The 140,985-nt window shown below is 43.9% G+C and overlaps 5 protein-coding genes across 20 annotated transcripts; 3 read left to right on the forward strand and 2 right to left on the reverse strand.

Annotated features, from left to right (window-relative positions):
* Positions 1-591: 591 nt before the first annotated feature.
* LOC129827464 (hsc70-interacting protein-like) lies at positions 592-6,996 on the reverse strand. Its single transcript, XM_055888349.1, has 13 exons — positions 6,890-6,996; positions 6,426-6,560; positions 5,914-5,962; positions 5,738-5,822; positions 3,953-4,026; positions 3,655-3,721; positions 3,453-3,537; positions 3,243-3,353; positions 2,369-2,471; positions 2,146-2,262; positions 2,012-2,063; positions 1,586-1,788; positions 592-1,481 (listed from the first exon to the last, which is right to left on the reverse strand). Exons 2-13 carry the CDS (start codon positions 6,533-6,535, stop codon positions 1,350-1,352), a joined length of 1,188 nt encoding a protein of 395 aa, XP_055744324.1. The 5' UTR covers positions 6,536-6,560; positions 6,890-6,996; the 3' UTR covers positions 592-1,349.
* An 84-nt stretch (positions 6,997-7,080) lies between these two features.
* LOC129827425 (xaa-Pro aminopeptidase 3-like) lies at positions 7,081-14,904 on the forward strand. 4 transcript variants are annotated; one of them, XM_055888284.1, is made up of 10 exons: positions 7,081-7,488; positions 7,992-8,114; positions 8,323-8,730; positions 8,958-9,142; positions 9,218-9,280; positions 9,396-9,509; positions 9,690-9,775; positions 9,869-10,052; positions 12,476-12,596; positions 13,001-14,904. In XM_055888284.1, exons 1-10 carry the CDS (start codon positions 7,416-7,418, stop codon positions 13,165-13,167), a joined length of 1,524 nt encoding a protein of 507 aa, XP_055744259.1. In that variant the 5' UTR covers positions 7,081-7,415; the 3' UTR covers positions 13,168-14,904. The 4 variants fall into 4 exon arrangements, with proteins under 4 accessions (XP_055744259.1, XP_055744268.1, XP_055744244.1 ...); XM_055888293.1 differs by having other exon boundaries at positions 7,992-8,076; XM_055888269.1 differs by having other exon boundaries at positions 8,958-9,280.
* A 97-nt stretch (positions 14,905-15,001) lies between these two features.
* LOC129827393 (histone acetyltransferase p300-like) lies at positions 15,002-48,561 on the forward strand. Of its 9 annotated transcripts, none has more exons than XM_055888186.1 (30): positions 15,002-17,405; positions 20,904-21,481; positions 22,819-22,995; positions 23,544-23,841; positions 24,162-24,275; positions 24,442-24,666; positions 24,868-24,970; positions 25,975-26,109; positions 26,316-26,442; positions 26,596-26,779; positions 27,096-27,176; positions 31,038-31,115; positions 32,798-32,883; positions 33,047-33,199; positions 33,306-33,788; positions 34,056-34,286; positions 34,451-34,643; positions 34,938-35,089; positions 37,449-37,688; positions 37,866-37,954; positions 39,474-39,584; positions 40,113-40,169; positions 40,463-40,540; positions 40,831-40,907; positions 42,433-42,583; positions 42,820-43,080; positions 43,290-43,455; positions 43,593-43,766; positions 44,008-44,172; positions 44,264-48,561. In XM_055888186.1, exons 1-30 carry the CDS (start codon positions 17,312-17,314, stop codon positions 47,420-47,422), a joined length of 8,220 nt encoding a protein of 2,739 aa, XP_055744161.1. In that variant the 5' UTR covers positions 15,002-17,311; the 3' UTR covers positions 47,423-48,561. The 9 variants fall into 9 exon arrangements, with proteins under 9 accessions (XP_055744161.1, XP_055744167.1, XP_055744188.1 ...); XM_055888192.1 differs by having other exon boundaries at positions 43,593-43,760; XM_055888213.1 differs by having other exon boundaries at positions 39,504-39,584.
* A 306-nt stretch (positions 48,562-48,867) lies between these two features.
* On the reverse strand, positions 48,868-67,180 carry LOC129827446 (chromodomain Y-like protein). Of its 5 annotated transcripts, none has more exons than XM_055888336.1 (6): positions 66,811-67,180; positions 65,665-65,708; positions 62,576-62,641; positions 62,417-62,483; positions 50,791-51,121; positions 48,868-50,666 (listed from the first exon to the last, which is right to left on the reverse strand). In XM_055888336.1, the coding sequence occupies exons 1-6, from the start codon at positions 66,877-66,879 to the stop codon at positions 50,002-50,004; spliced, it is 1,242 nt and encodes a 413-aa protein (XP_055744311.1). In that variant the 5' UTR covers positions 66,880-67,180; the 3' UTR covers positions 48,868-50,001. The 5 variants fall into 5 exon arrangements, with proteins under 5 accessions (XP_055744311.1, XP_055744318.1, XP_055744282.1 ...); XM_055888343.1 differs by having other exon boundaries at positions 50,791-51,103; positions 66,811-67,179; XM_055888307.1 differs by lacking the exon at positions 66,811-67,180 and adding an exon at positions 66,307-66,557.
* A 10,144-nt stretch (positions 67,181-77,324) lies between these two features.
* Positions 77,325-80,597, forward strand: LOC129827470 (desumoylating isopeptidase 1-like). Its single transcript, XM_055888363.1, has 6 exons — positions 77,325-77,918; positions 78,359-78,380; positions 78,534-78,603; positions 78,805-78,914; positions 79,065-79,187; positions 79,291-80,597. The coding sequence occupies exons 1-6, from the start codon at positions 77,825-77,827 to the stop codon at positions 79,376-79,378; spliced, it is 507 nt and encodes a 168-aa protein (XP_055744338.1). The 5' UTR covers positions 77,325-77,824; the 3' UTR covers positions 79,379-80,597.
* The last annotated feature ends 60,388 nt before the right edge of the window (positions 80,598-140,985 follow it).

Below are 140,985 nucleotides of genomic sequence, written 5' to 3' on the forward strand. Positions count from 1 at the left end.
CATGTTTGTTAGGGCGGAGGCAAGCCATCTCATCATTATATACAGTATCCCTGCAAGTTTCTGCAGTTACTCTTCAACAACTTCATTATGCAGCCATCGCCTGCATTGTGGGAGGCTCTACTGTCAACCAATATGTTAGGGTGTTTGTTTCACCCACGTGAACATATGCATGACTGAAATAGGAACCAGCACGATTCATACAGTGGATATCAGTGGAGGCTGGTGAAGGGATGACAGTTCATAGTAATGGCTGGAATGGAATGAAACACTCCATCCACACATGCCATTTCATCAACTCCATTCCAGCTACTACTATGGCCATCCTCCACTCACCAGCCTCCACTGGTGGATATATACAAATAAATGTGATATGAGGCATTCTGATTGTAGCCAAAAATGTACACACACTCTTGACAAGTAGTTGAATGATAACTAGATGGGAATTAATTGACAAATGCACCAAGGGCATTCAGAACTGGTGAAATGAAGCAACGTTTTCCTAATGCCATGATCTGTGTTGACCATGGGGAATAATGGGAATTGACATTTTAATGACCAACTCATCTGATTAAAACCACCATGACAAAATAATTTGCAACAACCAAATATTTATTGATTCGAATTGATATTTCCATTACGGTTTCAAAATCAAACAAAAGAGTAATATTACTTGTTTTTTGCATTTGGAAGGAGTCAGATATTTAAAAAAAATGTACGTTAGTGAAAGTGAGTAAAACAGAAAACCTGAGGGAAATAGCTTTACCACATCCACTCCTGATAGAAAACAAATAGCCATAGTTTTAAATGGCTCAGTCGAGAACACAGAAGATGACAATTCCATATAATAATGTCCTCAGAGCTGGTGTCTAATGTGTGAGTCCTGTTTGACTATTCCAAATTCAGGTAAAAAACAACAACGGATGGGGTGGGTGGGAAGAGGAGTCAATGGGAATTCTAAATGAGAAGGCTCTGACAGGCTGTTTTGATTCCCCATCATTAATCAGTAGTGCTCCCATCAGTGTCCATGAGTTGGCTTGAGTAACCACTAAGAGCTAACAGCCCCAAATAGGTGGGCTCCATTTAAGAACATACAGTATAAGAGTTGCTGTTGACCCCCCCTCCACAAACCCTTGTCTAGGGTAAAAGTTGCTGCATGCCTCTAGTCTCCTCTTCACCCATCTGCCAATCAACATTACCCATTTGATCCATACACAGTGGAATAATCTCAAATAAGCTTTTTAGCTCTCCCAACACCTGACGACATCCATTTGCTACTCTCCCACCACTCGTTCTTCTTCCCGCTCCCCTCTTTTTAAAATCGCCCCTCTTTTTTCTTCACCTCCTCTCCTCTAGGGCGAAGGGCTCCCGAACTTGGCACTCAGCTTGGTGATGAGGGCCATGACCTTGGGGTTACCTTGGTACTTAGCGATGTTAGCTGGGTTCTGAGCCACATCCTGGAAAGCTGCCATCACCTCAGGGTCCTGGAGAAAAAACACAGGAGAGATGGGATTAGATATGGATACTGACATGGAAGCCAAGGGCTAACTTTAAGACTGCAAACACTTCAATTTAAGGAGCGTCGTACCTTCATGGCGTTGAGCACCTCCGGGTCATTAAAGAGCTCTCCCAGACCAGGCATGCCGAAAGGAGAGCCTCCAGCCCCCCCTTGGAAGCCTCCAGCCCCCCCTGGGAAACCGCCAGCCCCCCCTGGGAAACCGCCAGCCCCCCCTGGGAAACCGCCAGCCCCCCCTGGGAAACCGCCAGCACCCCCTGGGAAACCGCCAGCACCTACAGCATGAGACAAGGAACCCAGGATTAATGCGATTACAGGGCTCCAAATGGACCCTTGGGTGATGGTCAGATCATGTAGAGCAGTGGTCACCAGCCCAGGTACTGGAGAATTACAGGGCCATGGATTACAAGCCTTTGTTCAAGCCCTGCACAGACAAACCTGATTGAGCTAATCAACTTATCGTCAAGAAATTTCATGAACCCATATTCTCTCTCTTACCTGGGAAACCTGGAAAGCCACCTCCTCCTGCTGCTTGTCTAGCCTCCTCCTCCTGTGCAGAGTTTAAAAAAATGTTTTAACGTTGAGACACTATTTTGAAATTCTTATTCTCTGTTCTTGCACCAAACACTCACCCTCTGAGCTTTCTCATGCTCTTCCCTCGCTTTCTTTACCCTCTCCTTCCTGTCCTTGATCTCTCGCTCCTCCCTCTTGCGCTCGTACTTGCGCCGGTGCTCAATGATTTTATTCGCCTGAGGAGAAAAAGAGCATGAGTTGAAAGTCAGACCAGAAGACACTGATTGACCAGACAACCTTGAAACTGCTCTGGTTTCAAAAAGACAGTTAGTGGCTGGGTACCTTGGGCTGGACCTCTTTCAGCATAGCGCTGGCATCCTCGTCGTAATCCAGTTTGCAGGCAGTGGCCAGGTCCTTCGCTGCCTCCTCCCAGTGCCCCAGCAACCTGACACACAAAGAGGAAAGAGACTCAATCAAAGTATTGTATTAGGGGTGTGCCAAAATGGCCATACTCGTAATCGTATCTGTATATTGACAGTTGATAGATGTTAGCAAAATACCTCCCTGCACATTCACTGCAAAATAAAGCTACAGATTAGGAGCAGCGTGCGGAGGTGTGTGTCTGTGTCCTCAACTTGCAGTGGGCTGCCAAGTTTGCTAACACTCAGTCAGAATGCCCATCAGCGTTTCATATTTTCCCCCCTACCCATGCCTCGCATGTTAGATATTATGCACATATCTTGATAGCAAACGTCCTCACCATGTGATTTATCATAGTAGCAGGCAGCAGCAATCTAAATGATCAGATCGAAAAATATGCAAGGAAAACTGATCTTGTGAAATTATGACGTGAGTGGACAGAGAAATACAACTTCACTCTATCCAATCAGAGCAGCATGACCAACGTACAGCCAGGCTTTTTCTTTAGACAGCCAGCCAGTTGAGTTATTTAGACCATGTAGAACCTTGCACATGACTGACTAACTTGAGAAAGATGTGTGCTGACACTCAAATGTATTTTTTCCAATCACAGATAATAAAAATACCCTGATCATAATCGTATCCAGAAAATTGCCAATATCCCTTACGATACTCATTTTGTCCGACTACTTGGCACCCCCCTATATTGTCGGCACCCCCCTATATTGTATTACTTATAAATCACAACTGCATTGTGTCTGAAGAGATTGAATATGCAACCTATCTAGCAGCATACTTGTGAGCTTTCCCCCTCCACTTGTAGGGCTGTGCAGAATCTGGGTTGATGTCAATGGCTCTGTCGCAGTCCCGCTTAGCTGCATTGGGTTTCTGCATCCGGATGTAGACGCTGGCAAAGAACATATGACAGTCTGTATGAATACTACGTGATCATGTACTAGAGCACATCATGTGGTATGGCATTGTTAAGTCTAGCCGTGGGACTCACCTAGCCCTCTTGGCATACATGATAGCTACCCGTGGATTGAGTTTGATGGCTTCAGTGAAGAGGTCCAGGGCTTTCTGCAACTCACCTGTATTTGACAGCACCAAAAAGTGATGATTATAACCACTGGTCATTAAAATGTCTTCCTGATTTACTACAAGGTCAGGGCAATGTTAATGCAAGAACCTTAGAACAACCAACCCACCTTCTCCTAACGCTTCGATAGCTTCCATCTTCTTCTCGTTGGCCTGGTCCATCATTTCCTCTGTCACCTAAAGGAATAAGAACATACTATGTATCTGCAAGACATGAGATGCCATGTGGTCTTCTGCTTTGGCTGGGAAATTTCAAGCAGTCTTTTTCAGGGCTTGCATGCTCACTAGATGCATTTCTCATTAGTTCTCATCTGCAGAAACTCCCCAAATGAAAAGCACTTCATGCACTCTCCCATCCTTAAGTTATATTAATAACGGATTTGTCTTCAGTAGAGTAAATATTCTCACCTCCAGATTTTCAAAGTCTCCCATCTCCTGAGGTTCATCTGTGTCTGGCTCAATCACCCCATCTTGGTCGATCTCTGAAGAAGCAAGGGGATCCATGAAGCACTTCAGAATTTTAGCAGATATGAGAGACACTGAAAGCTTGCGCGTCTAATTCCACCTGCCCCACCTGTTTTGAGCCCCACATTTTTTTGTGGGCTTGCCTGTTTTAAAATGTTATTTTGGCATTAATACGAGTGACATATCAGTTTGCAAACAATGTAAAATAAATATATTTATATCATTGAGTTAATAAATCCACATACAAATATGGTCTTTCAGCCTTACTTTCAAAATCTTAGCTAGCAGTCATCAATTCAACAATCTACTGGCAAATAATTTTTAATCGTTGTAATATGAAAATAAATGGAGAAATTATAGTTAAATGTATTTTTTTATTTATTTAACCTTTAATAGATAAAACGTATCGGTGCTCATCAGCCATAAACATTACACAAGTTGGAAATCGCAAATTCAACAATGAGTGGTTTGGAAGGAATTTGTGACAGTGGCTAACTGCAAGCATTGCAACTGGGAAGTCGGGAATAAACGAGTTTTGAACGGTCATCCAAATCGGAATTGTAAATCCGGCCTCGGTCTTTCTTTGATGACAAAATTTGCCTGCGAAGGACCGCCACACCACCTTCCTTTTCAAGTGAGCAAATCACAACAAGGTGAGTCCAAAAATGTATTATATGCTGCTGCATAAATTATGTAATATGCTAGGGAGATTTGTATACTGTAGCTAAGAAAGTAATATTAAGTATATGTTGTGTAGTAAGCTGTTAGTAGCCCGTGTGCCTCACCCTAATAATTCGGTCTATTTTCACATCTTAATTTCACCTAAAGTTACTGTTCTGACTCGGTGGTGCACATGTAGCCTATAACCTGTTTTTGAGAAATGTCATCATCGAATATTGTAAGAGCTTTCATTGTGTGCTTATATGCCCCTTTTATTTATCCTACGGTTCTGATTTGGTGTACAGGGAAAACACTAAGAACGGCCCATGTTCTAAATTCTGTCGCTGTACATTTCAAAAGTGCAGAACAAATAGTTTTTTTGACTACATCCGTCCTGGTTCGCTCATTAATGTCTTAATCGAAATGACCAATTACCTCTTATCCGCTTGTCGTCCCCTTATGCTATAGTTTGTACATCTCAATTGTCAGTAGAAACCACATTTGCTTAAGCAAGTCAGTCATATCAGCTGTTTTTTTTAAAGGCAGTAAATGAGGCTGAATTAACTGTTTCGCTGCCAGATAAGGCTCCGCTGATAGCCAGGTGTAGCAGTGGTAAGGGGTTGGACCTGCTGTAGGGACAGCTTTATGTAGGCCCTAACAGTTTGTGGGCACCGCTTGTCACCATTAAGGTGCAATTAATGTATTGTTTAGTGGTGCAATTAATTTTTTTTGCCCCACCAAGATCTACATGCTATAATCATCCACTGGTTGTATAAGCACTGCTCAAGAGCTTGGCAATCAGTTTATAAGGCAGCGTTACTAACTGTGTGGTCATGCAACGCATTGTTTGTTGATCTGCGGTCTTCACTGTATCACTGAATGCATTAGATGAAATGGAACTGTAAATGTCTGGGTGATGATTTATTGGTATGTGTGCGAGTCTAAAAAATAATTTCCTTTTCAGAGGACAATGACCCTTTGGCCTGTGTACCCATTTTCTTTACGAACTCAATGGGTGACTGTGGGAAAATGTGTGGGCCAGGTGTGAGAAAACTGCCATGGACATACCTAGTTCACTCTCCTCACTCTCAGAGGGGGCATGGGGCTCAGGAGTAGAGGCAGGGGGAGGAGCGCCAGCACATGGACACCCACCCTGAAATGAATTTGTTTTATTGGCTAAACTGTACTGGTAGGCTGTCAAATATAGCAACTGGATGGATATATGAAACAAGTCATACTTATACCTTGCATGAAGAGTCATTTTGGGGGGCTTGTGGAATTGTAGCTCCCATTCTGAAAAACAGATTATCTTCTTTAAATGTTTCCAATATAAGCCTTTCAATTTTGCCAACTACTGCCAATACATGTTGGTGTATTACTTAGTACAGTAATTTATATATAAATATTGAATAAAACATATAAACAGAATTTATATGTTTTATTCAATTAATAAAGTAAGCTGTACTGACTTATCAGACAGAGAGAAATATGCCTGATACTTAGCAGCAGCGAGTGGGTGTAACTGCGGCATTCCCGTTCAGGGTAGTTGGAGAATTGGCAACAACAAAAATCACACGAAAATGCATTAACAATGACTTCATTCATTTAACTCTAATACTCTTGATATCCGGGGAATAAACCGGGTTTTGAACATGGGTTGATCCGAATCCTAACAGATAGTGGCCCGCTAATTTTGACGATAAAGAGCAAGTGCACGCTTGACGCTATGCGATAAACAGAAGGATTATCAACTGACCCTTGCAACCAGGCCCGGAGGAAGCCGAGATCGGGAAGGTGCAATATGGAGGGATTTTCGTCGCACAACTTCACGAAGGCCTTCAACTCATGCACTTTCCGCGGGTCCATTCTCACTTCACAGGTCCAGCACACGCTACACAACAAGAAAGTGCGAGGAAGTAAAAATGAAACTGCTAGCTAGGTAGCTAGTTAAATATGAACATTGATAGCATACACTTGTGCTGCACAGCCTCATTTACTATTATTAGTAAACTAGCTAACTCCTTTATCTCAGAAAACATAGTTTGTCCCAGGGCACGTGCAGAAATGTAGCATGGATTGTGAGGATAGAATATTCTGGAATTCTGTCGAGTTAGTCATGCCGTGGGGATTATTTGAATGCATGATAAAATAAAGAGAAAACAAACCAGAAAGGCTAATTATTTCCAATAAAACACAGTATATGAGGGTTATATTAGCTACCTGTATGACCAGACGGGTAGCTTCGAGTAGAGGGGTGCAACCAAGCCTCCACAACAATCGCTTTAAAATACTAGTCGATGGTGTATGTTGTTCCGTAGATTTTTATTTATTTAACGCAGGCATTAATTAGATAGAAACGTATGACTAACAAAACAAGCGATGAGGTCCTGCGTGAATGGATGAAGTCGCAAACAAAAGAGGTCATATAATTGCTATCCAATCAAAAAACCTAATATTGTATTTCCACCAATGGTAACGATTGTCTTACAGAGGATGCTGAAACTTGTCACCTCACAAGCACGGCAGACGTACAGACGCATTTATCGACATGATATAGTCACAAATTCCTACATGTTGGCTGTCGTATGAAGAGGTAGTCGTTTTATATAGTTTGTTTGATTTTTAGTCTGCTAAAGTATTTATATTAGATGTAATTGTGTATACCTCAATAGAATTTAGCGCCACCACTTGTGGCATCATGATGATGGGAGTTAACTGTCGCTGATAGTCTGACCGACTTGCAACAATGTTGCCCTCATCTAACATTTTGACCAGATCCGCTACCCAATTGGTGTCACACACAAAGTTTTGGAGTCAAGGTGAGTGGTGAAATATTTGGTTATTTGTATTTAATTTATTACAATGGTAGAAGGTCATTTTTATATCTTGCCACTGTCCAGACAAATTAGCTTATTTTACTACTGTAGTCGGGGTCAAGATCACAATTGTGTACTCCTGGCGTCCTTTTCTCAAATCCTATTGGAGGAGAAGGTCCGAGGGGAGGGACCTCTTGCTTTCTCATCCAATGGGGTTTAGAGGACGCGTGGAGTATGCAATTGAGATCTTCCCCATGATTTATGCAAGCTAATTTCACATTGTATAACACAAATGCTTGCCTCAGCAAGATGGAAGGCATAATGCATGTTATTCACCAATAATATGTCATACCTTTATTATAGGATCAACTTATAATGTCATGTATAAGTCTTAAATAATGTAGATTTGTATGGCCAGCTGATTGTGGAAGATTCTTTAAGACCTAGGTGAAAAAGAACTGTGAATTTATTAGCAAACTTTCCCCTCACTGGTAACCTCTCTGCAGGTCATCTGTGGTGCCCATGCCGGAATGTCTCCGTTAAACCAGGAGGGTGGAAACCGCAGAAGGTTCCACCAAGATACCTCGGCCAGCTAAGCCCCTTCACTCATCCACACTTCATAAAAAATGGTTTATGTACTCATGGGCATACAGCTATGTCCCATTTCTGCCAATCAGTTACTCTACAGCATTTACCTGAAATCAAAGCTCATTGTTATCTTATTCACAACCACAAACTATGGCTATGAATACTGTTGCACTGAGTACAGTGCAGTCGCTTCAGGGAGTTTTGAATGGTGGGTTTATAACTTCTTCCCCTTCCTGCTCTCTGTCACAGGTGAGGTGACCCCTGGCTTAACCCAAACAGAGTTTGATCTCCGTCGGCAAAGACTGGCCTCTCTAATCGAGGTTCAGGCAGATCGGCTGGGACCCACTGCTTCGTCCAACAAACACCTCGTCATTGTCCTCTCCCACCCAATCCGCTACATGACCAATGACATCCCCTACCCCTTCCACCAGAACCAGGACTTCCTCTACCTCACAGGCATCCTTGAGCCAGACAGCGCCCTGGTTCTGTGTGGTACCGGCCGCCCGGACCAAGCCATCCTCTTTGTACCCCGCAGGGACCCGGCCAGGGAGCTGTGGGATGGGCCCAGGTCAGGGAAGGATGGGGCGGCAGCGTTGACGGGGGTGGAGAGGGTCCACTGCACAGAAGAGTTGGGACTTGTACTCAAAAGCCTTAAAGGTAGGGGGTAACTAGGGGAAAGTCATTTGAACATACATATTTTAGAGTAAATGTTACTCTTGGGATGAAAGATTAGGGATTAAAAGCCTGAGGAACGTAGCTCCAAATTGTGGATCAAATTTTCATTCTGAACAAATGCAAATGTTTGAACCATTTCAAAGTGATGTAAAGAAATTAGACAAACTATATCACTAACAATTTTACTCTGATTGTTCCCTCTCTCTCAGGTAGCACTGTGTGGTATGATGGCTCCAAGCCCTGCCACCCTGGGCTCCACCAGACCCATGTTTGGCCCCTGTTGGAAGGGGGGCCCATGGTGCGCTCTCTCAGACCCCTTACACACTCCCTCAGGGCCCTCAAGAGCCCAGCCGAGGTGGCTCTTATGAAGGAGGCTGGTCGCATCACAGCACAGGTGAGTCACCTCACACACGCCATGAGTGAAGCACTCTCAACTGTTCATGTAAACCCTCTGCATCCCCTCTATCAGGCATTCAAGAAGACTATGGGTATGTCTCAAGGGGACATTGATGAAGCTCTACTGTATGCTAAAGTGAGTTTCAGGTCTTTAGACACTTTATAATTATGGTGTGTTGTCATATGGTTTAATACCTATGGTAGCAACAATAATGATGAAATGTTAATGTGAATCTCTTTCTCAATCCTAGTTTGATTTTGAGTGCCGTGCCCATGGAGCCAATTTCTTGGCCTATCCTCCTGTGGTTGCTGGTGGAAACCGAGCCAATACACTTCATTACATAAACAACAACCAGATTGTCAAGGTGAAGGGACATATGTAATGTTGCTGCTGAATGTGGGCCCACAATTCTGAGGTCAGAAGTTTTAGAATTATTAACACCCCAGGTTTGCCACGATGGTACATACTACATCTATACCAGTAACTCTGTCTGTGTCCAGACAAACAAGACTTTGCCCAATTCCTTGTATTTTCTTTCTCTCAGAATGGGGAGATGGTGCTACTTGATGGAGGGTGTGAATACTTTTGTTATGTGAGTGATATTACTCGCACCTGGCCGGTGAACGGAAAGTAAGTTGCATCAACATTTTGGATATTCGCTCCTTCTCGCCATCCTTTTAATGAAGTCTCCTTTTCTACCCCTCTCTTGCATGGTGAGCCCAGGTTCAGCCCTGCCCAGGCAGAGTTGTATGAGGGGGTGTTGGAGGTGCAGAAGGCCTGTCTGTCTCTGTGCTCCCCAGGAGTCAGTCTGGACCACATCTACAGCACCATGTTGGCTCTGCTGGGACGCCAACTCAAACAGCTGGGCATCGTGAAGGGCTCCACCAGTGATGCTGATGCACTTAAGGTACGCTCAGTGTCGCTGTGTCCTTCTGCTCAAAGTAGTTCCATGGTTGGAGAAAATAACTCCATGTCCAGTTTACCTGATAATGGTATCAAATGCATGCATAGATAACTGAAGTGTGTTTAGCATCAACGTAAATTATAATATATCACTTATTAACTCAAATGTTTTAATAGTAATATTTAATTGAAAGTAATAGGTTATATTTTGTGGCTTAAGGGGACTTAACCACGTAGACTCAATGGCTAGGAAAGGGTATTAGAGGTTAATGCTCTTTATCAAAAACCCTATTGGATAACAAACACTAATACTAATAACGTTCAGTAATAAACCATTTAGGTCCATTATAATCCTTAAATTTATGTGCTGAAACTTCAGACCATTGGCCTTTTTTAATTCATATGGGTAAGAAATGTCAGGATTGGCTCCCGAGTGGCGCAGCGGTCTAAGGCACTGCATCTCAGTGCAAGAGGTGTCACTACAGACACTGGTTTGATTTCTGGCTGTATCACAACTGGCCGTGATTGGGAGTCCCATAGGGTGGCGCACAATTTTCCCAGCGTCGTCTGGGTTAGGGTTTGGCCAGGGTAGGCCGTCATTTTAAATAAGAATTTGTTCTTACCTGACTTGCTTAGTTAAATAAAGGTTAAATAAACATTTTTAAAATCAGCAAAAATAATGGCAAGTCTAGATCGGATTTTACATTTTGATTCAGACAGTACTAGAATCAGTCTTTAACACCACTGATTTCAAAAGGTGCGTACATTCCAGAGACATGGTTAATTACCGACAGAACAATCTAGACATGTAACGCAAGCGTGCAGTTTTTCCGTGTCGAGTGTGAAAAACAAGTAGAGTTCTCTAGTGCAATACTTAGGAAAGCGTATCGTTTCTCCCAGGATGCAACATTGTAAAAACACTCAAATCTCTCCGCGTTTATGAGGCATCGGGCCCTAAATTCATCATCCTCAGTGTAAGAGTCTAGGGTAGACAATAGCAACATGTTCATTTGTAGCCTAACGATCAACGTGAGAAATAGCCATATGTTTTATAAGACTCCGTTTTAAAATATTAGGCCTATGAGGTTGCACAATAATCATACCTGGGTGGTAGTCGGGGGAGAAGACCGAAAGGTGGGGGACAAGGATTGCAGCACGCCACAGGAGTAGCCTAGGTATCACACCAGCTTGGGTGACGCTTGTGTTGGGAGGCTGGGTAGGAGAGAAGGCATTCAGCAAGACTGGTGTGTGGTGGAGGAGCTTTCAGCAATGGCACCGAAGTGATTGATATCTGTTTGCTTTCTCGATTTATAGTTCTTAATAAATGTTTAGTGACCAGTGTAATTTCTCACCAAAAGATGGACATGCCATTGCCATGCTAGGCATTCTAGCAGTACCAGATGGTCTCAAAATGGCTTAGAATAGGGGTTCTCAAAAAAAAATTGGCCTGCGACCCCATTTTGATAAAATAAAAATAGTAACCCCGCCTTGTAAAAAAAAAAAAAAATTATTATGTAATCAACGGCCAATGTAAACTTTTTTAAATTGGGCTATGACAGTATATTACAATCAGTCTGACAGTATTTTTGACAGTATTTCAATCGGTATGGTTTGAAATTACTGAAATATATCAATGGTATTGGGAAATTCAGAAGATTATCAGGCAATAATGTTGTATGATCTTCTGTGTAGAAAAGAACATCACCCCAAGTCTGATTTAGTGCCTAATCTTGTCCACTCGGTTGTAGGAAGAAAACAGAAACCGCTCTGTTCATTACAACTGCATTTAGCAGCTACCGGTGGTTACTGATGTAACCCCGGTTCTATTAACTAAATGCGAATTCTCTCACGATCCCACTACAAATCAGGTGACCACACATGGGGTCGTGATCTAGTTTGGGAAAACCTGGCCTAGAACATGTCAATGTTAAAAGAATAAGAACACAACACAGTATGTTTAAGGAAATATATTGAACATTTGATTCCAGAACAATCACACTGTTGTAGTAGTGTGATGTACTAATGTTGGAGTAATGATTAATAAATGTTGAGCAAACTGTTTGTAAATGGTTTATTACTGACCGTTATTATAAAGTGTTAGGCCTACCCATGATGGCAGTTAGGCTAGCTATCAGAGCGTTAGTCCAGTAACTGAAAGGTCGCTGGTTCAAATACCTGAGACGACAAGGTGAAAAATCTGACTGTGCCCTTGAGCAAGGCATTTAACCCTAATTTACTCCTGGGGTGCTGTACTACTATGGCTGACCCTGTAAAACAACACATTTCACTGCACCTATCCGTTGTATGTGACAAATATGTCAAAATAAAGAACTGAAAGAAGGGACCCTATCAAACAGTCACATTGAGTTCAGCGCTTGAGCATGCAGTGTACTTTGTTGCTTCAGTGACCTGTATTGCTGCTTCCAGGCGGCAAGGCGCTACTGCCCCCACCATGTTGGTCACTACCTGGGCATGGATGTGCACGATACCCCTGAGCTTTCCCGCTCTCAGCCCCTCCAGCCTGGAATGGCAATCACAATAGAGCCAGGTACTGTATCCATGAGCCAGGGTACAATCTCTTACTCACACAGTTCAGTTCTTCATATTAGTCATATTCAACTGATTGACAAACTTTGAAAAACTGTGCACTTTTTAGGCTGGATTAACACTCCACTAGGGGTATTCTGCCTTAGAGGGAACACTTTATTACTGCACCACTCACCGCACGCACGGTGGGCTCCACATAGTTTACATGGTAGAATTTGTAACTTTACACAAGCATCATTTATGTTTTGCTAAGGAGAATGTTTTGTGTAGTGTAAACCCAGCCTTCCCAGTGAAACAGCCAGAGATTCCTATACAAACACTGAAGCACTACTGTTCCAGTGTTTAATGCATGTGTGTGCATGAATGCATCAAGTGACTACACTCCAGTCCATCTCTCTCTTTCAGGGCTGTACATATGTGAGGACGATGACCAGGTTCCAGAGCGATTCCGTGGACTTGGGGTGAGAATAGAGGACGACGTTGTGATTCAAGACGAGATAAACCCCTTGATCCTGTCCTCTGACACACCCAAAACCATTGCTGATGTTGAAAGAGCATGTGCACAGAGTTAGGGCGGAGAGAGACTAGACATGGGGAAGGTATATACCTTGCTCCCAACTGGAGTGTGACCGTATATACACTCCTCAAATGCTAAGTGTGAGCAAGAGTGAGTGTTCATCCCTCTCAAGAGTGACGGGTCACATTTCAGTGGGTTCGTCTTCGGTATATTGGCGATTGCACAATTTAATGTGCATCCCGCCACCTACTGTGCGGGAAGAAAACAGGGTTTCCCCAAAAAATGGAACTATCAACAAAAACTAACAAACTACCAAAAATAAAATATATCAAACAACTTCATTGTTAAAAAAATAAACTAATCTGATCCCTACACAGGCTCAGGGGGAGCCTGGGAGGGCGGGCTGTCTTCCGGCGCCAATACCCCTTCCAAGTGCTTCAGATGTGTACTAAACAAAAATATAAACGCAACATGTAAAGTGTTGGTCCCATGTTTCATGAGCTGAAATAAAAGATTCCTGAGATGTTCCATAGACACAAAAAGCTTATTGCTCTCAAATTTTGTGCACAAATGTGTTTTACGTCTCTGTTAGTGAGCATTTCTCCTTTGCAAAGATAATCAATCCACCTGACAGGTGTGGCATATCAAGAAGCTGATTAAACAGCATGATCATTAAACTGGTGCACTTTGTGCTGGGAACAATAAAAGGCTACTCTAAAATGTGCAGTTTTGTCACACAACACAATGCCACAGATGTCTCAAGTTTTGAGGGAGCGTGCAATTGGCATGCTGACTGCAGGGATGTCCAAACAGAGCTGTTTCCAGAGAATTTACTGTTAATTTCTCTACCATAAGCCGCCTCCGACATCGTTTTAGAGAATTTAGCAGTACATCCGACCGGCCTCACAACCACAGACCACGTTTAACAATGCCAGACCAAGACCTCCACATCTGGCTTCTTCTCGCCGGGGGATTGTCTGAGAAGGGGGAGGTTGTATTTCTGTCTGTAATTAAAGCCCTTTTGTGGGGGAAAACTCATTCTGATTGGCTGGGCCTGGCTCTCCAGTGGGTGGGCCTGGCTCCCAATTGGCTGTGCCCCTGCCGGGTCATGTGAAATCCATAGATTAGGGCCTAATGAATTTATTTCAATTGACTGATTTCCTTCTATGAACTGTAACTCAGTGAAATCTTTGCAATTGTTGCATGTTGCGTTTATATTTTTTGTTCAGTATAAAATCCTTAAGTCCCAAAAACGTTTCTGCTGCAGCCACAATAATGTCCAGTTTCTTAGACTTTGAGAGTTGAGCCGCAGTTTATAACTGGCAATGAACAACACAATCCCCCTTTTTAACACGGTATCTTTTGACTGGCAGGAAACATTTACTACAGGCTGTGGTACATCCACTACCATGTATTCACTAGCATCACTTGTTTTCCCAATTAATTATATGGGTTTCTGGAGGACTGCGTGATTATTCCTCATGGATCTGAATGTGGTAATGTTTTCATTGTCATTTCTATTATAAAAAGAAAATGTCTGTTCTCACAAACTAATACATTTCACAGGTTCCTTGCAGGATAGGAGAGCATTAGATAATGGCTCTATTGTGCAAGAATTGTCTCATTTATTAGGAATAGTGGGATTTGAGATATGAGTTTATTGATGAAGACAAAATGTATATTTGTGTGTGTGTTAGTTTTTATACGTAGTCATGTCTAATTGAAAATGCTGTTATAACAGAATATTCAGTTATTATTTGTAACAGTTGGTCATAAATCTACCTAAATGAGACACCTGATATAAGCCTATATGAGCATCGTTTGCCGCAATGATAATCTTATTTGTATCGATAGAAGCGAAGCGCCCTCTTAAATACATTCTGATTTGTTGGTGGAAAACGACTGCCCCCTACAGATGATAACACTGGTATTGCCGCTCCGAAAAAATTCGAAAGGATTTTCCGGGCAAACCCGAGTACCAACCCCCTTCACGCCTAATGTTGCTGTACCTCAACCCTCCCCCGTATCAGAGGAGTAGAAACAACAAGCCGCCATTTTGTTTGTGCGGACAGATCGAGAGAGGCAGGAGATACCGAGAAAGAAAGCGACTTCAGCGTCGATAATAGCGACTCCAAGACCCGCCGGTGAAAGAGTGGCGATGTCGTGTCGGTGCGAAAAGAGGGAAGAAAGTAAAAATAAAAGATAAGGCAGGAGAAGAATGAGGGAGTGAAAAAAGGAAAATCTCTGAAAATCCAAGGAAGGGGTGTTTTTACGGAGTGGAGAGGAGAGGCGGAAGAAGGCAATATATTTAACGAAGAAAAAAACCTGCGAGCGAAAGAAAAAATACAACATGAAAAAAAAATCATAATTTACCCATCGCCACAGATGAAAAAATGCCCGCATAGACAAATATACCGATAATTGTATATTGGGTATTTGAGGCGGGAGTAAAAGGAAGGTTTAAAGGAAAATATAAATTAGGATAATCGTGAAGGGGGGCATTTACCACCACAAAGACTCAAAGGATTTTGTGGACCACATATGTTTGGGGGTGTTGCTATCATTATTTTATGGACGAAGCTTGACACTTTTCTAAAATAGACATAGTATTGTAGCGACCCCTCGCTTTATCAGATTTTCGCTCATCGCTGTATTCTCTTGTTCGGGATTTTTTTCTTCACTTGCATTGCAACCTAAATCAGCATACGCAGTGACCGATGATTTCTTGCAATATTTATCAACCAATTTCATCTTTCTAATCAATGGTGATCTTATTGCAGTAGGTTATATGATTACCTTTGAAGAGCTTTCTTGGGTAAGCTTTAAATCTCAACACTTGTGGAAGTAAACCAAACGTCCTCTGCAAAATAAAACTAGGACTAATTGAATCAATTTGATAGGACATTAATTGGCACATTCTGGGCTATAACTCAAACGATTCTTGCAACATCAAATCTCAGAATTTAGCCTAAATGATTTGTCATAACAAACTAATTGCTCAAAATTGTATTGTTTCAATTTAACCTCATTGCATGTAATTGGCATAATCGCGCAAAGGGTGCAACATCCAAATGTGCATTCAGTGTCCGTTATTTTTTCCAATTCAGTGCCTTGCATTGACAAACTAACAAACTAATGTCACGATGTAGACTACAAGTAGATGGTAAGGGAAATTTATTAAATGCATGGAATTAATTTATCGAATAGGAGCCCATAGGTGTAGTACAATCTATTGGAACTTGATCAGTCAGCGTCACTGTTATTTTTTTCAGATTTGAATTGCACCCCTATACAATGGTATTTATCTAAAAGACAATGCTAATTGTTTTCAATGTTGAATGAGGTTTTTAACCCATGCTTTAAATGCATCTTAAACCACTATCACTCATTGGGACTGGGTATCCCGGTTTCATAGCCCCAAATATAGATAAGCCTATCAAGTTCTTGTTTCTTGACGATCCCAATTTACGTATGGGGATGATTTTGATATTCTGTCACTGTCGGACACATTCATCCGTGTTTTTTGTATTAGACTAAGGACCTAACGCCATAATTGTATTATTTGACAACTCATTACTTTGTGGTAATGTTGGGATCAAATTGCATTGACTGTAATGGCAATTCAGACAAAGTGGAAGATTTATCCGTTTTCGGGTCCCTCATAACTGTTGCATGAGACGAGGCCCCCAAAGGTACCTACCACTGGGGTACGGTTTGCTTGCGTTCTTTATCGCGTTTCCCATTTTGCTTCCCTGGACACGACCCCTGAGTGGAGTGCTCTAGAATTAAACACTCGATTTCGCCGGTGACTATGGCGGAAAAGACTGATGCTGCCATGGAGGACAGGTCTTGGGACCATTTTTCCAATGCCAAAGAGGCTAAATGAGATTGTCGAAGGCCTACTTGCTTGTCTTTTTCATCGACCCCACCTTCCCTCCTTCTAAACTCGGAAAAATCTATAAAGGAACAACATCTCCGACAGGGGAGGGGGATTGATAGCGACGGCTAAGCATAGATCGAGAGGGAACCCTGAAAGGAAGAGTGTATCGCAATTGCCTCCTTTCCCCCTACCGTCCCTAAACGGTGGGGGAAGAATCACAAACATTTACAGAAGGGAAGTTTGAAAGAACTCAGACGCAAACAAGGGAATAAGCCAATCCTTTGTGGATATATAGCTATTTTTTAATTCGTGAAAAAATATGGCCGATAATGTTCTGGAGTCCGGCCCGCCTTCAGCCAAGAGGCCTAAACTATCATCCCCTGCTCTCTCAGTCTCCGCCAGTGATGGAAACGGTAAACATTTTAAATGCTATAACAGTCCTGCCTAGCTGTTCAGGGATGTTATATTACCTAGCAAGTTAACCAGCTTGTTTTACTAAGTTCACATGGATTTCACATGAATGAGCCACATCCATCATCAGCCAAGTTGTGATGCCAACGTTAGCTACCAATTAGGTGGTAGTAGTAAAGGTTTGCTTGTTACCCAACTGGTCAAAGTAAGGTAGACTGGCTAATTGCCCTCCCAGTGCTATCTATGGTCTGAAGTTATCTGCCCGCTTGAAACAATGGGATAGTCCACGTATAGCAACTTGTGAACTCACAGTATTGGAATGTTTTAGGTTGTTACAGTAGCTAGTTGGCCAATTTAGCTAGCCCACGTTACTTCTCCTATTTAACTAGCTGCAGCTTGCAACCATTTATGGATAGTTAGCTAACGTTAGATATTTAACTTGAGCGTTGCAAGCAATAAAGATGCATGCTTTTGATGTTTGTGTAGCTAACTAGCTGAACGTTAGCTCTTATCAATCTTGGGCAAGGTGGCATAGCTAGCTTATTAGAGAGGTGACACCATGTACATTTTCAGTATTGGATTGGTGTAGGGGCTCATTTATTTGAACCTGTTCAGACAACTTCGCTGTAACATGGTGTCTGAAGTGTTGTTATACTTACGGCAGTTAGTTAGCGTTGTGACCGAGCCATCACCACTTCTGTGTGTTGTGTACTGCTGCATTGTTGTCTAGTGGCTACACTTGCTAGCGAGAGTCAAGTTGCTCGTGAGCAGACGAAAGTTGTAGTGCCTTTTGTCGCTACATATGTAGCAGCGTAATGTTATCTTATGCGTTTGTATGCATGTGTCTAGCTTTTTCATACCCTTTGTTTTAAAGTCTGAATTGTTTGGACTGTAGTATAAGGTGGTGTTGGACGTTATTCCTACCATTGAGTCCTGTCGTTGTTTTTTGCCCCTAATTTTCAGGACTGCTATACAATGTTAACGCCTTTGAATACTTTGAAAACATGGTAAAAGTTAAATGTCAAGCTTAAATTATTATAGGCCAGATTGAAAAACACATCAGATTTTCTAATTATGCAGACCCCACTCCCTGACGCATCCAATTCATATTTATTCAATGGGTAGTATTCAAAGGAGTTAACATCTGCCTTGGCTGGTAGTTGGCACCCACGATTCCCCATTTTGTTTGTTTCTCCATGTGATGTCTGTCATCAGGATGCTTTTATCCACATATTAAACAATTCAGGATTGCCCAAATAGGTCCCTGCATAAGTTTTAGCTTTCGTTTCAATGCAATTTCTCACATGACACAAAGTCTAGATGTAACTTTTTTGGGACACTGTGGCCACAATTCGGCAAAAGATCAGAATCTGTACTGTACTAGCTCAACCAAGTCGCCATTACACATGAAGCATATGCCTTGTACAAGCATGTTCTCTCTTAATCTCTTAACATACAGCTCTGATTTTAAGTGTCATCCAAGTTATGTTGTACCAACTGAGTCATTACTGGAATTCTAGGAAAGGCTCTGCACAGGTCTAACAAACCACTCTGTGGTGAAAAGTTGAGTCTGTTTGGAAGGGAAGAGCAAATGCAACATGCAACCCCCCTCCTTTCCTAAAAAAATAAAATAATACTTTTGACCCTGTGATGGCACAATTGGTTGGGCTGTGAAAATGGTGATGTCAGTCCAGTAAACCTCTGCTGTCTGTTGCCTCCCATTGTGATGGGAGTCTGAGGCATTGGTGCTGGACTGAATCTTGTGGACCAGGTGTAGCTCACAGTAGCATTTGCACAACCAAGCATTTGCAAAATCACTGCTTTAGAGGTAGTTTCTGTCATCATCCCCCAGACACAAGTGTACACAACTAACCATGTGTTTCATTGGTCATGGTGGTGGGGGGGATTAGCCTAGATCTTCATTTTAGTAAGAGTCGGGGGATATAGGAGGTAAATTGAGAAGGCTCTCTTTCTTGTTTATGAGACTGACGGGGTTCAACGTCTGTATGTAGCTCCTCTGTCTTAAACTACAGGTACGGATTTTGTATCCATGCCGTGCAGAAGAACAATTTGAGTGTTGCCTGTGCTATAGTCACTGCAACTTGGAGGATAGTGTAGAAATATTAACACACCCACCTGTTTCTCTAAAAGAGACTCGAGCTTGACTGAGGATGCATGCTTGCATATTTGAGCGGATCAGCTCTTGTGTGTTTCATGTTAGATCTTTTCCCCCCTCTAAGATGGCTGCAGTCTGCTGCTGCTCTAAGCTAGAGATGGCAAGAGGTGAGACTGAGATGCTTCTGGTGCCGTAGGCATTTCAAGTCTCTGCCAAGTACATCCTCAACCTGGTGTCATAAATGGACCACTTGCCCCCCCGTTTCCGAAGTTCTATATCCAGAGGTGTTTGTTTGCCATATGATAGTCATAAAGGACACAAAGGTTTGACTTTGTTTGGTATCCACCCTGCACTGTAAGTGAAGGCACGTGTCTCAGACAGGGGAAATTCAAGTAGATCTTGCAACTTAGCAGGAATGTCTGTGCTCTTGCTATTTCCCTTTCTCTATGAAGAGGCAGAGAAATGTCCTCTATACACATGCATCCACCTGCTACTCCGTCAGTGTTTACTTCTGTGGCTTCACACTCTGACCCTACCCTGTCCACTCTGTTTGCCACCCCATCAAACCACAAACTGGCCCAGGAGAGGAAACCCTTTGGTGGGAGGCTGCAGCCAGCCGCTGCACTGACTTAGGGTCCAGAAAGGGGAGGGATTAATTTAGTTGGTTGCAGCCAGCCGTTGCACTGACTTAAGGCGTCCGCATGCTTCCCATCTGAAAAAGTTTGTGCATATATTATGATGACATTTTGACGTTTTTGTGTTCAACAAGGGTTTGTTCGGCTGTTTGTGCACACCACAGTTTTTCACGAGGCAAGCCGAAGTCCCGTAACCGAAGTCTACGCCCTTTTGTCAGTGATTGGTCAACCGTACGGATTCTTCAATAAAGTGTTTGTCATTAAACGAGAGACAACTTGTTTTCATGCACGTTTTTTCACTTGCGAAATACTGCAACAACCATCTTAGTTAGATGTAAAATTGCATGACTAAGACCACCTCAGCAAAAACATCAAAGTGAATTAAAGATTTCTTGAGTTATCTTAAATTAATTCAGGCCATTTTGAGGAAGTGTATACTGGCTAAGGTCTTTTAAGCAAAGGTCACCTCGCCTAGCCAAGTTTTGCTAGGAGTAAATGGAACATAGTATGCAGACGCCGTTAGGGTCCAGAAAGAGGAGGGATTCATTTAGTTGGTTCTTTTTAGATGGAGTTATTTCTCTTTCCAGAATGAGTTATTGCTGCACATACATTTGAAGGAGGTTAGAGCTTTATTAGTGAGCTTGCCATGTCAAGGGGCACAAGTGCATTTATTTGCTACTGCTCTCAATGTACACCTCAGGATATCCCACTTACACTGCCCTCTCTTTCCTCCTCTTACCCCCTTCCAGATTTCGGTTCACTCTTTGACCTGGAGCACGACCTACCCGATGAGCTCATCAATTCGTCGGAGCTGGGGCTGGTCAACGGCGGGGACCTCAGCCAGCTGCACACCAGCCTGGGAGGAGGCCAGGACGCTGCTGCCAAACACAAACAGCTCTCGGAGCTTCTCCGGGCTGGAGCGCTGCCACCCTCGGGTCAACAGGGAGCCACCAACAGCCCCGGTGGCTCCATGGGACTCCTGGGCAGCATGAATGCCTCCCCTGGGCCCCAGAATATGGGTCCCCAGGGGCAGCACCCCTCACCCCAGCAGGCTGGAATGATGCAGCAGGCGGGCATGGTGGGTGGACTGAACAGGGCCATGATGGGGGCCCAGAAGGGCAACGGACAGCATCAAGGGTCCACGCCTCAGGGCATGATGGGAGGCCAGGTGATGAATGGCTCGCCCCGAATGGGTTACCAGGTCAACCCGGGAATGGGAAGTAACAGTAACCTGCTGGCAGAAACCCTGCAGCAGCAGGGGGGGCAGCAAATGGGGGCAGGGGGTCAGGCTGGGATGAGGCCACAGCAACCTGGAGCACTGAACAAGGTAAGACCTTCAAATTGTTTTGTAGATCGACTTGTGTTCATAAATGTCTACCGGAGCAGGATCCTCTTTTACACATTGACGTTACTGCTCTTTTGCTCTGTGCTGGTCTTGGTGTTAAGCACATCTGGCTATGCTAGCTGTCTTGACAACAGTGAGATACTATGTTTAATATGTCATTAGATGGTTTCAAGATTGCTCTGAATGAACATTAATTGACCAGAATCGAGAAGAGTATTTAGTGTGTGAACTGTGAAGTGCCTCTTTCGGAACTGATCAAGTATGTCTGACGGCAGCAGAGCAGATTCATCAACCTTTACCCTGTTATTGTGTATCCCAGCTATCATGTTGCCATAGGCTAATTTTAAATACGCACTTCACATTGCTATATAAATAATTGGATCAGAATGTCGGTGCTTTTCAGTTTAAATGCTTGTTTGTTGGTGCTGTAAATATGACAATCCAATCAGTTGTCAGAGCTGTTTTCACGAGGGCTGGGTGCAGTGGATGCTGTCATGTTCAGGCTGATGTTGCCTTGCTTAACACCTCCAGAGCAGTAGACTGCCTGAGGCTAAAAGCCCAAACCATCAATGCATGTTCTCTTTTAGTTTTTGGGCAGCTGAGAGCATAGATGTTCATTGTCAGTTGGGCAGTGTCTACATGCGTTTCCATAAGGTGTCTAAAACAGTGGGGAGTAAGAAGGGTGCACACTTACAGCCGTCAAGTTCCATCCAAAACGATCCTGATGGGACCCAGCTGAGCAGTGACCAGCTTATTTATCTGTTGGCCGTATGTGTCTTTTGTTGGAAGTAGTTGATTACATTCCTTTAGGCTGATGATATTTTGTAAGGATAAGGGTTAACAGATGATGAAAGCTGCTGGAGTAAGATCTGATTTGGTCTTTCTCCCCCTTAGCAAGCAGCTGTTCTCTCATTGTCACCCCTAGATCACTATTGTCTTCAACAGAGCTTGGTGTTTGTGTGAAAATGCTAGGAAAATTCAAGCTATTTGTTGAATTATGTTTTTGTAAGTATGTCAGCGTTAATGCTTTCTTAACAACCTCCGTGAATAAGACCAGACTGATTACTGCTCAAAGCAGTGTAATGCCTAATGGTCCAGAGATTGAACTCTATTATCTGTCAACAACTTATCTCAGGTTGCTAGTGATTTTAAAGTTAATGAAGCTTAATTAGTGTCGTTTAATCTGCTCTAAAAAATCTGCCAATTATTTTCATTTTGTTCAATAAAGAAAACCAGGACCATGAGTGTAAACTACATCTCACTCACCTAACATTCCCTTAATTTCTCCCCATCTCTTCCTCTGCCCCCGTCTCTCTCAGATGAATATGATGGCTAATGTGGGCCCCTATGGTGGTCCGTACGGTCAGTTAGCAGGCCAGGTTCTGGGTGGTGCTGGGCTGGGCCCACAGCACCAGAACAAGGCTGGTCTGGCCAACAGCCTGGCCCAGTTCAACCTGGACAAGAAGACACCGCCTATACAGGGCATGGCTGGGATGGTGAGGGCATGCTCCTTCAGTCTTCTATCTTTTTCTGTTCCTCTTATTTTTGTGAAAAATATAGGGCTGGGACAATACCAGTATTGCGATACGTGTTGTGGCAAGGAAACAAAACGTGAAGTGGATTTAACTTCTTTAGGATAACAGCCCTAGTGTTGGAAACAAATGTCATTATGTTGTCATCCAGACTCACATTTATTTGTTTCCCGAGCTATAGCAGACTATTTTACATACAGCAGGTTTTTAAAGTACTAAAGAGTTTGGTCTGCTTCGTGTTTTTATTTTTACCATGGAAAAAACATTGCGATACTGGTATTGTCAGTCCTACTAAAATACTAGATTAAAGACCCTCTGGACTTAAGTGGTAATTCACTCACAATCCACTGCTCTTAGTTCGGCCCATCCCACCTTGTCAACTTTGATCTCCCTTTTTAAAGGCCCTCCCTTGTCTTTAATCCTCCATACAGCCCCTCTATTCCAGCCATCTTCCTTCTACATCCCCCTATCCCCTCTGGTTAACTCACTCTCTTTTCGCTCTGTGTCATCAGGCCTCACAGCAGGCCTCGGCAGTAGGGCCAGTGTCGGTGGGTGGAGCGGCGGTTGGAGCCGGGGCCCAGGCTGGCCTTGGTACTGTGGCAACAGGTCCGGGGGCAGCGCCTCCCACTGCCGACCCGGAGAAGCGCAAGCTGATTCAGCAGCAGCTGGTGCTCCTGCTCCACGCCCACAAGTGCCAGCGGCGGGAGCAGGCCAACGGGGAGGTGCGCCAGTGCAGCCTGCCCCACTGCCGCACCATGAAGAACGTCCTCAACCACATGACCCACTGCCAGGCTGGAAAGTCCTGCCAGGGTGAGTTGGTGGTCCTTTTCAATACTGTTATTCTTGGTTGGTTAATATTCTGAAGTGGCTTCCACTCTCTCCTAGAGGAAGTATAGGAAGCCACTTTAGACTATTGAGATGCATCCTTCCTCTTGGTTTGAGCTTCATTTCATTCATGTTTCTGTGTTGCTTTTCAACAATCAGGCCAATCATGCTCTGGGGTTTCCCTTGTTTTTACAGTTAGATTTCCCGCCTTACTGCTGACATTAGGTCTCTACTGGGACACTGTCATTGTGTTGCGCTGTCAGTTGTCTCACTTTCTCTCCTTCTTTCTCTCTCTTCCCCCTCAGTGGCACACTGTGCCTCGTCACGACAGATCATCTCTCACTGGAAGAACTGCACTCGGCACGACTGTCCTGTCTGCCTGCCGCTCAAGAACGCTGGAGACAAAAGGAACCAGCAGTGTGAGTGTGGTTTGTATTGAGCTATGTGTCCGTCCTCTGCATTGTGATGTACTACGTGTGTTTGAACCAAGATGGCTACCTGTTCAGCATCGGTTCCCGTCATCGTTCATGGCAAGTTGATTATCTCTCACTCTCACTTCTTTTCCCTCTCCCTTCATCTCCACAGCTCTACTAAGCAGTGCTGGGGTTGGCCTGGGCAACTCATTAGGGGCAGTGCCAGGGGGTCAGCCCAGTACCCCTAACCTCACCCCGCCCAACCAGATCGACCCCAGCTCCATTGAGAGGGCCTACGCCGCCCTGGGCCTCACCTACCAGGGCAACCAGATGCCCCAGCAACCATCTCAGGCCAACCTGCCCAACCAGCCTGGCATGCGGTCGTTAAATGCCATGGGTGAGTGGGCATTGGCTCGTCAACAACAGTGTTGGTGAAGAGGAGGAAGAATCTAGAAAAATGAACAACGACCAAGGGGCAGTGTAGCAGACTTCTTAGTTTAGTCATTGATTGAGCAGGAGAACATTTTTAAAGTGTATGGTTGTGATTCCGAGGAAAGGAACTGCTTTGAACCTGTCCTCTCTTTATCTGCCCCTGTAGGAGGGAACCCCATGGGGATGAATGGAGGGGTGGGGGTGCAGCCCCCCAATCAGTCCAACCTGCTACCAGACGTCATGCTTCACAACAATATGAATGTGCAAAGGTACAACAACACACTCATACCCTCCCCATGAAATCAAATTTTATTTGTCACATGCGCCGAATACAGCAGGTGTAGACCTTACCGTGAAATGCTTACTTACAAGCACTTAACCAATAATGCAGTTCAAGAAATAGAGTTAACCTTTCCAGCGCAGGCATTCCACTAGCGGAACCCCTCGACAACATTCCGCTGAAAAGGCAGCGCGGGAAATTCAAACATATTTTTTAGAAATATGTAACTTTCACACATTATTAACAAGTCCAATACAGCAAATGAAAGATAAACATCTTGTTAATCTACCCATTGTGTCTGATTTCAAAAAGGCTTTACAGCGAAAGCACAACATATGATTGTTAGTTCCGAGCCAAGTAAAAAAAACAGACATTTTTCCATAGGAGTCACAAAAAGCAGAAATATAGATAAAATTAATCACTAACCTTTGATCTTCATCAGATGACACTCATAGGACATCATGTTACACAATACATGTATGTTTTGTTCGATAATGTGCATATTTATATCCAAAAATCTCAGTTTGCATTGGCGCATTACGTGCAGTAATGTTTTGATTCCAAAACATCCGGTGTTTTTGCAGATAGCCACAGAAATCCTCATAATAAACATTGATAAAAGATACAAGTAATATTCACAGAATTAAAGATAGACTTCTCCTTAAGAAAATATTTACTAAATAAAATAAAGTAAAAATAAATAAATTTGAATCAATCAAAAAGTAACACAAGACCTATACATAACAATAATAAGGCTATATACAGGGGGTACCGGTACTGAGTCAATGTGCAGGGGTAGAGGTTCATCGAGGTAAGAACTCACTATCCTTGGAATTCAATACTGATTTTTATGGTCCTGCCAGCTCTAAAGACTTAAAACATTATTCTACAAGGCAACACACTCACAAGTTCACAAAGTTACTTCATTGACTACCATGAGTAAAATTATAGCTTCCAGCTTGTCGTTTCTGTCCCCCTCTCTTCGTCTCTCAGTTTGATGAACGATGGCAGCGGGGTGGGCAGCCTGGGCTCCATGCCCATGGCGACCCCTCCCTCAGCCGCGGGCATGAGGAAGAACTGGCACGAGGACATCACCCAGGACCTGCGCAACCACCTCGTCCACAAGCTGTGAGTCTGCCCTGACTGCACCAGAGTCACAGAGGGGGGACACGTAGGCCATTGCAGTTTTAATGAAAAAGTGTTTATCTGCTGTTGCTATTAGTCTAGTACTCTGTATGTGACTCTGGACTGCACCCACACCACACAATTATGATTCATTGCAGGCTGTCAGTGTCTTTTGGCTTATCTCTCTGTATCTCTTTATCCGTCTGCTGGGTGAGCAGTGTGCAGGCCATCTTCCCCACCCCGGACCCGGCTGCGCTGAAGGACCGGCGGATGGAGAACCTGGTGGCATACGCTCGTAAAGTAGAGGGGGACATGTATGAGTCGGCCAACAGCAGGGTGAGAACTAACTCCTCAATGTTGTGGGTGAAGACGGGTATTACAGTAGTATACCAGAAAGTTTAAATCACCGTATTCAATAACTGACCACAACAAGTAATGGCGGACTAGAGGGTGTATATACATTTATTGAATTTCCTAAATTGCTACCAGGCGGAGTACTACCACCTCCTGGCTGAGAAGATCTATAAAATCCAGAAGGAACTGGAGGAAAAGCGGCGGACGCGGTTACAGAAGCAGGGCATGATGCCCACGCAACCCGGCATGCCCCCCTCAGGCCTGCCTCAGGGACCCCTTGGCATGGGCCAGTCGCCTCTGGCCCCCGGACAGCCGTCCAGTGAGTAGACGCTTTTAACACACACACACATTTGACAACATACAGTTGAAGTCAGAAGTTTACATACCTTAGCCAAATACATTTAAACTCAGTTTTTCACAATTCCTGACATTTAATCCTCGTAAAAAGTCAGTGTCTTAGGTCAGTTAGGATCGCCACTTTATTTTAAGAATGTGAAATGTCAGAATAATAGTAGTCATTTATTTCAGCTTTTATTTCTTTCATCACATTCCCAGTGGGTCAGAAGTTTACATACACTGAATTAGTATTTGGTAGCATTGCCTTTAAATTGTTTAACTTGGGTCAAACATTTCAGGTAGCCTTCCACAAGCTTCCCACAATAAGTTGGGTGAATTTTGGCCCATTCCTCCTGACAGAGCTGGTGTAACTGAGTCAGGTTTGTAGGCCTCCTTGCACGCACATGCTTTTTCAGTTCTGCCCACAAATTTTCTATAGGAATGAGGTCAGGGCTTTGTGATGGCCACTCCAATACCTTGACTTTGTTGTTCTTAAGACATTTTGTCACAACTTTGGAAGTATGCTTGGGGTCATTGTCCATTTGGAAGACCCATTTGCGACCAAGCTTTAACTTCCTGACTGATGTCTTGAGATGTTGCTTCAATATATCCACATCATTTTCCGTCCTCATGAAGCCATCTATTTTGTGATGTGCACCAGTTCCTCCTGCAGCAAAGCAACACGATGCTGCCACCCCCGTCCTTCACGGTTGGCATGGTGTTCTTCGACTTGCAAGCCTCCCCCTTTTTCCTCCAAACATAACGATGGTCATTATGGCCAAACAGTTCTATTTTTGTTTCATCAGACCAGAGAACATTTCTCCAAAAAGTACGATCTTTGTCCCCATGTGCAGTTGCAAACCGTAGTCTGGCTTTTTTTTATGGTGGTTTTAGAGCTGTGGCTTCTTCCTTGCTAGGTGGCCTTTCAGGTTATGTCAATATAGGACTCTTTGCTGTGGATATACAGTGGGGAGAACAAGTATTTGATACACTGCTGATTTTGCAGGTTTTCCTACTTACAAAGCATGTAGAGGTCTGTAATTTTTATCATAGGTACACTTCAACTGTGAGAGACTGAATCTAAAACAAAAATCCAGAAAATCACATTGTATGATTTTTAAGTAATTAATTTGCATTTTATTGCATGACATAAGTATTTGATCACCTACCAACCAGTAAGAATTCCGGCTTTCACAGACCTGTTAGTTTTTCTTTAAGAAGCCCTCCTGTTCTCCACTCATTACCTGTATTAACTGCACCTGTTTGAACTCGTTACCTGTATAAAAGACACCTGTCCACACACTCAATCGAACAGACTCCAACCTCTGCACAATGGCCAAGACTAGAGAGCTGTGTAAGGACATCAGGGATTAAATTGTAGACCTGCACAAGGCTGGGATGGGCTACAGGACAATAGGCAAGAAGCTTGGTGAGAAGGCAACAACTGTTGGCGCAATTATTAGAAAATGGAAGAAGTTGAAGATGACGGTCAATCACCCTCGGTCTGGGGTTCCATGCAAGATCTCATCTCGTGGGGCATCAATGATCATGAGGAAGGTGAGGGATCAGCCCAGAACTACACGGCAGGACCCGGTCAATGACCTGAAGAGAGCTGGGACCACAGTCTCAAAGAAAACCATTAGTAACACACTACGCCATCATGGATTAAAATCCTGCAGCGCACGCAAGGTCCCCCTGCTCAAGCCAGCGCATGTCCAGGCCCGTCTGAAGCTTGCCAATGACCATCTGGATGATCCAGAGGAGGAATGGGAGAAGGTCATGTGGTCTGATGAGACAAAAATTTAGCTTTTTGGTCTAAACTCCACTCGCTGTGTTTGGAGGAAGAAGAAGGATGAGTACAACCCCAAGAACACCATCCCAACCGTGAAGCATGGAGGTGGAAACATCATTCTTTCGGGATGCTTTTCTGAAAAGGGGACAGGACGACTGCACCGTATTGAGGGGAGGATGGATGGGGCCATGTATCGCGAGATCTTGGCCAACAACCTCCTTCCCTCAGTAAGAGCATTGAAGATGGGTCGTGGCTGGGTCTTCCAGCATGACAACAACCCGAAACACACAGCCAGGGCAACTAAGGAGTGGCTACGTAAGAAGCATCTCAAGGTCCTGGAGTGGCCTAGCCAGTCTGCAGACCTGAACCCAATAGAAAATCTTTGGAGGGAGCTGAAAGTCCGTATTGCCCAGTGACAGCCCCGAAACCTGAAGGATCTGGAGAAGGTCTGTATGGAGGAGTGGGCCAAAATCCCTGCTGCAATGTGTGCAAACCTGGTCAAGAACTACAGGAAACGTATGATCTCTGTAATTGCAAACAAAGGTTTCTGTACCAAATATTAAATTATGCTTTTCTGATGTATCAAATACTTGTCATGCAATAAAATGCAAATTAATTACTTACAAATCATACAATGTGATTTTCTGGATTTTTGTTTTAGATTCCGTCTCTCACAGTTGAAGTGTACCTATGTTAAAAATGACAGACCTCTACATGCTTTGTAAGTAGGGAAACCTGCAAAATCGGCAGTGTATCAAATACTTGTTCTCCCCACTGTAGATACTTTTGTACCTGTTTCCGCCAGCATCTTCACAAGGTCCTTTGCTGTTGTTCTGGGATTGATTTGCACTTTTCGCACCAAAGTACGTTCATCTCTAGGAGACAGAACGCGTCTCCTTCCTGAGCGGTATGACGGCTGCATGGTCCCATTGTGTTTATACTTGCGTACTATTGTTTGTACAGATGAGCGTGGTACCTTCAGGCATTTGGAAATTGCTCCCAAGGATAAACCAGACTTGTGGAGGTGTACAATTAGTTTTTTTTTTTATGAGGTCTTGGCCGATTTCTTTTGATTTTCCCATGATGTCAAGCAAAGAGGCACTGAGTTTGAAGGTAGGCCTTGAAATACATCCACAGGCACACCTCCAATTGACTCAAATGATGTCAATTAGCCTATCAGAAGCTTCTAAAGCCCTGACATAATTTTCTAGAATTTCCCAAGCTGTTTCAAGGCACAGTCAACTTAGTGTATGTGAACTTCTGACCCACTGGAATTGTGATTCAATGAATTATAAGTGAAATAATCTGTCTGTAAACAATTGGTTGAAAAATTGCTTGTGTCATGCACAAAGTAGATGTCCTAACCAACTTGCCAAAACTATAGTTTGTTAACTAGGAATTTGTGGAGTGGTTGAAAAACGAGTTTTATTGACTCCATCCTAAGTGTATGTAAACTTCTGACTTCAACTGTAGCTACTCTCTTTCAACATAGGTGTGATTAGCACTGCTTGATCCCAATTGCGTGGCTCTATTTACTTCAATAGCTAGATTTCCATCCAATGGGTAACATTTTCAAGACTTTTCAAAAATCAGCATAAAAACTAAATTAGTATTCTCCCAGCAGAGGTGTGTGTCCAAACTTATTTTATTCCTCTTGTGTTTATTTTTTTAGGTGTATTCTCTTTAAAAAAAAAAAAATCTGCATCATTGGGAAGGGCTTGAAGGCAATCATTTCACTGTAAAGTCTACACTCGTTGTATTCGGTGCATGAGACAAATAGAATTTCATGTGGCTTAAAAGCTATGTGTAATGAGAGTGCATACACAAATTACTTTTGCGGTTAATTCTCAGGTATGGTAACTAATAACAGAAGTTCAATGTGTTTCAATCACATTTTCAACTCTACTGATGGGTTTGTCACAGAAACGGTTAATTACACAAGTGTGCTGGTAAAGTGGACAGGGTGGGTTATATGATATGAATAAGAACAAGATTATTTTATTTGATCATTGGCAGCCAAGCACCAATCATCATGTCACCAACATTCAAATAATGGCCTACCATCAATTTTTTGGGGAAGTTTGCAAGATCACCGTGCACTTAACCACCATGTGAAGTTGATCATAGCTTGGTTAATCTGCATATAAACTATTCATGCTTTTCCACCTCGTGTTGTGGTGGTAAGCCTACAATGTAACATATCATTGCGTGACTTCAAGTTTACTTCGATATGATGGTTATTATATCAATATTTCTACCGGAATTGTCGCTTAATCAGATCCACCCTTGTCTAGCGTATTTTGTTTTTGGAAATGAGGACATTTTACCGACACATTTCCTGTTTCCATCAGGCCGTCAGTTAATTAATCCGCATGCAATGGTTGGATGGAAACCTGGTTACTGTAGCCATAGATGCAAAGTTAATGAATGTGTTTCTCTTCACTCTCAGATGGTTCTCATGCTGACCCCTCCATGATTCGACCCACCGGACCCAATCAGATGGTGAACAGGATGCAGAACCCTGCAGGTAAGTTGTTCCTACAGTTGAAGTCGGAAGTTTACATACACCTTAGCCAAGTACATTTAAACTCAGTTTTTCACAATTCCTGGCATTTTAATCCTAGTAAAAATTCCCTGTCTTAGGTCAGTAAGGATCACCACTTTATTTTAAGAATGTGAAATGTCAGAATAATAGTAGAGAGAATGATTTATTTCAGCTTTTATTTCTTTCTTCACATTCACAGTGGGTCAGAAGTTTACATACACTGAATTAGTATTTGGTAGCATTGCCTTTAAATAGTTTAACTTTGGTCAAACGTTTCGGGTGGCCTTCCACAAGTTTCCCGCAATAAGTTGGGTGAATTTTGGCCCATTCCGCCTGACAGAGCTGGTGTAACTGAGTCAGGTTTGTAGGCATCCTTGCTCGCACAGGCTTTTTCAGTTCTGCCCACAATTGTTCTATAGGATTGATGTCAGGGATTTGTGATGGCCACTCCAATACCTTGTCTTTGTTGTCCTTAAGCCATTTTGCCACAACTTTGGAAGTATGCTTGGGGTCATTGTCCATTTGGAAGACCCATTTGCGACCAAGCTTTAACTTCCTGACTAATGTCTTGAGATGTTGCTTAAATTATGTGGATATATTGTCCTCCCTCATGATGCCATCTATTTTGTGAAGTTGCACTAGTCCCTCCTGCAGCAAAGCACCCCCACAACATGTTGCCACCCCCGTCCTTCACGGTTGGCATGGTGTTCTTCGGCTTGCAAGCCTCCCCCTTTTTCCTCCAAACATAACAATGGTCATTATGGCCAAACAGTTCTATTTTTGTTTCATCAGACCAGAGGACATTTCTCCGAAAAGTACGATCTTTGTCCCCATGTGCAGTTGCAAATCGTAGTCTGGCTTTTTTATGGTGGTTTTGGAGCAGTGGCTTCTTCCTTGCTGAGTGGCCTTTCAGGTTTTGTACCTGTTCCCTCCAGCATCTTCACAAGGTCCTTTGCTGTTGTTCTGGGATTGATTTGCACTTTTCGCACCAAAGTACGTTCATTTCTAGGAGACAGAACGCGTCTCCTTCCTGAGCGGTATGACGACTGCGTGGTCCCATAGTGTTTATACTTGTGTACCATTGTTTGTACAGATGAACGTGGTACCTTCAGGCATTTGGAAATTGCTCCCAAGGATGAACCAGACTTGTGGAGGTCTACACATTTTTTTTCTGAGGTCTTGGCTGACTTCTTTTGATTTTCCCATGATGTCAAGCAAAAAGGCACTGAGTTTTAATGTAGGCCTTGAAATACATCCACAGGTACACCTCCAATTGACTCAAATTATGTCAATTAGCCTATCAGAAGCTTCTAAAGCCCTGACCTAATTTTCTGGAATTTTCCAAGCTGTTTCAAGGCACAAACTTATGACCCACTGGAATTATGGTACAGTGAAATAATCTGTTAACAATTGTTGGAAAAATTACTTGTCATGCACAAAGTAGATGTCCTAACCGACTTGCCAAAACTAGTTTGTTAAAAATACATTTATGGAGTGGTTGAAAAACTAGTTTTAATGACTCCAACCAAAGTGTATGTAAACTTCCGACTTCAACTGTATATGCTCAGCTTAGTGTGCTGCTTGGCACAAACCGAACCAGTCTGAAGGGTGGACATATAATGGTGGCTGTGTGTTACTGGTTTGCTCTTTCTCGTCTATCTCAGGCATGAATCAGTTTGGACAAATGGGTATGCAGTCATTAGGTCAGAGGTCAACGCCTCCCCTCCCACTTGGTGGACCTCTAAATCAGGTTAGTCGCCCTCTCTCATTCCAAATGTCCAAATTAAGGTAACTGCATTCAATATTGATAGAAATTGATTATATTTCAACATTCCAATTACAGCGACTCTAGAAAATAACCATGGTCTAATTCGAACAAAATTGAGTAATTTATCTTGTTCGGTCTCACTCAGATGGGTATGGGGCCAACGCGGATGGGGCAGCCCAATGTGGCCCAGCTCCAGAACCAGTACCTCCCTTCTGGTCAGTTCCCTGGGTCCAGTCCTGGCCTCGGGGCTGGCCCAGTCGGCATGAACCATCCAGGGCCACAAGGAGGCGTGGCACAGGTAAATAGATACTGGAACCAATGCTATAAGTAAATGGTGACAGTAAAGTAGTTGTTATAGTTGATGTTGGCTAAAGACTAACCGTCTCCTCCATGGTGTTTTCCAGCAGGCCCAGATGCCCACGCCACCCTCGCTCCCGGTCAGCAGCCCTGCAGCCCAGCCAGGCTCAGTGGCAGGATCAGGGCCCTCCCAGGGCTCTATGGGGCCAGGCAGTGTAGGTGGAGGCCCTCCTTCCAACCTGCAACTGCCCAACTCTTCTCAGCCCAACTCACACCCGCACTGCCCCCCCATCCGACAGAACTCCCCCTCCCCGGCACGCAGCCTCACGCCAACCCCTCATCAGACGCCGCCTGGTCTGCCAGGCTCGCAAACCCCCCAGCCTCACACGCCCAACCCGCCCCAGGTTGCCACTCCGCTCCCGCAGCTAGCGTCGTCACAGCCAATGGGGCAAGGAATAAACTCGGAGAAGCCCAGTCAGCTCCAGCAGCAGACAACCGGTGGTGGAGCTTCTGAAGTCCTCCAGACAGGGCAGGCTCAGTCTGTGCCTACCCAGAATGCCCATGTGCCAACCCAGCTTCCGCAAACTCCAGTGAGTAGTTTTCCCCATAGTCTCACTAACTCAACTCCTTGTGGTTGTCAGAAGTGCTGTTCTTTGGATTTCTAAGCTGATCCCTGATCTCTGGCTATACCTCCATATGTAATTTCCCTCGTTGCCTGGACAGACACCTTAGTCATTCTCTTGCCCTCCGTTCCTTGTTGGTCTACGTCTTTGGCTGTTCACTCTTTTCACTATCTTTTTTGGCTGGTTCTGTTATTCATTTCCTTTCCATTAACTTTTCTCTCTCTGTCCTCCCAGCTGTCTCAGAAGTCTTCACTGACGGCAGACGGCCAGGCTTCCACTCCGGCCTCGGTGAGCAGCGTGGACCCTAGCTCCCAGCTGACCTCGTCTGACGCCCCTGCCCCAGCTGAGCCCAAGATGGATGTGAAACAGCAGGACGATGAGGATGCCGAGGACCAGGGAGAGGGAAAGGCCTCTGGGAAGATGGGCAAGGGACAGGCAGACATCAAGTCAGAGGAGAAACCTGAGGTGAGGCTTCCAGTTTTTTTCTAAGGCAGGGGTCCAAAAGCAAAAGACAGTGCTAGCTAGCCAGCGTGGTGAAGATTATTTTACACACACCTAACATATTTTATTACATTCAGGATGATGTCTGGAAATGTGTATAGGATATTGAACATGATGTCCCCTCTCAGATTAAGAAGGAGAAGCCTTCAGGCGACGGCTGCAAGGGCGAGCCTATGGACACATCGTCATCGGTAGCAACGCCGAAGATAGAGGACAGAGACAGGAAGCCAGAGGTGAAGACTGAGCCCAAAGACGAAGAGGAGAGGTCGGGGGCATCGGGCACGCACAGCTCCCCCGCCAGCGCTCAAAACAAGAGGAAAAGTAAGATCCCCACCCCTAACTCTTTCCTCTCTTCTTCATAGGAGTAATGTACCTGTCCTTATCTTCATATGCAAGCATTCCTCAACATTTGTTTCGGACCTAAGTTCAGACATGGTGTATAGATCTAGGCTATGAATCTTTGAAGCGACGTGTATATTCACCGGTAAACAGCCTAATCAACAAACAAAAAAAATCGCATCTTTCTTGCTCCTTCTTTTCCACTACTTGCACTGCCTCTATCCCCACTTCCTCTCCTCTGTCGCTCCCTCTCTCCTCCTCTTTCCACTACCCCAGTCTTTAAGCCTGAGGAGCTGCGTCAGGCTCTGATGCCCACCCTGGAGGCCTTGTACCGCCAAGACCCTGAGTCTCTGCCCTTCCGCCAACCGGTGGACCCCCAGTTACTGGGAATACCCGTACGTATTCGAACTAGTAACAAAACTAACCTGGTAAGGGACTGCGCTGGCTTCCATTTTGCTTCCCTCTAAAGACGTTCTTACCGTTCTTTTTAGTTCATTTTTCTCTCATTCCTTTTTCATTTTCCTTTTTCTTTCATCCCTCTCTTCATCCTTACCACTGCCACATGTGTGCAAGAGTGTTGGCTCTGGGAGTTGTAGCGATTGTGTGTGTGTGTGTTAGTGAGAGAAAGCTGTCTCAATCCTGAATTTGAGTGATATGTCTCTGCTCAGGTAGAGTATACTATACATCAAACGTAGGTCAGTTGGTTTTTACTGTAGGTTCTTGGGTAGGTGCGTGTGTGTGCGCGTGTCAGCTCATGCTTGCTTCTCTCTAATTCTCTTACACCACAAAAAAACACATCAATGCTATGTACATTTTTTAAAACCTGTTTTGCTTGTAAACCAAGTCAACAGAAATCAATAAGTCTCTCTGTAACATTTAAGAGATGCAAATTTAAACCTTTCTGTCTGTTAGAATTTAACAAAAATATTTTTGGATTGGTTTCTACCGGTCAGTTTTGATTAAGATCAACACTTGAGAGGTGGTTTGGCCTTGGCCATGAATGTTAGACCCCTGGGCCTTGTTAATGGCGGCTTGTGTTTCTGCCTTTCATCAGACTTCAAAAGGCCTAAAATAAGCAGCCATTTTATCAGTGGCACATCACCGTTCTGCATTTAAAGTAACATGCCCTAAAAGGGACCTTTACTAGCCAAAAACGTTCATAGCCCATTCCTTTTTTTATTCTTTAAACTGCTTTCTTTTAATTGCTTTTTTTTTTTTACAATTCCAATTTGGATATGATTTAGCAATTCATTTTTCTTCCTCCCACATATGCCTATTCATAGTAGAAGCTTTCTAGACAGTTCCTCGCCAGTTATAAGTATTGTTGAAGTTGATTGTGAGTTATGTGAAGAGTTGTGCCAATGCCTGTATGCAGCAGTAGTGTGTCTCAGATAATGCTAATGGCTAGCAAATCAAATATCTCAGACCTCTTATTGAACACCCGTGAAGAGATACCCAGGCAATGATGTCTGGCACTAATTACAATAATTGTTTGTACGCCATTGAGGCTGCATGTACACAGGCAGCCCAATTATTGGCAGAGGAGCTGATCTGTTTGGTCAAAAGACCAATTAGTAGAAAAAGATCAGAACTATATGCTGACTGTAAATGCAGCTTGAGAGGAACTTAATATCGTATGGTCCTCACCATAGTTTTAACTCTCCTCAAGCAGTGCTAGGGCACACTTACTCCATTCTCAGAAGTCATTGGCACACTTCTCTTCAGTAACCCTCAATAGCCCCAGTGATGCACCTGACCCTAGAACACCACCTGGGTATTCAACATGGACACACAACCAGGCTCAGATACTGCTCAAATACTTTTAACGTGCTCAAATAACCAGCAAAACCACACTTTTATGAGTGCAAGGATTTATACATCCACAATGGGATTATCACACCTCAATTTCCAATACACTTGTAGAAACAACACTCATAGTTGTTGTAATTGAGCTCAGATGAATGGAATGTAGCATACTATGTGCCATGTGTTCATGCATCACAGGCTGTTGTGTCCTCTGTCAAAGTGAAGGGTCTCATTTCCTGTTTGTGTTTCCCTGGAGACGGAGAGAGATCCTTGGCTTTGCCCCTTTGTCTCAGTGCTCTTGGCTTGGACTGTGCTGTGTTGCCAACCTCCATGCTGCCAGTTTACCAGCGTGTGTTGTTACTGCATGACTGTTGTTACTGCTCTGTTCACCTCAGCTTTGCACCCTGACTCATGCCCTGAAAATGCTCCTTCAGGAGAGTCTGTAGAGGAGAACGCGGTTGCACTGGAACTGTCTCACTGCTTGAAAAACAAACACAAATTTACAGTGCACAACAGGTGCTTTTCCTCTAATTTCTGATAACTGATGTAAAAGTTGGTCTGCCTTTAGAGTACTAATCTTGCCTTGATTTGAGGAGAAGTTTGAATTTGGGCAGAATGGGTGGGGACAAGCATGGCCACCCCAGTGTCCTTCCTTGGCCTGTTCCCCATTTAATGTAGAAATGGTGCAAAGTTTGAGTGGTGAAGGGGAGAAGCTGTCATGTCTCTCTGTCTGCACGTGAATCTCTCTGCAGCCATCAACATTGTCCCCTGCACCCTCTTCTCTCCCCTGCACTGGTTTCACCTGGATGTCCACTACAACTTCTGCTACTTCAACAACTACGATGATGATGATGATGACGACCATGGTTTTCTCTACCTTCCCCCCTCCTGCATCGATGAACACACCAATCCCTTTTCTCCCCACCTTCCTTTCCGGGCTGAACCGTACCCTCGCTGACACCTGGACTTGGTTCCCTCCAGGACTACTTTGACATTGTAAAGAACCCCATAGACCTGTCGACGATAAAGCGTAAGCTGGACACGGGACAGTACCAGGAGCCCTGGCAATATGTGGATGACATCTGGCTCATGTTTAACAACGCCTGGCTGTACAACCGCAAGACATCCCGCGTCTACAAGTACTGCTCCAAGCTGGCCGAGGTGTTCGAAGCTGAAATCGACCCGGTCATGCAGGGCCTGGGCTACTGCTGCGGGAGGAAGGTAAGTGGAAGTGTGTGTACATGGATGTGTGTAACATCAGTCATTGAAGTCAGCACAGCTTTCACCTCTCCTTACCACTGCGTGTTAGACATACTATCGTACAAAATAATTGGCTTCCTGGATAAGTATTTTCAGTACATAGACTATCTCTTACTATGTCCTCTCTTATGTTTGCAGCTTGAGTTTTCCCCCCAAACTCTATGCTGCTATGGGAAACAGTTATGCACCATCCCGCGTGACGCTGCTTATTTTAGTTACCAGAACAGGTAAGGGGTGTACAGAAGCACAAACAGACTCACATACTCAGACACTGAAAGGAGCAGGGTCATTCATATCCTCAAGGGTTCTCGCTCACACACACACCCACGTACACAAGTCATGTTTTCTGCATATTTTATATAAATCCACATTTCACAAATCTACTTGAGTGATTGTCTTATTGTGATGTTATTGTGCATGCTGATATTCTCTGCAATATAGCATAGTTCAATCACAGATTAGTTAAGTTTTAATATGGCTTTAAATGGTTACACCCTGCCACCATTTTCATCTTCACAAATTTAATTTTCACTTTTGACATTTACAAAGTGGGTTCCCTGTCTTGAGATTATTTTGAAATCTACACATTTTCACTAGTCTACTTAGAATGCATAGAGAAATGTATTGATCAATTACAGGTAAGTAATTGAATCAAACTGATAATTGGCAAATGGATAGATAATTGCTTTTGGCCACAATACTTAAAATAAGACTCAGGGCGATATTGCTGCACAGCTGCAGTGAACACTTTGATTTGCAGAACATTTCATTGAACAAAGCTGTGGAGCTGATTGGCTTGATTCATTTCACCGTGAAGACAGAATCACCTAGTGTAGTTACGTTAGGGCAACATAGTATTAACAACCTCACTACATGTATTATAATTCCTCTCCAACACAAGAAAGGGACCCTCTTTTATAAATGGAGCAAAAGGATGATGGGTCGCTGTTGCACTACCACTTGCTTTTCCTCATCCACACTGTTTTTCGAGCCCCCCCCCCTTTTGTTACTGTGTTAACTTAAAGGGATACTTTGGGATTTTGGCAGATTAACTTGCGGATACCATTTTATGTCTGTCGCGTATGAAAGAAGATAGAGGTAGTTTCATGAGGCAATGCTAAATAGCATTAGCACAATTACCCATAGTCTTCCAGTCATTGTGCTAACGCTAGTTAGCAATTGCGCCAATTAACTTCCTTAAAACCACACTGAGGCATAAAAATGTTATCGACGAGTTCATCAGATTCTGGGGAAGTAGATAAAGGGCCTCGCTCCCAAAATCTCGGAGTATCCCTTTAATTATGTTTTTGTCCACTCACTGACTGTGACACTAATCTGTGCTTTGCATTGGATCTCTGTCCTCGTTGATGTTATGTTCTCCACGTCCCTCACTCTTCCCATCCTATTCATCCCTCCATCGTCCTCGTCTGACCTGTAACGATTTATTTCACGCTTTTTTAATATTCATTTTGCCCTCCCTTCCCCCATCTCTTCCCTTCTCTCCCTCCTTTTTTAACGCTTGTGATGTCTGCATTGGCCTGCTTTGGTGTGACCAATCATCCACTCCAAAATTTAACTGCAAAATCAAAACGCCTGCCCACACACAAACCCTGCATCATGATTGGCTGCTACCTGGCGACGACCTTGCCCTCTGCTCTTCTCCTGGCCTGTCCTGCCCTGCCCTGATTGGTGACTGCTTCCTCGTGCCTTCTCTGTGATTGGCTGTGCGGTTGGCGAACGGTCTAGTTCACCACAATTTGGGCTTCTTGCTGACAGGTACCACTTCTGTGAGAAGTGTTTCAACGAAATCCAGGGCGAGTGCGTGTCCCTGGGGGATGATCCTTCTCAGCCTCAGACGTGAGTACCAGCCTCCCCACCCCTCCTAACCCCCCCCACCATGTTAATACTGACATGGTTCTTCTATTGCTCATTTTGATGACATGTAAATATTGTTTGGTTCCTTTGATTTATAAATGCTTTCTATCAATGCGATTGAGAAATGTTTTTCTTTCTCCCCATCACTGAATACCTTCTCAGTCTCTCCCTTAGTGAAATGGTCAACTTTAAAAATAAAATGTATTTCTCTCTCCTCTACCTCTTAAGGCAGCAGTTCACCTCAACTGCCATCTCTATCCTTTTACTTGATTTCTGCCTCTTCTCTCTTCAGCTAAAACCCCAACATACTGAGGGCTCCTAATGTTCTGGAAGTGTTAGATGATGTTTTCAAAATTGCTGAATCCTAGCCTGTATAAAGCCAGAGCCTGCTCTTATTGCTTGTGACTTCTTTATGGCTGTAATATAGTATATTGCATTTCTGGCCCAGTGATTGGATTGAGTCTGTTCTTACCTCCTACACTCCTGGGCCTCTCTGCCTCCTCTTCACAGGTCCATCAGCAAAGATCAGTTTCAGAGGAAGAAGAATGACACGCTCGACCCTGAATGGTATCTACTCTTTTTTTCCCCCTTTACATTTGATCTGTACTTGGTGTCAAACCATATGTTTTCCATGTGGTACATTTGCATAAACTTTAGAGACTGTGAAATATTTGTTAACTGTAATATTTAATCTTTACTGTGTTTTAGTCAATTTAGCCTGTTTAGGTTATCGTCATGGCTTTTGCGTTTGAAATGTTCTGCTAGTTGAAACTCCTGTTGAGAAAATAATGACTATATCCGTGTGTGACACATGGTATCAATAACCCGTGACTCTCTCTGTCCACATCTCTTTTCTGTAGGCTTGTGGAATGTACTGACTGCGGGCGTAAAATGCACCAAATCTGTGTCCTGCATAATGACACCATATGGCCGGCAGGGTGAGCCAACTTGCATACACATTCTGTACATCTTACATTAATGCGACTGTTAGAACTGTGAAACTGCCCACTTTATTCCAAGGTGCAGTTCCAGGTTCAATCTTACCGTGGTTGTTGCCCGTTTGCCATCATGACCCTCAGCAATACCTTACATCATTCATTGCTGTCAACTTATTCAGTAGGGCAAAGAAGTGAAGCTGAAGGCCACTGAGAAATGGTAAATAACAAATGCAAGTATGATGTATTTGAAGTAATGAAATAAAGCGTGTTCCTTTTCCTCATCTCCACAGCTTTGTATGTGACAGCTGCCTTAAGAAGGCCAATAAGACGCGGAAAGAGAACAAATACGCGGCCAGAAGTAAGTGGAGTAAGTGACAAACGGGGGGCGCTCATCTACCGTCATCTTCATCGGGGTGTCAGTCTGTGTCTCCCCTCCCCTCTCCAGTCACTCAGCCGTTTCTTTTCGGTGTTCTCTTTATCCCTCTTCTCCTTTGGTGCTGTTACTGACACATGCTAATTTCCTAAACGCACATCCCACAAGTATAACACCATACATTCATGTGAAAAGCAAACGCATAATTTACTTTTTCCACCCTTCAAATCTTTGTTTAAATGTATGATTTGGTGCACTGTGTTTTCAAAATAATTTTCTTCTTTCCTCTGAGGCAGTCTGGTTTAATTTCCTACGCCCTGATGAACACTCGTCCTCTCGAGTAGTGTCAGTTAACACACATTCTACCTTTTTCCAGTCTACTTTTTCCCATGACCCAACCCTTTTGTATCTCCCCCTCCCTCCCCAATGAAAATGTTATATGTAACCTACCCTATTTCTTTATTTCAGAAGCCAGTCCTCAGACAATAGTTGCCGCTGCCAGTCCGCTGCAGCTTTTTCCGGTTCGATTTCACTCTTGTCCCAGGCCTGTACACACTGAAGGCCATGGCAAAACATTGTCATTAAGTGTTTCTCGGTTTACAGTTTGCTGTTTTTAAGGTTTGTGTGTCACCAAGGCAGTCATGGACTTCTTTTTTTATATATTTGGAGCCTTATTTATGTCATCCTCATCTTTTTTTCCTCAGTGGGTGTCCACTGCCCAGAAATCTACTTGAAATCATCATATTTTGGGTGATTTTTGTTTTGTTTTTAATGGCATCGATACTCACGCTTTTCCCCCCAACTTTGACAGTTGTCCTGTTTTTGCGTGCCTACAATCCTTCCACGTGTGGAAATTCTTACCTCCCCCATCCCATTCTCCACACCCTCAATGAAGGCAGAGTTTTTAGGGAGCCACAGGTAGGCGAGCGGGCGTGCAAAATAAAAGGACCAACTGGCCTAGACTCATTCATGGATCTCAATGAAATATGTCTTGAATGGAAGAGGGGGAAATGTCCTTATATGGTGTCAGATCCAGTTTACACCTTGTCATCTCTTCTGATTTATTGAGTGTTCAGAGCAAAGGATTAGTCCAAGTCTCAGATATGTTGTTAGTTGCCAAATTGACGACCGCTATCAGAGCATTTTAGACATTAATTGACCAAGTGCCGTAGACTGACTCCAGAGTACTCTGAAACACTCTAGAAGCAAGTCAGTGGTTGAGTTTGTATGCTTCTGACTTGCCCTTTTATAAAAACATATTTTTTAACTGTCAGATTAGAGCCCAGTGGTTATTCCATCTTTAATGTCACTAGTGAAGTTCTCTGCTCTGAGCTACTTAACAGACATAACCCCCATACACCCACCTACCACCCCAGACTGGGTTGGCTTTTACCGAAACCATGTGACCTTTCCTCTAATCGCTGTCACCCATTTCCTCTCTTCCTTCCGTCCTCCATCATTCCTCCTCTATTTCTCCCTCCCTCTCCCATTCTATTCTTTCCATACTTAATTTTCACAGGGCTCCCCCAAACTAAGTTGGGCAGCTTCCTAGAGGGGCGAGTGAATGACTACCTCAGGCGGCAGAACCATCCAGAGTCTGGTGACGTCACTATCCGTGTGGTCCATGTCTCCGACAAGGTGGTGGAGGTCAAGCCAGGCATGAAGTCCAGGTGAGAGTCTTGAGGTGTAGTGATTCTTTAATATGGAGGCAAATATAGACTACCAAGGAAGATGTCAAATTGATCCTAGTGTAAATGGACTCAAGGTTCATGTGGGCTTTCAATTATTCCCATTGTAGACGGGAGAGTTGAGACTTATCCTAACAACGTTATCTGTTCTCGTGGGACAGCGCCTATACAGTGTTTATGTGGGTGTGTCTACTTATGCTCTCCTTTAACTGATACAGGTTTGTGGACACCGGGGAGATGTCCGAGTCCTTTCCCTACAGAACGAAGGCGCTGTTTGCGTTCGAGGACATAGACGGGGCTGACGTCTGCTTCTTCGGCATGCATGTGCAGGAGTACGGCTCAGACAGCCCTCCGCCCAACCAGAGACGCGTGTATATCTCTTACCTGGACAGCGTGCACTTCTTCCAACCTCGACACCTCCGCACAGGCGTCTACCATGAGATACTCATAGGGTACCTGGAGTACGTCAAGAAGTTGGGGTAAGAGACGAGGCCCTTTTTTTTTTTACTAAGCTCAACCTATTAGTGGGCATAGATTCCTGAGAACATGACTTGACCTCATCACTCTAAACATATGTACTAAATGTCTAAAGGGTCGGTTGCAGATTTCATTCTACTTTACTGTTCTAATAAGATTCACTCTTTCCAGTTGCTGGTCTGATTCTTCAACCCTTCTTCTCCCATGGCAGGTTTACAACAGGGCACATCTGGGCTTGTCCCCCAAGTGAAGGGGACGACTACATCTTCCACTGTCATCCTGTGGACCAGAAGATCCCCAAGCCCAAGCGTCTACAGGAGTGGTACAAGAAGATGCTGGACAAGGCCGTAGCTGAGCGCATTGTGCATGACTACAAGGTGACTACAATCAGTTTTGTTTTGTCAGACATAGCACAGCCTGTGCCAGGCAGAAATCCAACTGCTTTCTTCTATGAGGTAATTGTATGCATGGAGCCCCCCCACCCCCTTGACATCTTATTCATGCTCTGTTTCAGGATGTCTTCAAGCAGGCCACAGAGGACCGTCTCACCAGTGCCAACGAACTACCATACTTTGAGGGGGACTTCTGGCCCAACGTGCTGGAGGAGAGCATCAAGGAGCTGGAGCAGGAGGAGGAGGAGAGGAAGAGGGAGGAGAACAGCACCTCCAGCGAGAGCGTAGATGTGAGTGTAAGGACTTCAATACAACAGGAGAGAGGAGTGTTTTTGTGAATATGTTACAGGATCTGGGGTGTGGGATATTGGTTGTCCTCAATAATAACATTATAGGAGTAGCTGTTGTTAAAAAGTATTGCTTAGAGGATAGATATTGAACCATTGCTAATTGGGTCAATTTCGAGGCTGCTTCAGATTCAGTGCTTTAATGGAATGTATTGGAGTCGATTTTTAATCTGGTGTTCTCCACACACAGGCCCCGAAAAGTGACAGCAAGAATGCCAAAAAGAAGAACAGCAAGAAGACGAGCAAGAACAAGAACAGCAGCCTGATCCGAGCCAATAAGAAGAAACCAGGGATGCCCAATGTGTCCAATGACCTCTCCCAGAAGCTCTACGCTTGTATGGAGAAACACAAGGAGGTATTTGATGCTGTCACCATCTTCTAAATAAAGCCACAAACACACATACTCTCAGTCCCAGTGCTCATCCTTTCTTCTCTGCCCCTTACAGGTGTTCTTTGTAATCCGTCTCATTGCCGGCCCCACTGCCAACTCCCTGCCCCCCATCACGGACCCGGACCCCCTAATGGCCTGCGACCTGATGGATGGGCGTGACGCCTTCCTGACGCTGGCCCGGGACAAGCACCTGGAGTTCTCCTCCCTGAGGAGAGCCAAGTGGAGCTCCATGTGCATGCTGGTGGAGCTACACAATCAGAGCCAGGACCGCTTCGTCTACACCTGCAATGAGTGCAAGGCAAGCGTGGAGACACGCTTCCACTGCACCGTCTGCGAGGACTACGACCTGTGTATCACCTGCTATAACACTAAGGGCCATGAACACAAGATGGAGAAGCTGGGCCTGGGCCTGGACGACGAGAGCAGCAACGCAGCGGCCGCTGCCACTCAGAGCCCCGGGGACTCCCGCCGCCTCAGCATTCAGCGCTGCATCCAGTCCCTGGTCCACGCCTGCCAATGCCGCAATGCCAACTGCTCCCTGCCGTCCTGCCAGAAGATGAAGCGTGTGGTGCAGCACACCAAGGGATGCAAGCGCAAGACCAACGGTGGCTGCCCCATCTGCAAGCAACTCATTGCCCTGTGCTGCTACCACGCCAAGCACTGCCAGGAGAACAAGTGCCCCGTACCCTTCTGCCTCAACATCAAGCACAAGCTCCGCCAGCAGCAACTCCAGCACCGCCTCCAGCAGGCTCAGATGCTTCGGAGACGGATGGCCAGCATGCAGCGGGTGGGCCAGCCTGCCTGCGGAGGAGGACCTCCTGGGGGGCTGCCATCACCAGGTAACAATGGTACCACAGCCCCCAGTACACCCACATCAGGAGGCACCCAGCCCCCAACACCACAGACACCCACCCAGCCCAACATGCCTCCTGGGCCCCAGCCAGGGATGGGTGGTGCAGGAACTTTGCAGCAGCAGCAAGGTGGGATGCCTCAGCAGCACCACCAGCTTCACCACCAGTTTCAGCAGATGCCTGGAGGAGGGGGGATGATGAACTCCCCCCAGCAACAGCAGATGGTTCCTCAGGTCCAGCAGCAGTCCCAAGCCTCAAACCCTCAACAGCTCCAGCAACACCCCAACAGCCTGTCCCCTTACACCAACAGGCCTCCAGGCTCCTCACCGCACCCTCAGTCCCAAGGCAAACCGGGCCTGGGACCAGCCACACCACCTCAGCAGCAACCACCACAACAGCAGCCCAACCCTGGCCAGCCTTCTATGCCCCAGCAGCAGCAGCAACCTCCTTCAGGGCCTCCTCCAGCGGCTGTGGAGATTGCCATGAAGATTCAACAAGTGGCAGACGCCCAAAGGAAGATGTCCCTGCAGAGGCAGGCGGCGCAGGCAGCTGGCATGATGACTCCGCACCCTCACCACCAACAGCCCCAGGGCCAGATGGGCATGGCCCACCCTGGGGTGGGCATGGTGGGGGCCCAGGGGCTGCCTCCTCAGGCTGCTGCTAGGGCTCACATGGAGCAGCAACAACAACAGCAGGGTCCTCCAGGTATGATGGTGGGCCCTGGACCCATGCAGCAGCAGCCCCAGCAGCCTAACCCCCAGGGCCAGCTGCCTCCACAGGTGCAGCAGCAGAGGGTTGGTCCCCCGCTTCAGAACCCCCAGCAACAGTGGGCCGGCCAGGGACTGCCACCCCAGCAGAGGCAAGCCATGATGGGACATCCAGGCATGGTGGCGCCTCAGCAGCAACAACCGCAGCAAATGCAACAGCGGCAGCAGGCTCAGGGACCTGGTGGATTGATTGGTATGGTGCAGCAAGGTGGTGCAGCTGGGGGTGGGAACCTCCCGCAGGCTGCCCTTCAGGAACTGCTGCGTACCCTTCGCTCCCCCAGCTCACCCGAGCAGCAACAGCAGGTGCTCAACATCCTCCGCTCAAACCCTCAGCTAATGGCTGCCTTTATCAAGCAGAGAGCCTCCAAGTATAAGGGGGGCCCAGGACCCCCGGGAGCCCCTGGCGGGCCAGGTCCAGGCAGAGTTCCAGGAGGTATGGGTGGCCAACAGGTCAATGTGAATGCTGTGGCTGGTCAGCCAGGTATGCACATGGGTCAGGGAGTCAACATGCCCACTATGACCCAGCTACAGCAAGTACAGCAGCTACAACAGCAGCAACAACAACAACCGCAGCAGCAGCGTCCTATGCTTAGTAGTTTGCAGCAGCAACAGGTGGCAGCACTTCAGCAGCATCAACAGCATCAGCAAGGAGGGATGCCAGGCCAGCAGGCACCTAACATGGCCAACATAAACCCCCAGTTCAGAGAGCTCCTTATGAGGAGGCATCTCCAATTACAACAGCAGCAACAGCAGCAGCAGCAGCAGCAGCAACAGATTGGGAACCATGCCCAGTTCCAGCAGCAGGGCTACATTGGCCAGCCGGGCATGGCCCCCCAGCAGCCTGGTCAGGGCCAGTCTGGACTGCAGCAGCAGCCTGGAGCCCAGCCAGGGCAGCAGCACCAGGGTTACCCCAGCACGGTGGCCCAGCAGCAGGCTGCTGCAGTGCTCCAGCAGAGGCTCCAGCATCAGCACCAACTCCAGATGCAGCAACAACACCAGAATGCCATGTCGGGCCACCAGGGGGCTGAGGGGGGTCCGGGTGTAGGCGGCCCCCCTCAGCAGCCCCAGCCCCCGCAGGGCGCCCCCCAGCCGCAGTCCTCCCAGGCTCTGCTCCAGCAGGCACTGCACCAGAGGCTGCTTCAACAGCAGCAGCACCTGGGTGGGGGCTCTCCGGCCCAGCACAGCAGCCCCATGAGCCCCCAGCAGCAGATGGCCCAGTCCCCTCACCTTCAGGGCCAGACGCTGTCTACGTCCCTCAGCAACCAAGTGCGCTCGCCCCAACCCTCCCCGCGACCCCAGTCCCAGCCACCACACTCTAGCCCCTCCCCGCGCATGCAGCCCCAGCCTTCCCCTCACCATATCTCCCCACAGACCCAGACGGGCTCCCCGCACCCGGGCCAGCTACCCCAGCACCACCCTGGTATGGCGGTCCCCTCGCAACAGAACTCAATGGACCACTTTGGGTCAGACCAGAATGCCATGTTGTCTCAACTCAGTGGGATGGGTGGTCTCCATGGGCCTGGAGGACCTGACATGCTGTCTGGGAACAGCCAAGACCTTGGGCAGAACATTAATCATAACACTTTAGACATGTAGCCTCGCCGTGCTTTCGGGACTGCACCTGGGACAGTGTTAGCCTTTTCTTTTTTACTATTAATATTATTTAATGTTTTCAATAAAAAATACATTGAAGTGAACTTCCTATGGGAGATGCAACTATAAATCAACACGTCGATTAATAAATGAATGGTAAGTTATTGCTGTTAATATATTTTTTGCCAATTGTGTACAAATAGGGGGATGGTATCTCCCTTAGAGAATATGACGCAGGTAATATTTTTGGGGTTTGGGACTATTGCCTTTTTAAGAAATGTTTAAGATAAAAATAAAAAAAAATGAAAGAGCAAATGATTTAATGCAATGGACTTATTGTAATTTCTCCATTAATCAGTCTTATCAGTTTAGCAATGATTTGGATTAATATTGTTATAAATCCAAACATCATGCATATCTTTCATTTAAGTTTGGGTTTACTTTATTTATTTTTGTTTGATGGTTTGTTGGCATATACCCGAAGACTGCTACAATTCACATAGAATATATTTTTGTTATTGAAATGGGGGTGGGGTTATTTCATTTCACTAATGTCTGGGTTGGGCTTTCAATCTGGAATAAAATGAGTGTTTGTGGCTGAGGGTCTGCTGCAAGTTTCAGTGGCCAATGGAGACTACATTTGAAATGCCTAACCATTGGACATCAATACTGGAAGGGCCAGCCCTCTCACTGAACACACTGCCCTCCCTCACCCTCTGTGTGAGCACTCCTGTAAGACACTTAGTATTGGAAGTGGGGGGCACATACCTATATGCCTGTAACGTTTAGAGTACATGAGGTATGGGGGGGGGAGGGTCCGCCAGTGCATAGGACATTATGGTTCTTGTAAAACAGAGGGAATGGATCCAAATGAACTGTGCTGCATAGAACTGAGGAAGGGGAGAGATGTGACCAGACACGCTCTGCCTCACCCTTCCTTTTCCCTCTGGACTTAACCCCAGCAGCGCAAGAGCCCAATGCACTGGTCCCCTTCTCCTGCTCCAGAATAATTGCTGTCCCTCCTCCCAACCCCAATTTATCTTTCTGCTCAGAACTTTGAGAGTTTAATTTAATATTTTTTACTGTACAAAGAACTGTGGACTCGAATACTGTTTTTTATAATAAAATGAAAATTAAAGATGTGCTGAATATTTTGTTCTTGTAGCTGGGGGGGGGGGTGATCGACCGAAATACATGGTTCTCTGAGGAGACTGTCCCCTAGTGGTGATAAAAGGAGGCACAAGTTGCTGCAAATGCATTTCCAAAACGGCTACTAAAATGGACCAGTGAGGACACTTCTGTTACTGCTAACATGTTTTATTCCATGCTAAAATGTTGAGGTAATATCCATCCTGTTATATGAATCTCAAACACAAGTAGATTTTACACTATGTATTTCTAGGCATATGGTATAGAGAAGATATTTGACATGTCATTGTGACCAAAGATACATTTTTCAACACGTGACATTTAATTTAGCTTTTACATGTGACATGCGATAAATACAACTGAGAACAATTTGCACATTTCTTACTGCAACAATGGTGTAAACTGATATCTCCTCTTTAGAAATGCACAAAGGCTTAGTGAGAGGGGTGGCCTATCAATTGGTAATACAAGAATATGCCTTTTTTTTTTACCTGGAATTAAAAACAATACTTCAATGTAGCCAGCCTTCATCTTGAAATGCTGAACCTCTATCCTTTTAGGAATTCCTTCTTTCTATTTTTGTCATAGAAATAAACATATCAAATGAAATGAAGGACAAGGCTGTGCGTGATTGACAGGACATGCAGAACTTACTGTAAATACTGAGGAAGACAGTCGACTTTATACAAAAGCGTTAGAAAAAGGAGTAAATGAAATGAGACCTAAAACACATTTGGGAATGAGTGGTGTAAACTGATATCCCCTCTTTAGAAATGCACAAAGGCTTAGCAAGAGGGGTTGACTATCAAATGGTAATACAAAAATAGAATCAGGTAGGCTCTTTTAATTTGAAGTAAAATAAAGAAAAACAATACAACGCAGCCAGCCTTCATCTTGAAATGCTAAACTTCTATCCCTCTAGGCATTCCTTCTCTCCTTTCTATTTCTTTGTTATAGAAATCAAACTAACAAATCGAATGGAGGACAAGGGTGTGCATGACATACAGAACATGCAGAACTTACTGTTAATAGTGAGGAAGACAGACGACTTAATACAAAAGCGTTAGAAAAAAGAGCAACCGAAATGAGCCTCCTGAAATAAGAGACGTTGGAGAAGTAGTAATGTTATAAATATGACATTCAGGAGTCAACTGCTCTCTCCCTCATCCATCTTTCCTCATCCTCTTACTAATCTTCTTTCCAGAACCAAACACAATGTGAAAATTACCACCCAATTCTCTAAGGTACAATACCTCACCAAAACCCTAGTAATTGGTATCAATTTATTCTCATAGGCTTTGTAAACATCTTTAATGACAGATTATATTGTGGTTGTTTATCTAAACATGTTCCTAAGTGGTAAATTCAACATATGGGTTGCATTTCATGTATAACCTCACATGTTCTCTAATCCTCTCTCAGAACTCTGTCCTTCAGCCCTTAAAAAACCCTTCAGCTGCCAAGGCCTCTTTGAAAGTTACGGTCAAAGAGTTGATAGTCACATCGGTCACAATCACTTTGCCAGGATTCACTTCTGCGCCACTACTGTCTGGACACTGTGTCACAACCTCTTCACCTTGCTGTTTTGTGTCATTCTCCACCACTTCCTCTGCAACCTCAACATCGGTACAGACCACAGAACCATCAGACATGGTTTTATCTCCAACATCCACCACTGAAGTGCTATCCCTGTCAATCAGAATATGTGTCCCCATCTCCTCTACCCTGTCAATAAAATAATATGTCCCCAACCCCTCAATAACATTAGCTGTGCCTAACCTTTCTACCTTGTCAATCAAGGTATCTGTCCCCAATTCCACTTCTGTGGCACTGTCCACTAACCTATTGCTAATGTTGTCTTTTGGTCCCTCTGCAGAAACACAGCTCTCTGATTGGTCAGTCCTATCTATTTGTTCCTGTCCAGTTTCAGAGGTCCTACCCTCTGACCTGTACCCTGCCCCTGTCACCCTCAACAAGACCCCACCCCCCAATGTCTCATCTCCAGAGCCCAGTGCGGAACCACAACTCTCCACTCTGTCAGTCGACGACTCCACTTCCTGCTCCATCATGGGAGAGCTGCACTCTGACTGGCTATGCCCTTAAGAGAGAAAGAGACAGGAAATGAGATCAATATACCACAAATAGGACCAATCCTGACCTTCAAACCGAGATACAAAAATAGATGATCAAATATTTCATTAAATGTTTGATAGAAAACAAACTGAATAGACTGTTTTCACGTGTGTCTGTTGTTAACTCTGATTCCGGTCTCTCCTCTGCGCCTTGCCATTCATGCTCCATGGGGTCCTGTATGCGGGTCAGTGGTTGGAGGGAATTGTTGTCAGACACAGGTTTAGGCACCCTCTGCTTGTTCTTGCGTCTTGCCAGGCGGCGGTAGACGCTCCCTCCCTCCCCCGCCCTGAATGGCAGACTGCCCTGGTCCAGCTCGGAGCCCATGGAGCGGGTAAGGGAGAGGCGCATACGAGGGGTATCTGGGACTTTGTGTGCACTACGGAGGTCCATGGCATAGATATTCTGTAGGAGAAGAGAAGACTAAAGCCGATGTCACACGTTGCAATCTGGACGCAATTTCTGTTGATTGCAACAAAGTGGCATCTATGATGCTCAGTGTCACCCCAAAAATTGCCAGCAACTTGGTTGCAACGCAAGAGATAGGGTTAATTTCTATGTCACGCAACTGACTGTATGCAATGTCCAATCAGGGTGCAGAAAAAAGTTTACATGGGTGGTCATATCGTTCCGTTCGGAACACTGACCCAGTACGCTAATGGCCAATCTTCAAAAAGGGATTTAGTCTTTGAGATACCGCTACCCGAGATATAACGAAGCACAACCATGTTTTTCCATATCTCTAAGGTCTCCCATACAGTGCCTTCGATAAGTATTCAGACCCCTTGACTTCTTCCACATTTTGTTACAGCCTTATTCTAAAATGGATTAAATAAAAAAATCCTCAGCAATCTACACACAATACCCAATAATGACAAAGCGAAAACAGGTGTTAGCAAATTTTTGCAAATACCATATTTACATAAGTATTCAGACCCTTTGCTATCAGACTCGATATTGAGCTCAGGTGCATTCTGTTTCCATTGATCATCCATGAAATGTTTCTATAACGTCATTGGAGTCCACCTGTGGTAAATTCAATTGATTGGACATGATTTGGAAAGGCACACACCTGTCTATAAAGGTCCCACAGTTGACAGTGCATGTCAGAGCAAAAACCAAGCCATGAGGTCGAAGGAATTGTCCGTAGAGCTCCGAGACAGGGTTGTGTCGAGGAACAGATCTGGGGAAGGGTACCAAAATTGAAGGTCCCCAAGAACACAGTGACCTCCATCATTCTTAAATGGAAGAAGTTTAGAACCATCAAGACTCTTTCTAGAGCTGGCCGCCCAGCCAAACTGAGCAATCGGGGGAGAAGGTCCTTGGTCAGAGAGGTGACCAAGAACCAGATGGTTACTCTGACAGAGCTCTAGAGTTCCTCTGTGGAGATGGGAGAACCTTTCCGAAGGACAACCATCCTCAGTAAAAGGCACATGACAGCTCACTTGAAGTTTGCCAAAAGGCACCTAAAGACTCTCAGACCATGGGAAACAAGATTCTCTGTTCTGATGAAGCCAAGATTGAACTCTTTGGCCTGAATGCCAAGCTTCACGACTGGAGGAAACCTGGCACCATCCCTACGGTGAAGCATGGTGGCAGCATCATGCTGTGGCAACGTTTTTCAGCGGCAGGGACTGGGAGACTAGTCAGGATCAAGGGAAAGATGAATGGAGCATAGAGATATCCTTGATGAAAACAGAGCGCTCAGGACCTCAGTCTTGGGCGAAGGTTCATCTTCCAGAACAACGACCTTAAGCACACAGCCAAGACAACCCAGGATTGGCTTCGGGACAAGTCTCAATGTCTCAGCCAGAGCCCGGACTTGAACCCGATCGAACATCTCTGGAGAGACCTGAAAATAGCTGTGTAGCAACGCTCCCCATCCAACCTGACAGAGCTTGAGAGAATCTGCAGAGAAGAATGGGAGAAACTCCCCCCCAAAAAATTGATTTCACCTTTATTTAACTAGGTAGGCCAGTTGAGAACAAGTTCTCATTTACAACTGCGACCTGGCTAAGATAAAGCAAAGCAGTGCGACACAAACAACACAGAGTTATACATGGAATTAACAAATGTACAGTCAATAACACAATAGAAGTCTATATACAATAAATAGGCCATAATGGCGAAATACTTACAATTTAGGAATTAAACACTGGAGTGATAGATGTGCAGAAGGTGAATGTGCAAGTAGAGATACTGGAGTGCAAAGGAGCAGAAAATAAATAACAATATGGGGATGAGGTAGTTGGGTGCGCTATTTACAGATGGGCTATGTACAGGTGCAATGATCTGTAAGCTGCTCTGACAGCTGATGCTTAAAGTTAGTGAGGAGGATATGAGTCTCCAGCTTCAGTGATTTTTGCAATTCGTTCCAGTCGTTGGCAGCAGAGAACTGGAAGGAAAGGCAGCAAAAGGAGGAGTTGGCTTTGGGGCTGACCAGTGAAATATACCTGTTGGAGCGCGTGCTACCGGTGTGTGCTGCTATGGTGACCAGTGAGCTGAGATAAAGCGTGGCTTTACCTAGCAAAGACTTATAGATGACCTGGAGCCAATGGGTTTGGCGACGAATATGGGCCAGCCAACGAGAGCATACAGGTCGCAGTGGTGGGTAGTACATAGGGCTTTGGTGACAAAATGGATGGCACTGTGATAGACTGCATCCAATTTGCTGAGTAGAGTGTTGGAGGCTATTTTGCAAATGACATAGCCGAAGTCAAGGATTGGTAGGATAGTCAGTTTTACGAGGGTATGGTTGGCAGCATGAGTGAAGGATGATTTGTTGCGAAATAGGAAGCCGATTCTAGATTTAATTTTGGATTGGAGATGCTTGATGTGAGTCTGGAAGAAGAGTTTATAGTCTAACCAGACACCTAGGTATTTGTAATTGTTCACATATTCTAAGTCAGAACCGTCCAGAGTAGTGATGCTAGACGGGCAGGCATGTGCAGGCAGCGATCGGTTGAAGAGCATGCATTTAGTTTTACTAGCATTTAAGAGCAGTTGGAGGCCACAGGAGAGTTGTATGGCATTGAAGCTTGTCTGGATGTTTGTTAATACAGTGCCCAAAGAAGGGCCAGAAGTATACAGAATGGTGTTGTCTGTGTAGAGGTGGATCAGAGAATCACCAGCAGCAAGAGCGACATCATTGATGTATACAGAGAAAATAGTCGGCCCGAGAATTGAACCCTGTGGCACCCCCATAGAGACTGCCAGAGGTCCGGACAACAGGCCCTCCGATTTGACACACTGAACTCTGTCTGAGAAGTAGTTGGTGACTTAGAAATACAGGTGTGCCAAGCTTGTAGCGTCATACCCAAGAAGACTTGAGGCTGTAATCTCTGCCAAAGGTGCTTCAACAAAGTACTGAGTAAAGGGTCTGAATACTATTTTTTTTATTAGCAAAAATATCTAAAAATCAATTTTTGCTTTGTCATTATGGGGTAATGTGTGTAGATTGATGAAGGGAAAAAAACGATTTAATCAATTTTAGAATAAGGCTGTAACCTAACAAAATGTGCAAAAAGTCAAGGGGTCTGAATACATTTTGAAGACACTGTATATGAAATGGATGGTTGTGTAAAAATATTTTACTGCAAAAGTTGTTACATTTATAGATATTGGGACACAGGGGGTGGTGGGCCACATAAACTAATTTAATCCAATATTGCAAGCTCTGATATTGCTAACATTTGGAATATGAGCAGTCAATTGTCTGCCCTACACCCCCCCCCCCCCCAAATAATTAGGACATCTTAAAGCATTTAGGAAATATCACAGATACAATAGGTGGAAATATCAACTATGAATGAGGAATGAAACCTCACAACTTTCCAAGTCAAATTTGCTCTCATTCAGTGCTGTATGGTTATGCCTGACAAAAAGGCATACAGTTACACTTTAATTGATGTTGTGGCTATTGTAAATCGTCTCTAAGGCAAGTGGGCTCAGACACAGAAAACTGTCATGTGCAGACCCTACTCTTGCAATTACGTTAGGGGGGCCCCCTAGATTTGACTCCAAATCCAATTTCAAACAACGATTCAACCACAAAGACCATTGAGGTTTTCCAATGCCTCACAAAGAAGGGCACCTATTGGTAGATGGGTAAAAATTGTGGATGGTGTATCAACACACCCAGTCACTACAAAGATAGAGTAGTCCTTCCTAACTCTGTTGCCGGAGAGGAAGGAAAACGCTCAGGGATTTCACTACGAGGCCAATGGTGAATGTAAAACAGTTTGAGTTTTACTTCATCTTGAAATCGATTTCTTACTATGCTATAAGTAGTAAGACAGCACCACTGAATCATGTTCAACTATGAAACCACCGAAGTCCTGTCTTTGCCACGGCAGGCAGTGATTGGCCCCTCCCACAAGGGTATAATATGCACTGCCCTGCCGGAGAGTGTCACTCTTGCTTTATTCAGCCACTGCTGTTTATCAAAGCCACCATTCTATTCATCTGCAAATTCATCTATACTTATTTTCCGTCTAAACTGCGCAATTTCAGACGGCCTACAACTTCGACCAAACGGCGAAGAACATACAGTACCAGTCAAAAGTTTGGACACACCTTCTCATTCAAGGATTTTTCTTTATTTTTACTATTTTCTACATTGTAGAATAATAGTGAAGACATCAAAACTATGAAATAACACATATGGAATTGTATAGTACACAAAAATGTGTTAAACAAATTAAAATATATTTTATATTTGAGATTCTTCAAAGTATCCACCCTTTGCCTTGATAACAGTTTTGCACACTCTTGGCATTCTCTCAACCAGCTTCATGGGGTAGTCACCTGGAATGCATTTCAATTAACTTCAAGGTGTGCTTTGTTAAAAGTAAATTTATGGAATTTCTTTCCAATCAGTTGTGTTGTGACAAGGTAGGGGTGGTATATATATGATAGCCCTATTTGCTAAAAGACCAAGTCCATTTTATGTAAAGAACAGCTAAAATAAGCAAGCAGAAATGACAGTCCATCATTTCTTTAAGACATGAAGGTCAGTCACTGCAGAAAATTTCAAGAACTTCGAAAGTTTCTTCAAGTGCAATTGCAAAAACCATCAAGCGCTATGATGAAACTGGCTCTCATGAGGACCACCACAGGAATGGAAGACTGAGAGTTACCCCTGCTGTAGAGGATAAGTTCATTAGAGTTAACTGCACCTCAGATTGCAGCCCAAATAAATGTTTTAAGTAACCGACACATCTCAACATCAACTGTTCAGAAGAGACTGCGTGAATCAGGCCTTCATCTGTGAATTGCTGCAAAGAAACCACTACTAAAGGACACCAATAATAAGAAGAGACTTGCTTTGGTCAAGAAACACGAGCAATGGACATTAGACCAGTGGAAATCTATCCTTTGGCCTGATGGGTACAAATTTGAGATTTTTTGTTCCAACCGCCGTGAGACGCAGAGTAGGTGAACGGATGATCTCCACATGTGTGGTGCCCACCGTGAAGCATGGAGGAGGTGGTGTGATGGTGCTTTGCTAGTGACACTGTCTGTGATTTATTTAGAATTCAAGGCACACTTAACTAGCATGGCTACAACAGCATTCTGCAGCGATACACCATCCCTTCTGGTTTGCACTTAGTGGAACTATGATTTGTTTTTCAACAGGACAATGATCCAACACACCTCCAGGCTGTGTACGGGCTATTTGACCAAGGAGAGTGATGGAGGGCTGCATCAGATGACCTGGCCTCCACAATCAACCGACCTCAACCCAATTGAGATGGTTTGGGATGAGTTGGACTGCAGAGTGACGGAAAAGCAGCCAACAAGTGCTCAGCATATGTGGGAAATCCTTCAAGAGTGTTGGAAAAGCATTCCAGGTGAAGCTGGTGGAGAGAATGCCAAGAGTGTGCAAAGCTGTCATCAAGGCAAAGGATGGCTACTTTGAAGAATCAAAAATATATTTTGATTTGTTTAACACTTTTTTGGTTGCTACATGATTCCTTATGTGTTATGTCATAGTTTTGATGTCTTCACTATTATTCTACCATGTAGAAAATAGTCAAAATAAAGAAAAACCCTTGAATGAGTAGGTATGTGAATGAGTAGGTATGTTTTGACTGGTACTGTATATACATTTTTTTCTTTAGATTCATTCAACATCGGTCCGTTTAGTAGCCTGAGTCAGCTAGCTTGCTAGCCACTCTTTGCTAGTGGTTCTTCTAGCTAGCTAGCTAATGCGTCGCACTTGCAGGAGACCAAAGATTCTGAGGTCATTATTAAATAATCGCCTTCCCAATCACACTCAAAGAGTGTTCGTAAGCTTTGAGTGAAGGTACCAGACGGATTCCATCAGGTTTTTCCGTTTTTTAATGATTTCTCTCCTCAGGCCAAGATGTCGTTCCCTGCCGGAATAAAATAGTGCTTCAAGTGCAAGGCACACATGTCGGGGAGGGACGTCACAGAGACTGCGCCCGATGGCTTGGACCAGAGCACGGAGGTGGCTCTTACGGACCCCTTCTTCTGTATCCACTGCTCCGGGGTTCCTCTGCCTTCCCTCCATCGAGTGCAGCTGGTCTCTATCTCTCCACCACCCAGGAGCCTACAGACGAGGGGGTGAGGTGCAGCTCTCCAATACTCGACAGACCTCTGCCCTTCCCCAACCTGCTGCTTATTTCGAGGATGCAGCACACCGGGAGCTGAGAGCATGCCAGCCAGTGGGACACCTATGGAGATCCTGGCTCAGATGAAAGGGCTCAGAGTGAGGGTGACATAGAGGAAGAGGACAATGAGGAGACGCCGGCTGCCCCTTCGATCTCTGACAAGGACCCTTACAACAAGGAGTTCATGCCTGGGCACGGCTGTGACTAAGCTAGGCCTGTCTTGGCCACATTCACAACCAGCCCCTGAAACCCACAGTCAGTCACCCAGTCTCTGTCCAGATAGCCAGCCCCGCCATAGACCCCTCCCATGTTCTCAGATGTCAGGAATGAGGTGAGGCGATCCTGGGAGAAGCCACAACAGACACGCTCTCACATCCAGAGCTTCAATTTATGGTCCAGGATCGACACAGAACCCAAGCTGGGGTATCTGTCCATGCCCCTGCTCAAAGAAACCATAGCCTCACACCTCTCAGTAGCCTCTGCGGCAGTGAAGCCGCAGCTATCATCCAGAGTATGACGTATTACCGCTTCCCTGGCGGAGAAGTCTTACAAGGCAGCCGGCCAAGTCAGCAGCCATGTTGAACACCACGGCCATCCTCCAGGCCCAGCTCCTCCGGGACAGCGAACGACAGGCTACTCCAGAGATGTACGTTGAGCTCAGGAAGGCGACAGACTTCACTCTACACATGACGAGGTGTGCTGCCCAGGACACGGGCAGAATCATGGGATTCTCGGTCGTGATACACCGTCAGTTGTGGCTCAACCTCACCCAAATGTCAGAAAGGGAGAAGAACGTGCTGCAGAATTCTCCTGTCACAGTATCTGGGCTCTTCAGGCCTATCGTGGAGACCATCACACACAAGTTTAAGCAGCAACAGAAGGGCTCTGCAGCCTTCAAGGCTATCATGCCCCTCAGGCCCCGGGCTCCTTTCCCTGCCCCATCCCAACCAGCCTTGACCAAGACAGGGGAGGCTCGCCATTGCTCTGCGAGTGCTTCCCAGGCCCAGGACAGACCCACTCAGACGCCTGAGGTGTCCCACATTGGTGCGAGAGGCTGGAACCGCAATCCTTTCCGCCCTCAGCAACAGCACGCTGCCCAGGCGTACAGAGTGAAGAAACCGCTAAGGGCCTGAGAGCCTTCCTGTGAGGGACTTTGTGTTGTATCCTACAGTCAGAGAATCCTACTCCACGCCTGGTAGCAACACGAAAGAGAAGACTAGCTACACATTGCCCACTGCCAGCAAAAGCCGCCCGGTATATGTGCACACAAGACACACACTTCCACACATCCCTCCAGCGCACACTAAGTGTACACACTCCTGTGTCTCCCACCCATTCTCCTGTCCACTTGTTCTTATGAGCGTCATGGCCTTAGACAAAGATTCCATGAGCACAAGGCAAAACATAGGGCTGGGACAGTTAGGTTTCACCGAGACACACAGTTTAATTCCAGTCATGCAGCAGCCTCTGCCTGTGACTTGGCTAAACAGTCAAAAATATAAATCGTCAAACTGCACAGCAGCCTCTGCCTGTAGCCCAGTTAGCTATTCCAAATCAAATGACAGCCCTGCCCTCTCTAATAGAAAGAGCAGACCTGTCCAGCAGACTGAGTGTATGGAAACACACATGCGCAGCTCCCCCTTGGGTACTGAATACAATTTGGAAGGTTTACGCGTTGCAGTTCGCTGGTGTCACGCCCACGACAGTTTCAGCACAAGCGGTCCCTATTCTAGAACAGAAAATAACCTTCCTTGTAGGAAAAGGAGCTATTCGCCCAGTGATGGAAGCAGACAAAAATACGGATCATTGTCAGAGATATTTTCAAGTGCCAAGAAAGACAGTGGCATGAGACTGATCTTAGATTTGAGTGTGTTGAACAAATCATTACAAAAACTACCTTTTCGCATGTTAACACACCACCCTCTATTCAAAGTAGTCAGACAGACAGGATACGGAGATTGTGCTATCTAGACGACTGTCTTATAATAGCGAAGTCGAGAGAATTGGTGGTGACACACACCAGGAAAGTGATAAATCATATCCACAATCTGGTTTTCCTGATAAACTGTGAAAAGAGTTGTCTCACTCTTCACCAACAGACAAGCTTCTTAGGCTTGGAACTGAACTCTATGCACTCAACTCTATGCTAGTACAATACGTCTGCCTGAATCGAACATGACCTTCCTCTGGCTCACTGCATTTGTGATGCACATTGGGATGTTCCAGTGCACTCTTATACTGTCCAGGTTGAGCTGGCACATTGCTTCTTCCAGACAATCATGTCCACCATCCTGGCTGTCTGCCCTGGAGTTGCCGTATATGTTGACTTTTTGACATTATGGTGTATGGGGAGGATGCAACCGGGCAGGTAGGTGTTCACTACAACGAACCAACACGACCTGACACTCATTGACAAGAAATGCAATCAACTTAGTGGGCAAGTCATAGGAATTGCACTGATAGGCCCACTCTACCATCAGTCCTCTCCTCAGGCAGTTACTAGAGACAAAGACACCATGAAACTGGACTGCCACATGTCAGGAGGCCATTCAACAGCCAACACGCTGTCTGGAAATTGATGGCGTGCAATGCCCTCATACCTATTTAGCTACCAACCATGGCTGGCCAGCCCATGTGACACCTGAAATGGGCTGCATTGTAAAGAATGAGCTCTCATGCTGGGGTGAATATGCATATGCATTGGTCTGGAAAACTGTGCAGTAATTCCAACATACCTATAAAGAAAATATGCCATTTATGGCAAACAAGAGGCACCTCAGGATGGTAAAGACTTGCTGTATGTGATTGTTTATGGTGGCTGGGGATTGACTGAGATAATGGTCTTTGTGCACCATGCTTGATCAGCTCCACTTCCTCTGCAACCCACCAACTGTCCATCAATGACCATGGATCAAATGTATATGTGTCTGGAGCTGTGCTATGTCCAGTTAGCCAATGAGTCTCATTGGCATGCAAGCTGCATTTGCTGACTGCCTATACTGAACTGTAGAAATGGAAACTGATCCCCCCCACAGCCCAAATACCCCGCCAGTCATACAGGAAGGATATTGTGCAAGCTGGTCAGGTCCCAGAACTACAACCACCACTGGCTACTTTGTCTCCTCACCCTGTTAGGACACACTCATTTCCTGGTCACCTCAGAGACCTTGAATCAACATTGCACATTTAGTTTTATTGGGGAAAAGAGGGCTGTAAATATACAGTGCATTCAGAAAGTATTCAGACCTCTTGACTTTTTCCACATTTTGTTACGTTACAGCGTTATTCTAAAATGTATTAAATAGTTTCCCCCCCCTCATCAATCTACACACAATATGCCATAATGACAAAGCAAAAACAGGTTTTTGGAAATATCACATTTGCATAAGTATTCAGACCCTTTACTCAGTACTTTGTTGAAGCAGCGTTGGCAGCGATTACAGCCTCGAGTCTTCTTGGGTATGACACTACAAGCTTGGCACACCTGTATTTGGGGAGTTTCTCCCATTCTTCTCTGCAGATCCTCTCAAGCTCTATCAGGTTGGATGGGGAGAGTCGCTACACAGCTATTTTCAGGTCTCTCCAGAGATGTTAGATCGGGTTCAAGTCTGGACTCTGGCTGGGCCACTCAAGGACATTCAGAGACTTGTCCCAAAGCCACTCCTGCATTGTCTTGGAGGTGTGCTTAGGGTCGTTGTCCTGTTGGAAGGTGAACCTTCTCCCCCGTCTGAGGTCCTGAGCGCTCTGGAGCAGGTTTTCATCAAGGATCTCTCTGTACTTTGCTCCGTTCATCTTTCCCTCAATCCTGACTAGTCTCCCAGTCCCTGCCACTGAAAAACATCCCCACAGCATGATGCTGCCACATCCATGCTTCACCGTACGGATGGTGCCAGGTTTCCTCCAGACGTGACGCTTGGCATTCAGGCCAAAGAGTTACATTTTGGTTTCATCAGACCAGAGAATCTTGTTTCTCATGGTCTGAAAGTCCTTTAGGTGCCTTTTGGTAAACTCCAAGTGGGCTGTCGTGCCTTTTACTGAGGAGTGGCTTCCATCTGGCCAGTCTACCATAAAGGCCTGATTGATGGAGTGCTGCAGAGATGGTTGTCCTTCTGGAAGGTTCTCCCATCTCCATAGAGGAACTCTGTCAGAGTGACCATCGGCTTCTTGGACACCTCCCTGACCAAGGCCCTTCTCTGCTCAGTTTGGCCGGGCAGCCAGCTCTAGGAAGAGTCTTGGTGGTTCCAAACTTCTTCCATTTAAGAATAATGGAAGCCACTGTGTTCTTGGGGACTTTCAATGCTGCATACATTTTTTTGTGTACCCTTCCCCAGAACTGTGCCTCGACACAATCCTGTCTCAAGAGCTCTACGGACAATTCCTTCGACCTCATGGCTTGGTTTTTGCTCTGACATGCACTGTCAACTGTGGGACATTATATAGACAGGTGTGTGCATTTCCAAATCATATCCAATCAATTGAATTTACCACAAGTGGACTCCAATCAAGTTGTAGAAACCTCTCACGGATGATCAATGGAAACAGGATGCACCTGAGCAAAATGTCTAGTCTCATAGCAAAGGGTCTGAATACTTACGTAAATAAGGTATCTGTTTTTTATTTTTAAAACATTTGCAAACATTTCTAAAAACCTGTTTTCGCTTTGTCATTATGGGGTATGTGTGTAGATTGATTAGGAAAAGTTTTTATTTAATCCATTTTAGAATAAGGCTGTAACGTAACAAAATGTTGAAAAAGTCAAGGGATCTGAATACTTTCCGAATGCACTGTATATCGATGTTGTTACAATTAGCAAACATTTGGATTATCAAATAATTTATGCAACCATGATGTGATGTATGACAAGATTGGACGTTGCATGCAATTTCAATTGCGTTTGAATTGCTTCATGTATCAGCAAAGTTGCTTGAGATGACACATACATTGCTTGGTGTGAAGCAGGCTTAAGATAATAGTATATTCAGTTAAGTTTTGTAATTTGTGTAATTGCTATGTTAATGTAAGGGACATAAAAATGGATTAAGAAAGTGGATGTTCTGGACAAGGAGAAAGGTAAGCGCTGTACCCGCAAGATGAGTCTCCGTGGTCTGAGTCCTTTCCTGCGGTATGCCAGGGCTCGGTCCTTCTCCTCCCTGATAAGACACAGAGAATATGAAATTGCAATGGCTAAAGCAGAAGTAGTATGCGGTATTCATACTAACAGCACTCTCTCAGTAGTACTCACTTCTCTTCATAAGCCAGCACCAGGCGTGGGTCCAGTATGTGGTCCTCTGGTTCCCAGGTGCTGTACCTGTAAAACAATCACGCTCTATAAGCACTGTTTATGCATGATCATCATGGCATGATACCCTTGAATAAGGCAAGGAGGTACAATGACAGGAGTTGTTATAGAATCATATGTGAACTTTCAATGAATTTATGTATAGAGACTGCAAGCGGTTATACCTTACCTTTTAAAACCCTGGCAGATTGTAAATTGTCAATAGATATCATTACAAATACCCCAAATCAATCACCAGACACATTTAAATGTCAACCTCTATTGCGCAAGTGAGTCGTTCTGGAATTTGTTATGTTTTCCCCACTTGTCTTGACTCCTGAGGGGTATACTGCGAAGCGGGATAGAGGAGTTAGCGAGCTAACTTTGGTCAATTCTGAGTTCAACTCGGGATAACTGTTGACACGAAGGTGGCTCACCTTTTAGCCAGGTAAATTTATATGGCAACGAATACTTTAGCTCTAACCTGCTCTGGGGCAGGCTAACTTCACTTTATCCTAAATGAAGTGCTTGAGCTGAGAGTTGAGGACCAATCAAATCAGATTCCCTGCCTGTCGCAAAGAGCGAGTCATCATCCCCTTCATTATCCGAAACCATTTAAGACGACTGATTAAATATTTTATTGTGTTAATATTATTCAAATACCCTACAGTATCTCACTACACATTTGTGTGTAGTGAGAATTTGAAACGTCACACACAGTACAATTTTCGTATGACTTAATACAATCATTTTATCGATAGGTGTGTGGGGGGGGGGGGGGGGGGGGGTGCTTGCGCACACAAAGACAGCATAAACAATTGTGTAATAAAAGACACCACTTCTAATAACCTATTTCATACCATAGCCTGCTGAATTTGCAGGATAAGTTTTTGTGTGTAGTGTATACATTTGTGTGTAGTGAGAATTTGAAACGTAAACAAAACACAAAAACTTATCCTGCAAATTCAGCAGGCTATGGTATGAAATAGGTTATTAGAAGTGGTGTCTTTTATTACACAATTGTTTATGCTGTATTACACAATTGTTTATGCTGTTTATGCATTTCAGCAAAAACCTAAAATGTGGCACAGACTTGCTGATGGATTCCTGTTTCAGCATTTTATCAATTAAGATTTTGGCGTTCCACTAGCCACGTGCAAGCGCAGTTACAAACCTGGCTGGAGTTAGCGGCAGCTGAAGATACTAAACGCATGATTGTAACATGGAGGAAGCCTGAGCTGGAATGTGAAGCTTAGTGAAGCTAGCTAGCTTTGGAAAATCCTGAGTAGATCTAGCTAGCGTCATAGTATACCCCTCTATTTCTATTGAAAGTTTTGGTAAACAAGGGTACCCTTCAGTTTTAGATGCGTGCGGAATCGGATTAACGCTGGATCTGGACGGACTCTTCACATTACGAAAATGCACCAAATGGCGTACGGTGGTTGCCAGTTCTCCTGTCAGTGTACTTCCTTGATTAAGGAAATCGGAATTAGGGGTGTTAAATATAAGATGCACTTTAACCAATGATATAAGGTTTTTACTAAGACATCAGAAGCAGAGGGAACATTACAGTGCCTTCAGAAAGTATTCACACCCCTTGACTTATTCCACATTTTGTTGTGCTACAGACATTTTTGCCAATTTATTGAAAATTAAAAACAGAAATATCTAATTTACATAAGTATTCAACAGCCTGAATCAATACATGTTAGAATTACCTTTGGCAGCGATTTCAGCTGTGATACTTTCTGGGTAAGTCTCTAAGAGCTTTCCACACCTGGATTGTGCAAAATTTGCCCATTATTGTTTTCAAAATTCTTCAAGTTCTGTTAAATTGGTTGTTGATCATTGCTAGACTACCATTTTCAGATCTTGCTATAGATTTAAGTCAAAACTGTAACTCGACCACTCACCGTCTTCTTGGTAAGCAACTCCAGTGTAGATTTGGCCTTGTGTTTTAGGTTATTGTCTTGCTGAAAGGTGAATTCATCTCCCAGTGTCTGGTGAAAAGCAGACTGAACCAGGTTTTCCTCTAGGACTTTGCATGTGCTTAGCTCCATTCCGTTTTTTAAAAATCCTAAAAAACTCCCCAGTCCTTAACGATTACAAGCATACACATAACATGATGCGGCCACCACTATGCTTGAAAATATGGAGAGTTGTACTCATTAATGTGTTGTATTGGATTTTCCTCAAACATAACACTTTGTATTCCGGATAAAAAGTTAATTGCTTTGCCACATTTTTTGCAGTATTACTTTAGCGCCTTGTTGTAAACAGGATGCATGTTTTGGAATATTTTTATTCTGTACAGGCTTCCTTCTTTTCACTCTGTCAATTAGGTTAGTATTGTGGAGTAACTACAATGTTGTGGATCCATCCTTAGTTTTCTCCAATCATAGCCATTATAATGTTTTAAAGTCACCATTGGCATTATAGTGAAATCCCTTTGCAGTTTCCTTCCTCTCCAACAACTGAGTTAGGAAGGACACCTACATTTTTTTACCCATCTACCAATAAGTGCCCTTCTTGGCGAGGCATTGGAAAACTTCCCTGGTCTTTGTGGTTTCATCTGTGTTTGACATTCACTGCTCAACTGAGGGACCTTATAGATAACTGTATGTGTACAGTACAAAGATGAGGTAGTAATAAAAAAAAATATGTTCAACACTATTATTGCACACAGAGTCCAAGCAACTCATTATGTGACTTGTTAAACAAATGTTTACTTATTTAGGCTTGCCATAACAAAAGGGTTGAATACTTATTGGCACAAGACATTTCTGCTTTTCATTTTTAATTAATTTGTAAACTTTTCTAAAAAATATAATTTTACTTTGACATTATGGGGTATTGTGACCAAAAAAATCTACATTTAATCTATTTTAAATTCAGGCTGTAACACAACAAAATATGGAAAACGTCAATGGGTGTAAATCATTTCTGAAGACACTATATGTACCCAGGTCAGTGGGAGAATAAAACATCAGTCATACATACATGACTCATACACATTTGTAATGCATTCACAAATTAATAAGAAGAGTACTTACTTTGGTGGCCATCCCTGCCACTTCAGTAAGTATTCAACATTACCCTAAGAAGCAAAAGAGAAAGGTACATTTAGCAAGAGAGCAAATAACACAATTAGTACTCTTTGTACGGTAGTTTATGGAGCATAAAAAGATGACTGTCGCTTTAAAGGGTCGGTGTCGAGATCATTGGGGTAATTTTTAATTTTGAAAAGGAGATTGTACGAGATGACGTTAATGTAAAGGCATCGAACTCTACTATTGTGATGACGTGATCACACATGGATGGGTTTTATGTAAAATTGTTTTTTTTGAACGTCAAAAAGCGATGGAAATAGGTAGGACTTTACATGTAAACAACTCGTATTGCGCAACGTGCTGCACAGCGAAGGTCTCCGCTTTGGACCACCCACTGCGAAAATATAATTGTACGGAGTGCGTGTATAGAATACTCAATACATAGAATGAAACATTACTGTATTATAATCTTCAATTTTCAAACCAACTTTACCAAATTAAAGCATAAGTAAATGCATAGTAAGATTCATACCATACAAAACAAAAACATAGGCTCATTGTGACTATCATACTACAACAACATAATAGGACTATATTGAATGGATCATGCGAGGTGTAACATTACGCAGCAGTTTTTTCTCTCACGCAGATACCCCAATCCATCATCCCGTCCTCTGTTCTCCTCCTGTTGGCGTAATGTACAAATAAACTGCGTAGCTCACACACATTGGCCGCGCGGACAATCCCACCAGTGATACCCCACGATGGAGACCCGATTTTGGTAAACACACCCCTTCTACATTTTACTACTTGAGGTAGTAGTCTATATTCAGAACATACAACATACACAAACCAAGGAAAACGAAAAGATTCCACAATTTCTTTATTCAAAATAATGAAGCCTATAGGCAACATTCTGTGCAGAAAAAAATCTATTTTCAACTTTTTGCGTGTTAGAATTAGCAGCTTTCACGCAGAATGACAATATTAATATCTTGCGTAAACTACGGAAAGTGCGTAGCAATACTTTTGTGTAATGGCTGATATAGACTCTGTAAGAGTATAGGTAGAACATTGGCTGTTAAAACCATAAGACACCAATGATAGGTAGACTACATTTCTATTCGGAAGCACGGCTACATTACTTACCTTTCTGACTCTCTTCTTGGTTATTGATTCAACTGCAAACACTTGTTCGCCTATAGATGACAGTTCCATCGCTCCTAGGCTGCTGGTCGCACGCTCAAAACAGTGAACGCGAAATGTTTCTCGTTCTTTCCAAGACAAATCCCCCCTAAATCCCCAAAACTCACTGCAGCGGCTAAAACAAGATTTTTGCCTACTCTACAACCATTTTCTATTCTCGGAGTTTTTATCACTTACTCACATGCAAGTATTAGATAGTTGAACGGTATTTTAGGTTCTCTTTCTGAGTTTTAAAAATCTGCGACACATCACTGCCTGGCGCGTGCTTCAGTCAAGCGCGCTCCCTCTGACTCTAGTACGATGCGCCGAGCCCCCAATAATGGACAGAGAAGAGGCTAAGCGAGAGGGTTTACTTCACTCAAAATTTGTCCCGCGAAAACCAGACCACGAAGTATTTTTTGCTAATTTGCTACGTGAGGATTATTTGATTGAATATAACTTTTGTAATTGTTAGGTTGTTGCGAATGCACTGACATAAGTGGACACACTTGGTATTTCGTCAGTTAAAAAAAAAACGACTTTATATTGGAGTTGTGTCTCTTGTTCACACGCGTATCTGCCCTCTCATTGGCTAGAATGGTCCCACCTGATCGCGCCTCCTCCCGCTGCCTTCCATCTTTGAGGACATGTATTTCCATTGTTAGAGTGGTCACTCGACTATCTTGTCAATATAGTAGATCATCTTTGGCACGCCCGGATCTTTCACTATTGCAAAACACAGTATTTCAAGAATATGAGTATTATTCTATAAACTCTTAAATGCGTTTAATGGGTTGTTTTCTATAAATACTATTGAGGAACATCTGTCCTATTTTTGGCACATGATTGTTTTCCATATTGATAAAATATCCAGGAGAATTATCTAATGTCAAAATAATTCCAGGTCCCATGTGATGCAAGGCTATCTGTTATCAAGCTACATGCCTCTATCCCGAATTAATAGGAAAGATAGGCACCATCTCATTTCATAATTTTAGTACCTATTTTATCTCCCTATTCATATGGAATTGAAGAATAAACTGTAACTTGATCTACACAACAGATGGCATGAAACATAGGCTCATCTCAACATTGAACCAACAGAGAACGTGCTTTAAATCTCTTTAAATAATTGGGGATCTGATATCCAGAAGGTGTCTGTGCACCTATTTGTGTGATGGTTAGGGAATTATATAGTATATTGCAAGAGTCTGGGACTGGGACAGTGTAGTTTTATGTAACAGTTGAAAGGACAGGAAAGATCAGAATCTGAATTGGAAATGAAAGCCTTCTGCAGTTTGGTTGGGGAATATCTACACCTCCAGCTGTATGCAAAAATGGTTCCAAATATGTCACTCCGGCCATTAATTACACAGCAAGGGGCGTCTAAAATGGCTAAAAGAAGACATATTTATTCTACAGTACATGTAACCAAAAAACCAAACAAGATAAGTACAAGATTGAAAAAACGACAATGGTTTCTAAAGGAAATAGGATGATGTTTTTCAACCAAAATATGTAGAGCCTCATTAAATAATAATTTAATTGATAACACCAATAATTTGCATACCCAGACTTGCCCCAACCACACTCTTATCATAGGGTAATTTGATAGAATGTTTATTTCATTTCTCCATGTACAACACACAGTGGTGACCAGCCATTCCGGGCAGGCCCACCAGTTTTGTTTGTGTGCCTGTTTTGCAAAAGCTACGGGGAGAGCTCAAAAATTCAAGCCCCTTGGGTGCTGCCATAGAGTTACATTAGAAGTGCTCTTCCAAGAAGTCTCAAGGTCATTGGCCACAGATAAAATTACGTCAAATCACCTTATATCTACAGTAGCTTTGATTGGACTGATAATGTCTACATCATATTTAAAAATCTTAGCTAGCAAGCTAGCAGTCATCATCATGAATCAAGTCGACAATCTACTGACAAATCCTTTTCAATCCTTGTCATACAAAGAGAAATTATGAAGAGAAATGATAGATAAAACGTATTGGTGCTCATCGGCCATAGGACATAAACAATACACAACAAGTTGGAAATCGCAAATTCATCAATGAGTGGTTTGGAAGGAATCGGTGGCTAACTGCAAGCATTGCAAAGCAATCACTAGCATGCTATTCAATGGAGTGGATGTGTGATCCAAATCTGGGTTTAAGGGTCTCTTTTTCAAGCTTAAAAGGATAAACATTCAACATTGGCCATGCTGTCAATCCAGCATGACTTCTGCCGCTTTCAAAACAACTCGAAACTCAGAACTGAAAAATCTCAGACTTCAGTGAGTTTAAGACAACTGGGAACTCGTAAAAAAACGAGCGCCGACTAGGAAAATACGTTTTGAACGGTCATCCAACTCGGAATTCCAAGTCGGGAAATCAGGCCTCTTTCTAGAGCTCTGCCCTGAAGATCACTAACATCATGATTAGACCTTGCTTTTTTCTGAGTTCCCAGTTGTCTTGAAAGCACCATAAATCCAGAGATTGCCAGACTTCGATGATAAAATTTGCCCATGAAGGACTGCCGCGCCACCTTCCTGTTCAAGTGAGCACAGCACAACAAGGTGAGACATTTTTTTATTGTGCTGCATAAATTGTGTAATATGCCAGGGATATATGTATACTGTAGCTAAGAAAATAATACTAAGCGTATGTTGTGTAGTAAGCTGTTAGTAGACTATGTGCCTCACCCTAATAATTTGGTCACTTTTCCTCTCATAATTTAGCCTACTGTTCTGATCTGTTGGTGCACATGTAGCCTATAGCCTGTTTTAGAGAAAGGTCATCATCAAATATTGTAAGACCTTTCATTGTCTGCTTATATGCCCCCTTTATATGCTTATATGCCCCCTGACTTGGAATACTGTAAGAATGTCCCATGTTCTGAATTCTGTCACTGTACATTTCAAAAGTGCTGAATAAATAATAAATAAATAAATAAATAGTACCCGCAAAACACCAGTCTCAACATCAACAGTGAAGAGGCGACTCCGGGATGCTGGACTTCTAGGCAGAGTTGCAAAGAAAAAGCCATATCCCAGACTGGCCAATAAAAATAAAAGATTAAGATGGGCAAAAGAATACAGACACTGGACAGAGGAACTCTGCCTAAAAAGCCAGCATCCCGGAGTTGCCTCTTCAATGTTGACGTTGAGACTGGTGTTTTGCGGGTACTATTTAATGAAGCTGCCAGTTGAGGACTTGTGAAGCATCTGTTTCTCAAACTAGACACTGTAATGTACTTGTCCTCTTGCTCAGATGTGCACCGGGGCCTCCCACTCCTCTTTCTATTTTGGTTAGAGCCAGTTTGACCTGTTCTGTGAAGGGAGTAGTAAACAGCGTTCTACGAGATCTTCAGTTTCTTGGCAATTTCTCGCATGGAATAGCCAACATTTCTCAGAACAAGAATAGACTGACAAGTTTCAGAAGAAAGTTCTTTGTTTCTGGACATTTTGAGCCTGTAATCGAACCCACAAATGCTGATGCTCCAGATACTCAACTAGTCTAAAGCCCAGATTTATTGCTTCTTTAATCAGGACAACAATTTTGAGCTGTGCTAATATAATTGCAAAAGGGTTTTCTAATGATCAATTAGCCTTTTAAAATTATAAACTTGGATTAACTAACACAACGTGCCATTGGAACACAGGAGTGATGGCCTACGCCTATGTAGATATTCCATAAAAAAATCTGCCGTTTCCAGCTACAATGGTCATTTACAATATTAACAATGTCTACACTGTTTTCCGATCAATTTGATGTTATTTTAATGGACAAAAAAGGTGCTTTTCTTTCAAAAACAAGGACATTGCTAAGTGTCCCCAAACTTTTGAACGGTAGCATATGTTTTCTTTAAAGGCAGTAAATGAGGCTGAATGACCTGTTTTGCTGCCAGACAAGGATCATCTGATAGCCAGGTGTAGCAGTGGTAAGGTGTTGGGACTGCTGTTGGTACAGCTTTATGTAGGCGCTAACAGTTTGTGGGCACCGTTTGTCACCGTTATGGTCCAATTAATGTATTGTTTAGTGTTGTGTAGTGGCTTTGCTGGCATGCATCTAAAACATTTTTTTTTTTGTTTATCCCACCAAGATGTATATGCTAAAATCGCCACTGATAACACAGATAACATACACAGTAGCACTATTGGGTATAGAAGCCAATATCCACAAGCTGCCAATCCACAAGGCCCCAGTTCAGCTAAAATAGACCTATGCAAATGCAATGAACAGTAAACAAATGCATACACACACCCACACACCAGCACACATGCACGGATGCAGTGTTTACCTTCGGTTGACATGGCTTAAATCCCAGAGTTATGATGATTGGCTGATTGAAATTCTTCACTGTAATTTGTATGTGGGCCTCTGGGAGACTTCACTCACCTCTAGTAGATGTCCTCACAGCTCCCTCCCTGCCCTGAAAGTGTTATAGATCTGTAAGCATAGGCCCCATTGATACAAGTACAATATATGACAAGGAGTAGTGACGCTGCCCAGTGACCCAAGACTACCAGACAAGCTCACTTTGAGGCAAGCAACACTGAACCATGTGTTCCGGACGACTGTGTAATCTCACTCTCCGTAGCCGATGTGAGTAAGAATAGATGAACAGATTAACATTCGAAAGGCTGCAGGGCCAGACGAAATACCAGGACTCGCACTCAGAGCATGCGCTGACCAGCTGGCAAGTGTCTTCACTGACATTTTCAACCTATCCCTGACCCGGTCTCTAATACCAACTTGTTTCAAGCAGACCACCATATTCATGTGCCTAAGAATGTTAATGTAACCGGCCTAAGTGACTATCGCCTTGTAGCAATCACATCTATAGCCATGAAATGCTTTAACAGGCTGGTCATGGCTCACATCAACACCATCATCCCAGACACCCTGGACCAACTCCAATTCGCATTCTGCCCCAACAGATCCACAGATGACGCAATCTCTATTGCACTCCACACTGCCCTCACCCACCTACAGCTCAGCATTCAACACCATAGTCCCCTCCAAGCTCATCACTAAGCTCAGGACCCTGGGACTGAACACCTTCCTCTGCAACTGGATCCTGGACTTCCTGACGGGCCGGCCCCAGGCGGTGATGGTAGGCAACAACACATCCGCCACGCTGACCATCAAATCAAATGTGCACCGAATACAACTGTTATAGACTTTACAGTGAAATGCTTGCGTACAAACATTTCCCAATGATGCAGAGTAAACTAAATAAATAATATTAACCAACACAAGACGAATAAAATAAAATACACAAGAATGGAGCTATATACAGGGAGTACCAGTACCAGATCATTGTGCAGAGATACGAGGTACTTACGGTAGATATGTACATGAAGGCAGGGTAAAGTGACTAGGCAACCGAATAGATAATAATACGAGAACAGAGTAGCAAATAAAGAACAGAGTAGCAGGAGCAAATGATGAGTGTAAAAGTGTGTGTGAACGTATGTATGTTTGTTTGTGTTGTGTTGTGTCGTCATGTGCGTGTGTGTCATTTCTGTTTGAGTGCGTGCGTATGTAGTGTTTGAATGTGTGAGCATAGCCACGGGAAGTAGGGGTGCTGAGGGTGTTGCAGCACCCGGGTCCCCCTGCACCCTTTTTTGTTGTTGTACAAAAGTAGGGCACTGGGCCTTTACTAGTCCTGTATTAGCCGGACCAATATAACCATCTGTAGCGCAGGCAATTCACAGCACCATCCACCACCAAACATCTTCCTGCGGCTATGCATATGGGAGATTTGTGTGGGAGTGACAGTGTAGTGTGTGTAAGTGAGTGTGTATATGACGTGTATATAAAGTCCAGTGAATGTGCGTAGGGTCAGTGCAAGATAGTCAGCCAACAACATGGGGGCCCCTCAGGGGTGCGTACCTAGTCCCCTCCTGTACTCCCTGTTCACCCACGACTGTGAGGCCCCACAGAACTCCAACACCCTCATCAAGTTTGCTGACAACAGGACGGTGGTAGGACTGATAGAAGATAACGATGAGGCAGCCTATAGGGAGGAGGTCAGAGACCTGGCAGTGTGGCGCCAGGACAACAACCTCTACCTCATTATCAGCAAGACAAATGAGCTGATCGTAGACTACAGGAAACGGAAGGGCGAGCACGTCCCCATCCACATTGATGGGTCTGAAGTGGAGCGGGTCCAGAGCTTCAAGTTCCTCTGTGTCCACATCACTAAGGAATTAACATGGTTCATACACACCCACACAGTTGAGAAGTGGTCACGACATCGCCTCTTCCCCTTCAGGAGGCTGAAAAGATTTGGTATGGGCCCTGAAATCCTCAAAAAGCTCAACAGCTGCACCTTTGAAAGCATCTTGACTGGCTGCATCACCGCTTGTTACGGCAACTGCAAGGCAGCCGACTGCAAGGCGCTACAGAAGGTGGTAAGTATGGCCCAGTACATCACTGGGGCCAAGCTCCCTGCAATCTAGGACCTCTATACCAGGCGGTGTCAGAGGAAGGCCCAAAAAATTGTAAATAACTCCCAAGCAATAGACTGTTGTCTCTGCTACCGCATGGCAAGCGGTACCAGTGCACCAAGTCTGGAACCAGCAGGATCCTAAACAGCTTCTACCCCAAGCCATCAGAATGCTAAACAAGACTGATAAATAGCTAATCAAATGGATAACCAGAGTACTGCATTGACCATTTTCTACACTGACTCTCTTGTACTGACTATGCACACACACTGGACTCTACCCACACATTCACATATACTTACACTGACACCCCAACATACACACACTACATATGCCCACACATGCTTCCACATGCATACTGACTCCACACACACACACACACACACACACACACACACACACACACACACACACACACACACACACACACACACACACACACACACACACACACACACACACACACACACACACACACACACACACACACACACACACACACACTACTGTCTTATCTATCCTGTTGCCTAGTCACTTTACCATTACCTATATTTACAGTACATAGCTACCTCAATTACCTTGTTCCCCTGAACATCAACTCGGTAGCGGTACTTATTTTTTTAAACTCTGCATTGTTGGAAAAGGACCAGTATATAGTCTAAACCTGTTGTTTATGAAGCATGTGACAAATACAATTAGATGTTAGGTTTGATTTTATTCTCTATTGGGGAAGCCCCAAGCTGTATTCCACTTTTGTCCCGGGCTTTGCCCCATTGTTGAAACGCCTACATACCCCTTCCACAGCCTCCTCTCTGCACCTGGGTCTCTTGCATAATCGACCATCTCCAGATGTCATGGTAACTGTTTCCAAGGTGACCAATAAAAAGCAAAAGGATGTGTTGGTAAATCAACCTCTCTACTTTAACCTTTGAACTTTGCTAGAGCATAACAAAATTACTGTTTTTATCGTTCCAAAATTGATAATACATGATACCCTGATTGTTGCGTTGATTGTTCTACTGGACTGAACATGTAAATGAAAACAGGCAGGACACACATACGCATGACTCATGCAAGTACAAGCGAATGTATGCACACACACAAACACAGTGCTGTATTGGCACTCCTATTAAAATCTATAAGTATCTTGTAAATCAAAATATTAATTTTGTGATGTAGTATAACACTGATATACAGCATTGTTCAATCACAGGTTCCAATTTGACTTATGGGCTGGCTGTGAGCAGTCTCTTTTCAAGAGTGAGTAAATTTACATCGCAAATCTTTAAGTGGTCTAAACAGTCGACGCGAACAGAGCCGACGGAGTCCTTTTGTGTCACTCTCTACGTAGTCTATGTACATTTATGTGTCTGCATTTTTGGAACGCGATACAAACGGACCTTGGTCGGATCCGTTTGCGTAGACTGTGTAGAGCCCTTTACAGTGGGTATCATAAGTATTCACTTAAGAGACTGTCCCTAATCTACCTGGTCGTGCTGCCGCTCCAGTTTGAACTGTTCTGCCTGCGGCTATGGAACCCTGACCTGTTCACCGGACGTGCTACCTTGTCCCGGACCTGCTGTTTTTGACTCTCTCTCTCTAACGCACCTGCTGTCTCTAACTCTGAATGATCGGCTATGAAAAGCCAACTGACATTTACTCCTGAGGTGCTGACCTGTTGCACCCTCTACAACCACTGTGATTATTATTATTTGACCCTGCTGGTCATCTATGAACGTTTGAACATCTTGGCCATGTACTGTTATAATCTCCACCTGGCACAGCCAGAAGAGGACTGGCCACCCCTCAGAGCCTGGTTCCTCTCTAGGTTTCTTCCTAGTTTCCTCCCTTTCTAGGGAGTTTTTCCTAGCCACCGTGCTTCTACGTCTGCATTGCTTGCTGTTTGGGGTTTTAGGCTGGGTTTCTGTATAGCACTTTGTGACATCGGCTGATGTAAAAAAAACTTTATAAATAAATTTGATTGATTTATTGATTCACCCTCCTTGTTTTTTTCAGTTTGTTGCGTTACAAATTTTGATTGAAATATATTTCATTGTGTGATGTTATTTTTGTCATTGATCTATACAAAATACTTGATCATTTCAAAGTGAAAAGAAAATTTAAATGTAAAACAATTAAATAACTAAAATATAGTCGTTGCATAAGTATTCCGCACCTTTGTTTAGGCAAGCCTAAATTAGTTCAGGAGTAAAATGTACATGGACTCATGAAATAATAGGGGTTGACGTGATTTTTTAATGACTAACCCTTTCTCTGTCCCCCATACAACATCTGTAAGGTTAAGTATTGAATTTCAAGCACAGATTCAACTACAAAGACCAGGGAGCTTTTCAAAAGCCTCATAACGAAGGGCAGTGATTGGTAGATGGGTAACAACAACAAATCAGACATTGAATATCTCTTTAAGCATGCTGTGGATTATATATTAAACCACCCAGATACATTCGTCCTTCTGAACTGAGCTGCAGGACAGTAAGGATACTGATCAGGGACATCACCATTAGGCCATTGGTAATTTTAAGACAGCTACAGAGTTCAACGGCTGTGATGGGAGAAAACTGAAAATGGATAAACAACTTTGTAGTGTCTCCACAAAAATGACCTAAATGACAGAGTGAAAAGAAGAATACAAATTTACAGAATACAAATGTTCCAAAACATCCATCCTGTAAGCATTGCTAAAGTACGACAAAGGAATACAATTTTGGCCTAAATGCAAAGTCTTATGTTTGTGGCAAATCCAACACATCACTGAGTAACTGCCTCCTTATTTCCAAGCATGATGGTGGCTGCATCATGGTATGGGTATGCTTGACATAGGCAAAGACTGGGGAGTAGCTCCAGTCTGCTTTACACTAGACACTGGGAGAGTAATGTACCTTTCACAGGACAATAACCTAAAACACAAGGCCAAATCTACACTAGAGTTGTTTACCAAGAAGACAGTGGCCAAGTTACAGTTTTGACTTAAATCTGTTTGAAAATCTATGGCAACACTTGAAAATCTATGGCACAGCTTGAACAATTTAGAAAATAATGGGCACATGTTGCACAATTCAGGTGTGCAAAGCTCTTAGAGACTTACCTAATAAGCCTCACAGCTGTGATCACTGCCAGAAGTTTTTCTATCATGTATGGACTCAGGGGGTGAATACTTAATTGAGATACAGTAAATTAGTGTTTTATTTGTCATTAATAAAACATTTAAAAATTGATTTTTCTTCCACTTTGACATTACAGAGTACTTTGTGTAGATCGTTGACAAACAAATTACAATTAAATCCATTTTTATTCCAATTTGTAACACAATAAAATCTGAAGAAATCCAAGGGGGTGAATACTTATGATATGTGACAATAACCTTCAGACACTTAGTTAGTGAGTAAACCTGTGGGTGAACAATGTGGGAGTGAACTACAAGCTCCTGATGGATCCATACCGAATATGTAGAGGGTTTTGTTATGCCAACCAAAAGTATACAAATGTAAAAATAGTTTTATGAGACACTTGTTAGAACCCTTATCTCACCTGTCAAACCTTGTGAAGTCTTGAAATGCAATCAATGTTGGTTTTGCTGTCCAATTCCATGATTGATGGCCACAAGACTGCAATCACTATGCCCTTGGATCTGAAGCTTGAAGACTCAAGTGCAACAATAATACACACAGAAATATGGGTGTATTGTATTTACTTGCTTTAGACTTGGTGGAGGACAATCACACCATCCCCAACTAACCTTTGCACTATGCAGACGAATGAAGATGCTGATACACTTTCACCTCATAATAGCTAGCCCATTACTAAAGGCTGCCTTGATTTTGGTTGGGGTAAGTCTTACATGTTGATGGTGTTTGAAGATAGGGCTAAGACTTCGTGAACTTTGTCATGAGTGTAGAAAGGTACGATGTTGTTCAAGTAAACAAACAGGTTAAAAGCAGCAAAATGAGATTCAGCACCATGGACAGCGGCGGGAATAGGAAATCCGAAATTCAGCACCTTGACAGTGGAGAGCGACTGTCTCGCGCAATGGTCACTCCCCAGTCCACACTGGGTGATTCCCATTTAATAGGCTAAAAAGACTATTGATGTTCAGATGCGAGGAGCTGTAGTTGGGGATTTGATAGAGAATATCATGCAAATGCTTTTCTTTTAATAACAGAGACATTCTACCACAGAACCTCTACAGTGCTATGTGGACGCATGGAGGCGCTGATGCACTACCATGCCCATGAGATGCCAATCTGCAATTTTATGGGGGACAACTGTCTCTGGCAGCCAGGGTACTTGTAGATTGTAATCAGACATCTAAATATCTAACGCCATAGGTACAACGTTCAGGTAATTTAGCTGATAATATAATATCGTGACATTTTTCAGTAGACGGCAACCTTGCAAAACCAGCGAATCAGCAGTCAGTAGAAAGGCAAGTTAACCGCAAGATAGCTAACGTTACTGTTAGCTTAGCTTAGCTAGCTAACATAAACACAAACACATATTTGGGGGTTTAACGTAATGGATAAAAATGACACAACAACATACAGTGTACAACTGTATATATACGACCTGTCAAGAGGAATGGCTCGCAATCTCAGCCCAATCATGTTAGGTAAGTGAAGCTCAGTCTCGACAATTTCCCCAGATAGTGAAGCTGTGTAGCTATAGTAGCTAGCTGCCGGTTGAGATTGATTGAGCACGTCGGCAAGCCTTTGATCCAGTTGATGGCTAGCTAACTAGCTGGGTAGGCCAACATTACTCTTGCAATGCATCATTTTTTGTTTGTTATTAACTTGCTAGCTAGTTCGCTACAACCTGCCAATTGAACTAAGTTTGAGCTTTGTTTATACAGTATAGCCTAGCTAATTAAAGGCTTATTCTTCAGAATTTCAGCTCAACAATATTGCAACGTTTACGTTAGCTAAAACCCTAGCTACACACAAGACAAGAGTGAAACCGGTTTGTGCGAGCGTGATTGACATGCATGCTCATCAGCAGCGTCAAGCCTCGGTCACATACATATATATATATTTTTTTTTTAATGTGTTACAGGAAAACAACTTGATGGCATCTGGTAAGAATTCTCCCACCTATAATTTTGTGACAATACAATTTATCCACACAACTTTGTCTTTAGTGTCACTGCAATTCTTCGAAGGATTATTTTCATGTCCATATTGTAACTATCCATTACTGTACACTCAGTCTTGTGTTTCAATTCTCACAGGCACTCAGCCATTGTGGTTTATGGAGACGAGTTCTACTTTGGAGGAGTGGGTATTTCCAGCTGCTCACCGGTAAGCCTAAAATTATGTATTGGCTAATATCCTTGTAATATTTGCTAAGACCTATTTCAGTGTGCCCTCTACTCTTTATCATAGGTTTGCACTAGCTGACAGTATGACCTTCAAAGAGGAGGGAAGTTTAACGCATCAGATATACAGAGAAGTTTTGGGGGTTGGTGTTTTGTAGGATAATATGGACTTGATGTGTTTTAGGGGGGAACAATGCTTGGTTCCCCAGACACTGTGGTGGAATTGGGAAGCACAGAGGTGACAGAGGAGATCTTCATGGACTACCTGTCCTCGCTAGGAGAGAACACCTACAGGTGTGTGTGTATGTGTCACAAAAAAAGTGTTGTTTTTGGGTAACTCACCTCATACACCACCACCTTGGTGGACACATCAGCCATGAACACAACATAGCAGTGATAGCTGATTTAGATCTGAGATTGCTTTCTGTTCTTATTCTTCCATAGAGGCGACAAGTATAGGTTGTTTGAGCACAACTGTAACACCTTCACTAATGAGGTGGCCCAGTTCTTAACAGGCCGGAAGATCCCTTCTTACATCACAGACCTGCCCTCCGAAGTGCTCTCCACGTGAGTCTACATACTTAGTAGCTGAGCGACAGATACTAGTAATGCATTACGGACTTGTGTACCTCTCTGACCCTCTGCCCTGTTCCTCTGTCTAACCATTTAGACCCTTTGGTCAGATACTCCGGCCTATACTGGACTCCATCCACATCGCTCCTCCTGGGGGGAACATCATCAACGGTCGCCACAGCTAAACTGCCTGAACTGCACACAGTAGTATTTAGATATGTTCTAATTTACATTTTCAAAATGGAGGTGGGTTATTGACGAAACCGTGGAGGGTGAATCTCAGTGAGTCTAGTCAGTCACACTGCTTGTGTACTGTGTATGCTTGGTTTTAGTATGATTGTTTTGTAACGCCCCACCAGCAATGCTCTCGCCTTTTGTATGTTTAAAAAAATGTCGATCCAGTTTTTGTTTACGGACCTTCCTTATTGCCTCTAATGGTATGATCCTGATCTGAGGGAAAGTTGCACAACATTAACTTTCTCACAAATCTTCCAATAGCATCAATATGATTTATAAGAAGGTTGGCGTGTATCTCAAGTCAGGGTTTCAGCATGACTTCCAATGATCTACTCCACCTTCCACCAGATGGTGTGTGCTATATACACCTCTATGCCTTCACCTCTCTCACCTTAGTGTTAATGATGCTGATAGTGTGATATGAAGGATGAATGCTGAAGTGCACAAAATCTGCATTAGTTCTCTGGATGAAGAAACAGACCATGCGTATCTTGTATGTGTTTGAAGTAATCTCAGAAATGTAATTTATTATGAAAAGGTTTGTACAATTTTGGGGTCAAGTGTGGGATCAAATCATACATATTCTTGTATAATTTTCATTGGGCCAGTGGGAGCAATAACTCTTCACATATCTATACTTATTAGACTAGGCATGAAACGTAAAGTCCTCTTATTAAATGCACGTATTCACTGCAATTCCTAGTACTGGTTAACTATTGCATCATTCAGTAGAACAGTACAGTAAACTATATCTTCTGTAAAAGACAGCATGTCTGGTATCGCATCAGACAGGTAATTACAGCATAGCATGTCTCAAATGCCATGGTGACACTATCTCTTCATAAAAAGAATGACTCCACCAATAGGTACTTATATGTTTTAGTGAAAGAGACAAGGCCCTTCACCTTGGTATGTTGCTCACGTAACCACCTTTAACAATAAACCTGACCAATGAAATGTATTGTACACCTCATCCTTATTTGTAGTTTTATTTATTTCAGGATCAGTTGCTGGCTGCTAAATGTAATGATATATTTCAGTAGATATTTATGAATACTATATTAGTTATGTATGGTTATATATGTATGGATGATATTGTTTTTGCACATTGTTTGCTTGTTGCTTTGAAATTGTATCTATAAATAAAGCCATTCACTACAAATGTTACTATGTGCGCAGTTCTGCGAAAGTGTCTGTGTTGCTCTTCCAGTGTTAGGCATGCAAAGTATTGGTCCCTCAAGCTGGATTTGAAACATGTTTTTGATTCATTAAAGGAACTACAGTTCATTAGATAAAGGGTCTCCATATTCTATCTAAAGCACAATTTTAGACTGACCTCTTCCTGTTATGATGCTGATTAGATGTTGCCGTTCACACGGCTGTTGTCAGCAGGACCAACCCCATCACTAGTAATCATGTGAAGGATAAATTGTCCAAACAAACTTCAGCGTACTTGCAGTGACATTGACTGAAGCATCATTTGCCCAGTCTACTGTCACAGTGTGTTAGAGGACAAAGTCTTCAGTCATACTTTTTGCATTCTTGTTATGTTTGTGTCATAACATAATAGTTGTTCTGTTGTCATGTTCCTGTCTCTAAGTGTTAGTAAAACTTTATATGAAAGTACAGCTGTCAACAAGATTGCGTTTAAATCTGCTTCTTATCTGAACCTAGAAATCCACAGTTCAGTGGAATGACAAAGCATTAATGGTTTATTATTATTTTCATGCAGAATATGGGTGATATTATGTAGAAAATGTTGTTGGGGAAACTACAAGTCATGATCTAATAGTCCGTGTTTTATTACCTCATTGCTCCATCCTTGTAAGAGCTGAAGACACACAACGCGCCCATGGATAATTCAAGCGCATGTGAAGAGAGAGCACTTAGGCTGTGCTTTGGTGACAGACCTGACAAGACAAACATCACCATGTTTGCATTTTGGGAACACAAAAGTAGGTATGAGGCTTGGTGCTGTTCTGGGGAAGGCTACCTTGAGGTGCTATGGCTATTTATCTTCACCTCAATACCCCCATCTCTGCTCTCTACACCAACTTCTTAGACTGGTGTCGGAAATGGTGGGGGGGGGGGGGGGTTGTTAACATGGCACTACCTCCGTGAGAGAGACTCTGAGTCACACTCACCCTCCCGAGTGACAAACCGTTATATGACAGACCTTTTTTATTTATTTCCTTTAATGTGACTCAAAGGGGTCTTGGACGAGTATCTAAAGGGATGGAAGGTGGTGACGAAGAGGCAACTCTAGGTAAACACCACCTACAGTGGTTGGAGTTGGAGTTCTGGTCATGAATCTATTCTAGGAGGAGCCACCGTAATAGGAACCTGACTTGGACTGCCACATTTGCATAAGTACATATAGGTGTTGCTAGTTAATATTCTGTGTGTGAGGACAGACGCTGGGAGACGAGAAGCAAGTACAGGGAGTGAATATTTAATAAATGACAGACATGAAACAAAACACAGACAGCGTCTGGACAAGGGAAACATAACGACATTAATGCTGACACGGGGTTCAAACTGAGGAATAGACAGATATAGAGGAGGCAATCAATAAGTGTTAGAGTACAGGTGAGTTCAATGAAGCGCTGATGTGCGTAACGATGGTGACAGGTGTGCGTAATGATGGGCAGCCTGGCCCCCTCGAGCACCAGAGAGGGGGAGCGGGAGCGGGTGTGACACTGTGGTAATAGTTAATACAAAATAAGGATTCATAATTAAAACCTCAGGTCAAGTAATTTGAGTTTGCAGATTGCCCTAATACATTTAGGATTAATTAACTCAAACCCAAGGTTAGGATTTTAATTAAAAGTAACACACACACACACACACACACACACACACACACACACACACACACACACACACACACACACACACACACACACACACACACACACACACACACACACACTACTCCTAAAATACTGCTTGTTCCTGCAGCTATGCATTTCACATTGAAGGATTAAAAAACGGATAAAATTACACTGTTGCACAATACTACAGTATAGTACATGGCACTCTCTCCTGTAATACTTTGAATTTATAAACATTTTAATTGACCAAATCCAAGCACCCCATCACGCACGTGCTCCACCATGTAGCAATCACATTTAGTTTGATGTAATGTTTATACTGTCCAATCAAGCTTGTTTAAACATCTCTTCATCTATCTTAGGTGTCAGTTTGCATGACTGACAATTTTGTCACTCCGTCCTATATCCAACATCCAGGGATTTCCGTTTGGTTACCCTTCTCTCTTATCCCCACTTCACCAGTCCCCCTCCCCCCTCAGCAACACTGAGATACCTTATGTAATGAAACGCACTATATAAAATACAAATACAGTATTATTATTATTATTACCCATTTGTGTCCTCTCAAATCCAACATTCAATTTACGCTTTCTCTCACTGTGTGAGAGTTAAATTTAGTCTCAAAGAAATGTTGATTTTATCATGACAAAACAAACACTAATTGTTTAAATAGGAAGAACCTTGACTCTCCACTTCCTCTCTCTAACTTTCCACCTCAGGAAGCGCCCAGCTGTCAGGGTCACCATATGGGAGATCCCATGAGAAACAGACCTGCCTGACCTCAGAGTCTGAGTCATGACAGATACTCTAAAGTCCCATGCACCTGCATACATACATAAATATAGGCATCTTTGTCCTCTCCTCCTTCTGGTGGGTCCATCACTGAGCCATTTCCTGAAATGCCCTTGGGTTGTCCCATCCGGAGAATGTGTGTGTGTGTGTGTGTGTGTGTGTATGAGAGTGAATGAATGCTCTGTAATGGGAGCTCTGTGCAACCTCGCTGATGCCTTTAATAGTTGTGTTCATCAGATCATAAACGTTCTACCCTCTTGCAGCTACCTGCCTGTATAAATACTGTACAATGACTGTAATGGCTTGCTGCACAGTGCGCACATATACCCATGCACGAATGTATGCACACAGGCGATAAAGCACACACACTACAAATGTACTAGCACTTTGAGATTTGTGCTGTTACTCTTTTTTTCTTGGACAACATCCTGCTCTGATTACACGATTGGAAAGCATTGTATAAAAATGAGCTGGATTCAGGAAATGTCATCTTAAATCAGCCATAAATCCTCTTGTGACAGGGGGAATGGAAGCTTGTTGTGTGTAACATGGAGGGGCAATTGACAAAAATAATAATTGTGAAAACATTGTGAAAACAGAACAACAGGTTTGTCGTGTTATGCTCATTTTCCACCACAAAACACACAAAAAATCCCCCAAAAAGTAGAACCAGCTCACCTGCTTTTACAGTATTACTTGACTATTAGATGTTCAATGTTTCTTTAGAAACAATGATTTAAAAAGCAATAGTTTCACCATATTAAAACAAGAGGGTTGACCTTGAATAGTTTCACCATATTAAAACAAGAGGGTTGACCTTGAATAGTTTCACCATATTAAAACAAGAGGGTTGACTTTGAATAGTTTCACAATATTAAAACAAGAGGGTTGACCTTGAATAGTTTCACCATATTTAAACAAGAGGGTTGACCTTGAATAGTTTCACCATATTAAAACAAGAGGGTTGACCTTGAATAGTTTCACCATATTAAAACAAGAGGGTTGACTTTGAATAGTTTCACCATATTAAAACAAGAGGGTTGACCTTGAATAGTTTCACCATATTAAAACAAGAGGGTTGACCTTGAATAGTTTCACCATATTAAAACAAGAGGGTTGACCTTGAATAGTTTCACCATATTAAAACAAGAGGGTTGACCTTGAATAGTTTCACCATATTAAAACAAGAGGGTTGACCTTGAATAGTTTCACCATATTTAAAACAAGAGGGTTGACCTTGAATAGTTTCACCATATTAAAACAAGAGGGTTGACCTTGAAATGAGGGAAATTATTAAAAAAAATATATATAATAAATAATAATCTTCAGAAATGACTTTGTCAAAGCAACAAAATTACTCCGACTTTACAATGATGGTGAAAGCTTTGAGAAATCTTGGGGTTATGTGGGTTAAAATCTTACGAAAAGTCAGAGGATACACAGAGGGACATGTTCAAATACTCACTTTTGGAACTTTAGCAAGTCTTAATTCAAATAAAAATAATCTATCAGATTTATTGAAGTTTCCATGTGGTCTATATTAACAGACTTTTAAAATGCAATATTTGAGCACAATTTCTACTTAAAATATAAAAGGTACGCAAAGGGTACTCATTTCGTGGAACGACCCAACAGCAGTGGGCAAATCGATCTACAGCTATCTGCTTTGGCCGCTATCGCAATAACACAGAGCTTTACTCTGTACGACATGCTGAGTCCAGAGAGGTTATATACCATATCGCCAAAATGGAAGGCTCATGGCTCATACTTCACATGGAAAGATCTGTCGATGCCTCTGCTCATGTCAAAGAGCTGAAAGGCAATAGGTTCTGTAAGGCAGTGGTTCCATAATTTTTTTTTTGAAGGAACTCAGTCCGGCTTTCAACTTACTCTTGAAAGTAGAATAGTAGAATGCACAAGGTGCAATTCTCGAAATTGGGTAGTGCATCATTAGTTTTCCTCTTGTCAGTCACTGCACCTTAGAGAGCTACAGTGCATTCGAGAAAGTATTCAGACCCCTTGACTTTTTCCACATTTTGTTACGTTACAGCCATATTCTAAAATTGATTATATAATTTTTCCCCCTCATCAGATTTCCTTCAGACGTGACGCTTGGCATTCAGGCCAAAGAATTCCATCTTGGTTTCATCAGACCAGAGAATCTTGTTTCTCATGGTCTGAGAGTCCTTTAGGTGCCTTTTGGCAATCTCCAAGCGGGCTGTCATGTGCCTTTTACTGAGGAGGGTTTCCATCTGGCCACTTTACTATAAAGACCTGATTGGTTGAGTGCTGCAGAGATGGTTGTCCTTCTGGAAGATTTTCCCATCTCTACAGAGGAACTCTAGAGCTCTGTTAGAGTGACCTTCGGCTTCTTGGTCACCTCCCTGACCAAGGCCCTTCTCCCCCCGATTGCTCAGTTTGGCCGGGGTTGGCCAGCTCTAGGAAGAGTCTTAGTGGTTCCAAATGTCTTCCATTTAAGAATGAGGGATGCCACTGTGTTCTTGGGGATCTTCAAAGCTGCAGAAATGTTTTGGTACCCTTCCCCAGATCTGTGCCTCGACACAATCCTGTCTCGGAGCTCTATGGAGAATTCCTTCGACCTCTTGGCTTGGTTTTTGCTCTGACATGCACTGTCAACTGTGGGACCTTATATAGACAGGTGTGTGCCTTTCCAAATCATGTCCAATCAATTTAATATACCACAGGTGCACTCCAATCAAGTTGTAGAAACATCTCAAGGATGATGAATGGAAACAGGATGTACCTAAGCTTAATTTCAGGTCTCATAGCAAAGGGTCTGAATACTTAAATAAATATGGTATTTGCAAAAATTTGCTAAAACCTGTTTACACTTTGTCATTATGGGGTATTGTGTGTAGATTGCTGAGGGGAAAAATGTATGTAATCGATTTTAGAATAAGACTGTAACGTAACAAAATGTGGAAAAAGTCAAGGGGTCTGAATACATTCCGAAGGCACTGTATTTATAACTTGTCAGAAATGTCCAGATCAACTAGCCAATGTCAGCTAACGTTTTTTAGCTAGGTTTTTTAGCCCATCGATTTTGTAGTAACGTTCCCCAACACCAGAGGGGGCCTGGGTGAAAAAGTTGGGGAACCCCTGCACAAGACACATTACAAAACTAACACAGACCCTCTCTCTCGCTCTCTCTATCTGGCAGAACTAACATTCAGAAGGTATTCATATGCTTAATGGTGATGGGATTGACACACCAGCCTGTGTTTGTTTGTGAACAAATTAGTGTGTGGAATTTCCCCCTTGTTGACATGGCTAAAACCCTAGTCTTGAAAACCCGACCCTAGGCAACACAGTGACTTGGGTCTGGTTTCAATGGACTCTTTCCCGTCAATAAAATAAAAAATAGTAGCTAGCAAGATGGAGATCATGGAGGTTATTTTTAATGAGTGCATTCATTTCGCATCTACTTTCTTAATTAACTAAAACCACTGCAAAGGTTTTTTTGCTTAGAAACTTTGGTTTTGAATCGTGACATTCTGCCTCTTGATTTGTTGGGAGAGTCCCCGGGACATTTCTGCCCCTTATCGACTTAGGCAGTGACATAGTTCCTATCCAAAAAGAGTCCATCATTGAAACCAGACCCTAGTCACTGTGTTGCATAGTCACGGTGTTGCATAGTCACGGTGTTGCATAGTCACCCCTAGGTTCACTTGAAGTGGTGAGGGGAGGGGGACTTTAAGAATGGAGGGGTTTTATCCCGAACCTAGGCAACACGGTGACTATGCAACACAGTGACTATGCAACACGGTGACTATCCAACACGGTGACTATGCAACACAGTGACTAGGGTCTGGTTTCAATGATGGACTCTTTTTGGATAGAGGAACTATGTCACTGCCTAAGTCGATAAGGGAGAGAACCAGCTAGTTGAAATATGTCTGTTTAAAATTCCACTATGACACGCCATTTAGATAATACGATGAGTATGCTTGGCTGCCACTGGGTGGCGCTAGCTGAGAGCAGTTGTAATGGAGTGATCTCAAGACTATTGTATCTGAGCTTGATACAAGTAGTCCAGAATCACATAACACTCTTTATGGTTGCTATAGTGTTACTAAAGTTCATGCTTTCCATTACATCTCTCTTACTTTAATTTGAATGGAGGGAGAAGTGACATACTTTATGAAGTGATTATATTCACCCTTGTTTAATGGGTTGTGAGAGACACACAGGTTACAGAATATATTGATGCACACAGTACATCGTGGATCCGACATCAATTCATGTTCTCAACTTAGCGAATGGGAGCATCTGTAATAATCTTCCCTTTGTTCTGTTTTTGGGCAGATTGATGATGAGAGTTCCCTCAATGTCGCTCAAACGTTTCCCCCTGCATTGAATGTGAAGAGTATCAACACTGTGTTGCAGAACTGGTTCCTGACATGTCTTTCTCTCCCTGCATGACGGCGACACGGGAACCCAAGGGCAGCTGCTGACCTCTGTATCAACAACATTGTGCTTTCAGACACAAGAAACACCACAGCTGAAAATGATTAAACAAATTCAACAACCTCTCTCTCAACTTTAAAAAACATATGCATCCGACACAGTCACTCCATAGTGGTACCAATACCATTCCTGCTTTCTCTGTGGAGAGCTACAGGGTTTAACCACGCCTACAATCTGTGAGAATTCTTAATGAACTCGTTGACTGCAGTTCTGTATGACCTGAAGGACTTACGTGCAGAGGAGTTCTTTCTGATGAAGAAGGCAACTTCTGGCGGATCCAGCTGTGGCCAGGTCAGAGTGTGTCCTCAGCAGGGTTGTCGGGTCAGCATTTGTATGGGCTGATGGGTAGCGGAGCAGCGCGGTGCGTCTCAGTTTGAGAGAGGGGCATAACCCATAAAGGGAAGCTGACAGATGCCCGCTGTAAATAGGACATTAACTGGGTGACCTGAGAGAATGGGGAGTAAGGAAGAAGAACTAGACGAGAAGAACACAGAGTGAGTGGGAGAGAAAGAAATGCTTAGTGGGCATTTTCATGGAGCTTAAAACTGAGGGGAAGCAATCCCATAGTCTCTGTGCAAAAAGTAAACCAAAACATTTATTAACTATCTGTGTGTCAATGGACACCTGCAGGCTGTCCATAGTCAAACACTGTTAAAAGTTTTCCTGAGGTACTGGAGATGCTTTACTGGTGTTGAGTTTCTCTATACTCGATGAAAGGCTTTTGGCAGAGGACATAGATCTGAATGAATCCAGGATTTTAAATACACTGAATCAAAAAAAGATATTAGCAAGATATTTAATCTCCACCATTATTTAGCTCATAACCATAGCTTGTATGTGCTGAAACAAAACAGAGAAATGAGAAGGCCGGGGGAGAGAATGACATATCGGTTCAGTCAATAACTGAACTAGAAAAGCAAGGCAGGGGTATTGTCATGATACAACATGTTTAACTATTTTGATTACTCCAAATGAGTAGCCTTGAGTCAAAACGTGACAACAGAGAGCAAAAGAGAGTGAGAGAGAGAGAGAGAGAGAGTGATAGATATAGAGGAGATGAGGAATAAGTAGTGGGCCTATGGCTCAGACTTCAGGACGTCACTACCACTGAAGATACTACTGTTGTCAAATGTTGTTGTTTAAGTGGATCCAACCATTAAAAGAAAACCTGACCCCAAAACACTAACATGCTGGCAGGGAGGCAGGGAGGCAGTGAGATAATAAATGAGAACTCAAAACCAGGAGCGAGAGAGAGGGTGAGAGGAAGAAAAGAGACAGTCAGTCAGAGTTAGTTGTTCCACTTTTCATAGGAGCCTGAGCCGCTGTGTGTGGCCCTCGTTAGCTCTCCAGGGCCCTGGCAGCAGTGCTGGAATGGATGGATATATGGAGGGATGGATGGCGATGGGCTTGTTTTGTTGCTCTGTGCCCAGAGCTCTGTGGGCGCTCTGAGTGAACGGGAGGGCCCCCGAGCGAAGAGTGTACCAGAGACAGATCGGAATGCACGGCCTCGCACTCATCAGCCTCACCACAACATCAACACTTCATTCTCCACTCCCAATCTCCAAACATCTTAGCTCATCTCTACTAAAATACCATTTCACATCTCAGCCCTGACATACATTCACATTATACTGGATCTTATTCACTAATTAGACTATTAGTCTTATCTACACTGAAGCCACTTATAGTACTGTAGCCTTTTCCAACAGTTAATGACCAAAAGCGCCCTCTTTGACCTCATGGGTGGAATGGTATTAATATTTTTCAAAATTTCATCATTCATTAAGATAAAAATGTTTATGACAAAAATCCAGTGTTTCTATGTCAAAAGGTTTTGTTATAAACTCAGCAACAAAAAAAAAATGTCCTCTCACTGTCAACTGTGTTTATTTTCAGCAAACTTAACATGTGTAAATATTTGTATGAACATAACAAGACTCAACAACTGAGACATAAACTGAACAAGTTCCACAGACATACAGAAATGGAATAATGTGTCCCTGGACAAAGGGGGGGGGGGGGGGACTCATGGACTGTACCAGATTTGCCAGTTCTTGCTGTGAGATGTGACCCCACTCTTCCACCAAGGCACCTGCAAGTTCCCAGACATTTCTGGGGGGAGTGGCCCTAGCCCTCACCCTCCGATCCAACAGGTCCCAGACATGCTCAATGGGATTGAGATCAGGGCTCTTCGCTGGCCATGGCAGAACACTGACATTCCTGTCTTGCAGGAAATCACACACAGAACAAGCAGTATGGCTGGTGGCATTGTCATGCTGGAGGGTCATGTCAGGATGAGCCTGCAGGAAGGCTACCACATGAGAGAGGAGGATGTCTTACCTGTAACGCACAGCGTTGAAATTTCCTGCAATGACAACAAGCTCAGTCCGATGATGCTGTGACACACCTCCCCAGACCATGACAGACCCTCCACCTCCAAATCGATCACGCTCCAGAGTACAGGCCTCGGTGTAACGCTCATTCCTTTGACGATAAACGCGAATCCGACCATCACCCCTGGTGAGATAAAACCGCGACTCGTCAGTGAAGAGCACTTCATGCCAGTCCTGTCTGGTCCAGCGACGGTGGGTTTGTGCCCATAGGTGACGTTGTTGCCGGTGATGTCTGGTGAGGACGTGCCTTACAACAGGCCTACAAGCCCTCAGTCCAGCCTCTCTCAGCCTATTGCGGACAGTCTGGGCACTGATGGAGGGATTGTGCCTTCCCTGTGTAACTCGGGCAGTTGTTGTTGCCATCCTGTACCTGTCCCGCAGGTGTGATGTTCAGATGTACCGATCCTGTGCAGGTGTTGTTACACGTGGTCTGCCACTGCAAGGAAGATCAGCTGTTCGTCCTGTCTCCCTGTAGCGCTGTCTTAGGCGTCTCACAGTACGGACATTGCAATTTATTGCCCTGGCCAGATCTGCAGTATTCATGCCTCCTTGCAGCATGCCTAGGGCACGTTCACGCAGAACAGCAGGGAACCTGGTCATCTTTCTTTTGGTGTTTTTCAGGTCATAACTTAATTGCCTACCGTCTGTAAGCTGTTACTGTGTTAACGACCGTTCCACAGGTGTTCATGTTCATGAATTGTTTATGGTTCATCGAACAAGCATGGGTAACAGTGTTTAAACCCTTTACAATGAAGATCTGTGAAGTTATTTGGATTTTTACGAATAATCTTTGAAAGACAGGGTTCTGAAAAAGGGAAGTTTCTTTTTTGCTGAGTTTATTTCAGTTTTCTGTGATGTATGTAAAGTAATAGATTGGGATGCAAACTCAAAATTTAATACATTTAAACTCTACAGTTGAAGTCGGAAGAATACATGCATCTTAACCAAATATATTTAAACTCCTGACATTTAATCCTAGTAAAAATTCCCTTTCATAGATCAGTTAGGATCACCACTTTATTTTAAGAATGTGAAATGTCAGAATAATAGTAAAGAGAATGATTTATTTCAGCTTTTATTTCTTTCATCACATTCCCAGTGGGTCAGAAGTTTACATACACTCAATTAGTATTTGGTAGCATTGCCTTTAAATAGTTTAATTTGGATCAAACGTTTCGGGTAGCCTTCCACAAGCTTCCACAATAAGTTGGGTGAATTTTGGCCCATTCCTCCTGACAGAGCTGGTGTAACTGAGTCAGGTTTGTAGGCCTCCTTGCTCGCACAAGCTTTTTCAGTTCTGCTCACAAATGTTCTATGGCATTGAGGTCAGGGCTTTGTGATGTCCACTCCAATACCTTGACTTTGTTGTCCTTAAGCCATTTTGCCACTCCTTTGGAAGTATGCTTGGGGTCATTGTCCATTTGGAAGACGCATTTGCGACCAAGCTTTAACTTCCTGACTGATGTCTTGTGATGTTGCTTCATTATATCCACATCATTTTCCTTCCTCATCTATATGCCATCTATTTTGTGAAGTGCACCAGTCCCTCCTGCAGCAAAGCACCCCCACAACATGATGCTGCCACCCCCGTGCTTCACGGTTGGGATGGTGTTCGTCAGCTTGCAAGCTTCCCCCTTTCTCCTCCAAACATAACGATGGTCATTATGGCCAAACAGTTCCATTTTTGTTTCATCAGACGAGAGGACATGTCTCCAAAAAGTACAGTCTGTGTCCCCATGTGCAGTTGCAATCCGTAGTCTGGCTTTTTTATGGCGGTTTTGGAGCAGTGGCTTCTTCCTTGCTGAGCGGCCTTTCAGGTTATGTCGATATAGGACTCGTTTTACTGTAGATATAGATACTTTTGTACCTGTTTCCTCCAGCATCTTCACAAGGTCCTTTGCTGTTGTTCTGGGATTGATTTGCACTTTTCGCACCAAAGTACGTTCATCTCGAGGACATAGAACGCGTCTCCTTCCTGAGCGGTATGACGGCTGCGTGGTCCCATGGGGTTTATATTTGCGTACAATTTTTTGTACAGATGAACGTGGTAGCTTCAGGCGTTTGGAAATTGCTCTCAAGGATGAACCAGACTTGTGGAGGTCCACAATTTTTTTGAGGTCTTATGATTTTCCCATGATATCAAGCAAAGAGGCACTGAGTTTGAAGGTAGGCCTTGAAATATATCCACAGGTACACCTCCAATTGACTGAAATTATGTCAATTAGCCTATCAGAAGCTTCTAAAGCCATGACATAATTTTCTGGAATTTTCCAAGGTGTTTAAATGCACAAACTTATGACCCACTGGAAATGTGATGCAGTGAATTTTAAGTTAAATAATCGGTAAACAATTGATGGAAAAATGACTTGTGTCATGCTCAAAGTAATGTCCTAACCGACTTGCCAAAACTATACTTTATTAACAAGAAATTTGTGGAGTGGTTGAAAAACTAGTTTTAATGACTCCAACCTAAGTGTATGTAAACTTCTGACTTCAACTGTACATCTGACATGGTACAGTTGCCTTCTTTTTTTAAGCCCATAACCATGTGTGTGGGGTGTACACTTTTGATTCAAAGTACACTTGTTTAAGACTACCAAGAAACCCTCTGTGTGACCCTGTTTCAGCCCACTTCAGTAATTAACTACATGGTGCATACAAATCAGTGACACTACTACCACGTAACTCCCCAGTCTAAATGTTTTACGTTACATTTGACATTACAGTCAGATACAATGCAGTGTCCTTGGTTTGTTATCCTCTCTGTTTCTCCTATCCCAAGTTACTTAGGGCTACTTTGTAATGGCTCTCGTTGGTGGTATGAAGAGTGGACCAAGGTGCAGCATGGTAAGTGTTCATGATTCTTTTATATCAAAAACACTCAAACAAAATAACAAACGTGGAAACGAAAGCACACAGTTCTGTCAGGCAGAAACACTAAACAGAAAACATAAGTATGATCCCCAATCAGAGACAACGATAGACAGTTGTCTCTGATTGGGAACCACACTCAGCCAAAAACAAAGAAACAGAAAACATAGAATGCCCACCCAAATCACACCCTGACCTAACCAAATAGAGAAATAAAAAGGCTCTCTAAGGTCAGGGTGTGACCTACTTACATAACAGCAGATGTCGTATCCTTCCTTTAACCTGATGATGTGTCTCACCTACATCTACGTACCTTGGTGTGTAGGGAGTTGTTAAAGGGAGATAATTGTCAATATTTATTTAACACTATATTGTGGGGCACATACAGGTAATTAAGGAAACACTTGTGTGATTGAGGGATACAAAGTATATTGAAAGCAGGTACTTACATACAGGTGTGGTTCCTGAAATAAATAAGCAATTACAACATCCCATCATGCTTAGGGTCTTGTATAAAAATGCCCAATTGCCCATTATTTTGTCTACCACAGCTAGAAGAGATCTCAGTGATTTTGAAAGAGAGGTCTGGGAGATTCTGGAGTGTGCCTGAGACAGCGTTTTCCACCACCATCAACAAAACACCAAACAATGGAATTTCTCGTGGAGGAATGGTGTCATATCCCTCCAATAGAGCTCCAGACACTTGTAGAATCTATGCCAAGAAGCATTGAAGCTGTTCTGGTGGCCCTGTTAGGACACTTAATGTTGGTGTTTTTGTTATTAAGGGCTCCTGAGTGGCGCAGCGGTCTAAGGCACTGCATCTCAGTGCTAGAGGCATCACTACAGACCCTGGTTTGATTACAGGCTGTATCACAAACGGCCGTGATTGAGAGTCCCATAGGGCGGCGCACAATTAGCTCAGTGTCGTTAGGTTTTGGCTGGTGTAGGCCATCATTGTAAATAAGAATTTGTTCTTAATTGACTTGACTTGTTAAACAAAAGAGATGAATCTGTGGGATGTATTTTCAATAACCCACGTGTGACGAGAAAAAATATAATTTACTAAAATTGGTGCTTTACTGGCATAGGTTTACGTTTGATCCCACTGGGGACACACTGGTTGAATCATTGTTAACATAATTTGTCAAGATATTGTGACGTGGAAAATACACTACATGGCCAGAAGTATGTGAACACCCTTTCAAATTAGTGGATTTGGCTATTTCAGTCACACCCGTTGCTGACAGTGTATAATATCGAGCGCACAGCCATGCAATCTCCATAGACAAACACTGGCAGTAGAATGGCCCATATTGAAGAGTTCAGTGACTTTCATCGTGGCACAGTCATAGGATACCACCTTTCCAGCAAGTCCATTTGTCAAATTTCTGGCATGCTAGACCTTCCCTGGTCAACTGTAAGTCCTGTTATTGTGAAGTGGAAAAGTCTAGGAGCAACAACAGCTCAGCCGCGAAGTGGTAGGCCACACAAGCTCACAGAACAGGACCGACGAGCGCTGAAGCAAGGAGTGTGTAAAAATTGCCTGTCCTCGGTTGCAACACTCACTACCTAGTTCCAAACTGCTTCTGGAAGCAACGGCAACACAGTAACTGTTCGTAGGGAGCTTTATGAAATGGGTTTCCATGGCCGATCAGCCGCACAAAAGCCTAAGATCACCATGTGCAATGTCAAAGGGTCGGCTGGAGTGAAATAAAGTGCGCCACCATTGGACTCTGGAGCAGTGGAAACACGTTCTCTGGAGTGATGAATCACACTTCCCCATCTGGCAGTCCAACGGATGAATCTGGGTTTGGCAGATGCCAGGAGAATGCTGCCACCCCGAATGCATCGTGCCAACTGTAAAGTTTGGTGGAGGAGGAATAAGGGTCTGGGGCTGTTTTTCATGGTTCATTAGTTCCAGTGAAGGGAAATCTTAAAGCTACAGCATACAATGACATTCTGCACAATTCTGTGCTTCCAACTTTGTGGAAACAGTTTGGGAAAGGTCCTTTCCTGTTTCAGCATGACAATGTCCCTTTGCACAAAGCGAGGTCCATACGGAAATGGTTTGTTGAGACCGGTATGGAAGAACTTGACTGGCCTGCACAGAGCCCTGACCTCAACCCCATCGACACCTTTGGATGAATTGGAATGCCTACTGCGAGCCAGGGCTAATTGCCCAACGTCTGTGCCTGACCTCACTAATGCTCTTGTGGCTGAATGGAAGCAAGTCCCAGCATAATTGTTCCAACTTCTAATGGAAAGCCTTCCCAGAAGGCTGTTATAGTAGCAAAGGGCGGACTCCATATTAATGCCCATGATTTTGGAATGAGATGTTTGAGGAGCAGGCGTCCACATACTTTTGATCATGTAATGTATGTGGGTTTCTGGTAACAGATTTACAAGGCACAAGGCAATACTCCGTAAACTACAAATATTAATAGCTAAATATGGAAAATAAGAAACAGGATTTAAAAAACATATATATATATATATTTTTTGATGGCTATATATAATTCAAATCGAGGTGAGGGCGATGGAAATGCGTTTGGCGGTTGATCTACTTCTGTTCTGTAAATGGCACTGTGTGCTCTTTTCGAAGGATGGATCCCAGTCTCTTCACGGCTATGGGATACAGGGGGGTCGGGGGTGGTCTGCCGGGCATTGGGATGACAACCCAACTCAGGATGAGGAGGGCTTTTAGTGGGTGGAATATTGGGGACCAATTGGAGGTTTACTTAGTAGCAATGCAAATATCATGGTACAGCTATATAGACACTCAATCATCATGTTACTTTTTAATGGTATGTTTGCAAACATATATTTTGATGAATATAATTGAAAGTTGTGTCTCATTATGGTAAGTGGTGAAATGAGTACAGTCAGTTACAATTGTAATGGCCTAGCAGATAATAAGAAAAGATGATCAGTATTTACCTGGCTTAAAGAGAAGGAATATAATATCTATTGTTTACAGGAAACTCATTCAACAATTTTAGATGATGTTTTGTAGAAAAAGGACTGGGGGGGCGAAATATATTTTTCCCATTGGCAAATAAATTCAAAAGGGGCGATGGTTTTAATTAACAGTAATTTTGATCCAAATGTGCAAATTGTCCAAACAGATGATCAAGGTAGATGGATTATTGTAAATATGTTATTGGACAATAAACTAATATGGCTTATTAACCTATACGATCCAAATAATGATGATCCAAGCTTCTTTGAAAATATATATAAGAATTTATCAACTCTACAAGCATTATTATGGTGGGAGATTTTAATACGGTCTTAAATACCTCTATGGACCGGAAAGGAAATCACACTACAAACTATCACCCTCAGGCACTTAAGGAAATCCTGAATGTCATGGATATATTGGAATTAGTGGATATATGGAGACTTAAATACCCTGACCGAGTGAGATATACATGGCGGAGGCTTAATCAAGCTAGTCGTCTTGACTACTTTCTTATGTCATTCTCTCTGGCACCAAAAGTTTAAAAAGTGTTGATGGGGACAGGATGCGGTTGGATCACCACATAATTGGCATATATATTACTCTTACAGAATTTCCACATGGGCGAGGATATTGGAAATTTAATCAAAGCCTAGTAGATGATAAATTGTTTAGAACTAGGACAGAAGAATTTATAACTGACTTTTTCAGACATGACATAGGTACAGCAGATCCCCGTATTGTATGGGACACTTTGAAATGTGCCTTTAGAGGCCACGCAATTCAGTACTCATCTATAAAACAAAAGCAATTTAGATCAAAAGAGCCCATATTTACAAAGGAAATTAAAGGACTAACTGTACAGTTAGATAGCAATAAAAACTGTACCATAGATGCACAGAATAATTGAGAGGAAAAACAAAAACAAATGGAAGAACTTATTCAAGAAAGATCCAGTGTAATATATTATAAAAATAAAGCGAACTGGATGGAATATGGGGAAAAATGCACCAAATTCTTTTTAAATCTTCAACATAGAAATGCTACCAATTTTTTTTATTGAAACTTGTTACAAAGGATGGAGTCACGCATGATTCACCGAATGATATTTTGAAAGAGGAAGTAAAGTACTTTAATAATATGTTTTAATTTCAGTCTCCTCCATCTCCACTAACTGAAACTAATTGTATGGATTTTTTTCCTAATAATAATGTAAAATTAACATCTGTTCAGAAAGACTTATGTGAAGGCCAAATTACAGAGGATGAACTTCTTAATGCAATTGGGGCCTTTAAGGCTGGGAAAACTCCAGGGCTGGATGGCATACCAGTGGAAGTACACAAAACTTTTTTTGATATACTCAGAGTACCATTATTGGCATGTTTTAACCACTCCTATATAAATGGTAGATTATCAGGCACGCAACAAGAAGGTCTGATATCATTATTACCTAAACAAGACCCAAGTGCTATATATAAAGATCCAGTCCATTAAAAGAATTTGAGACCTCTTACACTTCAGTGTTATGATGCAGAAATCCTAGCAAAATGCTTGGCGCATAGAATTTAAAAAGTATAGTCAGATATTATTCATCCTAATCAGACAGGTTTTTTACATGGACGATACATTGGAGATAATATAAGACAAGTACGGGAAACAATAGAATACTATGAAATATCAGGGACACCAGGCCTGGTTTTCATAGCTGATTTTGAAAAGGCTTTTGATAAAGTACGACTGGAGTTTATATATAAATGCCTAGAATATTTCAATTTTGGGGAATTTCTTATAAAATGGGTTAAAGTTATGTATAGTAACCCTAGGTGTAAAAAAGTAAATAATGGCTACATCTCAGAAAGTTTTAAACTATCTAGAGAAGTAAAACAAGGTTGTCCACTATCGGCAATTCTATTTATTATTGCCATCAAAATGTTAGCTGTTAAAATTAGATCAAACAATAATAACAATATTAAGGGATTAGAAATCCGTGACTTAAAAACTAAGGTGTCAATGTACGCTGATGATTCATGTTTTCTTTTAAAACCACAATTAGAATCTCTCCACGGCCTCATAAAGGATCTAGATACTTTTGCTATTCTCTCTGGATTAAAACCAAATTATGATAAGTGTACAATATTACGTATTGGATCACTAAAAAAATGATAGTTTTACATTACCTTGTAGTTTACCAATTAAATGGTCTGACGGAGATGTGGACATACTCGGTATACAAACCCCAAAAGAAAGAAATTATCTCACTCCAATAAATTTTTATAGAAAGTTAGCAAAAATAGATAAGATCTTGCTACCATGGAAAGCAAAATACCTGTCTATTTGTGGAAAAATCACTCTGATTAACTCTTTAGTCATATCACAGTTTACCTATATGCTTATGGTTTTACCTACACCTAGTGACCTGCTTTTTAAATTATATGAACAAAAAATATTCAATTTTATTTGGAACGGCAATTGCTTTTTCTTTATAAAAAAGACTGATTTAATTCATTTCTTTCTTTACACAAAATGTATGAATTATGTATTTTCTTGGCTGCCTTCATGGTTTGTTTGTGCCGTCTTCATAGGCAATGTCTCTCTCTATGCTTTCTTCGTGGACTGTCTTCAGGGGCTGTCTGTTTGCCTGTCTATTTTATGGGCTGTCTTCAGGGGATGTCTATGTGATGGGCTGTCTTCAGGGGATGTCTGTTTGCCTGTCTATTTGATGGTCTGTCTTCAGGGGATGTCTGTTTGCCTGTATTTGATGGTCTGTATTCAGGGGATGTCTGTTTGCCTGTCTATTTGATGGTCTGTCTTCAGGGGATGTCTGTTTGCCTGTATTTGATGGTCTGTCTTCAGGGGATGTCTGTTTGCCTGTCTATTTGATGGGCTGTCTTCAGGGGATGTCTATTTGATGGTCTGTCTTCAGGGGATGTCTGTTTGCCTGTCTATTTGATGGGCTGTCTTCAGAGGATGTTTATTTGATGGGCTGTCTTCAGGGGATGTCTGTTTGCCTGTCTATTTGATGGGCTGTCTTCAGGGGATGTCTGTTTGTCTGTCTATTTGATGGGCTGTCTTCAGGGGATGTCTATTTGATGGGCTGTCTTCAGGGGATGTCTGTTTGCCTGTATTTGATGGGCTGTCTTCAGGGGATGTCTATTTGATGGGCTGTCTTCAGGGGATGTCTATTTGATGGGCTGTCTTCAGGGGATGTCTGTCTGTAAATGACAAACAATAAAGACATTATTTAGTCAATTATTATACACAATCACATGACTTGTGCTGTCAATAAAAACAATGTAACAAATGAATCTTTATGATTATTTCTATATATGTTGTTAAAAACATTTAATAGTACAAGATGTTTGACACACCTGAGTGGCGCAGTGGTCTAAGGCATTGCATCTCAGTGCTAAAGGTGTCACTACAGACCCTGGTTCAATCCCAGGCTTTATGATCGGGATTCCCATAGGGCGGTGCACAATTGGCCCAGTGTCGGCCGGGGTAGGCCGTCATTGTAAATAATCATTTATTCTTAACTAGTGTGCCTGTCTCTTGGACACCAACACGTCAGAGGGATGGAGGAGAGGAACACTCAAGGTGTTTTCAACAGCCAGTCTGCTGCAACATTTTGATTTTGTTGCAGCAAGAGAGGAGAAGCTGGTACATCTTAAGTATGTAGAATGAAAGGGGATGAAGGTCTTCACTGCCATCTCGCTGAGTTGCGGGTATTCTCCATTGCTGAACAGCCAGAATATGGACAGGCACATCTCATTAAAACAAGCGCCCAGGGCTTGGTCACAGGACAGTTCCAATAGTTTATCCTCAAGAATCGGTGACAAGCTGTGAGTTTCTTCAGTGCTGGTGAACGGATTACGCATCCACTGCTTTCCTGGGAGTGGATCAGATTGTGAGGGAAAGTAATCCTAGAATTTGAACTGAGTTTGGCTCAGATGTGATCCCATCAATTTATACATGTGATCCATTTCTACATCACTCTCGTCAGCCAGAGTTGAGAATAGGGGGAACATATCGAAAATGCCTCTATCTCTTCATACACCCTAACACCTTGAGTGTCCCTCTCCTCCATCCCTCTGACATGTTCGTGTCCAAGAGTTAGGCACGCCAGTTAAGAACAAATTCTTATTTACAATAACATCCTACCCCTAACCCAGATGACACTGGGCCAATTGTGCACCGCCCTATGGGAATCCCGATTCAACAGCCTGGGATCAAACCAGGGTCTGTAGTGACGCCTCTAGCACTGAGATGCAGTGCCTTAGACCGCTGCCCCACTTGGGTGAGTCAAACATCTTGTACTATTTAATATTTTTAACAACGTATATAGAAATAATTATAAATATTCAGTTGTTACATTGTTTTTATTGACAGCATAGGTCATGTGATTGTGTATAATGACTAAATAATGTTTTTATATTTTTGTCAATGAAATCTACTATTTTATTGTTTGTTTGGAAAATGACACGTGTGCATCCCTGCATGGATAGGCTGAGCAGCAGTCTCATCCGTACAGATCCAGATACAACAGTCCCACCGTATTCCATGTCCCGTTACGTACTCGTTCAGAAGACAGAATATTTCACCTGCGGTTGTATTCTGAGGCAACACTTTGCAACAAATAAATTATTCATATACTGTATGTATCGAATATATACAAGAAGCGGGCATTGATAATGTCAGTCGTCTCATCTAATAGGATTGCAAACCAATTTGATGTGCGAGTTCTTTTTAAAACCTGTGATTTCATATCATCTGCCATATCCTGGATCCTACGTGTCATTAGAAAGTGTGATGATGCTGATCTTTGTGGCTGCAGTTGGGCCTAAAACCTCTCGACAAGCATCCACGACTGAGGCTATGACCAGCTTTTCAACTATGGTGAAAGGAGCCTGGCACTTGGAAAATGCTATAAGAGAGTGTGAAGCCTTCAGTAAATTCTCATAGTCTGTGAAATTATTGGGCAGCATTTTGTTTGGTATGGTCATCTCTTTTGGTAAAAAAAAAAAACGTCTGGTTTATCCTTGAGACGTGGATGGTTTGTTTATAAATTAATGCTTATTTTCGATGGCTTCACAGCATCGTTGCTGAGGCAAGTCTGACATATCACACAGACCGGTTTTGGCAGGCAGCTGTCATTTGAAACAAATCCAGGGAGACTGAGAGCGTGCAGCCTGCACAGCAGGGCTAGCTTGTGTGTGTGTTTGGTGTAGCTATACTTAGTCATGGCAACACAATTTGTTTACTGCAGCATGCATAGTTCAGTGCATTTCGCAAGCAGGCCTATAGCAAGTATTTATTTGATGTAAATACATGTATTTATTTATGACGTAGACCAAAAACCTTTTAATCATATTCAAGACAAATATGCTGCACACCAGCAAGCACACCGCCACAGACCGGCACCGGTCCACAGACCATGGTTTGAGCAAGGCTTTATTATATCACCCTGTCACAGGCCCTCCCAGTCAACACCACCTCATACGATTGCCTGCTTCACTTGTTCAAGAGATGTCCAGCTTGCAGCTGAACATGCAGCATAGAGAAGACCAGCAAACGGGGCCCTCATCAGCATCATGCAGACATGCCCTCGCTGTGAGCATTCCTATGAATGGAACGGTCAGCCACATGTTGGCAATTATCCAGCCAGCAACCTTCCCCTCTCAGTGGCAACAGCGTTCACGGGATAATCATTTGTACAAATACAGAAGGTAACCCATTTCATTACTTTGATACATTTGATAGCCCAATTGTAAAACATAATATGTAAACTGACATTATTTGTTGCTTATTTTCTTCTTATTAGATCCATATAACAATAGCCGGATCAACTCTATTTCAAAGGATATGTTGTGCTGCATGAAGAAGCTCATGCAGCGTGACACAACTCCTTGTCATAGAGTTCATCCAGGTGGTGGAATGTTGTCCCACTCCTCAACTTCCTCACACCAGATACTGACTGTTTTTTTGATCCACGCCCCAGCCATTACTTTTTTTAAAGATACAGTATCTGTGACCAACAGATGCATATCTCTATTCTCAGTCATGTGCAATCCATAAGAGCATAATTAAATTACTGTATTTCAGTTGACTGATTTCCTTATATGAACTGTTAACTCCGTAAAATCTTTAAAACTGTTGCATGTTGCGTTTATATTTTTGTTCAGTGTATAAATACAGTGCCTTTGGAAAGTATTCAGACCCCTTGACTGTTTCCACATTTTGTTAGATTACAAGCTTATTCTAAAATTGATTAAATAGTTTTTTCCTCTCATCAATCTACACACAATACCCCATTATGACAAAGCAAATTTTTTTAAAGTTTTGCTAATTTATTTTCCATTGAAACTGAAATATCACATTTACATAAGTATTCAGACCCTTTACTCAGTTCTTTGTTGACACACCTTTGGCAGTGATTACAGCCTCAAGTCTTTTTGGGTATGACCCTACAAGCTTGGCACACCTGTATTTCACTTCACTGCAGATCCACTCAAGCTCTGTCAGGATGCATGGGGAGCATTGCTGCACAGATATTTTCACGTCTCTCCAGAGATGTTTGATTGGGTTCAAATCCAGGCTCTGGCTGGGCCACTCAAGGACATTCAGAGACTTGCGTTGTCCTGCGTTGTCTTGGCTGTGTGCTTAGGGTCATTGTCCTGTTGGAAGGTGAACCTTCGCCCCAGTCTGAGGTCCTGACCACTCTGAAACAGGTTTTCATCAAAGATCTCTCTACTTTGCTCCGTTAATCTTTTCCTCCTTAATCTCTTCCCAGTCCCTGCCGCTGAAAAACAACCCCACAGCACCTTGCTTCACCGTAGGGATGGTGCCAGGTTTCCTCCAGACATGACACTTGGCATTCAGGCCAAAGAGTTAAATCTTGGTTTCATCAGACCAGAAAATCTTATTTCTCATGGTCTGAGAGTCCTTTAGGTGCCTTTTGGAAAACTCCAAGTAGGCTGTCATGTGCCTTTTACTGAGGAGTGGCTTCCGTCTGGCCACTCAACCATAAAGGCCTGATTGTTGGAGTGCTGCAGAGATGGTTGTCCTTCTGGAAGGTTCTCCCATCTCCAAAGAGGAACTTTAGAGCTCTGTCAGAGTGACTATCGAGTTCTTGGTCACCTCCCTGACCGAGGCCCTTCTCCCCCGGTTGCTCAGTTTGGCAGGGCGGCCATCTCTAGGAAGAGTCTGGATGGTTCCGAACTTCTTCCATTTAAGAATGAGGGATGCCACTGTGTTCTCGGGGACCTCCAATGCTGCAGACATTTTTTGTTACCCTTCCCCAGATCTGTGCCTTGACACAATTCTGTCTCGGAGCTCTGTGGACAATTCCTTCTCCCCCTGATTGCTCAGTTTGGCAGGGCGAGTCTTGGTGGTTCCAAACTTCTTCCATTTAAGAAGGATGGATGCCACTATGTTCTTGGGAACCTTCAAAGCTGCAGAAATGTTTTGGTACCCTTCCCCAGATCTGTGGCTCGACACAATCCTGTCTCTGAGCTCTGTGGAGAATTCCTTCGACCTCATGGCTTGGTTTTTGCTCTGACATGCACTGTCAACTGTAGGACCTTATATAGACAGGTGTATGCCTTTCCAAATCATGTCCAATCAATTGAATTTACCACAGGTGGACTCCAATCAAGTTGTAGAAACATCTCAAGGATGCTCAATGGAAACAGGATGACCCTGAGCTCAATTTCGAGTCTCATAGCAACAGGTCTGAATACTTATGTAAATATGGTAGTTCTGTTTTTTGTTTTTAATACATTTGCAAAATGTCAAAAAATTGTTTTCACTTTCTCATTATGGGGTTTGTGTGTAGGTTGATGAGATGTTTTATTGAATCCATTTTAGAATAAGGCTGTGACGTAACAAAATGTGGAAAAAGTCCAGGGGATATGAATACTTTCTGAATGCACTGTATATATTTTTCTAGATTATTAGAAATTCTTTGCGACCCAATTTTCATATCAGGTGACTTCACATGGGGTCACAACCCCTAGTTTGGGAACCGCTGCCCTAGAGCCCTCAATCAGGTCAAGCGAAAGCAGCTGGATCTCCCCAAATAATTCAGGGCCATGGTGAGGAAGTCTGTCCACAATGATATGGGACATTTAGGCTATGAGAGGACTCTTGTTCTAGCCCTTGCTTGGTTCTACTGGCCCTTCAGGTCCAGAGACATTGAGTTTCACTGCAAGTCATGTGCATGGCGTGTGCAGCGGAAGACACTGCCCACTAGATTAGCAGGTTTAGTGAACATCACCACTATCGTCCCACTAGACTTTGTGTGTATAGACTTCCTCTCTCTGGAGAATGACACAAAGAACATCAGTAACATCCTCGTAGTGACAGATCACTTCACTCGCTATGCCCAAGCTTACACCACTAAAGACTAGAAAGCCAGCACAGTGGCCAGGGTGCTTTGTGAGAAGTTCTTTATCCATTATGGCCTGCCTTCCTGCATAAACTCAAAGTAGACTTATCCAGAAGGTCCTTAAGCTGGCTGGGCTGAAGAAGTCACGTACATCGCCATACCATCCTCAAGGGAACCCACAGCTGGAGAGATTCAAATGCACACTGCTCAATATACTTGGAACTCTTGGATCCAATCAAAACTCCACATGGAGCCAGGAATTGAGGTACCTTGTCCATGCCTACAACTGCACCCGAAACAACTCTCCCCCTACTACCTTGTGTTTGGGAGGGAGGTTAGACTGCACATTGATATGTGCTACTATGATGGCAGCTCCAACCAAGACTACCTGAAGTACACATCCACATTAACGGAACAGCTAAAGGAAGCCTATCAACTAGCCTCCACAGCAGCTTCGGGCAAAAATAAGGCAAATAAAACAAGATATGACAAACGAGTGAGACATCAAGAGCAAAGCCTGGCGATCGTGTCCTTGGGAGTCCCAGGAAATCACAAAATTGCCAACAGGTGGAAACCTGAATCCCATGTGATAGTGCAGAGGCTACCTGGACTGTCCACGTATCAAGTACAGCCCAAAAGAGGAGGACCTATCAGGACACTACCGAGATCCCCTGCTTCCCATTGGCCAGCTGACTGGTGAAGATGACAGTGAGACCATACAAACTAAAAAGAGGATGGAGACACGTCATCAAAAGCATCTACGGCCCTTTTCAGTTTCTGCCACTAAAGACCAGAAAGCCAGAACTGTGGCCAGGGTGCTTTGGGAGAAGTTCTTTGTCCATTATGGCCTGCCTTCCCGCATAAACTTTGATCAGGGCAGAGACTTTCAAAGTAGACTCATCCAGGTGGTCCTTCAGCTGGCTGGGGTGAAGAAGTCACATACATAGCCATACCATCCTCAAGGGAACCCACAGCCGGAGAGATTCAATCGCACACTGCTCAATATGCTTGGAACTCTTGTATCAAAAAAAAAATGTCCACATATAGTCAGCAGTTGGGAGACTATAGAACCTAAAAAGAGGACGGAGACATGTATTCAAAAGCATCAATGGTCCATCTCAGTTTCTGCCCTGCCATCTGAAGATAAGGAGACAGTTCTGGAACTCGCTAAGGGAGCTCGAATGAGGAAATGGGATTCTCTGAACCTCCAGTGTTGCATTTTTTGGACACAGTTGTCCCAGGACCAAGTGCTAGTACAAAAGCCCTCCTTCAGAGCAAGTTGAACGAGACTGCCCCTCTGAAGAGGTGAATAGGTTCCTGAACTGGCAGCAGAAGCTCCAGTGACCTCTGAAGAACAATTTAATGGCCCTAGTGTGCAATAGTGTCTTGTGTTAAGCCCTAGTTCAAGCTCTAATTCAGAGGAGTCACTAGCCCCAGGCCCTAGCTCTGAAGTGTCAGTAGTCCCTTGCCTCAGTTCAGAAATCCAGTTAGCCTTTGGCCCTAGTTCAGATGTTTTTAGTCCTTGCTCCCTCAGAGAACAAACAGTCTAAGCCAGTCCTTAGACCACTTATGACCAGCTAGGAATGCCTCAATACACTCAGCTATCAGTCATACACAGAGGAGTCTTAGTCTTTTGCTACACATTTCCCCTCATTACAGAGTGTTTTCTTGCACCACACACATCTCATACTTCTGAAAGTTTTTTGTTTTGAGGGTGTGTTTTTATATGCATGTGGTTTACTGCATGGTTTTAATAGTATGTGTCTAATTCAGAAGTTCCCAAACTAGGGGTCCCTGATATGAAAGTGGGGTCGCGGGAGAATTTCCCAAATCCCCCATCAAAATATTTATATTATAATAATGTCTTAGTCTCTCAAAATCATTGTAATGTGGTTAACCTTAAAAATCGAAATGAAAATTATTCAAATCTAAAAGTAAAAATTCAACCAGAGAGCGCCCTTAGATTGTGGGAAAAGGCCGCACTTGATCATTGCACTTGAATCATTCCCACGGTGAATGGCTAGCCCGCTATGCTATGAAACCACACACTATTACAGAGACTTTGATATTACCGGCCGCATTTGATATGGTTAAAACAATGTGACCAGAGTCTCTGGGTTCGCGCCCAGGCTCTGTCGCAGCCGGCCGCGACCGGGAGGTCCGTGGGGCGACGCACAATTGGCATAGCGTCGTCCGGGTTAGGGAGGGTTTGGCCGGTAGGGATATCCTTGTCTCATCGCGCTCCAGCGACTCCTGTGGCGGGCCGGGCGCAGTGCGCGCTAACCAAGGGGGCCAGGTACACGGTGTTTCCTCCGACACATTGGTGCGGCTGGCTTCCGGGTTGGAGGCACGCTGTGTTAAGAAGCAGTGCGGCTTAGTTGGGTGGTGCTTCGGAGGACGCATGGCTTTCGACCTTCGTCTCTCCCGAGCCCGTACGGGAGTTGTAGCGATGAGACAAGATAGTAATTACTAGCGATTGGATACCACGAAAATTGGGGAGAAAATGGGAGAAAATTAAAATAAAATAAAATAAATAAATGTAAGGGGAGGCAGAGGCACAGAAACTCACATCAATACCTTTGTCAGAAACACTGTGAAAGTAAGAATTGATGCTATAGCTAGCAATCAAGAGGACACTGACTGAAAAACTCATAAACTCCCCAGCTTATGTTCTCCAAATGGACGTTAGACGTGAGGGCAGCGATGCCCATGTATTGACTTTTGTTTGCTACATGTTGGGTGATACTATTCACGAGGACACATTGTTCTGTCTCACGATTCCCGAGCATGAAACAACACAGGGGATGTTCAGTGTGCTGCATGGCTATATTTACGAAAATATAGATTCCATGGGATCGAATGGTGGGCTTATCCACAGATTTGACTCCATCTATCGCGGGACAGCGGGCAGGTCTCTGCACTATAGTTATGAATGTGTCTCCCTCTGCCATATGAACACATTGTATGACACACCCACTGACCTATAATGGATACACCGGAAGCAACTGGTGGCAAAAGAGCTGAGCACAGAACTTTGATTGTGAACTACATTGCGCACTCCTGTTCGCAAAACTATGTGGAGATATGGGATCAGAGCATGACAATATTCTATTTCACACCGAGGCTTGTTGGTTTTTGAGAGAGGAACTGTTGTCATTGGCTATGGATGTAAAAGACTGACTGTTGACATTCTGTGTAATTAAAAGAAAATGTGTCTTCTTGTCTATGTAACAGACAGAAGGTATTTGGGAAACTGAATAAACTGAATTCAAGCATGCAGGGAAAATACAAAAAAAATCTACAGGTGAGTGACTGAATTAGCAAAATCCGTTTGACTGTGTTCCTGCTTCAGTTGACATGGAGGTAAGGGAAATCGAACAGCTGATCGAGCTGTCATGTGACCGAATGCTGCAGACCACCCATACACAGTTCACTATGGAGGAGTTCTGGTTCCTGACTCAAAGGGAATACTGTGCCGTCTTCCTCAGAGCATTGAAACTCATGGTACGCTGATTCAGTGCTCTTGTCTGCATTAAAAACAAATATCGATCCAGGTTGGATGTGAGAGGAGAGATGTGCACTGTCGATCACACCCCCTAACTTTGAGAAGCTCTGACGTGACATGTATCAAGCACGCTCATCTCATTAGTGGTGGTGAGATACTGTAAGATAAATTATGTCAGACTAATTTGCAATTGACTGTCATAGCATATATTTTTATATTTTTATTTTTAGGTATATATATATATATTTTTTTTATTTCACCTTTATTTAACCAGGTAGGCTAGTTGAGAACAAGTTCTCATTTGCAACTGCGACCTGGCCAAGATAAAGCATAGCAGTGTGAACAGACAACAACACAGAGTTACACATGGAGTAAACAATAGACAAGTCAATAACATGGTAGAAAAAAGAGAATCTATATACAATGTGTGCAAAAGGCATGAGGTAGGCAATAAATTGAATAATTACAATTTAGCAGATTAACACTGGAGTGATAAATCATCAGATGATCATGTGCAAGAAGAGATACTGGTGTGCAAAAGAACAGAAAAGTAAATAAATAAAAGCAGTATGGGGGTGAGGTAGGTAAATTGGGTGGGTAGTTTACAGATGGACTATGTACAGCTGCAGCGATCGGTTAGCTGCTCGGATAGCAGATTTTTAAAGTTGTTGAGGGAGATAAAAGTCTCCAACTTCAGAGATTTTTGCAATTCGTTCCAGTCGCAGGCAGCAGAGAACTGGAAGGAAAGGCGTCCAAATGAGGTTTTGGCTTTAGGGATGATCAGTGAGATACACCTGCTGGAGCGCGCGCTACGGGTGGGTGTAGCCATCGTGACCAGTGAACTGAGATAATGCGGCACTTTGCCTAGCATAGCCTTGTAGATGACCTGGAGCCAGTGGGTCTGACGACGAACATGTAGCGAGGGCCAGCCGACTAGGGCATACAGGTCGCAGTGGTGGGTCGTATAAGGTGCTTTAGTAACAAAACGGATGGCACTGTGATAAACTGCATCCAGTTTGCTGAGTAGAGTATTGGAAGCTATTTTGTAGATGACATCGCCGAAGTCGAGGATCGGTAGGATAGTCAGTTTTACTAGTGTAAGTTTGGCGGCGTGAGTGAAGGAGGCTTTGTTCCGGAATAAAAAGCCGACTCTAGATTTGATTTTGGATTGGAGATGTTTGATATGAGTCTGGAAGGAGAGTTTGCAGTCTAGCCAGACACCTAGGTACTTATAGATGTCCACATATTCTAGGTCGGAACCGTCCAGGGTGGTGATGCTAGTCGGGCGTGCGGGTGCAGGCAGCGAACGGTTGAAAAGCATGCATTTGGTTTTACTAGCGTTTAAGAGCAGTTGGAGGCCACGGAAGGAGTGTTGTATGGCATTGAAGCTCGTTTGGAGGTTAGATAGCACAGTGTCCAGGGAAGGGCCGGAAGTATACAGAATGGTGTCGTCTGCGTAGAGGTAGATCAGGGAATCGCCCGCAGCAAGAGCAACATCATTGATGTATACAGAGAAAAGAGTCGGCCCGAGAATTGAACCCTGTGGTACCCCCATAGAGACTGCCAGAGGACCGGACAACATGCCCTCCGATTTGACACACTGAACTCTGTCTGCAAAGTAGTTGGTGAACCAGGCAAGGCAGTCATTAGAAAAACCGAGGCTATTGAGTCTGCCGATAAGAATATGGTGATTGACAGAGTCGAAAGCCTTGGCCAGGTCGATGAAGACGGCTGCACAGTAATGTCTTTTATCGATGGCGGTTATGATATCGTTTAGTACCTTGAGCGTGGCTGAGGTGCACCCGTGACCGGCTCGGAAACCGGATTGCACAGCGGAGAAGGTACGGTGGGATTCGAGATGGTCAGTGATCTGTTTGTTGACTTGGCTTTCGAAGACCTTAGCTAGGCAGGGCAGGATGGATATAGGTCTGTAACAGTTTGGGTCCAGGGTGTCTCCCCCTTTGAAGAGGGGGATGACAGCGGCAGCTTTCCAATCCTTGGGGATCTCAGATGATACGAAGGAGAGGTTGAACAGGCTGGTAATAGGGGGTGCGACAATGGCACCGGACAGTTTCAGAAATAGGGGGCCCAGATTGTCAAGCCCAGCTGATTTGTATGGGTCCAGGTTTTCCAGCTCTTTCAGAACATCTGCTGTCTGGATATGGGTAAAGGAGAAGCTGGGGAGGCTTGGGCGAGTAGCAGCGGGGGGGGCGGGGCTGTTGGCCAAGGTTGGAGTCGCCAGGTGGAAGGCATGGCCAGCCATTGAGAAATGTTTGTTGAAGTTTTCGATTATCACGGACTTATCAGTGGTGACCGTGTTATCTAGCCTCAGTGCAGTGGGCAGCTGGGAGGAGGTGCTCTTGTTTTCCATGGACTTTACAGTATCCCAGAACTTTTTGGAGTTAGAGCTACAGGATGCAAATTTCTGCTTGAAAAAGCTGGCCTTTGCTTTCCTGACTGACTGCGTGTATTGGTTCCTGACTTCCCTGAACAGTTGCATATCACGGGGGCTCTTCGATGCTATTGCAGTTCGCCACAGGATGTTTTTGTGCTGGTCGAGGGCAGTCAGGTCTGGAGTGAACCAAGGGCTATATCTGTTCTTGGTTCTGCATTTTTTGAACGGAGCATGCTTGTCTAATATGGTGAGGAAGTAACTTTTAAAGAATGACCAGGCATCCTCAACTGACGGGATGAGGTCAATATCCTTCCAGGGTACCCGGGCCAGGTCGATTAGAAAGGCCTGCTCGCAGAAGTGTTTCAGGGAGCGTTTGACAGTGATGAGGGGTGGTCGTTTGACCGTGGACCCGTGGCGGATACAGGCAATGAGGCAGTGATCGCTGAGATCTTGATTGAAGACAGCAGAGGTGTATTTGGAGGGCAAGTTGGTCAGGATAATGTCTATTAGGGTGCCCATGTTTACGGATTTAGGGTTGTACCTGGTGGGTTCCTTGATGATTTGTGTGAGATTGAGGGCATCAAGCTTAGATTGTAGGACTGCCGGGGTGTTAAGCATATCCCAGTTTAGGTCACCTAACAGAACAAACTCTGAAGCTAGATGGGGAGCGATCAATTCACAGATGGTGTCCAGGGCACAGCTGGGAGCTGAGGGGGGTCCGTAGCAGGCGGCAACAGTGAGAGACTTATTTCTGGAGAGATTAATTTTTAAAATTAGAAGTTCGAACTGTTTTGGGCATAGACTTGGAAAGTATGACAGAACTTTGCAGGCTATCTCTGCAGTAGATTGCAACTCCTCCCCCTTTGGCAGTTCTATCTTGACGGAAAGTGTTATAGTTGGGTATGGAAATCTCAGAGTTTTTGGTGGCCTTCCTAAGCCAGGATTCAGACACGGCAAGGACATCAGGGTTGGCAGAGTGTGCTAAAGCGGTGAGTAAGGCAAACTTGGGGAGGAGGCTTCTGATGTTGACATGCATGAGGCCAAGGCTTTTTCGATCACAGAAGTCAACAAATGAGGGTGACTGGGGACATGCAGGGCCTGGGTTTATCTCCACATCACCCGAGGAACAGAGGAGTAGTAGGATGAGGGTGCGGCTAAAGGCTATCAAAACTGGTCGCCTAGAGCGTTGGGGACACGGAATAAAAGGAGCAGATTTATGGGCGTGGTAGAATAGATTCTGGGCATAATGTGCAGACCAGGGTATGGTGGGGCACGGGTACAGCGGAGGCAAGCCCAGGCACTGGGTGATGATAAGAGAGGTTGTATCTCTGGACATGCTGGTCTCAATGGGTGAGGTCACCGCATGTGTGGGGGGTGGGACAAAGGAGGTATCAGAGGTACGGAGAGTGGAACTACGGGGTCCATTGCAAACCAAAACAATGATAACTAGCCTGAACAACAGTATGTAAGGCATATTGATATTAGAGAGAGACATACAATAAGGCATAAAGTGATTGCAGGTCATGATTGGGAGAGCTAGCTGAAACAGCAGGTGAAATAACAGCAGCTAGTCAGCTAACACAGCAACAGAAGGTAAAAATGGCGACGACTGGGCAGAGAGGGTCGGATTAACTACACACAGATCCTGAGTTAAGGCACAGAGCCGACAGATAAAACACAAATAAACAGAATGGAGTACCGTGAATTAATGGACAGTCAAGCAGGCATCAGCTATGTAGCCAAGTGATCATAGTGTCCAGGGGGCAGCCGTAGATGGAGTAGTGAGGCCTCCACTAAGCTAGCACGCGTTTAAAGTTAGTAGCCCGGGGGGGTGGTCTGCTCAGACGGAGGGGGTCTGCTCAGACGGAGGCAGGTTGAGGGCACCGGTTGAGGGCACATCTGCAAACCAGACGTGGTCGTGTCGACAGAGAATCCAAGCCGGATGGCGATGGCGAAAGAGAGGTTGTGAATTGTAGAATTGTGTTTGCTAACTGGTGCTAGCTTCCTGGCTGCGCTAGCTGCAAGATAAGCTAGCAGTTAGCCTTTGGGGGACGTCGCGATGGGGGGGAAGTCTGTTTTTGCCTCTTCGTGCAGTGACGTCGATAGACCAGTCGTGGAATTAGTAGGGTTCCAGGTAGCTCTAGGTAGCTAACAGGCCTAGTAGGTTAGCAGAATGGGCCTTCAGCGGGCGTCACGCCTGAGGGGCCTGTTGGAGTCCCCGGGCAGATTATGTCGGTATTCCAGTCGTAGAGGATAGGCGGGGTTCCGTGCTCCGTACCGGCAGTAAATGGGTCCGGGTCTTGTAGCCCAGGAGTGGGCTTCAGTGGTAGCACAGGAGCCCTAGCCAATTAGCTTCAGGCTAATTGATGTGATGGTGAGTTGAGAATACAATCAGAAATACTGCTATAAAATGTTTTTTAAGTTCGCTATCTTTTAAGAATATTTCTACCAGTTTTGAACTAGCTTCAACTTTCTAGGGTTCTAGAAAGTAATATTAGCTACAGTACGTGTTCCCCCGGTTTCACCTGTTTACAGAGTTTCATCCATATATTATATATGGTTGTACATTTGAAATACTGTTGATTTTTTAATGTGTTCATTGTCCTTTGTGATAATTGCTATATCCTTACATTTTTTACTTTTACATTCTAATTTATTTTTGACCATTATCTTTAGTTTGAATAAATTCCACTAACATGGAGGAACAAGGTAATTGTGTTTGCCATTGTGTGGGTGTATCATATAGTTTCACAATAACCCAGTTATAACCTTTAATGTGTTTATGCTTATTAGGTGGATCCACCGCATTATTCTATACATGGTACATATAGTCTTGTGGTATATGTTCTGGTATATCGTCCCTCTGCATTGTTCATGGGCATACTGACTCATGGTAATACACATAGTGTCCTGTAGGCCAACATGATACCTGTAAACACCACCTTGTCTATTACTGCTACTTACCTATATAGGCCCCACCTGATGGAACCTAGGTCTTATCTCTATATTAGTACTAGCGTAGTTAAAGTCATAACAAAACTGCTTGAAGAAAGAGGGGTCACACAGTACAGCACAAATGTCCAGTAATAGCAACCCCCTTTTCATTCCATGTGTCACTGATGAACTCTGCCTCAACTCTGATGTGAGGATGTGGAGACCATAATTGTGTAGGTTTTATCTGACCTGTTCAAACTTCAACATAGTACCTCTTTGTGTGTCAGATTGTCACTGTTCTATTACTGATGTCAGGATAGGTCAATGTGTGTATGTGTTCACAAAAACATGTATGGAGCAAGCACATAGAGACTTGCAAGATGATGTGGTGAAATCCAGACTGACAGACAGGCTTGATGCTGATGTCTCTGAATGGAGAGAGACCTGGCACTCGGAATTAACATTTTACTAGAGACAACTTTTACATGTATTGTCTTTTTTTAATGATTGAATGTAATGGTATCAGTCAATATGAGGAGGGAGACACCCTGTGTATTCTGCACCAGGATCAGGGAATTCCTGTTGTATACGGGACACCACACAGGAAGGTATGACCACTCTGACATGTTTGCCACATTAGGTGGCCACATTACCACCAGACAAAATGCCGATAGGCACGGTATCTGTGTTGGCTGGGAATGACAATGAAAGATGAAATGTGCATATTGTTATATTAGCAGAACACTGCTTCAATGGTACTATATCAAGAGTTGTTTATTCTACATGTACCTGTTACTAAATATGAAAGTTAGAAAAACACTTACTCTGTAGGCTACTGACCTATTCAAAGCTTCCTTCATCTCACCATACATCTGCCTGTAGTTATTGAACTCAACCTGCAGGAGGTTTGTTTGTTGGGATTGAGTGGGGGGAACAGCTGCGACCAAAGTCCTGACAGATGGGTGTGTCTTGGTGGTGGAAAGGAGACACCCAAGAAACACCCACATCAAACCACACCCCCAAAACCAACTCATGTTTGACTTCTGTCATGACCGCCAGCATTTCTTGAGGAGCAAGGCCAAATCAGCGGGTGCAGTTTCCCTCCAAGTCAATGTATTTAAGTTTAAATTTTACCCTCATTTCAATGCTTAGATGAAAACAGTATTTTCCACGTTGATTCCATGTCACAATACGTTGACAAACTACATTGAAACAACACTGATTCTACCAGTACATTCCCATGGAATATGATTTACATGATGACATAAAGACATGGCATGGTATGTGGATCCATTAAAATTAATGTTATGTTGAATTGTATTTTAAAGGACACATGCTGAGGGTGTTTCAAGCTGAACATGTCCATTGTGTGAGATTGTTTGGACATTTCCTATGAAAAAAGTATGAAATCAACAAAACCCCAGAAAGTGCTGACCTTTAAAAGAAAGTATGTATTTCCACTATGAGATCCTTGCTTGTAGCATCTATTTAAGTATTGTGTACTGAAGAAAATAAGTTATGAGTTAATGCCCAATCCATGTCACGGATCCCTCCGGAACTGTGTCATTACACACACCTGGTCCCCATTTCCTTGATTAGTATTGTATTAGTGTGCACTTTGTTCACCATGGTCTTGTCGATTATTGCTACAATGTCCGTTGGTCGTGAGAGTACCTATGCTTTGTTGTTTTGGATTTTGTGCCGCTTGTATTGAGCAGATGATTACGGGTCTCGTCCCGTGTGGTATCATTGTGCACTTGTGTATTTATTCAAGGTTCTCCACACTATTTTGTTTGGGTCTCAACCCTGCGTTTGGTATACGTGTTTGTATGGTCTTCGTCCCCGTGCCTTTACATGGCACGCCGTAATTTGGGTAAATCTTTAAAAACTGTTACGCATTCCTGCGCCTGTCTCCCGACCCTTTATACCAAGGTGACAATCCACCCCATCAATCATAACATATGTTAGCCTTTACCAGATGATGGACATTGCAATGCAGAAAGAAATAACTCACTGGTCACAGACATAACCCGACATGCTCTCCAGTGTCAATGACTTAAAGACCAAACCTAAAAAAGTGCAGGATAACTCACCATCTAGAGGACTCTGTCCTCTTTGGCAGCCATTGACTGGTTATTTAAGAAAACCCTTTATAGTATAGCTTCTAGGTTACATTAAGGTTATGCAACGCTTATGATACCCAACTGTGGATGTGGTACAACATTGTCAACAAGCGGTTGATGTGAAAAAACTGAATCAAGAATTCACCTACCTACATGCATACATACATACAAACGGCGCAGTGAGATGATGGATGATTAATTTGTAGCGCTCTGAAAGTGAGTCACTGGAGGGTGACGATGTTTGGGAGACAACTGTGGGGTACAGCACAAAGCAGAGCAGAGCATACACACACAAAGACGTATGTATGGGCCAATTAGAGGGGCCTTCAAGACTAGCTGACAGGCACATGGGGGTGTATGGATATCAAGATAAAAATATATACTGTGTAGGCATTTGAGGCCAATATTCATTCATTGTGAATAGATATCACAGCTATAGCATCGGAGAGATGACACCCTCACAAGTATTACACAATCACCATTGACTAAAGCTATCGAAGCCCACGCTGAACCTCAGAGTCCTGTACGACTAAATTATTCTTAAAAGTATACCAGTGCTCACTAGTGTAAGTGCATTCATACATACACACATACAGTAGGGTGGAAGGTGTGGCGGTAGTCTGGTTGGGTTTGAAGTCCGTGTTGCCTGAGCCCTGTGAATAAAACTCTCAGAGGACTAACCTGCTAGAGGAGACACCTGATTAACTCAGTGACATGAAACATAGAAAATAGGGCTGAGCTGTCAGCTTCTTCAGCCCTCTCCGTCTCTACAGTATCTCCCCCTCCATCCCTCCCTCTCTCTCTCATCACAATATCTTGCTAACGCTCCTCTCTCCCCTTTCCTCTCAGTTCCTCAACTACCCTCTCCCATTCTATTGCTCTACTTTCCATCTCTCACCTCCCTCTCTCACAACTCCTTCAATCTTTCACTCTCTCTCTAACAGCTCCTTACCTCTTCAGGTGACATGCTCACACACACTGCATGCACAAGTTCTTACATGACCACTGTGTCTCCCTGTATGCAAATTCACACTCACATACACACACTAAATCCAGCCCCAGATCTTCTCAGCACCACGAGGCTGGGCCGAGACAACACGCCGTGAAGCAGCCAAAAGTGAATCTCCAGGAGCTTTGATGCGATTGGGTGGAATCGGTGGGGGGCCTCAAAGCCCCTCTGAGAGTGACGTCAATGCACGCCAGTATGTCTACAACATATGCACACGCACACACAGGGAGGAGATGGGAGGCTGCAGCTGGAGTTGACGTGTGAGCCTTCATGTTCCTTATGGGGGTGACATTGACAGCGTTGATGTTCTGCTTTGTTGTAGCGTGTGCAAGCTGTCGTTATGTCTGACAAGAAATATGCCACCTCCGCTGATGATGATGAGAGTGTGAAATGTAATCTGGGTGAGAAAGGGGTTTAAGATTATTCTTGTTGTGCTGAATCTGTTCAAGTCCCTTTTGGGAGAATGACAGGCAGATAGCCTCAGGGTCAATATCATCTGGCTTAAAATGACAGAAACAGTTTAAAGTGGCAAATATCATGCTGAAATATCCCTGCAATGCCGGAGCGAGGCCTACTCTGTTTGGAAGCTTATACCTAATTCTCATATCCAGCTTGAGATGTATGGATTGATATGAACTGAAGAAGGCACTGCATGCCGAAACATTGGTTAGGTGTACCCATTGAATTGTTGGGAGCATATTTAGAGTGTGCTACTTTATTTTCATTGATATAAACTGATTGTGCTGCTACAGACTGGTTAAAGTCTCCCCCCTACACCAATTGAGAGAACACCTCTACTATCCCCACCACAGATACAAATTCGTCATCATCTTGCCTCCTCTAAACTACTAGAGTGCATCGTGTTACTGTCTTCAAAGATACTGACAGTACATGCAATGTAAATGCTGACGCCATGTCATTTCAATTCCACGCAGAGAGAAAGAGAGAGAGAGAGAACAAGGGGACAGTGGTAGAAGGAAGGGAGATAACATGTGAGGTGGAGTGGGGAGGGGGGGGGGGTAGATGGGTTGGGAGAGGAAGGTGGAATGGGGAAGACGGGGGCAGGAACATTTTAATTCCACCTCGACCTGACTGCAGTGCTTGACGGGCTGACGGCATTGTTAACGTGACAGACAGAGGAAACGAAAATAGCCCCGGCCCATTATAACCTCCACTACCTGGCTGTCTCCCTGGCTTCTAATTACTGCTGAGAGTCGGCAGGAATGACACATTCATAGGTGGGCTGTGTGTTTATGTTTCTGCAAGTCTCTACAGATGTAGGATCTTAACTTGAGTCAGTTTGCTACAGCAGGGAAATAATCCTGCAGCAACAGGAAATGTGAATTATTATGTGTATTATAATTAACGGGCATTTTTGTAGAGGTTGATACAAGGGAAAATCAAGTCTGACATTTCAAAGTGGAAATTACAAACTTCAGAAGACTTTTTAAACCTCAAATACACTGCAAGTTTTACATTTCTTGCTTTGCAGGAATGTTCTCTTGCAACAGAGTGATCAGATGAAGATCCTACATCTGTGTTTGTATGTATGTGTGTGTCTCTCTGTACATGTGTGCATGTGTGCTGAGATTATAACGCATACATTAAACCACCCAAAAGATCAGGAGCCTGGTGAGAGGGCTTACAGAGCATCTAATCCACAGTCTTAATACGACGGGTGGATTTCTCTGAAACTGGCATCATTATTAAACTGTTGAGCATGTCTGAGATTTGCAAGTGTGTACTTGAATGTGTGTGTCTGCTTAAGCAGCTACTGAGAGCAATGTAGGTCAGGCGCTCTGCAATTTGTGAGTCGGTTCTCTTACTTTTGCCTGAAACACAATGTTAAACAAGATTATACAGACACACATGCAAGTTGCACACGCACGCACGCACGCACGTGCACACACACACACACACACACACACACACACACACACACACACACACACACAAGCGCACGCTGACACACATGCGTAAGGCCCAATCGTATCTAGGTCAGCCTTACGGTGGAGACAGCACTGACCTTTAGACACACAAATAGGATCAGTCCAAGTGCCGTCTGGTTCTGGGGGCGTGTGGCTATCAGGGCGTGTGACAAACAGGAGCTATGCCCATGTCTGTCTCTGTCTACCTGTGACTCTCTGCCAGGATGAGTATGACTTCTCTCTTATTCATGATTAACTACTCCTTTACTACTGTCTTATTCCATCCTGTAAAGATCCTCGAAATCATCAATAACATCAACTTCCCAACCATCTAAATGACCTTCATCGTCTCTGATGACATTACATATATCTTGTTAAGTTCTGTGTGAAAGCTTACTTAAGGGCATATTTCCAGTTTGTTTTTCTTTCAGTGCTTTGTCTCTAGTGCTTTGTAATATGACTGTGTTCTGCTAAGCCTATAAGCTAAGTTAATGTGAGAGTATATGACCCCTAACGAACAGGGTGCTACAATCCACAACACATGTGGCGGTGGACACAAACCTACAACTTTGCTTCATCTTCATCCTTTCCTTTCAAACATCGGATTTAACTTATTTTGTTTAATATTGCTCTTTGTATACTTTGACATTTTGAACTTGGTGTCTTTTGAATTTTTTAACTGTACTTTCTTATTTTAGCCTTTGTTACTATAATCTTACTTGCGATGTTTGTGTTATGAGGTTGTTTCACCTCCCTTGGTTGAATGCTCTTATTGTAAGTCGCTCTGGATAAGAGTGCCTGCTGCAGTAAATAACTAAAATGTAAAATGTGAATGTAGAGTACATGGAAATACACTCACAAGTAAGATACAGAGAGTTGTTAGCTATCAAGTGGGTGTGACACAGAAAATAACCAACTTGACCTGAAACCCTCAACCTACCTATTCTAACAATACACAGAGTGATATAAAGGAACGAGATGGAGGAAGAGAAATATAATGATTTAGAGAGAGAGGGTAGAGAGAGAGAGAGAATGCCTTAATGTCCTCACCATCCATCTCTTCCCATCCTTGGTAAACAGCAGAGGCAGCATCATATGCTGGGTGACAGCTCCCATTTGTTTCTGGGTGTCTCCCTGAATTCCCCCACCTCAGCAAAAAGACACAGCCCCCCCCCCCCCCCCCCCCCCCCCAGAGAGAGACACACACACAATGCTCCACATTTAGCCTCTCTGATATCTATGCCTGTTGGTCTCAATCTATCTTTCTATCTCTCTCTAAACAGATCATTTCCTCTAATGGAATAATGCCAATCCTTTTCATTCCATGGAATCTCTTGACCTCATATTTTATCAATCTTTCCAGTGAGAATCATGCTAGAGACCCCCATTAAGTCATGTGACGTCATAGACAATCCAGGTGTATCTCCACTCAGCCAGATAACTGATGTCCACTCTGGCTCCCATAGGATCCTGGCAGAGGGCTGTTGGATTAGTGATGGCGTGGGACACGGAAGTCCCACTTGACATGTGAAGTACTGTGTAGAAGCTGTGCTCCCTCCAGCTCCTCCAGCTCTTTACGTTAGTAGGACGCTCCTTCAGTTGAACTCAGTCCACGGCTAACTGAAACCCTACAACATGACAGCATTGTCAAGTGTGGAAGCACTGATGTTCAACAGAGAAATGCTTTTAAGATGGCTCCCTGTTTGCATACCGTCCCAATTTTTTAAAGCAAATATTCCACTCTGGGTAACAACAAGCTCTTGTTGAGACTTATTAAAGCTGAATGTGGAAGAGAGAATGCAGATTACTGTCAATCAGATTTTGGACCCTCCTCTAAAACACTTTCTGAGCCGAGAGTTAAAGATCCGCTTACAGTTTTCAGAGAAACAGAAGTAGTAAATGATTGTTCATGTCTGCCTGTCTAGATACACAATAACAGCAACATATACAGTGTATGTACAAGGTATGGTGTGTACTGTATGGCTATATGTCGAAACGTGTGGACCTCACTATGTGTGTGTGTTGGGTGGGAGGGGGTTGGGGTGGGGGGATATACGGGAGATCCTTTCTCACTCCTTCTACACATTCCTTCATTTCCTCCCTTTTCCTCTCAGAACCTTTTCCTCTCAGAACCTTTTCCTCTCAGAACCCAATTTCAAATTCAAATATTTTTTCACAGGCCAGAGAGGAGCCTCTCAAGTGTTGCCAAAAGATAAGAAACAATGTGACTGAGTAGTGATGCCTGCTGCCAAACACGCACAGGAAATCACTACCGCAATGAGCCTTTGCGCTTCACCCATTTCACTATCCTCTCCCTCTGTCATGATTGGACTCACACCTCTTCTCTCTCCACCCTCTCTCCACCTCTTCTCTCTCCACCTTCTCTCTCCATCTCTTTTCTCTCCACCTTCTCTCTCCACCTCTTCTATCGTCTGGGTAGGCGCCCCCCCCCCCTTGGGTTGTGCCGTGGCGGAGATCTTTGTGGGCTATACTCTGCCTTGTCTCAGGATGGTAAGTTGGTGGTTGAAGTTATCCCTCTAGTGGTGTGGGGGCTGTGCTTTGGCAAAGTGGGTGGGGTTATATCCTTCCTGTTTGGCCCTGTCTGGGGGTATCATTGGATTGGGTCACAGTGTCTCCTGACCCCTCCTGTCTCAGCCTCCAGTATTTATGCTGCAGTAGTTTATGTGTCGGGGGGCTAGGGTCAGTTTGTTATATCTGGAGTACTTCTCCTGTCTTATCCGGTGTCCTGTGTGAATTTAAGTATGCTCTTTCTAATTCTCTCTTTCTCTCTTTCTTTCTCTCTCTCGGAGGACCTGAGCCCTAGGACCATGCCTCAGGACTACCTGGCATGATGACTCCTTGCTGGCCCCAGTCCACCTGGCCGTGCTGCTGCTCCAGTTTCAACTGTTCTGCCTGCGGCTATGGAACCCTGACCTGTTCACCGGACGTGCTACCTGTCACAGACCTGCTGTTTTCAACTCTCTAGAGACTGCAGGAGCGGTAGAGATACTCTTAATGATCGGCTACGAAAAGCCAACTGACATTTACTCCTGAGGTGCTGACTTGCTGCACCCTCGACAACTACTGTGATTATTATTATTTGACCATGCTGGTAATTTATGAACATTTGAACATCTTGGCCATATTCTGTTATAATCTCCACCCGGCACAGCCAGAAGAGGACTGGCCACCCCTCATAGCCTGGTTCCTCTCTAGGTTTCTTTCTAGGTTTTGGCCTTTCTAGGGAGTTTTTCCTAGCCACCGTGCTTCTACACCTGCATTGCTTGCTGTTTGGGGTTTTAGGCTGGGTTTCTGTACAGCACTTTGAGATATCAGCTGATGTAAGAAGGGCTATATAAATACATTTGATTTGATTTGATTCGATGATTCTCTCTCCACCTTTTCTCCCTCCACCTTCTTTCTACCCTTCTTTTCCTATTTTCCTATCTATTTTCTCCCCCTCCACACCCCCTCCATTAACAACACCCCCCAACCCGTCCAACACAATTAACCCCCCCTGTTTTTTATCTCTCCATCTCCCTTAATGTATCAATTATTCTCTTTATAGTTCCTGAGCACAACAGATGCACTCGCTCCAAGGCACTGGAGGCAGGTTCACACACACGGCAAAATCCTTCAGTCTTAGAGACTGACACAGCACACAGCACACAGCACACCTATTGCCAGAGAGCAAACAAAGATGGAGGGAAAAACAGTTATAGGAAGACAAATAGAAATGGGTAAAGAGAGCGGTATTAATAGTAAGATGGAAGGAGAGGGGACAGTCTGAGAAAGCCTGGAGAAAGTGAGTGACATACAGTACAGGGAGTGAGAGAGAGTGTCACACCCTGGCCATAGAGAGGTTTTTATTCTCTATTTTGGTTAGGCCAGGGTGTGACTAGGGTGGGCATTCTAGTTTTTTTATTTCTATGTTGGTGTGGTTCCCAATCAGAGGCAGCTGTCTATCGTTGTCTCTGATTGGGGATCATATATAAGTTGTCCTTTTTCGTTTGGGTCTTGTGGGTAGTTATTTTCTGTTTAGTATCTGTTTACCTGACAGAACTGTTCACTTTCGTTTTGTTACTTTGTTTGATTGTTTTTGATCTTAAGTAAAATCATGAACACTTACCACGCTGCACTTTGGTCCACTATTCCTTACAATGACGAGCGTTACAGAACTACCCACCAAAAAAGGACCAAGCAGTGTGTTCAAGAGGAGCAGGGATCCTGGACCCGGGAGAAAAGAGAGTGGAGGACATCCTGGACCTGGGAGGAGGTTTTGGCAGGGGACAAGACCCTGCAATGGAAACAGGTGGAAACAGCGAAGGAGGAACAGCGACGATACGAGGGGACACGGCTAGCACGGAAACCCGAGAGGCAGATCCCAAAATATTTTTTTTGGGGGGGGGGGGGGGGGGGGGGGGGGCACACGAGGAAAGTGGCAGAGTCAGAGTTCAGACCTGAGCCAACTCCTCGTGCTTACCATGGGGAGTGAGTGACCGGTCAAGAACCAGGCTATCCGGTTCTGCGCACCATGCCTTCAGTGCGCATCCACAGCCCAGTGCGCTCTGTGCAAGCTCCCCGCAGTGGCCGTGCTAGAGTGGGCATTCAGCCAGGACGGATTGTGCCGGCTCAGCGTTCCTGGTCTCCGGTGCGTCTCTTTGGCCCAGGTTATCCTGTGCGAGCTCTACGCACGGTGTCCCCGGTTCAACAGCAAAGCCCAGTGCGGCCTGTTCCAGCTCCCCGCACTTGCCGGGCTAAGGGGGGTATCCAGCCAGGATGAGTGGTGCCAGCTCTGCGCTCTAGACCTCCAGTACGCTTCCACAGTCCAGTACGTCCTGTGCCTGCTCTCCGCACTCGCCCTGAGGTGCGTGTCATCAGCCCGGTGCCACCTGTACCGCTCCCATGCATCAGGTCTCCAGTGCGCCTCCACAGTCCAGTACGTCCTGTGCCTGCTCTCCGCACTCGCCCTGAGGTGCGTGTCATCAGCCCGGTGCCACCTGTACCGGTCCCACGCATCAGGCCTCCAGTGCGCATCCACAGTCCAGTACGTCCTGTGCCTCCTCTCCGCACTCGCCCTGAGGTGCGTGTCATCAGCCCGGTGCCACCTGTACCGGTCCCACGCATCAGGCCTCCAGTGCCCATCCACAGTCCAGTACGTCGTGTGCCTCCTCTCCGCACTCGCCCTGAGGTACGTGTCATCAGCCCGGTGCCACCTGTACAGGTCCGACGCATCAGGCCTCCAGTGCGCATCCAAAGTCCAGTATGTCCTGTGTCTCTTACCCGCACTCACCCTGAGGTGTGTGTCATCAGCCCGGTGCCACCGGTACCGGTCCCTCGCATCAAGCCTCCAGTCCAGAACTTCCGTCAACAGCTCCCAGTCCAGAGCTTCCGGCGACAGTTCCCAGTCCAGAGCTTCCGGCGACAGTTCCCAGTCCAGAGCTTCCGGCGACAGTTCCCAGTCCAGAGCTTCCGGCGACAGTTCCCAGTCCAGAGCTTCCGGCGACAGTTCCCAGTCCAGAGCTTCCGGCGACAGTTCCCAGTCCAGAGCTTCCGGCGACATTTCCCAGTTCAGAACTTCCGGCGACAGTTCCCAGCCCAGAGCTTCCGGCGACAGTTCCCAGGCCAGAGCTTCCGGCGACAGTTCCCAGCCCAGAGCTTCCGGCGACTGTTCCCAGTCCAGAGCTTCCGGCGACTGTTCCCAGCCCAGAGCTTCCGGCGACTGTTCCCAGTCCAGAGCTTCCGGCGACTGTTCCCAGTCCAGAGCTTCCGGCGACTGTTCCCAGTCCAGAGCTTCCCGCAACGTTTCACAGTCCAGAGCTTCCCGCAACGTTTCACAGTCCGGAACCTCCAACGACGGGCCACAGTCCGGAACCTCCAACGACGGGCCACACTCCGGAACCTCCAGCGACGGTCCCTAGTCCGGAGCCTTCAGCGACGGTCCCCAGTCCGGAGCCTCCAGCGACGGTCCCCAGTCCGGAGCCTCCAGCGACGGTCCCCAGCCCGGAGCCTCCAGCGACGGTCCCCAGCCCGGAGCCTCCAGCGACGGTCCCCAGCCCGGAGCCTTCAGCGACGGTCCCCAGCCCGGAGCCTTCAGCGACGGTCCCCAGCCCGGAGCCTTCAGCGACGGTCCCCAGCCCGGAGCCTTCAGCGACGGTCCCCAGCCCGGAGCCTTCAGCGACGGTCCCCAGCCCGGAGCCTTCAGCGACGGTCCCCAGTCCGGAGCCTCCGGCGATGATCGGTGGTCTGGTTCCTCTGGCGATGATCTGCGGCCCGGTTCCTCCAGTGAAGGTCCATGCACCAGGGCCGCCACCAAAGCGGAGGGATCTGCGGGCGGAGTGGGGTCTATGTCCCGCACCAGAGCCGCCGCCGTGAAGGGATGCCCACTCGGACCCTCCCCTTTAGAGTCAGGTTTTGCGGCCGGAGTCTGCACCTTTGGGGGGGATACTGTCACGCCCTCGCCATAGAGAGGTTTTTATTCTATATTTTGGTTAGGCCAGGGTGTGACTAGGGTGGGCCTTCTAGTTTCTTTATTTCTATGTTGGTGTGGTTCCCAATCAGAGGCAGCTGTCTATCGTTGTCTCTGATTGGGGATCATATATAAGTTGTCCTTTTTCGTTTGGGTTTTGTGGGTAGTTATTTTCTGTTTAGTATCTGTTTAACTGACAGAACTGTTCGCTTTCGTTTTGTTAATTTGTTCAAGTGTTTTTGATCTTAAATAAAATCATGAACACTTACCACGCTGCGCTTTGGTTCACTATTCCTTACAACGACGAGCGTTACAAAGAGATACAGAGTGATAAAGGACATGTTATTTAGAACTTTTTAAAACTGAACAACAACAAAACAGAGATCATGCTCATGGTCCCCAACTCTCTCATCAAAAACGGGGTCAACTCAACATGACAATCAACGGCTGCAGCATCCACACTTCAACTACACAGCCACTCTCATTTGAACCCCACATCCGGAACATCCCAGAGTCAGCGTTCTTCTACCTGAAAAACATTTACAACTCAGACCCTCTTTCACTGAACCCACCGCTGAAACCCTCATTCACGCCCTTTGTTTTATCATGCCTGGACTACTGCAACGTCGTTCTCTACGGACTCCCAGCCAAAACACTGGGTACATGCTAAAAATGAAACTGCACGAGTACTCACACACACCAGACATTGGACCACATCACCCCCACTCTTGTCAAACTCCAACGGCTCCCAGTTCAATACAAGATCATCTTCAAATTACTCATGCTCACCTACAAAGCACTCAATGGACTGGTGCCCACATACCTTACTGACCTCATGCACCACATGTTCACCGCGCTCCTCTGACACTGGCCTCCTCACCATCTCTCCTACCAGGCTCCGCTCCATGGGAAAACAGGCTTTTAGCAGTACAGCGCCCCAGCTCTGGAACTCAGAACCTTTGGGTGTCGTGAAAAGCACTTAACATTTATTATTACTATTATTATTATTATTATGTCTACATGGGGAGGCCATGACATGCGTTCTCAGGACTAACATGGCACAGGGCTTTATTGTTGTGTTTTATCACTTGCCAGCCTGTGTGTGAGAGAGAGAGAGAGGCCCCGTGTGGAGTGGCGCAGTGTGGCTCTAAAACCGCTTCTCTCCAACCCTCCACCTCTGCCCTGCTAGCCTCTCACCACCTCTAATGTACTCTGGGTACCGATGATGAAGACTAGGGAAAACTCGCTGAGACACCAGCCAGGTGTATGCCGTCCTCACCAGCACCACAGTAATTGGGGAGACATCTCAACCGGGAGGGCCGATGGGGGGCCCGGCGTCCTCCAAGAGCTCATCCTTTCATGGCATGACGGAACTGAAAAACACAACTAGAATTCAAAGCTTGACTGTAACTGTTGCAGCATTGTCAGGATTTTGATACTGTATCTAACTACGGCAGCTCTGGGCACTAGCATGAGTTAATTGAAATCAATAATTGTGGATATTGGTGATGGGGGAAAAATAGATACAGTTAACAATATTATTGTTGACGATATTTCATATCGTATTGTTTTGACAATATCGCAATATTATATTTGCGCTAGTTGGCTGTAACTGCACAAAAACTCCAGTATTTTTCCTTAATAGCTTTCTCCATCTTCTTTTTAAATATGGAGCAAATTCGTTTTCAGCACTTTTATTTCCATGACTGATCAAACTTGCCTTCTCATGGCTCTCTCTTGTCCCTCTGCAGGAGACATATGGTGAGCAATATGTTTGGAACATCGAATCGCAATTACATATAGAATTGGAACCTAAGTATCGTGAGAATATATTTTCGTGAGGACCCTGGTATTTCTCAGCCCTAGTGGATATAATACATTTTTAAGATACAGGTGGTTGTGGCTGCAATAAGAAGCAGTAACTCGTTCCATGAAGGTAAATGATCTCAATTAGACACAGGAAGCGTAGATCTTGTTACCCCTGTGTGACTGCTAACACTGTTTTAAGGTGGAAATTACATCTGAACGATTTCTTATGTGTTACACTGGCATTATCACATCCCTCTTCAACAATAGCACTGAATCCCATCTGACATCATAGATATAACCGTCGTCACAGACAAAAGACGAAAGGCCCCTTTAAATCCTTCCACTTTGCATAGAGATAAGAAAGGAAGCTCTGTGAGAGAAGTTCATTTTAGCGGGAAGAGTATCAGCAGTCTTAGTCTTGCAGTACCCAAATGGGACGGGAAGTATTACGTCTTCACCATAGCTAATGTTAAGACTGGGCATGGCAGAGTGGAATCGCTTATCAACAGATTGAATGAGACATTATTAAAACAAGAAGCTAAACCACAGGGAGTATTTTCATTACATCTTTATATTACAGGAAACGTACTCATTGTTTGGATCAAATCATGGAAAAAGCAAATTACCTGACTAAACCCATTGTAAATAGTCAGCATTCTGAACGTGGGCATGCATCCATTCATTCAATGTCAATTCACTTTACATTGGAAAAACACTGAGCCAATTTCATGTCAGCAAAATTTTCAGAATAACCCTCAAGAGGTCACAAGATAAGTAGTGTCATTGGTCAAGCATGTTTAGGTAAAACGATAATGACTAATATCTGCATTCTAATCATGCATTTTCCTTTCCAGGGAGTTGCAGTAACATATTACAGAGGGCTGTCGGTGGCTTGTATGCACAGAATTGATTTCCAATATATGCGTCAGCAGACCAGGTTCTTTGTGCCAACTCACTGGTACTTGCTGTCCACAACAAGTAAACACATATGCCAACCAATCAGTACACAAAACATGCAGCCATGGATACTGTTGTGCAGGTGTTCTACTGACCATGCCTTTAGAAGATAGAAAGACATGGTTACTGCACACTGAATCAATATACACCAGCAATCTACAGCCATTGCATTTAGAAAAGGTATGCATTAATGAGTCAAACATAATACGTAAACAAAATGACACATACACTGAGTGTACAAAACATTAAAAACACCTTCTTAATATTGAGTTTGCCCTCAGAACAGCAGTGGCATGGACTCCAGAAGGTGTCAAAAGCGTTCGACAGGGATGCTGGCCCATGTTGACTCCAATGCTTCCCACAGTTGTGTCAAGTTGGCTGGATGTCCTTTGGGTGGTGGACCATTCTTGATACACAGAAAAATGTTTAGTGTGAAAAGCCCAGCAGTGTTGCAGTTCTTCCTACTACCTATCCTCCGTTCAAAGGCACTTCAATCTTTTGTCTTGCCCATTAACCCTCTGATTGGTACACACACGCAATTGTCTCAAGGCTTAAGAATCCTTCTTTAACCTGTCTCCTCCCCTTTATCTACACTGATTGAAGTGGATTTAACAGGTGACATCAAAAAGGGATCATAACTTTCCCCTGAATTCACCTGGTCAGCCTATGTCATGGAAAGAGGAGGTGTTCCTAATGTTTTGTATACTCAGTGTAGATAGTAATGGTAAACAGTTATGTTATGGTTAATAAACGATTTCAAACTCATTTATAATCAGTTAATGAGTGTTCCCCAGAGCACACAGGAAACCAGAAATAACACATCCCCAGTCCCAGCCTGCCAAATTATGAACCAACAATCCAGGCCATGTACATGCTATGTGGAGAACAGAACAGAACATAGAACAGTGTTTAACATTTTAACATTCTGACTCTCGGTCCTCTGATCCTCGTGTGAGTGGAGCAGTGGGTTCCCTTCCCAGCAGCCCCCTGGCGGCGATAAGACGCCCGTTTTCCATACGTCTCTCCCACGACGCAGGCCGTTTGAAGTCACAAACACTGGCGGCTCAAACTCAGCTATCACCTCCACGCTTGTTATTCTGATTATTACCATAGCATCGTAAACATCACACACTAAACTGCAGCTTTGGTATTTTAAGCAGGAAGGTTTGGTGGGTGAATGAGCAAGGGTGGTTTGGTGGGTGAATGAGCAAGGGTGGTTTGGTGGGTGAATGAGCAAGGGTGGTTTGGTGGGGAAAGTAAAGAGAAGGAGATGGCGAGTGGGGTGTCTTTGTATTGTGGAATTGAAGATCACAAAAGAAGACGGGTAGGAGATTGTGGTGTTGTGGCGAACCAACATAGCCAAGAACCATATATAATTAAGCTGCAGCATTTAAGAACATACAATTATTTGACTCCTGCTCTCATGCAGACAAACAAAATGCTAATGACATGGCCCAAAAATCAATGTACATCGACAGTTATCCAGCAACAAACACACACACACGCACGCACGCACGCACGCACGCACACGCACATGCACGCACACACACATCCTATCACAGCCTATCAAATCCTATCACAGCAGCACACACAGTGAAAATGCTGATGCACACAAAGACACGGGAAGCATAATAACAGGACAGTGAATGAGCGGGGGATCAAAAACACTAATCAACACAATTTGCATTCACACATGACCCCAAAACAGCCTTGCTGCCGGCAAATAGTACGAAGACAACAATAACAACAAGAGCTCCGTAACAGATAGTCAGAGAAGGTAGGAAGAGAGAAACAAGTGTGATCTGAGGTGAGAGAAGGAGGTATAGAGAAAGGGGGAAGCGTGAGAAGAAAGGGGGAATGTGAGAAAGGGAAAGGGGGATACCTAGTCCATTGTACAACTGAATGCATTCAACTGAAATGTGTCTTAGAAGAGAGGAGACAAAACACAGGGTCTCTAAATTTAGCCGCGGCGCTATTGTTTTCAGGTTGGAGGGGATTGGCGGGTGGGGGGGTGGATGTTGGCGAACCAGCATTTTGCAGCTCTGAGCAGACGGTAAAGCTATCCAACGGATCATATCGCCCCCCCTCCTATCCCCCACGAGAATGTGCTCCTCTCTTGGCTTTTAAGCTTCAAAAACAGCCGCAGCGCATCGCATTATTATGATCATTATTCAGACGCTTAGCAGACGACCTTATCTCACGGTGATGTATGGGTGCAAATATATTCTCTATGATATACTCTATTATTATCCACTCGCTGTTTGGCTGGCAGCACCTTTCTCGAAGGCAAAGTGGTTTGGGACAGTTTACTGTTGAATGTTAACCATGGCCATCCCCAAAAAGTACCTTGATCAAGCACACACAGGAGTTTACACAGATAATCTACACAGGTAATCTGGGGAATCCAAATTGGGAAGTCAACCTGCAACGCTGTTTTACTGAGTCACAGGCCTATTTGCTAGTTGATGCTTACAATACAACCTCCCATCTAGGGTTGCACATTTTGGGGAATATTCAGAGGTGGAAATTTTCCGTGGGAATTAACGGGAATATATGGGAATTAATGGAAATATATTACTATTAATACCATTTAAATGTAGATGTTTTTTGCACTGGATATATTTACCATATCATATGGAGACAGAAACATAAACATTTTACCTTATCATAAGTAGGCATAATTGCAAATGATTAAATCCTTCCAATAGAAAAAATAATAATAATTCCCTTGGAAAAATTCTGGAAATTTACCAAAAGTTTCAGACCCTTTGCAACCCAACTCCCATCACATTTCATCTCATAGTATGGGATTATGATCAGAAGTTTGTGTCAAAATAAGTTGTGCGTTGGACGTTCACTGTCATTAGCATTGATTGGGCCTGTCCGGTCGATGGATGGGATGAGAAGCGCGTATGACTCCACACAGGCTGCTGGAAGAATCGATGCTTATCCACCATGTTACGTATTCAGGATTGACCCCAGGTTTGGCTCCCTGTGCCACAATCTTACCTTTTCTCCTATTTTCTTCTGGTCTTGCTTCCACTCTCTTCAGCTCTGTTCTCTTTCCTCCACTCTTTTTACCTCCCTTCTCTCCTCTTTACATCTCCTTTCCTCTCCTCTTCCCCCGCTGACTGGGTAAATACTCTGGGGCTTAACCCTGTTCCTACCACCTCTTCCTGGTCTCCATGGTGACAACTCCACAGTTACCAGGGTCACTACCAATCATGTGACACTGTGAAGGGCAGACGGTACAGTCGTCCACTGCTTCTGTCAAGAACACCAATAAAAAGGTGTGGGTAGGCCCAAGTCATTGACCCATTATGATGTTATGGTGAGTGGTATGGTGTGGTGTACTTGAGGAACTGCACTTGTTACCATCAGGTCCAGATCCCCACTGACAGAGCTGAGCAGCGGACCTGTGACCGAAGCTTATTCACTTCACTAATCACAACCTGGTGGACGAATATAGTGGTTATAAAACTATCCACAAATTAGACAGATTTGAGCACTGGGTTTGGCACTAAATAGCTTTAAAAAACCATTGAAATCCGTAAGACCTTAAAAAATTACTTCCTCCCCCATAACCTTCTTCCGAACCTTTAGTTGAGGCATTCAAAACATCAGCTTTTTTTATTGCAAGTGCAAAAATACAACAAAAACATAACAACAAAACACCAAAATGATGGAGCATTTTAGATCCACACACAACTTTGACTGGAGTAAATCAGGTCGAAGACTACGAAAAAACAACAGTGGCTACTTAAAAGATATTTTGGCTAATTGCCACAAAGTTGAGCGTTGCAGAAAGGAAAATACATTGAATTGCAAAATAATGGGATCACGTTCATTCACAGCCAGTGTGTGCTGGGACATCCAGTCACTCCTTATGGCACTTTCTTTATAACGCTTTTCACTGCTAATTAATTCCTATTCTGGCTCTAATTAATTTGCCACCTCTAATTAAACAGAGGCACCTTCCATTCAGGCCCCCCTCTCTTTCTATCTTTCTTTGTTTTTGTCTCACTCGCCTGAACAATTTAGATGACAAACTCAGTAACTTGTTCCCTGGCGCTGGTGTAGCAGACAACTGATCTCATTGTTTAGCTTTCCCCAAGTTAAATGTACAATACCCTGGTATTTGTTCACTTAAACGGTTTCCTGCAAGGATCTTTTAAACAAATGTCAAATAGAATCACATTCAATCCCACTGCTATGCATTTGTAAGTGTCCAAGGCTAAGATAGACACTGTTATTATGTTTGCATCTACTGTAGCATAAAAAATACTATAAAAAATAAAATACTGTGCCTGTTGAAGGGTTTACTAGTTCGTTTGATGCAACAAACTGATTCATCAAAAAAATAAGTTCCTGGGGAAACAGAGTTGATTCAAGTGTAGGGTAGATGTCTGTCATAGAAACACATGACATGTACATTTAGCCAAGGTCTACGTCAATACAAAGCTGGGGCTAAGTACATAGCACACACATAGCAGCTACATTTTATAGGCAGAGGGGTCATTCTACCAAGAGACACACATTCATCCTCTGAGTAAAACGCCAGCAGCTTGCTCATCCATATAATTGGGCACTCTTGGAAGTGGAGGCTCTTGGAGAAAATAGTCAGGAAAATCAGTACTTGTTTTTTGCTTTAAATCACCAGTCCCTTACGTCAATATTGATAATGACTTCTCCCATTTGACACAGACGTCAATTCAAAGACGTCAACACAGACGTCAATTCTATTCCACGTTGGTTCAAGGTAATTTCATTGAAATTACGTGGAAACAACATTGATTTAACCAGTGTGTGCCCAGTGGGCTTCCATTACAATACTAGTATGAATGATAATGAAAAATAATACTGTATTGATTATATTTATACATTCTAATTACCCCGTAAATGAATTCCACAGACATCATCTTCATCAGGGATGTAGTGGGGGAAAAAGGACAATTCTCCGTTGATGAATGGTGTATGTTTGACTAGTAACAGAGTTTAGAGAGGTAAGAGTCAGACAAGGAGGGGAGGCTGGAGACACTGTTTGACCTGTAAGGGAAATTCTGCCCTGTTATACAAGAGACCACAGGAAACCTCTTTGATCAGAGGTTAGTTTGTTTAATAAGGGTTGCAACCTGGAGTATACACTTACAGTAATTTGAAAGTAACACACTCAGTTCTGGAGATGGGGTTTTCCCTTTTTATCCCCTACTATGGTTCACTCCGCCCAGGGTGATGTCCATTAACTTTATTACCATATAAGCTCAAAATTCATAGTTGCTAATACAAAGATGTCTTTGCTAGGTGGAGTTCAGCTTATTGTGTTATTGGTAGTTAGTTTCCCAATCACCTTTCCCCTTATTGCTATCATGTGCTAGCAGAAGACTGGAACGTAGCAACAACAGGAACTCTTGGTTCCCTTTATCCATCTGTTACCCAAAGTAGAGTTTCAACACACAGACATATGACTTTGTACAGTTGACCTTTTCATGCACTTGCAAGGTCCATCACTGATTCTTAATTTCAAGCAAAGGCAATACATTCATCATTGTACTTCTGTAATCACAGGTAGAATTGTAATGTGTTGATATAATAGCATTTCTTACAGAACTTAGGAGAGTAAGGGTTTGACCTGAGGGGGTTAACCGGATAAAGTAAGCTACACGCATGCTTACTGCATAATTTAACCCTGATCCATACAACCAGGGAAGACTGAGTCGGAATACAAGATATGGTATTGTGTTGTGTTTGGACCAGTTAAGTAACGGTAGTATGAGTGTCTGTCCGTCCGTCCGTCCGTCCGTCCGTCTGGTCTATTATGTCTGTTATGTCTGTCTGTTATGTCTGTGGATAGGTTTTGTTCCTGCAATTGATTATTGAGTATTCAGACTTTGTATGTACAGTACGTACATAGTCTGTAGGTAGGTTATACCAAATCATAGATCGAAGGAATAATACGCTGATATTCACAAGAAAGATGCGTTTGCTCTCAGTGTTTAATGTGTCAATATTAAATTCCAAACAGCACTATACACTACACTCATCCCTTCTATTCATGCTACATCTGTATTCCACATTTAATTACTGGTTGTATCCATGGACACATGTTGGCTGGCTACATTCCTGTTCACTTTCAGGATGAGGTGACATCCCTGAGGGGGCCATGATATTCATGAGGGGGGCCATGATATTCATGAGGGTGGCCATGATATTCATTAGGGCGGTCATGATATTCAGGAGGGGGGTCATGATATTCATGAGGTGGGGCCATGATATTCATGAGGGGGGGCATGATATTCATGAGGGGTGGCATGATATTCATGAGGGGAGCAATGAAATGCATGAGGGGCCATGATATTCATGAGGGGGGCCATGGTATTCATGAGGGGGTCATGATATTCATGAGGGGAGCAATGAAATGCATGAGGGGGCCATGATATTCATGAGGGGGGGTCATGATATTCATGAGGGGGGTCATGCTATTCATGAGGGGGGTCATGCTATTCATGAGGGGGCCATGATATCAATGAGGGGGGTCATGATATGCATGAGGGGGGGTCATGATATTCATGAGGGGGGTCATGGTATTCATGAGGGGGTCATGATATTCATGAGGGGAGCAATGAAATGCATGAGGGGGCCATGATATTCATGAGGGGGGCCATGATATTCATGAGGGGGGTCATGCTATTCATGAGGGGGGTCATGCTATTCATGAGGGGGCCATGATATCCATGAGGGGGGCCATGATATCCATGAGGGGGGCCATGACATTCATGAGGGGGGTCATGATATTCATGAGGGGGGTCATGCTATTCATGAGGGGGTCATGATATTCATGAGGGGGGCCATGATATTCATGAGGGGGTCATGATATTCTTGAGGGGGGGTCATGATATTCATGCCACTGTAACCAGACACAGTGAACCACCTGAGAGCAGCTCGTCTAACACGTGGACCACTGGACTGGCTCCTTTTAAAATTAAGTGGAGTAGTGACATGTGTGACAAAGTCTGTCCTCTATGGAGGGATATCATTTTTGATCAACAGCTTTCTGCTGACACAGCAGGCACCATGACAGGAGGACCAAACCTGTCCTCAGCCTCAATGTGGAAATGAAACTGAAACTGTAACTCAAGACTTTCAAGGTAGGAGGTGTAACTGTGGGGTTGCTTGGCTAGCTGTATAGGTCAGCTATTACTGACAGTAAATAGTAACATTTGAATTCAACATGAATGCTTTGTTAAACCTAACGTCGATAAGACTTCCATGGTTTAAGAGACAGATCAAATGCATATATTTGGAATCTGTCCTGTTAACCAAGTCTCTTGCGTAAGATATAGTTTAGTCTTAAAGGGATAGTTCAGGATTTTGGCAATGAGAGGGGGCTCATGGGTAATCATCAGTAAGAGCTGGGAGAGGTGAGATGAACTGGAGAGTGAGAGAGTGAGGCAGAGAGAGACAGATGCACATAGAGAGAGGGAGGGGTTGCTGAACATAACAGTATGCCAGTGGAAGGGAGAACAGTAGCAGGTGACGCAACTGTAGTTTGTGACAATTATGATTTCCAATTGTAACCAATTCAGTTGCAGTAATTCCGTTAATGATTTTTTGGTAACGTAATTACGAGTTTTAGTCACTTAATTACGAGTTTTAATCATTTAACTAATAAACACACAAATCACATTAACTGATTGGTAGGTCTACCATTACTTGTTACTTCGGTGAACTTTCATTATTCTCCCTCAAGAGGGAGAGAAATTAGAAATGATATACAATAGTATGTGGACACCCCTTCAAATGAGGGAATTCGGCTATTTCAGCCACACCCGTTGCTGACAGGTGTACAAAATTGAGCTCACAGCCATGTAGAATGGCCTTACCGAAGAGCTCATTTTTATGACTCTGTTTCCAGTACGAAGGAAGTTAGAGGCAGTTTCGCAAGTCAGTTAATGCTAACTAGCGTTAGTGCTATCTTAGCGTGCTTCAGGTACAGCATTGCTAACTAGCTTAGCGCAAAGATGCCCTCACTCTCTATGCTGACACCACATACATATACAAAGTGTATGATTTTAATTTACCATCACAACTTATTGCACACATTTTCAACCAAAACATGGCTATCCATGTGAATTATGAATGGAAGTTTTCAACTTGGAATAAATATTTCAATAGACTGAATGAATTATTTGGCCTAATGTACCATTAGATAAAAACTGTTGGACTTCCCTAGGAATCCCAAATTAGATTAAGATGTTTTTTTCGGTTTATGTGAGAGAGTGGTATAAGGACTGGTTTATGTGAGAGAGTGGTATAAGGACTGGTTTATGTGAGAGAGTGGTATAAGGACTGGTTTATGTGAGAGAGTGGTATAAGGACTGGTTTATGTGAGAGAGTTGTATAAGGACTGGCTTATGTGAGAGAGTTGTATAAGGACTGGTTTATGTGAGAGAGTGGTATAATGACTGGTTTATGTGAGAGAGTTGTATAAGGACTGGTTTATGTGAGAGAGTGGTATAAGGACTGGCTTATGTGAGAGAGTGGTATAAGGACTGGCTTATGTGAGAGAGTGGTATAAGGACTGGTTTATGTGAGAGAGTTGTATAAGGACTGGTTTATGTGAGAGAGTGGTATAAGGACTGGTTTATGTGAGAGAGTGGTATAAGGACTGGTTTATGTGAGAGAGTGGTATAAGGACCGGTTTATGTGAGAGAGTTGTATAAGGACTGGTTTATGTGAGAGAGTTGTATAAGGACTGGCTTATGTGAGAGAGTTGTATAAGGACTGGTTTATGTGAGAGAGTGGTATAATGACTGGTTTATGTGAGAGAGTTGTATAAGGACTGGTTTATGTGAGAGAGTGGTATAAGGACTGGCTTATGTGAGAGAGTGGTATAAGGACTGGCTTATGTGAGAGAGTGGTATAAGGACTGGCTTATGTGAGAGAGTGGTATAAGGACTGGCTTATGTGAGAGAGTGGTATACGGACTGGTTTATGTGAGAGAGTTGTATAAGGACTGGTTTATGTGAGAGAGTGGTATAAGGACTGGTTTATGTGAGAGAGTGGTATAAGGACTGGCTTATGTGAGAGAGTTGTATAAGGACTGGTTTATGTGAGAGAGTGGTATAAGGACTGGTTTATGTGAGAGAGTGGTATAAGGACTGGTTTATGTGAGAGAGTGGTATAAGGACTGGCTTATGTGAGAGTGTGGTATAAGGATTGGCTTATGTGAGAGAGTGGTATAAGGACTGGTTTATGTGAGAGAGTGGTATAAGGACTGGTTTATGTGAGAGAGTGGTATAAGGACTGGTTTATGTGAGAGAGTTGTATAAGGACTGGTTTATGTGAGAGAGTTGTATAAGGACTGGTTTATGTGAGAGAGTTGTATAAGGACTGGTTTATGTGAGAGAGTGGGATAAGGACTGGCTTATGTGAGAGATTGGTATAAGGACTGGCTTATGTGAGAGAGTGGTATAAGGACTGGTTTATGTGAGAGAGTTGTATAAGGACTGGTTTATGTGAGAGAGTGGTATAAGGACTGGTTTATGTGAGAGAGTGGTATAAGGACTGGCTTATGTGAGAGAGTTGTATAAGGACTGGCTTATGTGAGAGACTGGTATAAGGACTGGCTTATCTGAGAGAGTGGTATAAGGACTGGCTTATGTGAGAGTGTGGTATAAGGATTGGCTTATGTGAGAGAAGGAAAGAGTTTGTTACTTGACGTTTTAGAAACTATGGCAAATCAAAAACAAAATACCCCTGAAATTCCATGTTCAATATTTTACCCCTTGATTTTCTCTCATACTATAATGTGTTTGTGAGGACTAATCTTTTCCCCCCTTTAACTGGTAACACAGACTGACCCTTGAAGTGTTTGATTACTCATCTATAACTGCCAGTTATTATAGTTCATGAAACAGTTATTGTACTGTAATTAGCAGAGCAAAATAAACAGCCTACAGCAGCAGTGGGAAAATATGTGTGATGTCACCAGCCACAGCACTGTCAGAGATGTATGAGTCATCAACCAGCTTAAGACACAAGGACTAAAACAAGAAATCTGACTCAAATAGACTAATCCAGTAACACACAAACACAAACATCATGCCCATAAACAGGCCAGTGATGCATGTCAAAAACAAATCATATAAAACATCAACTGAAAAAAGAAAATCGCAATTATAAAAACACATATTCAAAAAGTTCTAGACGAATAATATGCATATTGTACAGATACGTTTGCCGTATTGCAGATACAATCTGCAGACACAGAGTATTTAAATGGTGCCAGGGTGGCAGAGGCAGACACTCAGATCTGGTGTTGTCCTGTGGCAAACATAGGGTTACATTGTGTCATGACCCCATGCTGTGTCAAAGCGCTTCAGTAGCAGTGCTATTCTGTCCGCAGGGCTTGAGAGCCCGTCTTGATGGAGCTGCTATAGGCACAGACTTATATCTCTAAAATAACAATCTCACTTTATCAATCTCTCTTTCTCTTTCACTTTCTCAGCTTTCTCTCTCTGCTTCGAACTCCTCTTGCTCCCATGCTGTTCTCTCTATCCATCTCCCTGTGTGTTCCTCCCTATCTCCACTGCCACCTTGGGCCTCTCTCTTTCGCCCTCTCTGACCATTCTTACTCTGTGTGTGAGGAGGCTGGTGAAAGATCCCATCTCTTTTTGGCTGATTGGGTTACTGGGGCCAACACCGTTGATGGGGCCAGCCATGCAGGGGTAGTAAGACAGCTTTGCGGGGGCATTAAGACCACAAGGAGAGAGACGGATACAGACAGATCTCATGGCCTGGCCAGGAGGTAAATCCACTCTATAAGTGACGAGAGACTGACTGACTGACTGGCGAGGTGCATCAATACTGCAATACATTAGCACTGCACTGTTCTCATTGAGCTGGGGAGGGAGGGAGGGGACGAGTGGGATAAAACGGATTAATGGTTGGTTGAAATACGGAGAAAAGGGAGGACAGAGAGAGTGAACATGCAAAGGGTCAATGATGATGAGATGTCAGGAAGTGATGGGAGTTTTGAAGGAAGACATTTAATAACATACTCTTTTACACAAGAATTGCTACAAAACAAAAGGTTAATCTACACACAATTAGCTTGAAATATAATAACAACCACAAATAATACTAACAACTTCTTCAAGGTTAATGGTCAAAAATAGATTTTTGTCCCACATTATCTTAATAAATTCACTCACAACAGATTGGGTTTCTGGGCGGTTTCCAAAGCCCAGTCATTCCCTTTGGAAAAACACTGGGCCGGATGACTGAGATATTAGAGCAAATGGGCCTGACCTGTCGCACATTTCTGTACAGGCAATAAGAGGGCGGAAGTGATTTATCCAGTGTGTACATTTAGCAAAGGAATTAAATCTCCATTCATTACCATGAGAGAGTTTCTCGGCCATTGGCAAAGCTCTCTTGTTTATAAGAACAAACACTCCTAACGATAGGGCAAATCCGTGTCTTTAAACAAACACACAAAGGTATGTACACACCATCCGTTTACACGCAAACACTTTTTCTTGCATTCACAGGAATGAACAAATACTGGAAGGGCTCTAAATGTAACGCTAAGCTATTCACAATCTCCATCTACTATATCCATGTCACCTCTGACTTTCAACCCCTCCTTCCAATCGTCCTAGGAGGGACACAACCTCCTTCAAAAAACAAACAAGATATGAATGTCTGGAGTGGACCAGATCAATGCTGGGTGTGCAATGTCTATCCCTGCAGTCAAGGGCGTGGGTGTCGGGGGGCCACTCGCTCGCATCGATGCTTGAGGTATCAGAGGTATCAGGAAAAATGTTAGAATAGCCAAATATATCAATCAGCATCCAGACATAACAGTATTTTAGGCAATAAACTCCCACTGTTTCCTCCCCGAACTCGGCCTAGCAGCTAGGGCCTCTGAACCAAACAATATGCTCCTCTCTTTCTTTGTCTAGACTGTAGGCAGAGTTGTCATTAGAGTTGGGTTCAGACCACCTCTTTTTCTACATTTTCTCCACCTGTCCATCTCTCCGTCTCTCTTAGTTTTTTATCCTTCTATCTATCTGTTTCCCGCCATCTCTTCCTCTCGCACCCAACATCCAAGAGACCAGAACCAAAACAAATCAATAGTGAGTGACAGTTACTGACTATAGGACTGATGTTCGGCCCCTGGCTAGAAAGAGAGACAGACAGAGGGAGAGCGACAGAGACAGAGGGAGGGAGAGTGACAGAGACAGAGGGAGGGAGAGCGACAGAGACAGAGGGAGAGAGGGGAGAGAGAAGGGGAGAGAGAAAGAGGGAAATAGATAGAGGATGGGGAGGATTAAGAGGTACCGTATAGTGGACATAGGGGACAGCGGGTGGAGGGAGCGAGATGAGTACAGAGGGATGGAAAAAGGAATGATGATGACATGTAATATATTTTGATGTTCATCTTTTATTTAGAGGGATGACAGGGGGAGATCCAGCATGCAACAGGAACAGCTCTCCACTCTCTGTTCAGGAGGGTTTTTTGATGAGAGCAGATTGGTACATTGTGTTCTGCCAAGGTAAAACCAGGCTAAAAGAAATATGAGTGCCACAGGGGTGCTATCAGACCCGGTGAACAGAAATAATAAAATTATTAAAGACAGAACTCTCATCTAGCCTGTACCCTTCCTGCCCTCTACCCCCCCCCCCCCCCAAGACATTTCCTATCATCCCCTCTTTTTGCCGCTCCATCCATCTCATCTTTCTTTCCCTCTCTCCACTCCTCCCTCACTCCTTCTCCCCCCTCCATCTCAATAGATAATTGTAGGCAGCAGTATACATGAGTGCAATATTTCACAGAACAGCAACATTGCCTGGCATCTTTCTCAACAGCATACTCTCTTACTGCAGGCAACTTCATACTAGACCTGCAGTTAGAGAGGAAGTCAGAGAAGAAAACAAATATTGATGAGAGGGGGATGAGATGGAGGAGATGTGAGACTTGGAGAAAGAGGGTATATGACTGTGTGTGTGTGTGTGTGTGTGTGTGTGTGTGTGTGCGTGCGTGCGTGCGTGCGTGCGTGTGCCAGAGTGCCTTAGTGTGTGTATGTCTGTATGCGCTCTGCCAAAATTCCTAAGTGAATTTGGGAAAGAGGGTTGGTAAGGGTTAGACAGAAGGAGATGCTGTGCAGGGAATAGTGATGGGTAGGCGAAACAACAGTGGCTCAAAAGAGAGAAAGAAATAGATGGAGAGATGCAGATATACAGAGAGAGAAGAAGATGGGGCAGTGAAATTAAACAAAATAAGAGAAAAAATATGAAAATATGAATATTCAAAAGGAGTATAATGTCAACAGCTTTGAAACATAATAAAATATTTAGCAGCATCCCTTCGCTATTTTGCTATGTATTCTGATGAGGATGCATATTCGCCTAGAACGCACAAAGAAGGCCCAACGGCACTTTTTCTACCAAATCTAGTTCATGTACAACATTAAATCAGGGATTATTCCAAATTCATACAATTTTGCATCTCTCTGTCTTTTCTCTTTGTCCCTCTCTTTTCCTTCTAATCTCTCAGGCCTTGCTCTCTGCCTTTCCTGCAGGATATCCTTTTCCTAGCTTTCAATTATCTCCCTTTCTCTCATCCCCCACGCCACGTTGTCTCTCACTCTTTCGTCTGTTATCTATCTTCCCCTTCCTCTACTACCTGGCTTGCTCCCTCT

The sequence above is a fragment of the Salvelinus fontinalis genome, chromosome 2, assembly GCF_029448725.1.
Source record: "Salvelinus fontinalis isolate EN_2023a chromosome 2, ASM2944872v1, whole genome shotgun sequence".
NCBI lineage: Eukaryota > Metazoa > Chordata > Actinopteri > Salmoniformes > Salmonidae > Salvelinus > Salvelinus fontinalis.

Excerpts from the sequence above, each read along its gene's own strand:
- LOC129827464 (XM_055888349.1), bottom strand. The coding sequence starts at position 6,535 with ATGGACCCGCGGAAAGTGCATGAGTTGAAGGCCTTCGTGAAGTTGTGC. Across the intron at positions 4,027-5,737 it reads GAGTGAGGAGAGTGAACTAG|AGATCGACCAAGATGGGGTG; the intron begins GTATGTCCATGG and ends TTGCTTCTTCAG. Across the intron at positions 2,263-2,368 it reads TGAAAGAGGTCCAGCCCAAG|GCGAATAAAATCATTGAGCA; the intron begins GTACCCAGCCAC and ends TTTTCTCCTCAG.
- LOC129827425 (XM_055888269.1), top strand. The coding sequence starts at position 7,416 with ATGTTGCCCTCATCTAACATTTTGACCAGATCCGCTACCCAATTGGTG. Across the intron at positions 8,731-8,957 it reads TGTACTCAAAAGCCTTAAAG|GTAGCACTGTGTGGTATGAT; the intron begins GTAGGGGGTAAC and ends CCTCTCTCTCAG. Across the intron at positions 9,281-9,395 it reads AAGCTCTACTGTATGCTAAA|TTTGATTTTGAGTGCCGTGC; the intron begins GTGAGTTTCAGG and ends TCTCAATCCTAG.
- LOC129827393 (XM_055888186.1), top strand. The coding sequence starts at position 17,312 with ATGGCCGATAATGTTCTGGAGTCCGGCCCGCCTTCAGCCAAGAGGCCT. Across the intron at positions 17,406-20,903 it reads CTCCGCCAGTGATGGAAACG|ATTTCGGTTCACTCTTTGAC; the intron begins GTAAACATTTTA and ends ACCCCCTTCCAG. Across the intron at positions 24,667-24,867 it reads GCGGTCGTTAAATGCCATGG|GAGGGAACCCCATGGGGATG; the intron begins GTGAGTGGGCAT and ends CTGCCCCTGTAG.
- LOC129827446 (XM_055888336.1), bottom strand. The coding sequence starts at position 66,879 with ATGGAACTGTCATCTATAGGCGAACAAGTGTTTGCAGTTGAATCAATA. Across the intron at positions 62,484-62,575 it reads GTGCTGGCTTATGAAGAGAA|GGAGGAGAAGGACCGAGCCC; the intron begins GTGAGTACTACT and ends GTGTCTTATCAG. Across the intron at positions 51,122-62,416 it reads CACGGAGACTCATCTTGCGG|TCTTCTCTTCTCCTACAGAA; the intron begins GTACAGCGCTTA and ends CATCGGCTTTAG.
- LOC129827470 (XM_055888363.1), top strand. The coding sequence starts at position 77,825 with ATGGATAAAAATGACACAACAACATACAGTGTACAACTGTATATATAC. Across the intron at positions 77,919-78,358 it reads TCTCAGCCCAATCATGTTAG|GAAAACAACTTGATGGCATC; the intron begins GTAAGTGAAGCT and ends AATGTGTTACAG. Across the intron at positions 78,915-79,064 it reads CTAGGAGAGAACACCTACAG|AGGCGACAAGTATAGGTTGT; the intron begins GTGTGTGTGTAT and ends ATTCTTCCATAG.